We start from the raw sequence: 144,179 nt of genomic DNA on the forward strand, positions 1-144,179 counted from the left end.
AATGATCTGGACAAAGTGGAGAAATGGTCTGAAGTAAATAGGATGAAATTCAATAAGGACAAATGCAAAGTACTCCACTTAGGAAGGAACAATCAGATGCACACATACAAAATGGGAAATGACTGCCTAGGAAGGAGTACTGTGGACAGGGATCTGGGGGTCATAGTGGACCACAAGCTAAATATGAGTCAACAGTGTAACACTGTTGCAAAAAAAAGCGAACATCATTCTGGGATGTATTAGCAGGAGTATTTTAAGCAGGACACAAGAAGTAATTCTTCCGCTCTACTCTGCCCTGATTAGGTCTCAACTGGAGTATTGTGTCCAGTTCTGGGTGCCACATTTCAGAAAAGATGTGGACAAATTGGAGAAAGTCCAGAGAAAAGTGACAAATATGATTAAAGGTCTAGAAAACATGACCTATGAAGGAAGATGGAAAAAATTGGGTTTGGTTAGTGTGGAAAAGAGAAGGCTGAGAGGGGGCATGATAACAGTTTTCAAGTACATAAAAGGTTTTTACAAGGAGGATAGGACAAGAATTGCAGCAAGGCTTAAATTGCAGCAAGGGCAGTTTAAGTTGGACATTAGGAAAAACTTCCTACCCGTCAGAGTGGTTAAGCACTGGAATAAATTGCCTAGGGAGGTTGTGGAATCTCCATCATTAGGGATTTTTAAGAGCAGGTTAGACACACACCTGTCAGGGATGGTCTAGATAATTAGTCCTGCCTTGAGTGCAGGGGACTGGACTAGATGACCTCTCGAGGTCCCTTCCAGTCCTACACTTCTATGATTCTATGTATTCACATGTATTCAATCATATGATTCACATGTATTCAATCATATGATTCTCTGATTCTAAAACACAACAATACTATGCTCAGACTGAAGATAAAAGAAAGCCAGCTGTTGTTTTCGGCTGTGAGTGTTTTCACAAATCTGTATGGGCAGAAATCAGTAAAGGAAGAAACCATTTCAGAAATCATTAAGCAAAGCACCAACTAATGTAATTAAACTCCAAGAGTACCTAGATCCTGTCACTTTTACACTGATTAGTATCTTACTCCTTGAGTAGACCCATTAACTTCAGTAGGACTATTGGCAAAGTAAGATACTACTACTCACTATGAGCAGGAGGAGCAGAATCTGTCCTTAAATAAATTATTTCTTGGAATGAGGGGAATTAGAAGTAAGATACTATAGGTTTCTGCAGGGGGATAATAGCTGTGCTTTTTCACTTCATGTCACCTATGAAATGATCTCAGCTACAAGAGAAAACATGGATAGGGCCACCCACTTGGCCTGATTCTTTTTTAAGCAACAAGCTTGAAAAGGACTGATTTGTTTGCATCTGTGTGCCTCTGTTGGGCTACACAGATTGAAGAGATTGAGAAATACTGCTGGACTAAACACAAATGATTTCTATGCTTTGTATAGACGAATGTGATCTAGCTACTCAGAGTGGAATTCTTTTGCATGCAGCTTAGTGGAATGTGGTGTGGGTTATAACAAGGAATACAGTTCCAAGATCATTTTATCATTTCTCTCATTTTCATATATGAGTTTTATAAATATTATGCATCTGCATCTATGCATGTTTCTGTATGTATGCGTATGTCATGCCCTCAGTGTGGAAGAAATGAAGTTGCACAACATACTAAATACTGGTAATACTGCCTGCTCTTAGGACATTTAAATACCAGGAAAGTAAATTAAATGCATATAAGTAATAATATCATTAATGGCTACAGATATATTATATTTACTTTTTCCAAAAATTTTGGACATAAACTAGGAATGCATTGGCAATGAGGGGATGTCTATTTGTTGAAAAGTCTGCTCTAAGTCACGTCTCTATACGGAATGCTGGTTGACATTAGAAAGAGTTCAGATTATTTTTTCTTTTCCATTTGAATGTCAGCACATATTAATCAGTGAAGTATGGCTTGTTACATCTACATCATGCAGCTTATACTGATTACAGGCAGCAGTTACAATAAAGCTGGAATGGACCAGAAGAAGTTATCTGACTGCCATTAATTTAAACAATCAACAGTTTCATGATCAAGATTAATGTCACTAATCACTTGGGTAAAAATGTTGTTATTGTAACAACTACTGGTTAGGCCATAGAAGGATATCCGCTAGTCACAGCCAGACCTTTATTTAGGCCAGGGCTATACTAGGAAACTAGGTCTGTTTAACAACGTTGCTCCGGGGTGTGAAAAATCCACAGCCCAACACAACACAGTTAAAACAACCCAATTTCTGGCATACACAGCACTAGGTCAATGGGAGAATTTTCCCTTCAACGTAGCTTCATGGGGAGGTGGAATACCTGTGCTGATGGGAGAACCTGTCACCTGTCGGCTTAGGTAGTGTCTCCTCTGAAATGTGACAGTCGCACAGCTGCAGTGATGCACAGTATATGCAGAAAATAACTCCACCCTTTTAGTTTATTCTCAAGTTTCCTTTTAAATGAAGCCATTGTTTTTAGCTGGTTGCAGGGGGATTCACACCTGGGGAGAGGCAGGTATTTTTCCATGTATGCCCTCCCCTGAAGGTTCTACTAAGGGAGGCAGTTTTTAAGTTTCACCAGATGATCTTTGCCATTAAAGGGCCACTGATGGATGCTACCAAGGGAGATTGTCCCCTGAACACCAAATTATTGTCCCTCCTCCCCACAGCCTCCATTTTTTCTGGACGGCACTGATTGGCTCTGGAGATTGAAACAGCTTGTGTTGCTACTAACCACCCTACTGGGAGCCTCTCTCAGGTACTGTGCAGGCTTTCCTGTTTGAATCTAGCTCTGTATGCTTCTACTGAAACTATGTTATATTCTCTTTTCTTTAGTATTTGTTTTTTCTTCCTTTTCTGCCTCCTAAGGAGACAAATTTCTATAAATCCTCAACTACCATCATTCCCCCTCCTCTCTTTCCCAATCACCCTTCACTCTGACTCCATGATCACTTCATCTCTCCCCTGTCCTCCATGCTTGTTTTCTTTATGCTTTGTCTACTCTATACTCTAAGGTCACTGGATGAAATCCCAAACCTATACTGACTTCCTGCACTGGAAGTTTGTTCTTTCACTCTTTCTTCATCTGTGCTCTGTTCCTGGCTAGGCAGTTCCACTTCTAATCCCTTATCCATCCCCAGGCTTCAACTCCTTCTCCGTTTGGGTTTCCTTTATCTGTCCTTATTTGTCTATTTAGGCTTTTTTAAAAATAGTGCCTAACACAAAGGTATCTGTACTGTCATTTGCACCATGCCACTAGTAGTTCTGTGGCAGAATGGAAATTTTCTGTAATATTTTGTCTGAATGCTGTGTATGCCTTAGTTTCCGCTATATGCTGCTTTGTTAAGTAGGTGGTGGGAAAAGGTTGTTTACTCTCTACAAAGATCAGAGATACAGGTGTGACTGATGCCTAGCTGACTGCAGCCTAGGCCCTATGTCCATGGAGAGTCAGAGAAGGCACTGGCCACTCCAATTGCCTGGACCTTTGGTACCTAGCAACTGATGATACTGGATGGCCCACCTCTCTGCAGGAAGCCAGCCATGTTTTCCCATGAATAATAACAAAGGACTGTGGAGAGGCAAGGTGGGGGGTTGTTAAGTGTGGGCTGCTGGAAGGTTGAGTCTCTCCTGAACTGGGACAAAAGAGGAGTCAGAGGGCTGTGGGTTGACCAAGATAGACCATGCTGTAACTTACCTCTCTCTGTGCTAACCAAGGACTTTTTATGCTCTGTTCCAGACATCTAATAAACCTTACTGCTTTTACAACACTGGCTGAGAGTCACTATAGATGCTGAATGTGGGGTGCATTGCTCCCTGTGGGAGTACAAGTCTCTCTCAGGTGCCCAGTTCAGGAGGACTTGCTGAAGGGAGCTCATAGTGTGAAGCAGGGGTGCTGAAGGAACTTAAGTTCAGTTCAAGGAGGCTGTGAAGCGAAGTGGCTAACCCTAGTGAAAGAGTGATACCCTAAGGGGAGGTCTGGGACTCTAAAGGGGTCTTCCCAGGGACTGTCCCAGAGTACCAGACCAGTGGATCCATGACAGTTCCAAATGCTGTTTCCCAATAATTAAGTAGTTGAGACAATCGTAAAATATGAATTATACATGTACCATATTAATCAATTCTGAAATGATATTAGATCCATTTTTAGTCTAGTATTTGTGTAATACAGATCGTATGCTGACCTGTGTTTAGTAGGTATGAAAATCCTTCCAGTTAAGAGAAAAGGTAACACTCTTATTTGGGAAAGTAATATTGATTGGGAAAGCAGTTCCCTGTGTGGCACAGACATATGAGCTTTTGAGACATACATTCTTGAAGTATGGGGTGCCCTGTTGCAGCATTCTAAATTGTTTCAAAGAGGTTCTGATTATAAGGAAAGTCTTACTGGATCTTATTCCTGTGGATGAAGAGAAAAGTGGCCATACAATTTTTCACTTTTAAGTAAGTGCTGAAAAAGCTGTTTATCCAACAAACATTAATCTGCCAGTGAGTTGATCAAAACATTTGTCTTGAGACGTATATCATGAAGAAATGTGTGATGAGTTCCCAGGTCTTAGTTCAAAGAATCCATGCAGCCACTCCCTGGCAGGAGCACTGGGTGGACAGGTGGAGTGGGGTAAGCCCCGGTGCCCCAACCTCTCTCCCCAGCAGGAATGCTGGCAGGTGGATGGGACAGGCCCCTATGTCCCAACCCTGATCCCTGACTGGAGCACTTGGGAGAGAACCGGGAGGAGAGCTGCAGGCAGAAGGCATGGGCCACTTGCTCTGGTCCAGGGCCCACAAAACCTTCATCCACCCTTGAGTGTAATTTATCGTAGCTTTCTGGGGTCCAGTTCCTGGCCACTATTTTCTTCCATATGGTTCCCACCTTGCCACAGCTACAGCAGATAGGAACTCTTTTCCTGCTGGAAGACTCCCCAGCTTTTTATCAGCCTCTCCCTGACAAGCTTCCATAGCCATATGAAAAGGTCACCTGTCTTTCAGCCAGCTAGTCAAAAGATAGCTCCCTTCCTAAAGATGCTCCTAGTTTCTCTTTCCCAATTGTTTTCTGGGTACCTCTAGTAGTCAAGGGTTTGTCCTCCAAAGGTCTATGACTGTATCATTAAGTTATGGAGGTAAATTTATACTCTGAAGTCCTAGGGTCTGAAATTTCTATCCTGATGCATGAAGGCTTTGACCTTTTATCTATTTATATACACACACAAACTCACTGTTATTCAATGTAATCCATCCTTGAGGGCAAGAAACCTCTTGCATGACAAAATGAATTTTAAGGCTGAATTCCAGACTGCAGGTATTGGGATAGTTTGGAACATTACAATGCACATGATCCTAGTTACTTCTTGACCCTACTCAATGGTGGGGCATCTTTCTCTCACAAAGTCACTCCTTTCAACTCCCATCCCTTGAATGCAACTTTTTGAAGAACTTCAGAATGTTAAAAACTTCTCTCCCTCATAGGAGAATCCTAAGAGTGGATCCATCATAAAAGCAGATATAATAGATTTAAGTGCTGGTAAAGTTCCTTACTATTAAGCGTTTTTGAAAAATTTCTCATGATTGTGTTTTCACATGAATTTATAAGCATCCTTGGGGGAAATGATCAGGATTAACATATTGCAGTAACTGAATGGCAGTGCATTTCAGAGAAAAGATGAAAGAGGTCTCAGGCCATGTCTACATCTAAAATTTTGCAGCGCTGGTAGTTACAGCTGTATTAGTACAGCTGTATAGGGCCAGCGCTGCAGAGTGGCCACACTTACAGCAACCAGCGCTGCAAGTGGTGTTAGATGTGGCCACACTGCAGCGCTGTTGGGCGGCTTCAAGGGGGGGTTCGGGGAACGGGAGAGCAAACCGGGAAAGGAGACCAGCTTCGCCGCGGTTTGCTCTCGCGTTCCCCGAACCCCTCTGCAAACCGCAGGGAAGGAGACCTGCTTGCTCGGGGTTCCGGGAACGAGAGAGCAAACCGGGAAAGGAGACCAGCTTCGCCGCGGTTTGCTCTCGCGTTCCCAGAGCCACCCAGCAAACCGCAGGGAAGGAGACCTGCTTGCTCGGGGTTCCGGGAACGAGAGAGCAAACCGGGAAAGGAGACCAGCTTCGCCGCGGTTTGCTCTCGCGTTCCCGAACCCCCTGCAAACCGCAGGGAAGGAGACCTGCTTGCTCGGGGTTCCGGGAACGAGAGAGCAAACCGGGAAAGGAGACCCGCTTCGCCGCGGTTTGCTCTCGCGTTCCCGAACCCCCTGCAAACCGCAGGGAAGGAGACCTGCTTGCTCGGGGCTCCGGGAACTAGAGAGCAAACCGGGAAAGGAGACCCGCTTCGCCGCGGTTTGCTCTCGCGTTCCCGGAGCCCCTGCAAACCGCAGGGAAGGAGACCTGCTTGCTCGGGGCTCCGGGAACTAGAGAGCAAACCGGGAAAGGAGACCCGCTTCGCCGCGGTTTGCTCTCGCGTTCCCGGAGCCACCCTGCAAACCGCAGGGAAGGAGACCTGCTTGCTCGGGGCTCCGGGAACTAGAGAGCAAACCGGGAAAGAAGACCCGCTTCGCCGCGGTTTGCTCTCGCGTTCCTGGAGCCACCCTGCAAACCGCAGGGAAGGAGACCTGCTTGCTCGGGGAACGGGAGAGCAAACCGCGGCGAAGCTGGTCTCCTTTCCCGGTTTGCTCTCGCGTTCCCGAACCCCCCTGCAAACCGCAGGGAAGGAGACCTGCTTGCTCGGGGTTCCGGGAACGCGAGAGCAAGCTGGGGAAGGAGACCAGCTTGATTACCAGAGGCTTCCTCCTTCCACGGAGGTCAAGAAAAGCGCTGGTAAGTGTTTACATTGGATTACCAGCGCTGGATCACCAGCGCTGGATCCTCTACACCCGAGACAAAATGGGAGTACGGCCAGCGCTGCAAACAGGGAGTTGCAGCGCTGGTGATGCCCTGCAGATGTGTACACCTTCAAAGTTGCAGCGCTGTAACTCCCTCACCAGCGCTGCAACTTTCTGATGTAGACAAGCCCTCAGTCTACTGGTCAAAAGCAGCCATGAAGGTATCCCACTACTTCTTTGTCTGCTTATGCTGCCAAATTTTCACAATAGATCACAATAGAAAATAATGCTATATATTGTATACAAGTAATAGACTCATATAAAGGCAACAATTTGTGCAACATATTCACTTTATCACACTGATACATCCTAAGAAGGGAAAATTGAAGGTGGGCCTATCCAGTGAGATCTTTAGTTATTGCATATATTAACTATTTTGTAAGTCATACTGTTCAGATAGAAGTGATCACAGATCTATGCCCAATTATCTGAAAGAAGATTGTCACTTATAGCAGAAAATCAGTGGCAGCCTCCTGAACTGTTAAAATAATCTGTTTTCTTCAGTTTGTCTTTCAACTAAAGATCTTGCTGAATCTGTTGTCTGTGGCTAAAATGTCAGGACAGAAGATACTGAATTAATAGAGCTTTATCAGCAGCATAAAACAAAATATGATGAACAGACTTATTATTTGTAGTTCCACATATTTATATGGCCATTGGGTGAAACACTATGGCAGGGATCAGCAACCTTTGGCATACGGCTTGCCAGCTTAAGCACCCTGGCGGGCCGGGCCAGTTTGTTTACCTGCCTTGTCCACTCCAAGCCAAAGGGGGTGGTGGGAAGCTGCGGCCAGCACATCCCTCAGCCCGGGCCGCTTCCCACAGCCCCCATTGACCTGGAGCGGCGTACTGCAGCCAGTGGGAGCCGCAATCGGCCGAACCTGCAGACATGACAGGTAAACAAACTGGCCCAGCCTGCCAGGGTACTTATCCTAGCGAGCCATGTGCCAAAGGTTGCCAATATGTGCACTATGGGCTACAGTGTTGTCAATATACCTATGACTCCCAGATCTACATCATCTTCTCATTTAGCATGGATAATATTGTCTTCTTGATTTTCTAGTCTGTGGGAATTAGGGGACCGGATGAAAAATAGGAGGCTCACACTCAATTGTCAGAAAATAGCATTGACCTTGAATAGAGAGAGGAAGTATGACAATCTAACAGAAGCGGTGACCTCCTGTTCAGAGTACCTGTCCTCTGGTTTTCAAAGGAGGAGGAGCGTAACCTCAAGGGTTTTTTTGGACTCATTCTCAAAGATACCCAGTGACAGAAAAAAAAGAAAACAAACAACCTCCCTCCCCCCTTTCCCCCCTCTTTCTTCCTATTCTGTAATTTAACTGTTAGCAAAAACACTGTATCAAGCTGTAAGTGAGGTAGAACGAGACTGAATGATGCAATATAATAATTAATTACAGAACTGACTGAATCTCTTAACTGTTCATTTCCAGACATTCTAATATTTGGATTTTTTTGAAAAAGAAGTGTAGCAATTGCTTTGGTGTATTAGCTGGATGCTAGCACATTTTCAATCTTAAGTCTCTTTTAGTTATTCCACCCCACACCCCGCAATATATAAACACTTTGATTATGGAACAAAAGCTTTAATAAATAGATGGTTCTCACAGTGTGTTTTCAGTATTTCTTTATATATCATATAGAAATTTTTAAAAGGACAAAACATTTCTTTTCCTTTTTTTGGATCAACTTTAGAGGCCTGGACTGTGATTAGCTCATTATGGAGTTTATGGTTTACTTTACAATATAAATCACTATGCTTTGGAAATGTCACTACTAGTGAAATCATGTGGATTAATAAATGATAGACTGGACTCTTTATTCTATTTTGAATACATAGACTGCTGCAGAAACCTTCAGAAAATGATAAAAAAGGAGACACTAACTTCACTAATTGATTAGTACACATTAGTCTGGACATTGACTCTGAGATTAAAGATAATTTTGAATTAGCAAGTAACAAAATAGTCTGGCTATCTGCTTCAGTATATATTAAATCCTCTCTTAAATGTTAGTGTCTAATTTCTACTGTACAGCTAATTTTTGAAATAATACTTCTCAAATAAACATTGAGAGTCCACATTGAAACCAATACAGCTCATTTTCCAGTGGTGCAAAGAAGCAGGAAAATCATCTTCGCTGCAGTTGAGCAGTTGAAGATTCCTCTGCTGTAGAGAGATGTGGATTAGAAGGTAGCCTGTGACTGATTACATGGGAGTCAAAGGACACCATAGGTAATGAACAATTGTAGCGAGGCAGTGGGATACCCCACAGCCCCCCTGAGGGACAAACCTCCCTCAACCCCACTGTGGGTGGAGTTGCTGGGTCCTGCGCCCACCCCTTAGAGGTCACGGCGCCAACCTGGAAGTATAAAAGCTGACCTGCAGAGCTCATTAGGAGGCCAGCCACCGCCGGGACCAGACGTCTGCTGCAGCTGCCAGCTGGAGCTCACACCCGGCCAGCCAAGCCTGCCCCACGCCCGCTACCCCGAGGAGGACTGGCCGAGCCTGCCTTGCACCCGCTACCCTGAGGACTGGCCGAGCCTGCCTCGCACCCGCTACCCCGAGGAGGACTGGCCAAGCCTGCCTCGCACCTGCTACCCCGAGGAAGAGCCTAGCCTGCCTCTTGCCAGCTACCCCGAGGAGCTGAGCCCCCCCTCGAACACTTACCCAGAGGAGCCGATGGTGTTTGAGACCGCTGGTGAAGCTACGACAACTCAGGTACCCGACGAGGGGGAGAGTGGAAGTAGCCTGGGGGCGGCCGACCCCAGTCTGGCTGCAGCACAGCCAGAGCCAATGTCAGCGTGTTGCGGCCAGGATCCCCACTGACAGCAGCGAGTTTCTGCCGCTGCTAGGGCTCCAGGCTGGGATGCAGTGGAGTAGGAGGGCCTGTGTCCCCCCTGCCACCCCTCCAGGAGTGGCAGACTCCCCCTTTCCCTGGCCTGAGGAGGTCGAAACCTGCTATTGCTGCTCAGCCCTGCCTGAGGGCCTGAGCATTTGGACTCAGCGTTTGTTGCCCCGCCCTAACCTAGGGCCGGGCTTAAGACTATTGGTAGCGAGGCGGTGGGATACCCCACAGCTCCGCTGAGGGACCAACCGCGGCCGAGCCGCACTACAACAATCTAACCTCAAACTATACTAATTGAACAGAGGGTGTGGTATTATAAAGATACTTGTAAACACCTATCTGTGATAAAAATTTTGGTATTAATGTTAAGTTTTGGGGGGATACAAATTTTGACATGGATGTTAAACCTTATGATAATACTACTTTTCAGTTAATACCTGTAAACAGGTTTAAAGATTATCACAGCGGAGAAACCATAAAAAACCTGCTTTGCTGTGTGTGAATGTGGAAACTGAGGCACGCTGCTTCATGGCCTCAATGGCTGGATGCCAAGAGAATTATAACACAAACTGCCTTCGAGCTAGTCAGTGACTAACCCTCTTGTAGTAAACTAAGGGGGGAGGTGTGACGTTCTGTACCTTGTGGGAACACCCTACACATCCATTTTCATCCTTATAATATGATTGTGTGGTATCTATTGCAAAGTTTGTCATGTCAGGTGTCTTCAGAAGGCTCATGATGTACTGAGCATTGTTGTTACGGTAATGTTATAGTAATCATTGTTATAGTAATGTTATATGTTGTCATGTATATAGTATCAGAGGGTAGCCGTGTTAGTCTGGATCTGTAAAAGCAGCAAAGAATCCTGTGGCACCTTATAGACTAACAGACGTTTGAGTCACCCCCCTTCCTTTGGTCAGTTTTGGACTAAGATGAGGTAATGCTCACCTGACTCTGAAGGGGTGGGGGGAGGGAGACAAAGCCAAGAGAGAAGAAAGAATATGGTAAAAAGGGAGAGATGTTTGCCATGCACTTCTTCTCTCTTCCACCTCCATCTACAGACATCATCACCAAGCAACTGAAGCGCTGATCAAAGGGGAGAGCCTGGCTGAAAGGCAACCAGCTAGCCTGTCACGGGAAGCATCTAAGTTTGTAATGGCATTGAAAGTGTTAAGATCAGCTTAGAATGCATTTTGCTTTTATTTCATTTGACCAAATCTGACTTCTTATGCTTTGACTTATAATCACTTTAAATCTCTTTGTAGTTAATAAATCTGTTTGTTTATTCTACCTGAAGAGGTGTGTTTGCTTTGAAGCATGTCAAGGACTCCCCTTGGCACAACAAGCCTGGTACATGTCAATTTCTATGTTAAATTGACAAACTCATATAAGCTTGCAGCGTCCAATGAGCATAACTGGACACTGCAAGACGGAGGTTCCTCGGGTTGAGTCTGAGACCGGAGATATTGGCTAGTGTCATTCAGTTACATAATCCAAATAGTTTATATGCCAGAGGCTATGCGTGAACAGTCCAGGAGAAGGGGTTCTTATAGCAGAACAGGGTAAGGCTGGCTCCCAGAGTCAAGAACTGGAGTGACCTAGCAGATCACCAGTCCAGATAACACCAGATGGGAAGTCACAAAAGGGCAGCTGCATCATCTCCATTTTGTCTTCAATCCTGCTCCTCAACTCTGAAATAACTTCTCTGTAAACTCAAGCTCTGAACAAAGGACTGAATGACCCATCCATGCTTTGGATGTGTTCCAGAGGGACTGACAAGCCAGCAAACTCACCAACATTGCTAAGAACCTGATATATGGACTTTGAAGTCTTATGCATGTATCTGATTGCTTTACCATTGAACAACTCTCCCTTATTCTTTTCTTTTCTAATAAACCTTTATTTTTAAACACTAAAGGATTGGTTGTCTGCATAATATTTTGGACAAAATCCAAACTCATATTGATCTGGCAATGTGGCTGGCCCATTGGGACCAGAAGAATATTTTGTATAGTGAGCAGAATTTTAAAATAACTTCTCACTGTATTAGACCTATTGGCTGATTAGGAGCCAGAGAACTGGAATGCAATAGGAGTGTGTGATTCCTTTTTTAGCTTCTTAATAACTAGTGTGGGAAATCAGGAGCATAGTTTGTGATTGACTGGTGAGTCTAACTTCACTGTTAACCACCACTTCTGGGAGACTCTGCTCTCCCTTTTTCAGCCTGCCCTGACCTTGGGATTTTTAGTGAAGGCTATCCCAGGCGCACTGGATCACAGTACTCACCATGCATGCTGTAGAGTATCCCTATTGTACAAGGTACAAAAATACCCCACCCCAAAAAGCCTACTAGCTAAAAAGTATCTTCTCTTCTGGATTCCCAGTTAACATCTTCAAAAGTTCCAATCACATGTGCCTTTAAACAAAACAGTTGTTCAGACTTGACTCCATGGTGACTCTGATACCTAAGAATTGTTTTTCTCTGTTCCAAAGCAGGTTGTTTCCTCAATTCATCTTCAAGTCACTCTTTCTTGGCGCTCCTTTCAGATACATAACACGCTGAGTACACTTACCATATTCTAAAATACCAATGTTTGTAACTGTTTAGTTGGGTTTTAGGGCTGGTCCTTATGGATTACATCTTTATATCTATACAGTATGCAGTGTTGTAGCCATGTTTTCCCCGGGATATTAGAGAGACAAGGTAGGTGAGGTAATATCTTTTACTGGATCATCTTTTGTTGGTGAGAGAGACAAGCTTTCAAGCTTACTATCTAAAGCTTGCTTCTCTCATCAACAGAAGTTGGTCCAATCGGACATATTACCTCATCTGCTTTGTGTCTCTATGTCTACATTGTCATTTTCCCCATATTCTCACTTTGGATATTTACTCATTTGGCTTCATATGAAGTCCAGTGGAAAACAGATAAAGTTTGTCATTCATACATTACCTGCAGTTTGTGATACTTCAATTAACAAAATTTTACTATAACCATAATCATGAGCAGGTTAAAATTCATGAACCTATAGCTATAATTAGTTCAATTAGCTCAGGTTTGTTGTTACAGAAATGAAACACCAGCATATTAATTACTTTGTCATTTCCAATTTAGATAATTCTTTTTATATAATTAATCTTGCTGTGTGTTATACCCTTGCCTCTTAATGAGAGCAGAAAGGAAACTGCAGCCCACTAGTTGGATATCATAAATGTAAGCTTGTGTTAAGCTCTTTAAGACACATTTTGTTAAAGTTAGAAGCCTACTCAGCAAGAAAGACATTTTAGTGAAAGTAATTCAATTTTAAAGCACATGGAAAAAATAATTGCCTATACTGATGTATATTGTTTTACAGGTTTTTGATACAGCAGTGCCTGAATCATATGTTGCTCATTATTTGTTGATAGGCCTAATGATTTTACTGTTGTGATCAAAACGTCTGGTTTCCACACACAACTAAGGCAGTTGTCTTCCTCCCAGTGAGGATTCTTCAGCCCCTTTCTCAGGAGTCCTCAGGACAGATCTGTCTTCCTCCTCTTCTGAGCTGAGTTGCTCACTTTTAAGGTTCCTCTCCAACTGGCTCATGCTCTGCGCATCCGCAGGGACGGGGTTATCTGGGCTCAGTATTTCATTCCTTCTGGACTACTGAAAGGTTTATACATCCCATCGCACTCTCACAACCTCTTACCCCATACGTCTCCTCTCCATAAGTATACTACTTAGGGCCTGTGTTCACTGCTGGGGAGATCCACGCTGCTGCATTCGATGCAGCAGGAGTTGATTTAGCGGGCCTAGTGAAGACCCACTAAATTGACAGCAGAGTGCTCTCCGGTCGATCCCCATACTCCAGCTCTCTGTCTCCTGTCAACGCAGCAAAGTGAAGACACCGGGGTAAGTCGACCTAAGCTACATTGACTCCAGCGTTATTCATGTAGCTGGAATAGTGTAATTTAGGTCAATTTATTGCAATGGTGAAGACAAGCCCTTAGTTTTGAAGACAACAGACATTATTTTAAATATTGGCATATGGGAACAGCAATGAAGGGGGGGGGGAGAAGTAAGCTGCTTTTCTCCTGTGCCCATCAGAAGTGATTGTCTTAAAAATTGGTGATTATATAACTTAATCAACTTTTTTTTATTTTGCAATCTAACTAATAACTATTATAAGAGATTCTATAAGGGAAATAGTCATAGAGCAACCCAGTACAGTGTAGTAGGCACATCAGTAAACTTGTTTGTTCCTTCACTTAGAGAAATTTTTCTACCTTTAGATACACATTTTTCCTTTTTAATTTTTAAAAAAGAGGGGGACAGATGGTTCTTTCTACATCCCAGATGCCTCAATAAGCTTAGAGCTTCTGGGCCCGGCTCTCAGTTACATTAAGGGCCTTTTAGTCTCTGGGAGCATAAAAGGAACTAGAAGTGATTCTAACTGGTGCTTGAGAATTCTCCTTGCACAAAGGACCTCCCTGGCTAGTGCAGAAGTGGCATAAAGGTTCTGGCCTGGCCCTGCTCCCAGCCCATATCCCTGCTCCTTGAATTGAGTGAGTGTCAAGGAAGTGACCAGACCACACTGCACTGTAAAAACTCTCTGTTTCTCAGGTTCCATGGAGAATAGAACATAAGTCAGATCTGTCCCAAGATAGCCCCAGCATATAGGGAGCACAAAGGTGGCTTAAATTTACCACATCTCTCCCCTACTCCTTTCCTATGTGCTTAGTTCTCCCCACCATGGCTGAGATTAATTTCTGTAGGTTGCATGATGCTAGCTGGCAGAAACAGAGATTTGAATGTGGCTTGAATAAGTAGGACAAGGGTTACAGATGAGTCAGTTGCAGGTTTGTGCAACATGGAGAATGGTGGTGATACTGATGGTGACAGAGAAAGCACAGTAGACAGGGTTTATGAGGGATGATTAGGAGTTTGACTTTCGACATTTTAAGCTTAAATTGATGGTGAAACATCCAGGCAATGATAGAGACAGGCTGAAATGCCAGATTGGATGAAAGAAGCAGGAGTATACAGGTAGATTTGAGATTTGTCTACATACAGATGGCAGCTGATACCATATGAGTACATGAGAACATCCAAAAAGAAACAAAAATGAAGAATGATAAAAGTAGGGGTGCAGGGCAGAGCTCTGTGATATCGTTACAAACAGTGGGTGAGGAGGATTCACTGAGAGATGATGAAGGGACAGTCAGATGCAGAAGAACCAGGAGAAACCAGAAATGCAGAAGACTAGGGTGGAGGATGACAACGACTGGGTGATTGATGGTGTCAAAGGTAGGAAAGAGGTCAAGAAGGGCCTGGACAGAGTACAGACTTTGGAACCCATCTGAGAAGAGGTTGTTAGAGACTTTGGTGAAAGCAGTGTAAATGGAGTGGGTGTTGAAAATGGACAGGAAGAGATCAAGGGAAGAGCTGGAGGAAGAGTTTTCAAGGCAATGATTGTAACCAGGGCTTAGCATTGCAGAGAAGAATGAAGACGAAGTGGTAGTTTGAGAGGTAGGTGGGGTCAAGGAATTTGTGGATGGGGGAGATCACAGCTTGCTTGTTTTTAGAGGGGAAGGAGTTAGATAATAATGAAAGGTTAAGGATGGAGGAGGCTGTAAGGGGGATATGGGAATTTAGTAGGCTGAAAGGAATGGGGAGCTCATGATAGATGGAGGGTTTAAAGGACAACAACAGGTAAGAAACCTCAGTTTTGGTCACAGGGATGAAAGAGGAAAGGGTATAAGAGGTGGGGATGAGGAAAGAAAGAGATTATAGTGCATCATGTTGATCTTCATTGAAAAATCTCAGGAAGATCTTGGGCGGAGAGAGACATGGGTGAATGGGTCTGAGGAGGGAGTAGAAGGTGGTAAATAGAAAACAGCTATCATGGACATGGCAGTCAATTTGAGTAGAGAAACAGATCTGTTTGGCCAGGAATTTGACAAAACTACTAGAGAAGAGAACAAACTTATGCTCAGGAAACACTTTTTCTTCTGTTTTACTTCACTTAAAGTAAGTTTCGGCAAGCTTTATTTGCCAAATATATAATTTTCTAAATATAATTTTAAAACTTACTTTGGAATTTGCTGCCTCTTTTTCATTTTATTTTAGCAGTCAAATCAATATAGTGGATTCACTATATTTTGCCTTAGACATAGATGGAGAGGTAAAACAATTGAGCCACCAAAAAAGATTGATAATAGCCTGATGTGTTTTGTGCTATTTAGATGGCCATTTCCTCAATACAAGGACTAAATCTTCTCTGTTTTGTACAGGACTGAGCATACTGTCCATACTGAACAAATATTGTACCAACAATCAGCTACAGGGAAGCTGCAGGATTACTGAAGCATAACTGTACAGTTTTGCAGTTATGGAATTCCATGCATTGTTTGGTTCTGACTATCTGATGAGCATAATCATTGTATTGTTATCTTTCAGTAAGTACACAGCATATTAATACCTGTATTATAGCTAATTACATCTATCAGCAAATCCAAACAGAAGGATTTGCATAATCTTGTATTGTTTTTAATAACCATTGAGTGAATATGCAGATGTTGTTACTGGCTGTTTTTGCCCCTTACACCCTGGCTGTCTCCTGTAATCAGATTTAAGCCATTTAGCCAGCACCAAAGCCATTGCCTCAGCTTCTCACTCCTTGCAGCTGAAGTAGAGAATTCCAAAGTGAACAGTGCTGGGGAAACTCAAAGGCCAAGAAAATTTCCCTCCAAACTGCTGAAAGGAAAAATGTGTTTCTCTTCGACTCATTTCCCTCCTTGGGGTCCAGTCATGCTTCCATTGAAACTAATGAGAAACGTGCAGGTCATTTAAATGGAAGCAGGATTGGACTCTTCTTTTCTCTCACAACTGGTCAGTAGGGCTCTTGTTTCAGCAAATACTTGTATATATTTTCTTTTATTTTACATTGGGAGATTCCTGTCCCTGCCTCAGAGTTCTCACACAAACTGTATTGTTACCTGGGGAGAGAAGAACCTTGCTGATCTGTAGCAAATGAAAAGATGAAAAAGAGGAAGAGGGAAGAAAAAATGATCAAAGTTAGGGCTGTCAATTAATTGCAGTTAACTCGAGCAATTAACTGAAATTAACTTGATAAAAGTTATTGTAATTAATCAGTTTTAATCACACTGTTAAACAATCAGAATACCAATTGAAATTTATAAATATTTTGGATGCTTTTCTACATTTTCAAACATTAATTTCAATTAAAACACAGAATACAAAGTGTTTCATGCTTGCTACGTATTATTTTTGACTACAAATATTTGCCCAGTAAAGATAAACAAAACAGACAGTATTTTTCAATTCACTTTATACAAGTACTATAGTGCAATCTCTTTATCATGAAAGTGCAATTTACAAATGTGGATTTTTTGTTACATAACTACATTCAAAAAAAAGAAAAGAAAACTGTACAGCTTACAAGTCCACTCAGTCCTACCTCTTGTTCAGACAATCACTAAGATAAAGAAGTTTGTTCAAATTTACAGGAGATAATGCTGCCCACTTCTTATTTACAATGTCACCTGAAAGTGAGAACAGGCATTTGCACAGCACTTTTGTAGCCAGCGTTGCAAGGTATTTATATGCCAGATATGCTAAACATTTGTATATCTCTTCATGCATCAGCCACCATTCCAGAGGCTTCCATGCTGATGACACTTGTTTAAAAAAATGTGATAATTAAATTTGACTGAACTCCCTGGGGCAGAATTGTGTATCTCCACTTTGTGGTTTTACCCACATTCTACCATATATTTTGTGCTGCGTCAGTCTCGGATGACAACTTAGCATAGTTGTTCAATTCAGAATCATAAAATTTCAGGGTTGGAAGGGACCTCAGGAGGTCATCCAGTCCAACCCCCTGCTCAAAGCAGGACCAATCCCCAATTAAATCATCCCAGCTAGGGCTTTCTCAAGCCTGACCTTAAAAACCTCTAAGGAAGGGGAGTCCACCACCTCCCTAGGTAACCCATTCCAGTGCTTCACCACCTTCCTAGTGAAAAAGTTTTTCCTAATATCCAACCTAAACCTCTCCCACTGTAACTTGAGACCATTACTCCATGTTCTGTCATCTGGTACCACTGAGAACAGTTTAGATCTATCTGCTTTGGAACCCCCTTTCAGGTAGTTGAAAGCAAATCCCCCCCCTTTTTCTTCTCATCTAAATAATCCGAGTTCCCTTAGCCTCTCCTCATAAGTCATGTGCTCCAGCCTCCAATCACTTTTGTTACCTTCCGCTGGACTCTTTCCAATTTTTCCACATCCTTCCTGTAGTGTGGGGCCCAAAACTGGACGCAGTACTAGATGAAGCCTCACTGATGTCAAATAGAGGGGAATGATCACAGCCCTCGATCTGCTGGCAAAGCTCCTACTAATGCAGCCCAATATAGACTCATAGACTCTAGGACTGGAAGGGACCTCGAGAGGTCATCGAGTCCAGTCCCCTGCCCTCATGGCAGGACCAAATACTGTCTAGACCATCCCTAATATGCCATTAGCCTCCTTGGCAACAAGGACACACTGTTGACTCATATCCAGCTTCTCATCCACTGTAATCTCCAGTTCCTTTTCTGCAAAACAGCCGCTTAGTCAGTCGGTTCCCAGCCTGTAGCAGTGCATGGGATTCTTCCATCCTAAGTGCAGGACTCTGCAGTTGTCCTTATTGAACCTCATCAGATTTCTTTTGGCCCAGTCCTCTAATTTGTCTAGGTCTTTCTGTATCCTATCCATACCCTCCAGCATATCTACCACTCCTCCCAGTTTAGTGTTATCTGCAAACTTGCTGAGGGTGCAGTCCACGCCTTCCTCCAGATCACTAATGAAGATATTGAACAAAACCGGCCCTTGGGGCATTCCAGTTGATACTGGCTGCCAAGTAGACATGGAGCCATTGATCACTACCCATTGAGTTGGGGGGGAGGGACAGTTCAGTGGTTTGAGCATTAGCCTGCTAAAGCCAGGGTTGTGAGTTCAGTTCTTGAAGGGACCATTTAGGGAACTGGGGTAAAAATCTATCTGGGGATTGGTCCTGCCTTGAGCAAGGGGTTGGACTAGATGACATCCTGAGGTCCCTTCCAACCCTGATATTCTATGAGCCTATGACAATCTAGCCAGCTTTCCATCCACCTTATAGTCTATTCATCCAGCCCCTACTTCTTTAACTTGCCAGCAAGAATACCTTGAGAGACCATATCAAAAGCATTGCAAAAGTCAAGGAATAACACATCCACTGCTTTCCCCTCATCCAGAACCAATTATTTCATCATAGAAGGCATGACTTGCCTTTGGTGAATCCATGCTGACTATTCCTGATCACTTTCCTCTCTAAGTGCTACAGAATTGATTCCTTGAGGACCTGCTCCATGATTTTTCCAGGGACTGAGGTGAGGCTGACTAGCCTGTAGTTCCCCAGATCCTCCTTCTTTCCTTTTTCAAAGATAGGTACTACATTAGCCTTTTTCCAGTCATCTGGGACCTCCCCTGATCATCATGAGTTTTCAAAGATAACAGCCAATGGCTCTGCAATCACATCTGCCAAGTCCTTTAGCACCCTTGGATGCTCATCCGGCCCCATGGACTTGTGCTCATCCAGCTTTTCTAAATAGCCCTGAACCACTTCTTTCTCCACAGAGGGCAGGTCACCTCCTCCCCATGCATATTTGACAAAATGCAAAGAAGGTGAATGTGAGATTTCTAAAGATAGATACAGCACTTGACCCAAGGTTTAAGAATCTGAAGTGGCTTCCAAAATCTGAGAGGGATGAGGTGTGCAACATGCTGTCAGAAGTCCTAAAAGAGCAACGCTCCAATGCAGAAACTACAGAACCTGAACCACCAAAAAAAAAAAAAAGTTTCTGTTGGTGACATCTAATTCAGATGATGAAAATTAATGTGCATCAGTCTGCATTGCTTTGGCACATTATCAAACAGAACCTGTCACCAGCATGGAAGTGTGTCCTCTGGAATGGTGGTTGAAACATGAAAGGGCATACAAATGTTTAGCATGTTTGGCACGTAAGTACCTTCCATGCTGGCTACAAAAGTGCCATGGAAATGCCTGCTCATTTTCAGATGACACTGTAAATAAGAAGCGGGTAGCATTATCTCCCACAAATGTAAACAAACATTTGTCTTAGTGATTGGCTGAAGAAGTAGCACTGCGTGGCCTTTTAGGCTCTAAAGTCTTACATTTTTATTTTTGAGTGCAGTTATGTAAAAATAATAGCGCAACTTACAAATGTAGAATTATTTTCAGGATAAAGAGATTGCAATACAGTACTTGTATGAGGTGAATTAAAAAAGACTAATTCTTTTGTTTATCATTTTAAAGGGCAAATACTTGTAATAAAACTAGTATAAAGTGATTCCATGTTGCAACTGAAAGCAATATTTAAAAATGTAAAAAAATCCAAAATATGCAAATAAATGTTATTCCATTATTAACAGTGCAACCGAAATGGCAATTAATCATTTTTTAATCTCACAGTTAATCATGATTATTTTTTTAATTAACAGCCCTAGGCAAAATACATGGTAATTCTGCCTGAACAGCACTTAGCAGCACTTTAGCAGCCTATGTTGCTTGTAATTTTTTCCCCTTTAAAAAGTAGACTGATAATGGCTTCCCCCCTTAACCACACTCTGGACTCTTATCTTTCAGAATTTCATAGGTGCAATCACGGGCGGGGCTGCACGACTCCCCCCCGGCTCAGTGCAGGTCCAGGCCTCACCTGCACCCTACTCCTTCCCCCCTGCGGCGTCTCACACCCGCTACCCCAGCTGTGCGCAGCCCTTGAGTTAATGTAAGCACGGAGAAGCGATGGGGGTGCACAGCTGTCCCCTTGCACACAGGCAGGGCCGGTGCCGTCTGGCCGGGAAATGCCCCGATTGCGGTGCGTTTCCTTGTTGTTGTCATTGACGGCGGGAGCTATTTTGTTGGGCGTCGGTGAGCATCGATCACCTCCCCAGTCTCGGCGGGCCTGGCCCTGCTGCGTACCTGGGGATCCCCGCTGGGCTCGGCAGGCGCTGTCCTGGGGCTCTCGCAAGGCGTGACTTACCCAACATGGCGGAGCACGCCGCCCCCCTCACGTAGGCAGTCGCCGGAGCCTCCCCCGCGGGGCGGGGAGAGCAGGGGGAGGCCGCCCTCTGCGACCGCGGTGGAAGGTGACAGACGTTTGCCTGGCCCGCGGCGGCCGCACTGGGACAGAGGAATCTTAGCACCCGCCCGCAGCGGCAGCAGCCTCGGGGTGCGCTAGCCCGGCCCCCACCTTCCCGGGAAGGAGAAGCCGCCGCTGCTGGGAGCTGGAAAGCCCCGGCCGCCCCCGCTCCTATCTCCGGGGGCGCAGCGGGGGTGGTGGGTGTCGCCGGCGCTGATCACCTGGGCTCCCCGCCCTCCCTCGGCCGGGGGAGCAGCGCTTGGCGCGCCGCAGACGGGCAGGGCCAGGTAGCTTAGGGCTGCGGCGCCGAGCGGGCTCGCCGGGGACTCGCGGCGGCGGCGGGACTGGGAGCCGAGGCGGCAGCAGCAGGATGAACCCCAATGTCACCTACGCCAGTCGCAAGCGGCGGAAGCCCGTGCAGAAAATGTAAGAGACAAGCTGGGGCGCGCGGGGGAGCTGCCGGGCCGGCTTCGCTCCTGGTCACTGCGGGGCTGTCAGCGGCTCACCCAAACCGGCCCCTGGCCGTGCTCTGCGCCCCCCGCCTCCTCTCTCCCTAGCTCCAGCGTCCGCTCTGCAGCGGCTCCCTGCTTCCCCAGCGCCGGGTGGGTGGCTGCAGCCCCCGGCGCTGCTTTCCGCCGTAGCCCCCAGCGTCCCTACAGCCCCAGGGCTCTGCGCTTCGCTCCTCGTGGGCCTTGTTTGTCTGGGGCGCTATTTGGGTTTTGCCCGGGGACGCAGCCCCAGAGGCAGGGCGCCCCCCGGGGCTGTTTGCTGCAATGCTTGGGGCCCTTTTGCGGGGGCTTTTCTTCTCTGTCGGCGTCTTTGGGTTGGGACCCCTGGCTGCAGTGCTGGGCCTGCGCGTGACATATGGGGATTCAAGAAGTCCCTTTTCTGACTCTTTTCTCTTCGGCCCCCCCCCCCCAGCATCAGGGAAGTCTGTAGTTAGCGCTGTTCGGAGTCCTGTTGTGAACAGGCACCGATGACCCATTTGTATAAGGATGGTGGTTAAAAGGCAGAATGAGGCCTGAGGGAGGGGAGGGGGGAAGGAAGGAAGGAAGGAAGGAAGAATAAATGACTTTAGGTTTTAGTGTGGCTGGGTTACCTGATCTAGGCTAGGAGGCATTTAAGCTGGTAGTTGCCTAGCGATGGCTACAAAGCCCCCACCAGCTAAAATAGCTGTTAAAAGTAGTTACATGACAAATGTAGCTTTTTTAAATGTCTTGTTGGTCGCCGTGCGAAGATGGAGCAGTTTCTTAGCAGTGCAGTGCTTAGCTGTGCTGCTTAGGACTTGTGGCATGTGTATGTGCAGAAAAGCGCCCGGCTGCCCCGGTCGTCCCCATTTGGATGGGTTTGTAGCTTACCATTCACTCCCTGCAGTAGAGTATTTCACAGTCGGTACTGTGATTTTTAACTAATAAAGCACATTTTATTACTTCAACTCTGTATGAAGTCTTGCACATCAGATCCTGGAGCCCTCCCTCCCCCCATGTAATATTCCTGAATGTGGATGTCTCTGACAAGGGGCCTGGGACATTTCAACAAAGGGCATGACAGTAGGTGTTACCCAGTTTGGGAATATTTTTAAAAAACTAATTTCCTTAATATTTTTATTCTACCAAAAGATTGATTATATTTTATGTTACCTACTCATTTAGCTCCAAACAAACATAAATCAGAAATTACTGCCATCTCTTAAAAAGAAAAGAACTACCTCTTGATGGGCCTAATTCTGAAAACCCTTAGTTATATGAGTAAAGCTAATTATATCCCCTAAGTATAGATAGGATTGGGCCCAAGGTTGTACCTGCTTCACTAAAAGATTACTTTAATCTGAAATGACTTTCAGCCTAGAGGAAATCGTTAACTTTTACATTTATCTGTTATAAAAGTAGTTAATATATGCATCATTATGTAAGTAGTCTGATTAATTGCTTTTTTTCCCCCCGGCAGCTTATTTCTTATTGACTCATGGCCAAAGAAATTTTACTATTTTTTAAATTGCACTTGTTTTCAATTAGCATTACTGAAAAAAACTGTATAAAAAGTAAAATCATACACTAAATTTAAGAGTTGTTCCTTGTAACATACTAGTAAAAGAGAAAAACATTTTGGGACACTGTGGGTAAGCAAGTTCCTTTATATCATTCAGCTCCCTGTTTTGGATCAGTTGAGTGCATATTCAGTCACAGCTGTTGCTATTAAATATTTGTACAAATGGATATTTTGCTTTAATGAATTTTACTATGTTTGTGGATTGACTAAATCAGTGAAAAGCAATATATATGATGATTTCTACCAACACTCTGCAGAAGATGCAGTAAATGTGAATATAACTTAATGTAAATGTGGCTAGCCTCTTTTATGCTAAAACATAGAAGTGTTAAAACAGTTCAACAATATAAATCTATGTTTTAGAAAGAATAGTTGTCCTGTTTCAAGATATACAAGTATATAGGAAATGCTTATTTTCTACAGTTATGCGCAAGCGCAAATAACTTCCCCGCTCTGTTTACATACTTTCTTAGACTAATCCTTTAAAGTACACAAAAATGTTAATTTAAGGAACTGTTGTATAGCTATTCACTTTTTCTGATTAGAGTAGTCTTAATGTTGTGTTTCCTAATAAATTCTGGTCAGATCTGAAAACTTTCTATTTTTGTACCACTATATAAAAATGTCTGACTCTCCAGCTGCTTAGTCTTTAATATTCTTTATTTTAATTTGCCACATTTACCTTATTTGAATCTGAGTATGTTCTTTTTTTATGTGTATCAACATACGGGTGGAAACTAAATTTAATATTGGTCTTGAGGTGTCCTTGTCATAAAAGAACTTCTCTCTTTAGGACTGAAAGTGAAAAATAAACCTTTCTTAATTTAAGGTAAATATTTTTGTTTTTAATCTAGCCGTAATTTGGGCTTTACCTATAACAGGTTTTAAAAAAAACTCCTACTAATCATATTATTTGCTATCCTGCGGGATTGACAAATAATTTGCACAAGATTAATTTCTGTTTGTTCAGTGTACCATACTTATTTCCCTCTTTATACTTAATTTTACATTCATTTTGCATTTATTCTCTGATAGCAGTCTTAGGAGACACATTATCTGCAGGCCAGAGGGTTCTATTTTGCCCAGTTAAAAACTGATTATAGTTCATACTCTTGGCCAAAAAGAGAGAGAATCCTAGAGTAGCAGCAGATTATCAGATCTCACTTTTAAAGAGGTTATGAAGCTTGTTCATAATTGTAAAAAGATCTAGCTTGCCTCTGATTCTCCTCAAATTAATATATAGGAAACTTGTGTGATAACTGCCTTGAAGTTAGCTTTCTTCCAGGCAATTTAAAAACCTCTTGAAAAAATAGTTTAAAATAGAAGAGCTGACATACTATTATATGTAGTGAGGTAATGTAGCTTGTTTTTACATTCCTTTCATATAAGGAAGAGATTAAATTTTTGTTGAATTGTGTATTTGGCTTCACTTGCCATATCCAAAATTCTGAGTGGAGCATGAGTGATGTATTGTCTGTAATACAGACAACTTATTTGTGTGAACAACTTTTTTCTCATCTATATAATGTAATGAGCACAAGAAAGTCTAAATGGGGGGGAAGAAAACTCAGATTTTTGTATGGAAAATAACTAATTGAAAATCATGGTAGTAATTTGAAGCCAGTTCAGAAAAAAACACTCCTATTATCTGCAGTGTATAGGACAGAACCCCAAAGGAAATCTTGGGCTATTACCCTGACAGTACGAAGTATTGGAATATAATCCTTTCTGTAGAGAGCTACTATCACTGTAGTATGTATAAAAGGAAAATATACTGATTGCATTTTTGGAAGAAATACAATAGCTAGTTTAAATGTAGGAATATCCGTGTCTTTTGTTAAAGACGAAAAATGCATGGTAAACAAAGTGAGATTTCACCACCTACACCCAATCAAATCTTGCTATGTATTACAGAACATGCACTTTCTTGGAGCCTTTTCTACTTTTATTTTTGTTTTCTTCCATGTAATTTTTCTATTTTTATTGATTGAATGATGTGGACTCCCCCCTGTGGTCATTTTCCTATGGGTGATAACAAAGGTTTATCGAGGCTTGTATCTTTTAAAAAAATTTTCATATGTTAAATTCAAATTCTCAAGTTTCCTGGGTTTTTATTAATCACTGGAATATCCATTAATATATAACAAGCCATGAAGTTCATTTAATGTCAAACAGGATGGAATGCAAGATCCACATAAATCAGATTTGTGGTAAATAGATTATGTACTTTTAATCCCCTTCCCCTGGTGTTATGAATTTTTATTTATTTAATCCTTACGATGTCTTTAGATAAAAATATTTTATATTTAATATACTTTAACTTTTTTTGTTGCAGTAAAATACACAAACACTAAGTGGGAAAATGGTGGCCGGGGGGGGGCAGGCGCATTAAGAAGTTTAATTGCCATATGTACACAAACTAGAATGTCAGTTAAAGCTCATTGCATGTTTCTTAGATAATGAAAAACGAACAAGAAATATAAGTGATTGGCTTTGTCCAATGCTTACTTACATGGATTCTCCATATACAACGTACCTGAAAAATGTTTGCTTTATTTGGTTGTCTGGATGACCCGTCAGGCTAGGATTAATATATACAGTGATTCAAGAGGCAGCAAAGAGATGATTTCCCTGTCATTGCTTTTTCTTCACCTGTAGATAGGTGTTCACTTTCCGGGCTCATTCTGTTACCCTTCATTATCTCTAATTGCACTTAATTGCACAAACAGTTAGTATACAGCAGGTATGGCCAAGCTTACTGGCCCTCTATGTATGACAGTCTTCAGAAGTTTGAGAGCCAGATCATGCCTGCTGGGAGCCTGGAGTTTCAGTCCCACTCCTGCTGAAGCCCCGAGCCCCAGCAGGTGTGCCCTTACGGGGCTGAAGCCCTGAAACCCTCCTCCCTGCTGGACAGAAGTCTCCATTCCCACCACCCCGCTGCAAGGCAGAGGTCCCGGGCTCTTCTCCCCACCCCCCAGTCTAGCAGGTGGAGAATGGGGGGTGGAGGGGGCTTGCAAGCAGCACTTTAATGATAAAAGAGCCACATGTGGCTCGCGAACCACAGTTTGGCCACCCCGGGTATATGGTCTTTCTTTTTAGAAACAGTGCATATTCATTTATAGTTTCGGTACTGTAGATGGATGGTTTGTAGCAGATAGCATTTTAAGATGCTTCATATTTTTAATTTCAGATTTATTATGTACTCTGCTTCTTTCAGAGAGACATTAAAAAGAACATATAAATAGCATATTAAGAAAATCTTTCGCTATATTTAGAAAACAATCTTGGGAAGCGAAGAAGATTCTTTTCTTTGTGCACAACCATGGTATATGATCTTAAAAGCTATATATTGCAATCTGTTGGATTTGGCACAAAATTTCCATTGTCAGTACTTTAGTAGTCTCTCCTCTTGCGCTTTCTGTTGCAGGCAGTCTTTAAATCAAAATGAACTGTTAAGATGAAGCCAACAGAGTGGGTGGGTGTTGATACATACTCACTAGTGGAGGACAAAAGGTTACAGCAGTGGTTCTCAAACTATTGTATTGGTAACCTTTTTTGCACAGCAAGCCTTTGAGTGCGACCCTTCCCCCTTATATATTAAAAAAACTTCAAAATATATTTAACACTATTATAAATGTTGGAGGTGAAGTGGGGTTTGGGGGTGGAGGCTGACAGTTCACGATCCCCTACATAATAACCTTGTGACCCGCGGAGGGGTCATGACAATCAATTTGAGAACCCCTGGGTTACATAGTCCCATCACACCATTGACAGAAGAGTTAGAACAGCCTGGTCCTTTAAAGCTGCTTGGAAGCTCATTGGTTCTGTCACCCCTGACGGGAAACCACAAAACAAGTTTGCTGCACCACTGAGAAAGATGTGCCCCAACTTCAAATCAAGGCTGTCAACAGTCTACAGAGATAATACCCATCCCATCATCCTTTACTCTTACCTCACACATCAGAACCAGAGTGTAATGTTAATGTTGAATATGGTGGTAAGAGTTTTTAGTTCCTCTGGGTGGAGTGGTATTGTTTGAGAATGGTGAACATGCATCACTTTTGGTAATAGACAGATTTGGTGTGAATAACAATTTTAGGGGGGAAAAACATGTCTTTGCATATGTGGTTGAGATTATAGGGAGACATCATCCTATTTTAATTTAGAAGGGCTTTTTTGTTTTATTTAAATGGATTTTTTCGATGACCATGGATTTTACGTCCGTTTCAATGCCGTTTCCTTAAAATATATGTTGCTTTTTTCATTTCTAAAATAAAATGGTATGTATGTACATAATACATTTCTCTCACATCCTGAATTATCTGAACTAAATAATAATTCACAAAAATAATACCTCCATTTTTGTAACATTAAGGATGGGTTGAAAAACATCTGCAGCACATACTACCCCAAGGATTAAGACTGTCAGCTATGTGACAGATGCCTGTGCTGCCAATCTCATCAAAGGCCCTCTGTTTTTTAGAGGAGTAAAACAGTTGTGTATTATATTCAGGGATCCCATTTTCCATAATAACAAAACAAAATTCTCCGATTAAAAATCCATGGTTTTTTGCTATTTAAAATGAAACACTGAACTTTAGGCTCCATAGCCACAACATACAAAGTATCTGAACAGAATGTTTTATTGATATACAGTAGAAGCCTAGTTATTCGAGCCTCCATTATTCAGCTCTCCAGCCCCGGGCTAACAGCAGCAGGGACTCCAGTGGTCAGCCCTGGGCAGTTGGGGCTCCGAGTCCTCCCCGCCCCTCATAAAATAAAGGATAGAAAGCTCTTTGCCAATTTTGATTATTCGATCTGGCCTCGGTCCCAGTTAGAACGAATAAACTGGGTTCCACTGTAGATTTAAAAAGTGCATTCAGAAATAGAGCACAAGAGAGGGAAGTTGTGATCATTAAATAAGTGACACTGGTACTTTTAGTAAAATGTAGTTAATGGTTATGTTTTTCATTTTTCACAAAATGAAGCAGTAAAAATTCTCTGTAAAAATGAAATTTCTGTGGTTTTTTTTCTGTCAAAGGGATTTTTAGGATCCCTGCTAGTATTCACTTATCTTTAGGTGCTCAGCAACTGGTTTTATTCAAAACTGTATTTTAATTTACTTTTATTTTTAAGTCAGGAATGTGTATATTAGAACCTGCTTTGGCCTCATGGTATAAATTAAGGCTACAGCCATTTGGGTTTAGCGTGTGTGTGTGTGTGTGTGTGTACACACACACGCACAATCAAAACTCACACATAGTAAGGTATGTGATTAAAGACTATGCGGCATAGAAGAACGGGGAAAATAGTTAAAATAATACTTTGACAACTGTTTTTATTTTGATGTTCTATGACCGCACTTGTCTGTCTCTCAGGTATTGAAATATTGAAAGGTTTCAGTTCAGCTGTAATAGATATTAACTAAACAAGGAACTCTGGCCATTCGGGTTTGTTCAAATCTCTCACAGCTGTACCTAAACGGTAGAGCAGCAGGACTGGAAGGGAATTCTACTGTTAAAGCAGTTTTAACAATCTTAAAATCTGCCCCCACTTTCTGGACTGTTTTTGTAAAAAGAACATATACAAGGATTAATCTTGATATAGGATTCAGTTTCCTTCAGGGATAACTTGCTGTAATGCATAGAGGGTGCAGAACTCTATCCGAACAAGGGGTTCACAAACTTCATTGCACTATGACCCCCTTCTGACAATGCAAATACTACATGACTTCAGGAGGGGGGACTGAAGCCTGACCCCACCTGAGCCATGCTCTGGTGCTGCCCCAGGCAGGGGGGCTAAAGCGGACAAAGCCCTGTTTACACCAATGTGTTTTTTTTTCCACACCCCTGAACAACAGAAGTTTTACCAACAAAAGTCCAGTGTAGACAAAGCCTGACTACCAAGAATCGGAGACTACAAACTATTCCACAGGAATAGCAGACCTGGGTGACTGACTTAAGTGTCTGAGTGGGGTAGCTCAATCATTGCCGGTACAGCAGGACTATACTTCAAGCAATAGGTTTTTTAATCTGGCTCTGTATTAACTGACAGTAATGCATGTTAACGGCTCTCACTCAGTAACTTAGTGTTACTAATAGGGATTGTTAAGGAAATGTTGGGTGACTTTTAGCCTGTTGTTTGGCCAGTATTGGCCTGTTTGGCCAATATTGGCCAAGCTTTTTGTTGTGTAGTCTGTTTTTTTTTTTTTTTTGTTTAAAAGAATTATGCAAGTTGACATGATTTGAGTACACGAATGCTTCCCTAGAATAAGTAAACATTATTTGGTTCCTTTTGTCTGAACAAAAGCTTTACAGAATTCCTTTTAAACTAATATTATCTGGGGATGTGGTGAGCTGCAGGTAGCCTGACATCATATGGCATTAGAGAGATCTCAGGCTCAGAGTGGCCCTCAGAAAGTCAGGGCTCATGATTGAGGTAGTTCTAATACTGCCCTTAGCCAGATACTTATTTCACTGTGTATTTTAATTGATGACACACTCATACGTGATGTGCTGTTTTTGCTTTGGATAAGTCTCTGTTTAATAGACATAATTTTCATAACCACCTTTTATTTTTCCATCACTTCCTCCTTGCCCATTTCTGTACCATTAACCTCCATCAGAGCAGTGGGGAAGCAGACCCTTTATTTCTGCAACAAACTTAGCTTTAATGGTAATGAAGTGTGATAGTGGTTGTTATTCCTGGGGCTTTCGAGTGTGTTGTGATTGGGGCTACAGTACCGAATGTTGACATTACAAACTCTGAGTAAGAAAGGGGGGGGGGGTGTATACACTCCTTCAGCATATAACAGCAACACATCATTTTTATGGTAAGAGTGAACAGTTGAGACAAATTTTAAGTTTTCTCCAATCAAGAGGTAGTGGACAAGTGACACTGGTATAAGAAGACATGGTCCTTAAAAATTGATTTGGAAGGTTTAGATTTAGATTAATAAATATTGACAATTTTATGACTCCTCCACCCCCCATCAAAAACCCCACCCCCCTCCAGTGGCTAACTTAGTAATTGGAACTGGAAGAAAGATAAGTCTAAAAACACATGATGTATTTCACTATTTGATGTCAATTCTGTCTCATGCATTTAACTGGAAGTTATGAAATTTTTACAATATAAATCATGTTTTCACAGTGGTATCTAAATTTCATTACAGGAGGTTTTTTAAATTTCTAGTCAGTGCAGAATAGTAATTTGATTGAATGCAGTACTTGGAAATAAATACTGGCAAGACTACTTAGACTGCATGAAGCACGTAGGCATGAACAGAGTTTGCAAACAGCATGTCACACACAACCAACATTTGTGTAAAGGTAATCTAAGCAGTAGCAAACTGACTCTACAAACTTATTACACAAAAAGGAATCAATGATTGAGCCCGCTGTAATTAGAAAACTTTATTTTAAGCATACATGGCATGTGAGCAAAGCTAATCTGTTGAAAGACTCAGAATTTATTTCTTTCTAACAATCAGATATAATTTCATATAATATAAATGTTCCCTATTCACAACCTTGTGTGTAGGAAATTTTGGACTGAGCACTGGGAATTTAAGGTGGGTGTTAATGGAAACTAGAAGCAAGATTACATAAACACCATAATATAATTCATAAAAGAGCATTATTGCTTTGTTTTGGATGGTTTATTTCACCAATTTGTCATGCCATACTTACTGTAAATGTTGTGATTAGTTAAGAGTTGAAGAGTATTTTAGTGCTCAGTATGTTGTCAGCTGTAAGTGGATTTAATGAGTTGATTTACATATTCCCACCCCCAAAATTTCATTACAAGCATTCATAGTGACTCCTTTTTCAGGAACTCCCCAACATATTTTCACCTGTCTCTCTCCCAGATTTGAAGATATCGGGGCCAGAGGGCATTTTGATTTTTGTGTCTTGTATGCTTTGCTGGTATCCAACAAGTTGTTAGAACTCTTGCAGTTTTAAGCAGAAAATAAAACACTGTATAAAAATTAAGCATACATTGAGATGTTGCACTAAAAGTGAACAAGTGTAGATGTGAGAGTACAATTTTACACCAAGTATTAATAAATGTACATTAACACTAGTATTTTAGTAGAATATAAAGTATTTGGCACATTCTGAGTGACATTTGAGTTTTTTTCTGAACAATAGAACTGATTATTATTAAGTATCTCTCAACTTTCAAACACTTTTAACTGATGTGCGAACAGGACTCTTAGATGCCCACCTGATGTTTGTTTTTCTGAACTTCAATCTAAGTTAATTTTTGCTGGGGAATGTGCAACTCATTTTGGGGAAGCATAATACATGTTAATATGTAAAAGATTTATGGTGGTGGGCATCAGCTTAATGGCAGAGCTTTACTACCTTTCTGTTTAAAAAAAAAAATAATAAAAAATTGGGGCAATGTGATCAGTTTGAGGAAAAAATATGCATTTATACTGTGTTTTGTCTTTGCCACAGAGTAAAGCCACCCCCATCTGAAGGAGCCAAGTCCAATCCATCCAAGAGACACAGAGACAGATTGAATGCAGAGTTAGATCGCTTGGCTAACCTCTTGCCTTTCCCACAAGACGTTATCGCCAAACTGGATAAACTGTCTGTGCTTAGGCTTAGCGTGAGTTACCTGAGAACCAAAAGCTTCTTTGATGGTAAGAGATTAGGATTAAGTTTTTCTTGGTTTGCTTTTAAAATACTGTTTGGTGCTGTATGTTACTTTCACTTGTTTTAGTATTTAAAATTGTTGACTGTATCTATACTTTAATGACATGTCAAGTTGTGTAGTGAGGTAACTGTACAAAATCAGGTGTTTTCTTAAAAACCAAATGTATCTTTACATTTCACTTAACTAGTCATCTTGCATTTGGAAGCAATATCGCCTTTTAATAAGTTTTCCAGACCTTTTCCTTAAACTTGCAAAGGTTTTGAGGAGACGATATAAAATTGTTGAACTTAGCACTTTTTCAGATGGATTTCCCATCAGTTGGATGTTTTCCTTGGTGCTGCAAAGATAACTTTGTTATGAATAAAATGAACGAACGCCTGCAACCCCATCACATAATTGGTTTATTATCTAATGTGCTTGAGGAAGCCAATTTCTGAAACTGAGCGAGGCAGATTCTCTCCTGTGCTCAAGCTGTGCTTGGCAAAGGAAAATGGGGGGGGGGACATAAGGAACCAGTTACGGTTCCCTAGTTCTGTGGGCTGGTCTGCATTGACTCTGGTTCTGGTTTGAGTTATAGCATTCTTGGAGCTATTCTGTGTTGTGCCAACAACATACGATTCCCCACACCAGCTGAGAATTGGTGGAACGAAGCTCTGTGCCGCCCCTTCATTCCCTAGCCTGCCCCCTTGGCTGAAATGGAGTGGCTGGCTTAATGCCAGATGAGAGCTTCTCCTACTGTGGAAATTATCTGACCAGTTGTGGCCAGAATCTGGCTCTCTTGTGGCAGTGCAAAAGAACCATGCACACAAAAAAAATGGTTGATTGTTATATCTCTTGCTGTGATAGTGTTGAAGTTCTAATTGCATGGATAATCAAATTTATCATCCATATTCGTATAGGAATTGAGCTTAAAATGACGCTAATCTTTTAGTTGAAAGCCTTTTCAGCAAAATTGTGTGACATCTTTTTAACGTCCTGTCTTTAACACCACACTGCAAGTGTAATGTGGTCTGATATGATTGTTTACTACCTTTGATAATCATGCTATTGAGGTCTGTCTTTCAGATAGTTTTGCCTGTTTCTTTTCTCCAAAGTACTTTCTCTAGATCAATGGTTCCCAAACACAGACTTTGAATAACCACATTTTCAGTTGTATTATTTTCTGAACCCCAGACAGCACTGAGGTCACCATTTTCAAATGGCATCCTCCTTGCAGCGAGACCTTGCATGCGCTGTACACCTAAGATCGCACTGCATAAAGGCTGCCATTTTGCTTTACAAAATGGTGTCTTCCTCACAGCATTACCTTGCACACACACTGTGTGCGAGATCACACTGCATGTATTTTGTAAAATGCTGTTCTCCACACACTCAGGATTGCTGCCATCTTATCTGCTAATGGAGCAACCTCACTTGGGGTCTTGACACGCAGTTTGGGAACCACTGCTCTAGGTTGTCTTGACAGGTCATTAGGAGGCCCACATATAGTGTGTGTGTATATTATTATTAACTCATCTTGGTAAATTTTCCAAAGTCTGTTTTCAAAAAAGTGAGTTTTTTTGTCTTTCTCTGAGTAAACAGTCGATGCAGTGCTTTTTGTGGTAAACCAGGATAGTACAGCATATGACATTTTGTTCAACACTACAGCTTGTCAAAAATTTGGTGGAACAATTTCTCCTCATATCACAGGGTGACTGGCCCCTTTAAGAGGAAATAGTGCCTCAACCCACCTGTGTTAAGATTAGTTCAGCTTTCCAGGTAGATATGAATGCGGTCATGTAGTTAACTCAGGTGAGGGCTTGGGAACATACAAACTCCAGAAGGAGTCTTTGGGGAAGGGAGCTCAAGTGGAAGCTGATAGCACTCCAGCTAGGAGGCCCAAGCACAACAGAAGCCTGAAAAGCTATAGCTGGCTCGAGGAGGCAGCTACAGGTGTTTGCTACAGGGATTGAGACTGACTCTAGCGCAGAGTAAAGGAAGTTGGATTGGGTCCTGGAAGACCCAACTCCTGACTCAGAAGAAGACACACTGAACTGAGAGACAGACAGACTGAATTGAACCCAACATGATGAAGAAGGGCTGGGGACTCCTGATTCAGGGAGAAGGACACTGAACTGGGGTGGGGGCCTAGAGGGCCACTGTTTTAGGACTAAATAAATTAGACCCCAGAAGGAATGTGTATGTTTACCTTTGGACTGTGATCGTGAGTTATTGAGGAGCCCTGTGAGAAAAGGGAAACTGAGACATAATAACAACGAGGAGTCCGGTGACATCTTAAAGACTAACAAATGTATTTGGTCATAAGATTTTGCAGGTAAAAACCCCACTTCTTCAGACCATGCTTCTGAAGAACTGGGATTTTTACCCATGAAAGCTTATGCCCAAATACATTTGTTAGTCTTTCAGGTACCACCAGACTCCTCGTTAGTCTGTGTCCACAAAAACAACATGGCTCCCTCTCTGATACTTAAGGCATTATTTCATCCTTGGCCATGAGAGAGTGATTGGGGGTAGCCGGCCTGTGACCTATCAGAAAACGCTGTTTAGATGAAATCAAGATCTCATAGGAGATACCAATTTTCATTGAAATTTTACACCAGTTTTTTTTAAATACTTCATTTTGATAAGATAGAAATGCTTTGTTTTGACTTTCGTTATAATTTATAATATATAAAAGTTGAAACAAAATACTTCAGCCTCATCAAAACAAAATGTTTCCGAATATTTTGTTTCTCCCAAAATTCCAGGATTTTGACTGTCCTGACTTAAAACAAAACCAGATTTCAGAATTTCCCATTACAGTTTTTGCAGTTTTCAGCCTGCTCAAGAACATTATATGGTCTTTCAAGGTCCAGAAAGTACCCAGGGTTTTTATGAATTCTGCATAGGCTTATGGGTCTTAATCCAAGTTCACACTGTATAGGAGTATGCCAAAAGCCTCATATTCAGCCCCCTACTTTTGTCTCATATATTTTGTGTCTGACTAGCTTGGATGAAGAGTTAGTTTTCATCCATTGAAAGCAGGGATCCCCAACACGGTGCCACAGGGGGATCTAAATGCGCCCGCGTCCTGGCTGACACGAGCCATTGACAAGCGACGTCATTGAGAGGCGTCACAGCTGAAATGCCGCAGAAATTCGGCGGCATTTCGGCAGATGCTCCACCGCTGCCACTGTCCTTCGTCTGGCGCCTGCCAGACGAAAAGGTCGGGGACCACTGATTTAAAGTGATTAACTAGAAATAGTTTTCTTGACACCAAAAGAGCTTGGATGCATTTAAAGTGATTAATTGAAATAGTTTTCTTGGCACCAAAAAAAGCCTGTATGCACTTTTGGATGTAACATATCTATAAGTAGATCCAGATTTGTAGCAGGGTTGGATAGCACTGAACAGAAAATCCCATCTTTTGGGTTGAAAGCCATTTTGCACAACAATATATAGTGAGTACATTGTACTACATTTAGAGATGAACAGTTGCAGGTATATGCTTTGTATTTAATCTTGTTGCATAGTAGTGAGTTCTTTAGCAGAGTTTTGATTAATTTGTGGTGAATATGAATTGTTTGTTTTCAAGCTACAAGAAATATGTGCATGTACTGCAAGTTACATCACTTACTTTGAATTAGTGTGTTTATATTTGGAACTAGAATTATCTGAGACTTGAAAAATTTGTATGTTGTACAACATTAAGGTGTCTTGAAAGAAGCTTGAAAAAATTGGTAATGGAAGGTAAGTTTGAAAAGAGGAGAATCATTTTTTGGATATAAATTGGATTTATTAAGAACAATTTAAGGATATCTGACTATGCTATAAGGAAGGCAACATTGAAAAATGGTATCTTTTATGAAATCTAGGTAACTCCTATTATTTCTTATGCTGGTGATTTACTGTTGCAAAAATTTATTTTTATGGAATCTTACCCCCTCTTTCTGCTCACCTTAGCTTAACATATGGTTTATCACTGAATATCTTGCGACTTCCCAATAATGGAATATGTTCACACTATAAGGATTTTAAAGCTTTAAAAGGCTAGTGTGGCTGCTATTTGGTGCATTTGATATGTTTTTTTAAAAAGTTTTCAAACTCCTTTCATGTATTGTTAGACTTTAGGTAAACTCCTCTGGCTCAACTAGTTGGGTATTTAACTTGTACTAATTGAGGAGAATGGAGCTGTGTATGTGTGTTTTGGGGGGCGGGAGATGGGCGTCACCTGAACAGTGTCTGATCTAATTTCTGCTGAAGTGTGTAAATCTCTGCTCATTTGGAATGTTCATGACTATCTCTGGTGACGAAAATAAGTTGAAATTTTTTTTCTCGATTAGAGAAGACTGTATAGATATGTACATGGATAATAAAATGTTGTCTTTAATCAATCTGAATAATAAACACTTATTTTTTTAAGAGTCCTACAACAGGGCAATTAGTGTTACTTTTATAACTGAAGGGCTTTGTGATATGTGAAATGGAGTGTAGAGTGTATTGTACGTTTTGTCAGAAGATTAATTATGCATACATTTAAAACTGTGTGTGTGTATATATATGTATATGTGTGTGTGTATATATATATATATATAAAATATAAAGTTCCTTAAATTACAAGATAAAAAAAAATCCCATCATTTAGATTTTCATCCTGTTGTGCTTGTCAGTCTGTAATTCCAGCAACTAAGTGAAGAAAATGAAATTGACATTCTAGTCTTCAACACAGTTGTTTGTAAATAGGTAGCACCCATTTATGCTATAGTTTAAAAACAGTTAGATGTGAAAAGAGAAGCATGACCTGTTAAAAATATTGCTCATCTTTTGTGGTGGCTCGTCTTAAATTGTGACAATTTTCTTCATTTATTGCTTCGGATGGAATTGTGAGCATAGGGGCTTTTTTTTTTAGACTCACTACCCGACTGGCTGAATGTATCTTTAAGACATTCTAAGAGCATTGTATGGCTGGTAACTCAGAATTTCTGTTGAAGTATTTAAAGGTTTACATCTATAGTGTTAATAATAAAAGTGCAGAGTACAAATAAATCTAAATGTCTAAGATTCAGACAGATGCAATATTAGGAGTAGAGAATAATCCTAATCTTTTCACTGTTTAAAAGACTTTGTATATTAATTATAGAAGTTGCAACAGAGATTGATCCACCAAAGGAAAAGATCTGGATTTCTGTACCACATGAGTTTTTCTGATGTAAAGTGCAGTTTAAAACAATGATGCCCTTTACAGTGTCTCATATAGAATATGAAGAAGAACCATACTTTGTACAGTGAGCTGAAATACTCCGTGTATAAAAGAAACCTGTTAAATGCAAGAGTTAGCATTGTGATGTAGTTAACACATCATGCTGAAGTGAAGGGAAATGTTAAATGAATAACAGGATGCAAATGGGGGTGTATGTGAATTCCTGCGGAAAGTAAAATATAAACGTGTAATCATATGATCTTGCTCGAAAGGAAACCCAAGTTTTTGCTGTTACAATAGATATATTTTCAAAGAAAACACTTGCATTTTTCCAAGTTTAAATAATCCAGAGTGGATGGTGTTTTCTGAAGGCGGAAGTCTGTGAAAGACAGAACTATTTTTATATTTTTCGAAAAAGTCATCTTAAGTTGAAATAAAGTATATTTTAATAGATCATCTTATTTAACTTTTAGACTCTTCAGCCCGGGCTTTGAGAAATATTGAGTGCAAGAAGCTTTTAATGTACTTGTTTGCTTCTCAGATATTAAAGTGATGCAGTAGCACTTCCATAATGGAAGTTGTAGGAGTCATTTCAATAGTCCTGAAATTAAGAAACCATTGAACTCAGCAGATTTACATAAAAAGGTACTCTGTAACAGAACCTAATTGAGAAGATGCACTTAATTTCTACAGTCTTATGATAAGAGAGTAGTCTCCTGTGCCTTCCTCAGTGATGATGATTATATTTCATCTAAACAAGTAGCACTGCAGGTTTGTAAATAATGTAATTACGTCTGATATTCAGCAGTTGGTCATATTCACGTAATGAGCTGCCATCAGTCTGAATGGAGTACAAGTAACCCACTAGTCATAACCAAAAATATCCAAAGGCAATTGTTGACTGCATTATCTGTAATTAAATTCATTATAAGGTAAGACAGTTGCATAACTTGGAACAAGCTGCCTATGTTGCCAGCATAATACAAAAGAACTGTGCTATTGGTTGAATTGTAATTTTAGTTATGTATGTCAAAAGATCTTAAACTTTTAGCATGTTGCTTATATGACTGGTGTCTATTATTCCATATTCCTATATATTCCTGTGGTTTTTAATAGGCTATTGCTATTGGACTATTTCTATTTTTGCTATTTGGACAGTATTCTGCTGTCATTGAAGAAAGTTTCTATTCAAAATTAGTGTCTTATGTCATATACAAGTGACTTTGGCAAGCCCAGCACAATGTAAAATAATTACTTTAAGGGTTTTTTCATTGAAGTTGCACTTCCGAATTTTACTCTGAAATGTAACACACATTCTTTGTTGTAGTATGACTTCATTGTGCCTCTTGTCAGCACATAAATAATTTTTTGTTTACTGTGGTAGGCACCATACAAATATAAAAACAGTACTTGCTCTGAAGGGCTTGCAATCTAAGATAAGAGACAATAGATGTGTACGACAGATGGGAAGCACAAGGTAACAATGAAACTATTAAGAGCATCATGATGAGCAGCGATCTCACCACATTAGCTGCTTAACTGGTAGATGTAACTCTTTTGTCAGGTGTTAGACTGCATAAAGGGCTGATTTCAATATGATGTCCAGGATTACTGCTAGGGTCCTTTTGAAAATATATAAAACAATTGGTTCAGGTCTTCTTTCCCACACATTCACAGGGTTTAAGGCCAGAAAGATCCATTAGATCTTGTCTGACCTCTTGTATATCACAGACCATTAAATTTTACAGTTATCCCTGTATTGAGCTTAATAACTTGTGCTTGATTAAAGCATAACTTGAACTTGGCTAAAGCATATCTTCCAGAAGGACATCCAGTCCTGATTTGGGCACATGAAAAGATAGAGAATCCACCACTTCCCTTGGTAGTTTTATAGTGGCTGATCGCTTCTATTGTTCTTAAAATGTGCCTGATTTCTAATTTATATGTATTTGGTTTCAGCTTCTAACCATTCTATTCTCAATTAAAGGGCCCTTTAGTACCCAGTATTATCTCATGTGAAGGTATTTGCAGATGGTAACCGAGACACCACTCAGTCGTCTTTTTGATAAAAAGATTGAGCTTGTTAAATCTGTCTCTGAACCACTTTCTCTAGCCCTCAAATAATTTTTGTGGATCTTTTCTGTACCCTTTCCAATTTTTCAACATCTTTTTAACAATGTGGACACTAGAACTGGGTGCAGTGTTCCAGGATTAGTTTCACCAATGCCATATACAGAGGTAAAGTCATCTTGCTGACTACTCCAGTGTTTATACATCAAGGATTTCAGTCGTCCTTTTTGCCACAGCATAGCATTAGGAGTTCCTGTTAAGTTGCTTGTTTACTGTAACCTCTAGGTCCTCTTCAGAGTCTCTGCATTCCAGGATACAATCCTTAAGTCTGGAGGCTTGGCTTGCATTCCTTGTTCCTAGCTGGATAATGTTGCATTTATCTGTACTAAAACACATTTTGTATGAATGGGCCCAGGTTATGAAATGATGACCCTGCCCTCATCATTATTTACCTCTCCACCAATCTTTGTGTCTCTTCCAAAGACCTCCATGACTTCAGCCCATGGCAGTGCAGAGCTCCGAGGTGCTTCCAACCGGGGCCCGCAGCCACCCAGCCCCTGGGGCTGTGGAGCGACCTCAGAGCCCCAGCAGGAGCCATGGGTGCTGGAGCCTTCTCACTCCTCATTTTGTCAGGGATATTTTTAGGTAAAAGTCACGGACAGGTCCCGGACTTCCGTGAATTTTTCTTTATTGCCCATGACCTGTCTGTGACTTTTTTACTAAAAATATCCCTGACAAAATCCTAGCCTTTATGTATTAGCTATTTGTTAAGGCACTTATTAAAAGCGCAGACCTCACAAACCTAAACCACGTTCTCAAATATAGTTTAACTTGATGATAGTCAAAGGGGTGCAATATGGACAGTCTCCCTCTGGTCCACCTCTACCAAGTACAGCCTAGCCGACTGATCAGATTTTCTCTAGCCTGCAGCAGTCAGCTGCCATCCTCTACTGCCAGCTCCAGTCTGCAGCTGCCATTTTACCAGGCTGGCTCCAATCCAGACAGCTTAATACAGTGCTGGAGTGGGATAGAACCCCTCTCACCAGAGCAAAAGCCTCCAGAAGAAGTCTCTCCCCTAACCGTATTGTGCCTGACTTCCAGGTCAGGGTAGTAATTTTCCTCATTGAATAATGCGCATGAATTTCTACATTCACTGTATCATGTCACATATATGCAGTTACATAACACTTTTTTAATACTATTTGGAATTTGTTTCATTCTTATAAATAGAAAAATTAAAGTGCTTCATAAACTCCTTAAGTAAATTAGACCTGGAAGTAGGTACGTAGCCCCTTTATTTCCTCTTTTTTACCTAGAGGGGAGCCAGAGAGCCTAATGAGCAAACTAAGCTGGTAGCGGGTAGGAGGTACATGCAGTTTTTTCTTTCTCACCATAGAGGAAGCCCCAAGAGCTGTTCCTAGTAAGCACCCAGTCCTGGGGCTTACATTAGCATCTGTTCATCTTCCTTTCTTAGCCACGGCTTTGGACTTTATTTGTAATTCTGGAAATGTTTTAAAAATACATTTTTTATTTGTTTACAGACACTGTTCAGGTTTTTAGGCCTAATTTCCCATGACCGTGTTTCCCTTTTTGAAAGTTAATTTCTTGGGTCCATTGATTCAATTTAAAGTTACATCCCAAATTCTAGTTGATTTGTTTCTTATGAGTTTGACATTTTACTGCCTCTGACATCAGCACTAGCGTATGCCCTCTTAAATCCAACATTGTAAAAACTAGACCTTTCAATTCTTTTCACAACACTCTTTTCATTATTGGTGACAAACTGAGTATTCTCCATTTCACCCAAGCTTACAACCTATTTTCTTTCCTCCCTCAAACATCCAACCTCTCTCCAGCTCCGTTGCGTCTTCCAAAGTATCACCTCTTCAGGCACAAATAGCCTTGTCTATTTCTAAGTCATCTTCTGCATCAGCTACTGCAGTCCCCTATCTTGCACCTCACTTCTCATCTCACCTCAATCCAATATTACAGAAATACTGTTATTAAAATCTTCTACTTCCATGGCGATTATGATGAGATAGCATCTAAAAAACACAACCAGGTTAGCGCCCTTCCCCCCCCACCCCCCGGTGCTTGTTGGCCAAACCATAATTGACAGGCCCTGCTCCAAAGAGATGTATAATCTAAAATGTCAAGGTACATAAAGATCTTTGTTGAAATCCTGGTCCTATTGAAGTCCATGCCAAAACTCCTCATTGACTTTGGGCCAGGATATCACCCCTTGAACTTTTCTTTGAATACTGTTTTAAAAAGAATTCCTTGTAATTCTAAAGATCACGCTTTGCAGGGGGTGGGGAGAGAAGGCAGGAAAAACACTTAAGTGTTAAAAATGCTAGTATCTTATGTAATTTTAAAGATATAATCAGTTAAGGCTGAAACACCTTTTCATGCTTTGTGTTTCTGTTATGACTCAGCATTTTCCTGTTACATATACTTGTTAACAGAAATATCTGAGTTTTCCTGTTTGATTTTTATCTGGTCTCAGATAATGAAATAAGATTTGCTTGTATGGTTAAACTTTGTAGATGTTTATAATTCTGACCATTTATAACATAATCTGTTTCATAGGGAAATAGAACTTCAACCATTAAAACAGTTGCTAGTGAGTAAATATTTTAATGAAGCTGTTACTTGTTAAAACGTGGTTGCTTTGTGAATAATTTTAAAAGTTTAGAGCAATTCCAGACAAGTACTTCATTAAAATTGAGTCACTTAAGATGATCAAAGACATTAATAAATACTTCCAAAATCTATAATAAAAATTGATTTAAAAGTATTAGTTTAGCTAATGGATTAGTTCATAACATGTATCTTATCTGCAAACCTCAAGGGAAAAGATTTCAGCTATCCAGGACATCTAAAATAGTAGGAAAAAAATATATAAAACAGTGGTCTTCCTGTATTTGTAGACTAAATTTTGTGTTGATTAGCCTGGATTCATTTGTTTCCTACTGCAGAGATTATAAAAGGAAGTTTTCCATTCTTGTGAGATGATGGATTGGATGTCGGACAACTTTTTTCACAAGAGATTCTGTTCAAAACAAAATTTACCATTAAGACTGAAGTGATATGAAGTACAGTAACTCCTCACTTAAACGTTGTTTTGTTATGTTGCTGATCAATTACGGAACGTGCTCATTTAAAGTTGTGCAATGCTCCCTTGTAATGTTGTTTGGCAGCTACCTGCTTTGTCCACTGCTTGCAGGAAGAGCAGCCCATTGTAGCTAGCTGGAGGGGGCTTGGAACCAGGGTGGACCTGCAGCCTCCCATCAGCTCCCCACTCATCTAAGTTCCCTGTGCAGCAGCCACCCAGCAGGCTACCAATTGCTGGCAGTTCAGCTGTCCCTCCCCCCACTGCCATGTGCTTCTCCTGCCCTCTGTCCTGGCGCTGCTCCCGGGAGCTGCCTGCTTGCTGTACAGGGGAGGGGGAAAGTAGAGGGCTAATGTCAGGGTGTCCCCCTGTTTACCTCTTCTCCATATAGAGCAGGCTAGGGACAGGCTAGGGCTCAGGATGGAGAAGGTCTTTTTAAAGGCAATGTACATTGACACCACTCTGTACTTTAAGGGGCAATGCACATCTCTCTGTCTGCCATGCTGTCTCCCCTCCCTCCATTCATGCTGCCTTGTAGAGTGTGAGGCTACATTAAGAATAATGTGTTAACCATTGAGGGCTTACCTAAGTGCTAGTTCAGGGGTAGGCAACCTATGGCACGCGTGCCAAAGGTGGCTCTCAAGCTGATTTTCAGTGGCTCTCTCACTACCCAGGTCCTGGCCACTGATCCGGGGGGCTCTGCGTTTTAATTTAATTTTAAATGAAACTTCTTAAACAATTTAAAAACCTTGTTTACTTTACATACAACAATAATTTAGTTATATATTGTAGACTTATAGAAAGAGACCTTCTAAAAACATTAAAATGTATTACTAGCACGCAAAACCTTAAATTAGAGCAAATAAAAGACTCGGCACACTACTTCTGAAAGATTGCTGACCCCTGTGCTAGTTCATCATTTAGCAGTAAGGCATTCCCTGGGAAATATCCCACCCTCTGACTTCACCACCTCAGTCAAGCTTCACAATCATCATTGCTGTGTACAGTATTAAATTGTTTGTTTAAAACTCTGTGTGTGTGTGTGTGTGTGTGTGTGTGTGTGTGTGTGTGTGTGTGTGTGTAGAGTTATATTAAAAAAATAGTTTTTTGTCCAGTGGAAAAAAATTCTCTGGAACCTTAACCCCCCCGCCCCCGTTAACAGTAATTCAAATGGAGAAATGATTCGCTTAACATCGTTTTGCTTCAAGTTTCATTTTTCAGGAACGTAACTACAATGTTAAGGGAGGAGTTACTGTAATATTTTAAAATTGGGCAAAAAGAAGGGTTATCTGAAACTGCTCTAGGAAATTGCAGCTTACTTTCTTTGTAAATTAACAATTTAATCATTTTCAGTAATATCTGCTGGATACAACCTCTGATTGGGCTAAGAGGTATAGTCCCTGGAAAATTATGTCTTAATATTCAACCTTATTTTGCGGTGGGAGAAGAGGAGGAGAATATCACTTTACTGTTTGGTACCATGCTGTAAAGTTGATATTGTACATAGTGAAAGACTATTAATAAACTTACTACATAACATCCACCAAAAAAACATCCTTACCCCATGGTTCAGCATGAAGTGGTTATTTTGTTAGCTACATGAGGAGTCAGGTCTTTGGGCCCTCTAGTCCAGTATTCTGTCTCTGACAGTGGCCAGCAGCAGATATTTGGGGAGAAGGTACAACAAACGCCACAGTAGATAGGTTGGGGGTAATCTGTCCCCATGAAGGACTCATTCTGATGTGTAGTAGTTAAAGCTTGATTTACACCCTGAAGCATAAGACTGAATATTCCTTCCAAAAATTGTTAGTACTATTATAATTATGGCTATACTTTTTATTTCTATAAATGCTCAATCTCTTTGAACTGTGCTGAATTCTTGTATTCAATGATGACATGTGGCAGAGCGTTCCACAGTACGTACTTAGTGAAAATGTATGTCCTTGTCAGTTTGAATTTGCTACCTTTTAATTTAATGTAATTTCAGTCAAATGAACATTTTTCGATATTTCTAATCATGCTCGTAATCATTTTCATCCTTCTCCTCTGAACCATCTAATTCTGCAGTATTGATTTTTGATGTGGGGCTGCCAGTACTGCACACAAATGAGGTTGAACCATTGTTTTGACCACTCACAAGAAGATGTTAACATGCATAAGAAATTCTGACTCAGTTGAAACTGGGTTAGCTGGTGGTATTTTATGCAGTCTGAAAAAGAAAAACAGTTTCATGCTGAAGTCCCCTTCTTAGCCATAGTGAGGCCATAGCTGAGGAACATAATATTTTTAACTTAATTCTTGCACTTAGGGATGCTAACTCCTGCTATACCTGATGGTAATCCTAATGTATAAACATTGGGCTGGATTTATCTGCTGATATGGAAGGAAGGGAGAATGCATCCAGCAAAGGGAGTTGGGAGCATTTCTGTTTCACTGGGGATTCACAACCAGTGACTGTTTAGGTTCTGATTTATGGTAGAGACTCTTGGAGTCTTGCAAATGGAGGTTGCTACAGGTATCCACTGAATAGTGTTATATCTCAGGAGTGCCCTGCTCAACACCCTCTCCTTAGCTAGTCCCTCCCAACCTCTAAGCAGCACCAGCCAACTACAGGCCCTCTTCTAAAACACTTGTAGCTGCATACTTTCCAGCAATGGGAACATGCAGCCCGGGGCTGCTCTCTTTCTCCAGTTCAGGAAGGACTAATGCCAAGCCCAAAGTCTGTTCAGGCCTTTCTGTCACGGCAAAGTTTTTTCCCAAACACAATAGAAGAGTTCAATAGCAGTTCCATGTATAAACTTGTATTTTTTTCTCTTGACCTATGGTCTTCTGCAGGGTCCCAGAGGCCTTTCCTGACCCTCTCTCCCCCATGGTCCAGAACTGATCAGCAGAGTCATCTCCCTCCTGCAGCTGTCCTCCTTATCATTAGATCTGTCTCAGCTGGGGAATAGTGATCAGTCACAGGTGAGGGTGGGCCCAGTTCCCCTTGAAGGGCCAGCCATCCTGTTACTGCCTTCTTTGAAATGTATGTCTGTAATTTCAGCATTTGAATTGGCTAATAACTTGAAGACAAAGGAAAGGAGTATGGTTAAGATATAAACTGCAGTGCTGCCTCCTCATACTATGGGCTAAGTTGCTAGTTCATCTGAAGCTGTATGTGAAATTACAACTTTTAACCTCCTTTGGTTGGGCAGGGGTGTGTTTGCTCAGGATAGGCAGGATATGTATGTGATAGAGATTGTTTAGCAATAATTGAATTAGTCCTGCTATAATTCAGAGGGATGAATTTACATGACCTTGTAAAAATTCACTCCAGTCCAAAGGATTCTGTTTATCATGGTTATAGGTAAAAGACAACATCTAATTTCAGTAGAAGAATTAAACTGTCCTGCTTCATTGTCAAACTCTAGAAGCAATTGACATTTTCCTTTCTACAAATGGAAGCATGTAGAAATTCACCTGCCAAAACTGTTTCTCAGTTATTACTCAATGGAAAGAGAAGCCAAATTTAAGCCATTGTTTCTATAGTTGTTAGGCATATTTTTTTTTCTATCAAGACGTATGCCAGACCTTTATATTTAAGGGCCGTGTATTGAAACTATCTGAAGTTTTTACAGAGATGCTGAAAATAATAATTACCAAGTGATTTGGGAGAAAACTTTTCTGCTGATGAAAACTAGAGACCTAGGGTAGAGGATGCTGTTAGTGACATGCTAAAGTAGACTTCATGTCTGGCAAAGTATTTAGAATCATTGCAGGATTTGGTTTAACCCCCCCCCCCATTCTTTTTAGTGTCTGAAACACTTATTAAATTATGTAATATAGTCTTAACATATGTAACATAGTCTGATGTTAACAGTTAAAAAATTGTAGACATATTAACTCAGGCTGATACTGTCTTCTCACAAGCTAATCAAGGTCAAGACAGATCAGTACTTGAAAGGGAAACACCTCAGGAAAATCTGTGGTACTTCAGAAAACAGCTTGGGTGAATTAGCTGGTGGCCTTTCTTTTTGAAATATTAGTGAGACAGACCTCAGTGCCTCCAGTTTTAAAATAGTATGCAACGCTTCTAAAGTCAAAGCCCAAGAAAGAATCCACAAAATTAAATTTGGTGTGCAACTGCATGTAAGCACCTTTCTGTTTTTTAAAAGAAGATAAAAAACTGAAATGCAAACCTGTATTATTTCAGTGTTACATGCATAAAACTCAAAAATTTCTTAATCTGTGATTCAACCATCAAATTGCTCAGCCTCGTATATAAAAATAGACTAAAGTTAAAATTACTTAAATTAATTGGTTTATACCAATTTTATCTGTGGTCATGCTTCTAAATATTTTTTGTTCATATATAGTAGAACCTCAGAGTTACGGGCACCTTGGGAATGGAGGTTGTCTGTAACTCTGAAATGTCTCTAACTCCGAAGAAGACATTACGGACTTCAGCCACTGGAGGGGGGGTGGGGTTTGGGGCTGCAGTCACCAGGAGGAGGGGAGTGTCAGGGCTTCTGACCCTCAGGAGCACTAGCGACTCAGGGTTTCAAATCTGGGGGGAGAGCTGGGGCTTAGGGCTTCTGTACCATGGTTCTGTTCCTGGCTTCTGCCCAGCAGAGGGCACCATGGCTCAGGGCTTCAGCTTGGGTTCCCCAAAGCTCTGCTTCTAGTTTCAGTGGTGGGGGGAGGAGGGTGCAGGACTTTAGTTATGAGGGGAGCTCTGTGACTAAAACCAGAGCTCCCCTCATAGCTAAAGCCCCAAGTCTCAGCATCCCCTGTGGGCCTGAAGCTGGGAACAGAGACGCATGGGCTGAAGCCCCGAGCCCCAGCACCACCCATGAGGCTGAAACCAGGAACAGAGCCGTGGGACTGAAGCCCTGAGCCATTGTGCTCCTGAGTGTCAGAAGCCCTGACTTTCCACACCCTGCAGCTGCAGCCCTAGCCCTAGCCCTCCACCCCCTTGGCTAAAGCCCCAAGGTAGTAAAGTATTTGCTGCTTTTATGTGTGTATCTTTACTGCTGCCTGATTACTTCTGGTTCCAGAAGATTTCTGGTTGACCAGTAAGTCTGGAACACTGGTGTTCATATCTTTGAGGTTCTACTGTAGTACATGTTTCTAAAACACAAATTACAAAAACACTGCAGTATTTTAAATACCATGTTGTGATAAATGTTCTCCTTTTAATGGAGACTGTTCTTTAAATAAGCATTAATTGTGGAGTTCAATAGTTTATTAATACTACCTTCATAAAAGCTTCCACAGATAAACAAGTGTCCATAGTGTTCATTTTAAATGAGGGCTGGTCTACGCTAGGGGGGGAAATCGATCTAAGATACGCAACTTCAGCTACGTGAATAGTGTAGCTGAAGTCTAAGTATCTTAGATCGAGTTACCTACCGTCCTCACGGCACGGGATCGACGTCTGCAGCTCCCCCTGTCAACTCCACTACCGCCGTTCGCGTTGATGGAGTTCCGGAGTCGACAGGAGCTCTTTCGGGGATCGATATATCGTGTCTAGATGAGACATGATATATCGATCCCCAAGAAATCGATTGCTACCTGCAGATACGGCCGGTAGTGAAGACGTACCGAGTCTCCTCTGTGTGGAAGAGTTATGCATCAGTCAAGTTCAATGTAAGCCATATTGCAAGGACTTCAGTTGTATATGGTCCTTGTCGTCATCAGCACATAGGTGAATTTCACCTGTTATACATGTAAAAAAAATATTTAAAATACTTATCTGCTATGACAATTTTTTTTACTTAAGATTTGCATCTTTCGAGGAGTGAGTCAAAAGAGAGAGTATTCTTGCAGACAGTGAACATACTTACAACACCTGCTGTAGCTTCAGGTTTGTATCAAGCCCTTGGAATCTTCAGAATATTTGCATACGTAAAGCTTGCAAAATCCCAAAATACCCTCCATGGGCGGGGAGTCAAAAGTTAACTCTTCAGTCATGTCTTGTCACTGGTTTTACATGACTGAGGAATTTCATAGCTGCTGCATTTTTTTTCTCTCTCTAAAAATAAGGTTCTAGTTACTAGTGGTGATATAAGAAAAATGATTCACTTTCTCTACCATTTATTATAATATTGGTGCAGCATGTTATTAAAACTCTTGTATGCATTACTCTCTAAACCATCAATGACCATTGCAGTTATTTGTGGTATAAATTATAAATCAGGAGGGGAACTATGAGATTCTAATTGAATAGAATTGCCCTTTGCCTTACAGACCTGACTAAGTGATTTTTAGAATAGAGGAAAATAAATAGTATCTCATATAGTGCACTATAATTATAATTATTGAAACACTTATCACCATAAATTTGTGTTATACGAATATGTAGTAGGAAGCATTTCCTCTTGAGAGTGAAACTATGGCACAATGGCAAACTAGTTGATGAATATTCGACTATAACCTGGTGGTGCAAAATTCAATTATAAGTGTGACATGAGTCAAATCTCAGAACTGGAGATACAGTCATAACAATTATTTTAAGTTCTGGTAACAGAAAAAAATTCTCAGGTCTGTAACCATGTGGAACCCAAGTCTGGTATTTTTGGCAATTCTCCATTTTAGCAGATCCAGACTGTCTAGGAATCTTCCATCAAACTCGCAATAAATCCAGTGCCTGATTGATTGAAATATCTATTTCTTAGGCTAAAAATCTGATTTTGTTGTAGGTAGTTGTGTATTTGTTTTTGTGTAGCTTTTTACTGAAATATATCTTACAAATGTATTTAAGCTAACATGTATTTTTGTGGTTTAACTAAAAGCAAAACTTTGAAGTGCCTTTAACTCACTCTCCAATCCAGGAAAGATTGGATGTCTGCTTTGCAGGTACCTAACATCATCTTCTTGTAATAAGATTTAAGTGGAGTTTCAGTTCATATTAAGCTATTATGTTGCATTACTGTTGAAGTTTCTGTATCAGTGATATAGAAAGAACAACTCATTTAGGAAAAGATTGTGACTGATTGGACTTCTGAGCACTGTGCTAGACAAGTGGTTACCGTCTCAGACACTCACTTTTTGCTTTGTTAAATGAAAGTGTTGATACAGAAAAATCTCGTAGGAGGGTTTTTTTGTGTTTTGTGTGTTTTTTAGACATTGAATTGGCTTGAAGAGCAAAACAAGGACTTCAGGTCTAATGCTTTGTCTAAAATTTGCAGCCTTTAGTGACATGGCTGTGCTGTTACAGCAGTACTACTGAAAGGTGAGCAGTGTCACCGCTGTTTGTCGGCTCTTCTGCTGACAAAAGCCTTCCACCCCCAACAAGTGACAGTAGCTTTGTTCACACTGGCGCTTTTTGTCTACAAAACTTTTCTTTTGTGGTGTGTGTTCTTTTTAACACCTCTGAATGACAAAACTTTTGTTGTTCAGTTGCTAGTGTAGACAAAGTGTAAGTGTGGTTGATAAGATGATATAAAGAAAGAAGGGGGGTTAAGTTTATTAGACGGAAAGATTGGGGAAGAAGGAGCCTACTCAGCCTCCATCAAAAGGGAATCTGACTAGCACAAAAAAACAAGTATGTTTTAGGGGAGTGTTTAAACTAAGAGCTGGGGAGACATTCACAGAAGCTGAGAAGTACACAAGTTAGTTTTATTACTGACAACAGACTTAGCTCACTGGGAGTTTTTCATTGAAATGGTTTGTCAGAAAATGCTAATTCATCAAAACAAACTCTCTGGGAATGTACCAATTTTGACCAAAAAACAAAAAAAATCTTCTGTTGGGAAGGGTCTTTCAAGTAAGTGGAACTTTATAGGTAATAAATTTGCAGGTTTTTTCAAGAATTGTAGGTTACTTAGTTGACCCATATTTATTCACAAACAACTTAACCTTTCCTCCTTCAAATCTGTCAGAAAAAATCCTCTGCAAAGCTTTTCAGCAATATCTGTAAGATTCCTGCTCTGTCTCCAATTTTATTAAAATCCGATCTGTTCCTCTAAGCCATCGGTGGGCAACCTGCAGCCCATGGGAGTAATCTGCTGGCAAGCCGCCAAACAGTGTTTACATTGACTATCTGCAGACACGGCCACCCGCAGCTCCCAGTGACCACAGTTCGCTGTTTCCGGGCAGTGGGAGCTGTGGGAAGTGGCGCCCAATGTAAACACTGTCTCATGGCCCGCCAGCCAATTACCCTGATGGGCCATGTGCCGCCTGCAGGTGGCAGGTTGCCCACCACTGGTCTAAGCTAATTAAGCTCCTTGAACAGGATCAATGTCTGGTTTTATGTGTGTGGTACTAGGACATGTGTTAATGAAATGGCCCTACTCTGTAGCAATGTGGATGAAATGACTGTCAGTATTCCTTTTAGAATTCATATAGATCGTGGGAATTCACAGCATTTATAAACTAACTTTCACACTTTTCACACTCTGACTTTCAATTAGTTTAAAGATTCCCTGGTTTCTAGCTAATTACCAAAACCAACCAACCAACCAAAAATCTACAACCAGGTATTGTATAGAACCATATAAAACTAAAATTCAGATTCTTGGAGAAATTCCAAATCTTCATTCCCCTGCTTCTCTAAAGGTTTGTCTGCTGTCTCATTTTTGGTTTACAGTTTCCTTTGGGCTGCTGACTATAGCCAAATTCATTTAGAGGGTGAGGCTCTGAAATATATTTCTGATGAATAACTCAGAATACTGTCAGACTGTTAATAATTTCAGAAGAGGAATTTGACGAATTATTCCAGTGGGAATAAGAGTGAAGCGTTTCTGCTCTCTCAGGACAGTTGTAATTTATTGGCAGTTTTAATGTCTGAGCTACTTCTGAAATTTTCCTAAATAAAAAATATAAAAATATAGTTTTAAAATGATGGTCTGATCCACCAAAAGGATTCTTTATTAATGTAGCAATAAAGATTAAAAACAGCACAAAACAACCCAGGCTCACTGCTCTTTAGGGTCTTGTCTCAATCCTTGTCTCCAGAGCTTCATCATTCTTACAGTCCTTTTTCTAGGGCTTCCCAGCCTTTCCCAGTTTTGACTTCCTCCTAGTCAGTTCCTCCTCCTTGAAAGTATCTCTCAAGGTCAACTGCTCTGACAGGTGTGGAGGGCTCCCCTTCCAGGTCCTTGCCTTTCTGCTTCCCTACTTGTGAGGCAGAAAGTCTTATATACAATATCCTGTAGTACACATGACTAAGAACATGTGGCTTCCAACTACAGTTCCTGGTTTTAAAGGGTCAAAGGGCTGTATCAGGCATACTGGGACATGCATAAGTGCCTATGGCCAAGCACCCCATCATACTAGTAATAGGTGCTATGAACAATTCATAACAGAAACAAAGCTAACTATGATTTGCATTATATGGATCAAACGAGAAGTCTCTATATTGGGAAGAATGCAAATTATAACACTAATAGTAGTATCCTTCTTGAGGCACTCTTTGCCAACAACTGTGCCCTCATGGCTCACACTGAAAATGATCTTCAGCACATTGTCAACAAGTTTGCTGAGGCCTCACAACTCTTCAGACTAATTATCAGCCTCGGAAAGACAGAAGTTCTTCATCAACCTGCACCTGGATCAAATGCTTCTGTCCCGAGTGTCTCCATCGACGGCACTCATCTTAAAGTAGTGGAGAACTTTAAATACCTGGATAGTGTCATCCAGTGATGGATCACTGGATAATGAGATCAACGCACGAATATCCAAAGCAAGCCAGGCACTTGGCTGTCTGCGTGTCAAAGTTTTAAACCACCACTACATCTGGATGTCAACAAAACTGCTTGTGTACAGAGCTGTTGTTCTCTCATCTCTTTTGTACGAGTGCGAAACAAGGACACTATAGGTGTCACATCAAGCAGCTTGAAGTATTCCGCATGCGCTGCCTCCGCAACATCATGAAGATCAGCTGGCAAGACAAAGTGCCCAATCTCAAGGTCCTCAAGAGAGCCCAGATGACAAGCATCGAAATGATGATCATGAAGTCACAGCTACATTGGACTGGTCATGTCAGCCGCATGGATGCCAACAGAATCCCCCGCCAGCTACTGTATGGTGAGCTCTCCCAGGGCATCTGGCATATAGGTCATCCACGGAAACGTTACAAGGACACCATCAAAGCCAATCTGCAGTACAGCAGTATCAAACCGAGGGACCTTGAGGACGCCGCCAGCGACAGAACACAGTGGCATGTAACAGTTAGAAATACCTGCATCGCCTTTGAGGAAGACCGCTGCCGGCGTCTACAAGAGGCACGCAAACGACATCACAGAGCATCAGCAGCGCACAATCCACTGACCGCAAACTTTCCATGCACCATCTGCAGCAAAATGTGCACCTCTAGAATTGGCTTGTACAGTCATCAGAGGGCACACCATGAGACCAACAATAGATGATCTGCACAGATGTCATCATCGGCTCAATGGACTGCCAAGAAGATAGTAGTATCTCAAGTTGTGGCAATGCTTCCTTTGCCTTCAAAAGTACACTTTGTAGCGATAGATGATATGTAGATATTCCTCTGGGAAGATAAACAGCAAAGATTATCACTTACAGTGCTAAAAGTACTTTGTAATACAGGAGGATTATTCCTCCTTTACTTAGCAAGTTAATGCTTGGCAAATCGTGTGGCTCATTTGACAGCCTTAATATGTAAGAACGTACCAGTTAGCTGGGGAGCAAAGGCGACAGGGTGGGCCCTGTTTGTACCATCATTTGTAATGAAATTGCAGTCATAAGCCTATTATGGTACAGCCATATTAAAACTTAGATAAGTGCCACTCTTTTACCAATAACCATTGACATAAATTAAATTCCTCCCCTTGTGGAAATCCATATCTAAATAATAAACTTGCATAATTTCCAGCAATTCAAGAAAAATAATCAACTTTTATCAAGAAAAACATAGTTTCATCTATCTAATCTACAACTATCACCTCTTTCAGTGCACTTTTTGTAAAAGTAACCATTGCCACTTTACCTAAAGTCAATATATGACTAAAAATAATCAATTCAGTGGCTGGTAAGTCTAAAAGATGAAATAGAGATTCAACTCAGTGAAGTTACCCAAATGTATTAAGTTGTATCTATCAATGTTGAATGAAACAGGCAAGATGAACCATGTAACTAATTAGATTTACAAATGAAAACCAGCCAATAAATCTGCCTTTGTATTTTGATGGATGACAAATTGTTCTTCTAGAAAATTCATAAAGTAATTGAATGTGATTCTGAAAGGTAGATTTTGTTTGGCTGACTTGTTTTTCCTTGTTATTACTGAAGTGGTTTAAAAAATTGTTACATGTTGTCCACAGGGTTAATTTTGTTTGAAAGCCTGTTAAGAAAATAGGTTGAATGTCAACACACTGTATATGGTATTTGTATTTGGTCAGTTGCACTGGTTCCAGAAAGGTACCGCCTGTGGTTTTTATACCTTTTTTTTATATAAAGTTTTGTAGTGAAATAAATGGTGCTCTGGCACCAGGTTCTGAGGGAGGAAATACAATCGGGTCGTAAATGTAAGAGAGCAAATTTTTACCGACTTTTCCAGACTAAACATCCAAGTATATTTTGTGTGATTTTAATGGAAAGCATTGTTGAGCTCTGTCTAGTTTGTGTATTTAATCATTAAATAACCTTAACCATGTATGTATTAGAAAAAAAATTGGCAACTGTTTTTTCTGCAACCTCCCCTGCCCCCAGTAGATTACCTGTTCCTACCTATAGGAGGAGGAAAACAAATCTGATACTATAAATACAGCCAAAGCTGGAGATATCAGTAGCAAAATAATAATTTAAAAAGCTTCTATAGCAGGCCAAGTTTTCCTTAATGGGAATGTTTAAGTGGCTAACCTGAGCAGCAGTCTGAACATGATCCATTTCATGGTCTGGGGTCTGGACATGCTTTGTAAGAAATGTGCTCACTGCAAAGGTGTGTGGTGTGCCTTTGTCCAGCTGGCAGAAGAGAAGGAGGTTGTTACTCCATATGGGAGTTGCCTCTCTAATTGATGGTGGAAGTGTGGAGGAAAGGGAAAGTTTTTACTTGGATGGAGCAGGGAGGAATAGGAAGTGGCTGGACCAGGTAGTAGGGGAAGGGGATATTTTTATACAAGGTAGCTCCACAGAAGACCCCTTTCACTGCATTTAGGCTGGCATCAACAGCTCAGTAGCTCACAGCGGTGATGGTGGCAGTGTGTCCACTTCTAGGCAGCAACAGTTTCAGATACCTGCATGTGCTCATCTCCTTTTTCCAGTCTCCTTAATCCTGATACAAGGAGAGGGCAGTGGAGTCCCAGCAATGAGAAGGGGCGGGGCTAATGGCAGTCTTCCCCAGTAGGGGGAGAACAGTCTTCCCAGGTGGGGGGAAACTGTTAAGGAAATGATTACTTACACCATACGATTTATTGCTGGGTATTTTCCAGATATTTTAAGTGAATAAAGTTGTGGCCTAATTAAATCACATCCATTGCCTCCTGTCTGTCTTCTGACATGGCCAGGGCAATACAGCAATATACAGTACAACCAATACCATTAGCGTCTCTTGGTGCCTCAATATAAGCAGTTACAAAAATGGTATTTTTCTTCAGCCACAAAATAGAGAAAGTGATCGTATGATGGCTCATGTTTTCAACAGGATGAGTTGACAACTCTTTCAGCTGACTAGGCAAGGGTTATATTTGTGGAAAAACTAGAGGCCATGCAGGCGTCTTCCCCTGTTAAGCCTGAGTTACCCAAGGTGGCAACATATTGAAGTACTTTTTCTGGGGGAGAGCGCCCACAGCCTAGTTTTCTGTTAACGATATCTGGGACTTCTGTCTGTTTTAGCCGTAGAAAAACAGAGCTTTTTGCCTTTGTCTATAACATTACATTGACAACGTTACAGGATTTCTTTATTTAGCTCCCCCTCTCTTAGATGATGATAGACTTGCTGTTATGTTCAAAATAGTTTTATTAGAATGTTGTGTTTATGAGAGATGAATTACAACATATGAGGTTAATTTGGGGACTTTGTAAGATTAGCTACATCAACGTTGCACACTCCTTTTGGTGGTGGTTAGAGTGCATACACTGCATGCCCTAGCACAGACGTAAATAACAGCGTTGATTGAGGCAAGTAGAGACACGCCTGAATCCTGTGGGTATGTACCCTACACAGCTCTTTAATTCCTCAAGCAGTGCCTCCCCCATCTAAACTGCTGTTTTTAGTTGTGAAGTGTCCTTTTGTGAGCCTTTCACTGCTACAGAGACCTGCCAGAGTTTTCGCCCTATTGTGAGGAAAGGCTCTGGCATTTCCTCAGTGCCTCCCCCTCTGCCAGAGCCTTTTGCTGACGCATGTAACTACACACGACAATGTGGATATAATCTGCTTTTCATTGCGGCATGTAGCTTGGGGTCCGTCCACACTACCTGCTGGATTGGCGGGTAGCGATTGCTCTATCGGGGATTGATTTTATCGCGTCTTGTCTAGATGCAATAAATCGATCCCCGAATGCTCTGCCATCGACTCTGGAACTCCACCAGAGCGAGAGGCAGAAGTGGAGTCGACAGAGGAGCCATGGCCGTTGATCCCGTGCTGTGAGGACGGGAGGTAAGTCGATCTAAGATACGTCGACTTCAGCTATGCTATTCTCATAGCTGAAGTTGCGTATCTTGGATCGATTTCTCCCTCTTCCCCCGCCCCCCGGTGTAGACCAGGCCTGCGTGAATTCTGTGCACTGCCACAAGGGATGTGCAGTGTAGACATAGCCTTTGGGAAGGAGTAAAGGGGTATTAGCCTAAGACTGAAGCTACTAAATATAGTTCTAAAAGACTTAATAGTCTCTTAAGTGATTGCACATACTTCTTTTTTTCCTATTATGTGGTTCTGGTAGCCATATTTTGTCACAAGAATTAGTGGGAGATAATTGATTCCTGCATTAAAAATCCATTTATACAGCTCAGTTGCGGTAGTCTTTCAGAATTTTAGTAGGCTTTCCATACAACGTCTAGTCATGCTTCCATTCTTAGCAAGAAATAGAGTAAAATAAAACTAACATAAGGAATATAAAATTTTCAAAGGAATGGGATATTTTAAACAATGCAAGTTTTTCCTGGTTTTTTTCGGTTGATTTCAAATAAGAGGGTCAAATGAATTGACTAAAGTGTATGGAAAGGGCTAATATAAAAAGTCATCCTTGGGATCTTTCCTGTAGTTCAGTTTCACCATTTATAAAATAGAGAGAGGCAAATTAGAAGAATTTTCTGCTGCTAGTGTAGTACTGAGTAATTACTTTATCAAATGCAGTATGTCTCCTACAGGTCAAGAGGGCATATCAGTATAACTTACTAAAATTACGAGTCTCTTTTTTTCTTATTTGCAAGCTAATGAAATCCTTCCCCCCTTTCCATGGAAATAGCTGATGAGTTTTCTTTTCCATTAAATCTGTTCTAGTCAAGTTGTGATACCAGGCAGGGAGAGAGGGGGACCAATCTAGTTGCTGGCACCCCCTGTAGCTGGTTTCAGTGTGGTTGAGAGAATAAAATGAGCAGTTCCCAGAGGTAAAAGACTTGGAGTTTTCTCAATGAGCCTTTAACTCGTGATAGGATAAGACCTTCTTTCTTTTGTGGGCCGAGGTGGAACAGGTACCGAGACAGCTGAAGCATATAAATATGAGAAGTCTGCAGATAGGTTGTGAGCCACTGACCTAAGCTGTCCAGACTACTGTACCCCTTTCAGGAATCTGATTTGTCTTGCATGCCCCCCAAGTTTTACTTCACTTTAAAACTACTTGCTTAGAAAATCAAACATAAAAATACAAAAGTGTCACAGCATACTGTTACTGAAAAATTGCTTATTTCTCATTTTTACCATATAATTATAAAAAATCAATTGGAATATAAATATCATACTTACATTCTAGTTTACAGTGTATATAAAATAGTATAAACATTTCATTGTAAGAAATTTTAGTTTGTACTAACTTAACTAGTACTTTTTATATAGCCTGTTGTAAAACTAAGCAAATATCATCTAGATAAACTGATGTATCCCAGAAGACCTCTGCATACCCACAGTGGTACACATACCCCTGGTTGAAAATCACTGGCTTAGGTTGTTGGAAAGGAGGAGCTTATGCACTAGCAGATGTATGTATTGTGGTCATTACAAGAAAACATTAACACATTGCCCACCTGTCGCTTCTCTACTAGTCTAATGCTAAATGTGGTGTTTTGGCTGAAATCGCAGCTTTTTAATGAAGATACGGTGTATATTTGAATGCTTTTGGTTTATCTATGTAAATGTCTTTTAATATGAGAAAAGAAATGTTTTATAATCTTGGTCAGAGGCAATTGTGTGAAAATTTTCCAACATTGTGCCTGTTTTTAAGGTGGCATATATTACAGTATCTTATTGATATGGAAACACATCTTTGAATAAGCTTTCAATACTAAGATGAAATATAGAATGAGAATTTGAAAACAGAGTATAGAAAGGAAGACTGGGAAATTAAAAGTACCAGTGACCATTGTAAGATAAGGTTGCTTATTAGCTCTCTCAGAGTATAGAGAGTTCATCAAAACCTTTTAAAAATGCTGTTCTTCTATTAAGGTTTCCTCATTTATTTTATTAAGCCATATCAAGTAGAATACTTAATAAAAGAGTATACTGTACATAGAATGAAACACAAGAGTTGAGTTCTATTTAATAAATGCATGTTGTTACTGGGATTCTTGTGATCTTGAAATGTAATTTCTGGGAAATTGTGGGCTGCCTGTCAGTCTTGGCCTGTGAAATTCAGCGGGGCGGGGAGGAGGGGGAAGGAGGTTCCTTCTGCCAAGTTCTTGTCTTGTCTTCTGATTTATAAATATACATATTCTTCCCATAGACTTGGAAACCAAGTACCAGTGGCTTGAGCTCACAAATGTAAATTTTGAAAGGGCAAGCAACAGACTTCCTTATGACAAAAATAGTTTGTTTTGTGCTAAATTAATTAAGTCTAAGGTTTTTTTTTCTTTAGCTGCAATCAAACATTAATTTTACACTTCTTTTGACCCAAGGTTATCTTAATATTAAACCATTAGTGGTATATGAACCTAAAGCACCACACAAAAACTAACCATTAGCAGTCAGCTTTCATTAAAATGTAACAGTTTTAAAATATATTTTTATGCCTGTTCTGTTTTCTTTTCATTATGGACAGTGTGCATATAATGAATTAAATCAAGGAGTAATTTTTGCTGACTTGGAAGTAATTTAAAGACTGCCTACTCCTTTTCCTTATTAATTTAAAATATATGTACAAAGACATGTTTTTAAAGTTTAAGCACTAGGGACCTTGGGGATTTTCTTTAGCTGTGCGCTGAGTAGTTTTCAAGACAATACTGACAAAATATTTACTATTTGTTTTGTAAGTCTGTTTCTGTCTGTATTCTCTAAAACATTCAACAATTACTAATGAAACCTTAATATTGGCAGTCTTTTATCCTGACTAAACTGAAAATATGCAAGTACTTTTTATTTTAGCAACCACATACTGCTTTATTTTAGTGTTTGTTTTAGTGACAACCCCTATAGTCAAGATTGCAAAATAGTTTTCATTGAAACCCTCTGTGCTCATATACTTCTAAAATATCTGAGTCATTCACTTTTAGAGCTGAAATTTTCTTTATTTCTTCGGAGTATGTGTTTTTGCAAAGTTTGAACAAATTCTCTTTAGCAATTTTTACTGTGGAAGGGTGACAAAATACATTTTTCTCATTTGCAAAGAGAAAAGTTTGTTTTTCTCAGAGTATATGCTCATAACTGGCTATACTTTATTATAATAAAAATAATAAGGCATGGACACTGAGGAGTATATGCTTTACTCGGTTTTAGAATAGCCTTTTGAAAAAATGTTAGGGGTGAAAGAAAATGCAGGACTGCACATGTATAGCAGAGATTTCAGTTTAAATCCTAATTGCAGCAGCTGAGAAGCTATGCTGCTGATTGAGAGGGGAATTAGTTGGAACTGTATACCTATGTACACAAGAATTTTTCCTGAATTCTGTAAGTGCATGCCCAGTGATACACCTTTATTCCCCCAAAGTGCATTTCTAGAGCTTCCTCCATTTGGATCAGTAAAAAGCCAGATAACTTTTGGAAAGTGTCTAGCACATTGTGGGTGATTCCAGAAATAAATAATAATGTCTTGCTTTGCCCAGCTGTGACGCCCGGTAACTGACTCGGATGGTCATTGTCTTTCTTTGAAACCAGACTAGGCAAGTCCAGGAGCCTCAATGCCCATATCACAAGACTCTTGCAGGACACTGTGTTTGTTTTTCCAGCCCACTAACACTGTTGGGCTCCGATTCTATTTCCCTTCCATCAGATCACAGCCTATGTAGCATTGACTGACCACCTACTGGCCAATGACACAATTTTAAGAGGAAGACTTCTACTATCCACCTCCCACCAATCCTTGTTTTTAAAACAATGCCTTATATAATCCATTCCCAGACCAGTCAGGAGCATGTAAAGAATCAAAAAGTTATGCCCTAGGTGGCTCACTGATTGCTTTCATTACTGATTCCTTTACCTTTAATTGGAAACGATTGTGACAATATTAAAACATGGCTGCAGCTACTGAGAAGTTTTCATTGCAATATTCAATGAGTGTAAGTTTTAAACAAACAAATGGAAAATAGTGTGGTGTACTCCACTTTAAGGTTGAGTCAAATAATCAGGGTGGATTTGATGTATATCATTATCTAAATCACTAGTCAGGAAGACTCTATTTTAATCATGGATTTCTACATAAAAGTGCATTCTTGTTGGTTGTTATAACGTTAATACATATTCTTCACAACTCAGATGTAGATTTCATTTTTAGAAGGTACACACTATACATTTTTAAAGTGATTTATTTTGAAAACTTTTCTGATTAGTTTTACAGCTATATCAGAAAATCAGTAAGTGTTTGGTTATTTCATTTGCCAATGATAATTGAAGCAGATATTTATGAAGTCATTGGGAGGTGAGCTATCTCCAATTCAACAGGTTGATCATTAATATTTGGAGGATTTTCTTGCCATGCTGTATTTGGAGAATGTCACCAGACAGACATTTAAATTGTTTTATTTAACTGCAACAACAATGTTATGTATTCTGGATTTTTTTTCTTCGACAGCAAACATATAATATTTTAACAAAACAGGCATATGAATTATTGAATTTAAACATTCAAGTTTTTTAAAACTTTTTTTTTAGCTTTTAAAGTATTTAAAAAAACCAACAGATTAAATCGACTGTGTGAGCCAGGTCAACCTGAGAAACTTAAAATATTGGCTTCTGCAACTAACCCAGTTGTCTTCACCTTCATTTTCCTGTTTGTTCATAATCTGGAAAAGAAAGACAAGCTTTCCTGCTTTTTCAGGTCCCAAATGATTTCTCAGTTTGGAATGAATTAGTCCAAAAGAAGAAGAAATTCTATGCTGGCAGAAGTTACTGCTGTTAAAAGTGAGATGATCACTTCAACAGTCTGTGAATCCAAGTGCTTAAGTGACTTCCACCACTTCACTGGTGTGACTTGCTTTAAAACATCATCAGTAAACATGTATTTCTCAAATGGTTCTTGTTCCCAAACTGGGTCTCTTTTACTGGGTCTGCTGCTATTATAGGTTTTCCCTTCTAGTGAGATAATGGTATGGTAGATCTCAAATCAATGAAGGCTACACTCCGAAAGACATCAAGTCTTCTGGAGTATGCTGCTCAAACAGTTTCAGTTTTGTTTCTACTGCCTGTCCCTCCCATCTCACATTTATCTCCGGACTTCTTCTCCTTGTCCAGATCTATTCTGCCCCCAACAATCTTTTGTTCATTGAACTTTTTGAAACTTTGCACTTTTAGAGAGAAGTAAGAGATTGACTCTGTATACAAATTTACAGAGACAATAGAGTTGAGATCTGTAATTTCTCACCACTACATGTTTGTTTGTTTGTTTGTTTACATTTTTGCTGTTAACAAGCATATTATCTCGGGAGACACAAATCCACAGTTTGAGAACTGCAAAACTAAGCATCTCTGATGGTATCATCTAAGCTGAGCGCTGACTCTCATAGGGTAGATAGAAAAATTAACCTAAATAATCTATACAGAAGCCCATGAAACCCCATAAGATTGGGTTCCTAATCCATGAACTATTGGAATTCATTTACAAAACTTTTCTTAAAAATTACGTGACTATATTGTCTCAGACTACAGAAGTAAAATTTATATTCCATGATGAGAGATCTTTGAGCTATAATGTATCTTAATTAAAACTATCTTTAGATAAAATGCTTTTTGAGGGAAAAAACTTATAAAAAAAACTATTTAAATAAACAACTGATTTTTATCCACCCTGCAAATAATATAGCTGCTCTGGGTTCAGGTTGTCAATGGGTTTGGCCATTTTGTTTGCATGAAGAGGGGGTACAGTTAACTCCCTCCCTCATTTCTTTCCTTGGTCATCTTTAGAAAGTATTGATCCATTTATTCATGCCGTTTCCAAAGTTCTAAAAAAATTGTATTCCCTCAGCTCCCTTCATCATATCAGAGTAATTATTTCAGTTATTTTTTTGATTTCCATTTAAAAGAATCTATCCATTACTTTAGGTGTTTTCACAATAATAAATACAATATATAATTAAACTGTAAAAATATAATGGACTGTTCACAATTTACTATATTTTTCTGTGCTTCAGTATAAAGCATAATATCCCCACATCTTATTAGCCCAGCTTCCTTAACTTACCTCCTCAAATGCCTAACAAAATAGTTTGTAAAAAATAATACAAAATTACAAATAAATAAAAGAAAACAAAATGGGTGGTGTGCATTAGAAGGTGTGGGCATTCTTGGTGGTAACGGACTGGAAGAAGTGGAGGCATAGAAATCAGGGTAATCACCTGTTAGGTTTCACATTCTGATTTTTCCAATCTATACTCAAATTAGGATTGTCACTCAACGAAGGGCACTGGTATTGCTGAAACAATGAACAGAGTGCATATTGACAGTGGTCATACTGACAAAATGGATGATATAGCTGCAGAAATTAGAAGAAATTATAAATCTAACCTCTCATCGTTTCTGTGACCAAAATGTCATTTGTTGCAATGGAAGGCCAGTGAACGTAAGGTGGGGGAAATCTTTTTATCTTAGGTTTTTGCAGTTCTTCAAGGTAGACAGAAGTACAACTTTTGGTAACATTTCTGCTAGTAACCCAGAGGTCAGATGCTTGGATGAAAGATTCACACACAAGTTCAAATGATACTCGTGGGAAAACTTTTTCTTTCATACTTCTCCCAAACCTAACAAATAATGCATGTAGTTGAGATTTGTAAACGACAATTGACTGCTATCTAAACATACCACATTGCATGTATAGCTTTGCTTACTTTCTTTGACAACAACTAGAGCAGGAACACACACACGCGGCTGATGGAGAAGGATGGCAATCATATTTGTTGCCTTTTAGTTGCCAGCTTATTAATTAATATTTTGTTTGTTTTTTCTGTTAGTTTTAAAAAAATAAAAGCTCATGCATGCTAGGATGTTGCATGTAAAAGCCTACTTAGTTATACTTTAACTTTGTAAGCTTAATGTTATACTAATCATTCAAAAGGTAAAAAATGCAAAAAGGAAAAAATTGCATGTAGAGCAGGAACGGCCAAACTTTTTGGCCTGAGGGGCCACATCAGGGTATGGAAATTGTATGGCGGGCCATGAATGCTCATGAAATTGTGGGTAGGAGGTGAGGGGTGAGGGCTGCGGCTGGTTGTGTGGGCTCTGGGGTGGGGCCAGAGAAGAGGAATTTTCAGGGTGCGGGAGCGGGCTCCAGGTTGAGGTCCGGGGGGGGGATACATGCAGGCTCTGGGATGGGGCTGGGGATGAGGGGCTTGGCATACAACGGGGGCTCTGGGCTGGGATCGAGGGAATCAGGGCTGTGGCAAGGGATTGGGGCACCGGGGGGCTCAGGGGTGCAGGCTCTGAGCAGTGCTTACTGCATGCAGTTCCTGGAAGCATGTCCCCTTTCCGGCTCCGAGGCGTGGCTGAGTGGCATTGCGCACTGCCCCATCCGCAGGTGCCAGCCCCGCAACTCCCATTGTCCAGGACTCCGTGGACAATGGGAGCTGCGGAGCAGCACCTGCGGGCGTGGTAGCATGCAGAGCTGCCTGGCCATGCCTCCACATGCTATGTAGGAGCCAGAGTGGGCAAGCCCCCGCCCCTCTCTCCGTCGGGAGTTAAGGGTCAGATTAAATGGTCTGACTGGCTGGATGTGGGCTGTAGTTTGCCCACCCCTGATATTGTATTCTGGCTCCATGGGGAAGTTACAGTTGTTTCCTGCAGAAACTAAAATCACATTTTTGTGTGGAGGGGGGAGTAATTAATGCAAATCCCTAGGCAAGTAACAAGTCTGGAGAAGCTCACTCCTGAGGGAAAGGAAGAGTGCACATACTAGTTTGACATGGTTAAAGAGATCAAGAAAACAAAGAACTGAACACTGAATAAAGTAACCATAGGCATGCAGGTCACTCTCACCTGATTCAGGGACTGACATGAAACATCAACCTATGGGAACAGGCCCTGCCAGAGGACCTGATGTACTTTGAAACTTTCTAGGGTCTCCATGCAGAAGGTGGGTGACACCTGGCAAGCTAGACATTGCATATAAGCCGTTTGTTTTCAACATATGTTTTCTCTGTAATGCTGTTGATCAGAATAGGTTATACCTTGCTTTATGAAAGGTGTCTGGATGCTGGCTAATGCTGTCATTGCCCCTGAGAGAACAGAACAGCAGATGCTGAACTAAATCAGACTTGCTGAGTCAGTTACAGTGAATTACAGGAAGAATTACAGGCTAACCTGCTGTTCTGGATGGAAAGTGTCTCGGATTCTGCCCCAAGGAAGGTGACCATTAGAATCCTGAGATATAAGTGGAATGCCCTCAAAGGAGTCGAAGGTGCAGTTATCTCAGGAACCATGACACATATACCATCGTGTAATGTAACCTAACACTGTAAAAACTTTCATAAAAATGTTTATTCCTATTTGTCTTAAGCATCATATTTACTTGTGTTCCTAAATATATATTTGACACGACAGCTGGATTCCTTTTCTCTGGACCAATGTGACAATGAACTGTTTAGCAATCCATTAGTAGTTTGTTGTGTTAATGGAGCACAAATAGAAATTTTGTTGTTGCAGATTTTTTGTTTATACCTTTACATATATTGATATATACTTCCTTTCCTTATTAACCTGCTTTATTATACAGTATTTCAATTTAAATATTTGTTTTAGTTGCATTTTGCGTTCTACTCCTCACTTTGACAATTTTCATAAACTCCCTTTGTCTTACATGGTTGCAACAGTACAGAGTAATTCAAACTGCTTCATACATTTCTAAGTTAAGGGGCCATAGTTTAGCTTGCACGTGCAACCTTAATTGTTGCATTTCCTGCATTGTTGCATGTTTCTACCTAATACACTGTAGTTTTACATTTAATTTTATTAATAAGGGTGACTGAAAATTATTTTCAATATAATTGGATATTTTATATATGTATTTTAAATGGGTTTATTTTTTAAGTTAAATCTGAAAATATGACAAACTGTTTAGATCTAAATTTACTATAATGCAGAGTCACAGTGTGGCTTTTGTGATGGCTGTGGATGCACATGACTTTTGAAGCCTGACAAATACAAGAGAAGGCTCGTGAACAGAACCAAGGACCTGTATGTGCTGTTTGACCTGACTAAGGCTTTGATGTGGTGAATCACAGGGGCCTATGGAAACTCCTTCATAAAGTAGAACCTCAAATTATGAACACCTCTAGAATGGAGGTTGTTAGTAACTCTGAAATGTTCAGATCTCTGAACAAAACGTTATGGTTCTTTCAAAAGTTTACAACTGAACAGTGACTTAATACAGCTTTGAAACTTTACTATGCAGAAGAAAAATGCTGCTTTTAACCATCTTAATTTAAATGAAACAAGCACAGAAATATTCCTTACCTTGTGAATATTTTTTTTTGGTAGTTTATCTTTAACACAGTACTGTAAAGTAATTGCCTTTTTTGTCTCTGCTGCCTGATTGCATATTTCCGATTCCAAATGAGTTGTGTGGTTGACTGGTCAGTTCATAACTAGTGTTCATAACTTTAAGGTTGTATTGTAATCAAACAGCTATCAAGAGAGCTCATGTACCAGCCAGAACCAGATTGCAAGCATCATGATGCCATTGTCACTCAGCTCTGTCAGGAAATTTTACTACCTAGTTAGCATGCTTTGCAGCAGCACCATGTTATATGATGATTTTTCAGTGACTGTAAAGGGCAGTTTGGCATTTGGCAGGCTCTGGTGGGACCATAAAGTCTGCCTCAGAACCAAAATAGAAGTCTACCATGCTGATGTACTCATCTCACTCCTTTATGGTTGCGAGACATGAACGCTGTACCAAAGCCACATCAAACAACTGGAAGTCTTCCACCTTCACTGCCTAAGATCCATCTGGAGCATCAAGTGCCAGGACTGATCCCCAACACTGAAGTTCTTGAGAGGTGCCAAATCCTTAGCATCAAGAGCATGTTCATCAGAGCTCAACTTTGGAGGCTTCCCATATATCAAAAGCGATTGTTCTACAGCCAACTGAGCATAGGAACCCGCAATAAGAGTTGACCCATCCGCTGATACAAAGACACCTTGAAAGCCAACCTCAAAGTGTGCAAGGTAGACATTAAAATTTGGGAGATAAGTTGCACAGAATAGACCCAGAAGAAGTGTGTGCTGTAAGGTTGTGTCCAATTTTCAGTGGCATGTGAGATCTTTGCTTGAGAAGAGAGTGCATCATTACATTGATGCCTCAGACCTTCCCACCGCCAACAACTATATGTGCAGCCGCGTTTGCAAATCCAGGATTGGACTTGCTTTCCGTGTGAGAAGCCATAAAAACAAATAGACACAAAACTTAATATACTAGCTGAACGCTCATCTGTCAACGCTATGGGAAAATCCATCACTATAATCTGTTAAAATAATGTAAATGAAATAAATAAATTTACAGTACATGTTTGCTGCTGAAGTTTAGGTGCAGAGAGCATATTTTCTTAATTTCAGTTGATTGAACTAGTTCAATGCAATGACTAGTGCAGTCAAATTTAAGAATTTGAGTAAGTTGAAAAAGCAGGACATTGTTTACTTTCTTCTGTCTGAATAGGAATTAGTTGTGAAAGGATGAGACATGCTAGTTCGAAAATCTTGAAAGACTCTGTGATCAGAAACAATTATTCAGTTCATTAGCTGTAGAGAATACTTCCTTTTTATTTAATAAATCAGTTCACTTTAAATACAAAATGTTTGGATAGACTTTTTCTCTCATCTGCATATTTAATATTAATAACAGTAAATACCTACCTCTTCTGTGTAGCATTAACTAATGAAAACAATTTCTAAATGCTCATTGTGGATTTTTAATTGGATTGTAATTTCCGTACGGATAGCTTGTCACAAATTACAAAGGAAAGTTTAAGAAAAGCATCATTCACCATTTTCTAGATTAATACAAAAAGTAAAAAATTAAGTATCTGAATATATATTTTTGCTTAAGTAACTATGTATTATTACATAGCATTGATATGATATGATAGCATATGATACGCTATGTATTATCTTTCTGGTTAGCAAAATGTACCACATTTAGTGAATATGTAGTTGCAAATCAGTGCATTTTTAATGGGTACTAACCAATGATCATCAACCTTTCTTTAGGAAAATAACTCAAGTACAAATGTAAAACAAGAATCAAATCATGGATTTAAATCGATGTTTCCTGCTTGCTGATTTAATGATTTAAGTTACCATTAAATGCCAGGCTGACTTGATTTAAATCAATGTTAAATTGATTTTTAGGATATTCTTTACTGGAAAACCTTGAAAAGATCAGTTTAAATTAAAAAAAATCTTCAGTTAGTATGAGGTATTTAAAGTATGTTAATGATTTAGGCAGTTGTTTAATATTAACTTTGTGTTCCAAATTAGTGTCTTCCTTTAGGTCTTTTGAAATAAGTCTGGTTTTGATTGATTAACTTTATTTTGGGTGTTTGGTGGTAGTTACTCAAGCAACTATGAACCTCTCCCTCTTCAGAGCATTTTAAAAAGTAATCATTAGTTGAACTGATGACACTATTTAAAGGGTTATGAAACAGACTAAACTGGCTCTAACTATAACTTTGACCTTTTTGACCAAATTGTGGGAGTTGTGCCAAAATTTGATGATGATCAGTTCTGGGAAGTTCTTTAGTATTGAATTCCAGGGCCAGGTGAGTGATGCACTAAAGATCTATTTGTGATTGATGTAATACTTGCCTAATACATTTTTAGGCGTAATAGGTCATTTACCTAATAGTAAAATTGCATAGATCTTGACTTAAGTAGAAACTTCTCAATAACTTTTTAAAATGCTCAGTTAGGCGTTAGCAACTTAAGCCTCTTCTTCCACCTCAATGCAAGTAGTAAGCCTGCCTCTACAAATACTCCCTTTAGCTGCATCTTCATCTGTAATAAGAAGGAAAAAACTCAGCTCATAGAAGGGGTTTCTTGTGGTTGTCACTGAGCTTTTCAGGAAAAGGTTGCAGGATCAATTTGCATTCACAAAGCTTTTCTGGCTTTGGAAGAGTTTTAGATCAGAAGTCTGTTTAATCCTGGCTGATTTCAGTAGACTGAAGGCCTCTGTTTTCTTCAGCCACTCAACACATACAGTTCTCTTATTCCTAGAGGTTATTACTGGTGTCTTGCAAGAACATATCTATCTTCAAATTGAGTATTTAGCCTCAAATTTAGGACTAGCTTGAAACAAAAAATGACTTGTCTGAGCTACTGCAGAGGTGATAAGATCTGTCCAAAAGGTATTTATTCTCACTTTTTTTCAAAAGGGGAAATTTAAACAGACCCAGAAACATACCCAGGTGCATGAGAGTCAGAGGCTGCTGAGCTGGGCTTATAACTTAAGATTCATTTTCATCCAGTCGATCAAACCATGCTGCTTCTCTGGTTTCATGGATCTTCTCCCCCGTAAGTATGGGCAAAATAAGCAATACCCTATCTTACTAGCAAAAAAGCCTGTGGCTATTCTTCCAAGGAGGAGTATGTCTTCATCCTGTTACTTCCGATTAAAAGTACAGGGCAGGCAATGTTTACGGTGGTACGTCCATCATTGAATTTTGCCACAGTACAACATGTTACAGCATATAATTCAGTGAACATTACAATGTGACAGTACTGTATGTATCCATAGTATTTTCCATCCAAGGCCTTCAAAATGCTTTGCTAATATTAATAAATTTTCTCACGCCTTCTGTGATGTAAGTTAAAATTCTAGGTGCGTTGTAAAGCCTTCATTCTGGTGATTGTGGAACAAGCATTGTTTAAAGAAAAAGTGTGTGTGGGTGTGTGAGAGAGAGAGAGAGAGAGAGAGCATGAGCGCCTTTGAGGAAGTTATCTGAAGGACTGAAGGAACCTAGCAGCTTCAAATGCTGCCTTGAATGTGCTTTTAACATGTTCCTCAATTGTCTGTTTTGCCATTGCTTTGACTTTGACTAATCTAGCTGCAGCATTTTCAAAGCAAAAGGTGAAAGCAAAATCAGAGGTCTGATCAGAAGGAGACATTGCTAGATTCTCATCCAAATTGGTGTGAGGGACCTGACTCCACATTCAGTATAGGGGGAGATCCTTTCGCCATCACATAAGCTTGGGCTGCCTTTAAATCTTGTCAGTTTTTCAAACCTTCTGTGACAAATGTAGAGTTGCTTTGTAATCACTTAGGAATAGGTCTCTGCTTGTCTGGCAGTGGTAAGGGGTTTGTGGTAGGACTACAAGGCGTTTATTCAAGCAGGGACTGGCTGCATGTCAGCATGAACAAGGGCATTATCTTCAGAGTGCCTTCCATTTATTTATGCACTTGAAGTAGGGCCGGCTCTGGTTTTTTTTTGCCTCCCCAAGCAAAAAAAATTTTAAAAAGGAGCGGGGCCACTGGAGCAGCAAAGCAGGGTGAGGGGAAAAAAAACACAGCACGGCCAGAGCAGCAAAGCAGGGGAGGGGGAAGGGAACAACAACACAGAAATGGCGCGACTGGACCAGCAAAGCAGGGGGAGGCAGAACAACACAAAAATGGCGCGGCTGGAGCAGCAAAGCAGGTGGGAGAAACAATGGCGGGGTGGGTAAAGCAGGGGAAAAACAAAACAAAAAAAACCTACAGGGTGGCAGGAGCCAGGGGACTCCCTATGCTGCAGAGTGTGCGCCCGGTCTAGTGGCGGGGAGGAGAGAGCGGGAAGGAGAGAGAAGTGGAGTGGCCAACGCTTCAGCAGGGCTCTCAGCACGCGGCCCTGACTGCCGTGCCGCCTGCCGGGAGGGCTCCATGCCACTCCGGTTGGCGGGGAGGGAAGGACGTGGGCTGCCTTGCTGAGTTTACTGCAGAGCGCTCCCTGCCGCTGCCGCCCCCTACAGGGCGGCCAGAGCAGCAAACAAACGGGAAAAAAAAAACGGCTGTGCTGCCCTAGGTTTGGGCAGAATGCCGCCCTGTAGAATTTGCCACCCAAAGCACAAGCTTGCTCAGCTGGTGCCTGGAGCCGGCCCTGACTTGAGGAACAAAATTATACACATTTCCTTTGATATCTGACTTCTAACCTCCTGTTGAGCTCACCTGGCCAATTGAAGGGGGAGAATCACAGTTTGTAATCATAGGAGTATCAAAAGCCCAAGAAGCAAGATAAAGGGCTTCTGGTGGGGACACAAGACATTGTCAAGGGAGGAGGAGAATGGTGGTTGGGAGTTGCTCTAGGAGCCAGGGAGCTGAATGAAAGAGGGATGCCCTAGGGTTTACAAGGGATGACAGTCCACTGGGAAGATAGGTATATGATAGGGCTCTTAGTGTTTTTTAATGCTTTCTCTCTTATGCTTTGCTATGTTCCTACTGTTAAGATTAAATAATAACTTGCTGTATGAAAGCTTTCAGGTCACTGTATTGACCATTGGCCACACCTCTGAAAGGGAAGACTTGCGGGTATTGAATCCATTTGGGCCTGGTGAGTTATCAGAATTGAAACACAGCGCTCTGTAGTCTGGGGACCCAGTTAATAAGTGAGAGACTCATGGGGTTCCATGCTGAGATAAGTCAGCTCACAGGGCCTAAAACTTGAGGACAGGTACTGAGAAATCAGAGAAAAGAACAGGAGTACTTGTGGCTCCTTAGAGACTAACAAATTTATCTGAGCATAAGCTTTCGTGGGCTACAGCCCACTTCATTGGATGCATGCAGAGGAAAATACAGTAGGAGGATTATATATATAATATACACACATACGCTCACGTTCTGTGTGTGTGTAACAATAGGTGTTACCATACATACTATAAGGACAGTGATCAGTTACGGTGAGTTATCAGCAGGAGAGGAAAAGAATTGTTTGTAGTGGTAATGAAAATGGCCCATTTCCAGCAATTGACAAGAAGATGTAAGGAACTGTGTGGAGAGGGAAGGGGATAAGCATGGGGAAATAGTTTTACTTTGTGTAATGGCCCATCCACTCCCAGTCTTTATTCAGTCAATTAAATTAATTAATTCCAAATTAATTTGCAAATTGGACACCTTTAAATTAAGCTTGCATAAGGACTGGGAGTGGAGCCGGCTCTGACTGTAGCCCACAAAAGCTTATGCTGAAATAAATTTGTTGGTCTCTAAGGGTATGTCTACACTACGGGATTATTCCGATATTACATAAACCAGTTTTGTAAAACAGATTGTATAAAGTCGAGTGCACGCGGCCACACTAAACACATTAATTTGGCGGTGTGCGTCCATGTACCGAGGCTAGCGTCGATTTCCGGAGCAATGCACTGTGGATAGCTATCCCGTAGCTATCCCATAGTTCCCACAGTCTCCCCCGCCCATTGGAATTCTGGGTTGAGATCCAAATGCAAAAACAGTGTCGCAGGTGATTCTGGGTAAATGTCATCACTCAATCCTTCCTCCGTGAAAGCAACGGCAGACAATCATTTCGCACCCTTTTTCACTGGATTGCCCTGGTAGACACCATAGCATGGCAGCCATGGAGCCTGTTTTGCCTTTTGTCAGTGTCACCTTATGTGTACTGGATGCTGCTGACAGACACAGTACTGCAGTGCTACACAGCAGCATTCATTCGCCTTTGCAAGGTAGCAGAGACGGTTATCATGCTGCTGTCATGGGTGTTGCTGGCTGGCCTCGCTGAGATTGGCCGGGGGCACATGGACAAAAATGGGAATGACTCCCTGGGTCATTCCCTTCTTTATGTTTTGTCTAAAAATAGTCAGTCCTGCCTAGAATATGGGGCAAGTGTACTAGAGAACCAGAGAGCACAGCCGCTCGGTGTCAGAGCCCCAGAGAGCCCGCAGAAATGATGAGCTGCATGCCATTCTATGGGGTGCCCCTGCAACAACCCCACCCATTGCTTCCCTCCTCCCCCAACCCTCGTGGGCTACCGTGGCAGTGTCCCCCCATTTGTGTGATAAAGTAATAAAGAATAAGAAACACTGACTTTTCAGTGAGATAAAATGAGGGGGAGGAAGCCTCCAGCTGCTATGATAGTCCAGGCAGTACAGAATCTTTTCTTTAGACATGAAAGCAGGGGGGCGGGGGCTGATGGAGCTCAGCCTCCAGTTGCTATGATGAAGATGGTTACCAGCCGTTCTGTACCATCTGCCGGGAATGACCAGGAGTCATTCCCATTTTTACCCAGGCACCCCCAGCCGACCTCACCGAGGCCAGCCAGGAGCACTCACGGGCTGATGATGACGATGGATAGCAGTCATATTGTACCGACGGCCACCGGGAAGGGGTTGCTGGTGTTCAGTGCTGAAGCCCTGCGTCTACTAGCAGCATGCAGTAGACATAGGGTGACATAAAAAAAGTCAAGAAACGGGTTTTTTTTCCCTTTTCTTTCGGGGGGGGGGGGGAGGATGTAAATTGACGACATATATCCTGAAACACCCAGGAAAATGTTTTTGACCCTTCAGGCATTGGGAGCTCAGCCAAGAATGCAAATGCTTTTTGGAGACTGCAGGGACTGTGGGATAGCTGGAGTCCTCAGTCCCCCCTCCCTCCATGAGCATCCATTTGATTCTTTGGCTTTCCATTACGCTTGTGTCACAGCACTGTGCTGTGGCCTCTGTCATAGCCTGGAGATTTTTTCAAATGCTTTGTCATTTTGTCACCTGTAACGGAGCACTGATAGAACAGATTTGTCTCCCCATACAGCGATCAGACCTAGTATCTCCCGTACAGTCCATGCTGAAGCTCTTTTTGGATTTGGGACTGCATCACCACCCGTGCTGATCAGAGCTCCACGCTGGGCAAACAGGAAATGAAATTCAAAAGTTCGCGGGGCTTTTCCTGTCTACCTGGCCAGTGCATCCGAGTTCAGGTCGCTTTCCAGAACAGTCACAATGGTGCACTGTGGGATACCGCCCAGAGGCCAATGCCGTCGATTTGCAGCCACACTAACCCTAATCTGACATGGCAATACCGATTTCAGCGCTACTCCTCTTGTCGGGGAGGAGTACAGAAATCGGTTTTAAGAGCCCTTTATATCGATATAAAGGGCCTCGTTGTGTGGACGGGTGTAGGGTTAAATCGGTTTAAAGCTGCTGAATTCGGTTTAAACGCATTGTGTAGACCAGGCCTTAAGCAGTACAAGAATATACCAGGAAGCAAGGCTTCTCGAAGTGGAAATTCCATTGTGAAAATAAAGAGCCTACCTAGTTTCCATGTATATTTAAATACCTGCCAGTTCATTTTTCCATCAGTACTTCTAGCTATGCCAACATCTGATTTTTAAAACTAATTTGCCATTTACCATTTAAGTCAGCATCTACCTACAACACAGTTTTATCTAACTTAAGTTCAATTTCCCCATATACTTAGAATTAAAGAGATGAGGTTCTAGTTGCTAAACGTTGGCATTTTAATTGCTCCTCCTATAAAGTGTCTGTATTCAACTTGCTGTCTTCTGCAGACATAGTAGAAAACTGAATCAAGTTTCTTTTTACGTTTGCTGGTATGAGTATAGAGTATAATTGTGAACAGATCACATTTCACACTCTTAAGACAAATGCACACAAAACCATAAAGCTGCTGTGTTTTAGAAAAGCCATAAAAGGTCACTACCTCATTCTGCTACATCTAGGGGTTAGTGTTTACCTGCAATGGAAAATTCCTGGCAATGGTAGAGTGATTATTACTGGATGATAAATCCAGGATTAAGTGCCAACCAGTGAAGTTTGAGATTATAAATAGGACATATTTTCTTATAGAAAAAGAATCCTGCATGCAAATGTTATAAATTGTATTTACCCATTTGCATAGCTTATATTTACAATTTAGCTTCATATGAAAGTAGAAAAATCCTTAGCCTAAAGCCCAATTGTTAAAAAGAAAACTTGCATTATTTATTTTTGTGCTATTAGTAAAGTTGTTGAAGGTTTTCATTAAAAGTAAATTGCAGAGAAGCACATTAATTGTCCCCTTGTTATGTTCCTTTTTTAATATGTAAACATTAGTGCATAATTTTTTTTTGTTTTTTTTCTTTTAAATCCACGTAAGAATTATCAGGTTTGATTTCTTTTTGCTGGAAGATTGGAGTTGGATGGTCAAATCACAATAAGATGAAACACAAACTACAGTCTGTCATTTAATGATTTGGAATTATAGGGCCAGAAGGGATGATTGCGGTCACCTACTCTGATCTCCTGTGTAATACAGGCCATAGGCCTTCCCTGAATTAATTCCTGTTTAAACTAGACTGTCTTTTATAGCAAAACATCCAGTCTTGATTTAAAATTTTCCAGTGATGGAGAATCTACCATTACCCTTCATAGATTGTTCCAGTAGTTGGTTTTACTACCAGTTACAAATTTGCACCTTATTTCAAGTCTGAATTTGTCTACCTATAACTTCCAGCTAGTAAATACAGTTGGTCAGATTTGATGTTCACAGTGATCCCTTTGGCCTTGGAATCAATTACTCTAGATCTTGTTATATCTCAGCATGCTATTCTCCTCATTTCTATTCCCCATGCAGGTATTTATAGACTGATCAAGTCACCCCTTGATATTCTTTTCATAAGATTAGTATGGTGAGCTCCTTGAGTCTAACTATATAAAATATTTTTCCAGTCCTTGAATCAGTTCTCTGAACCCTCTTCCTGCAGACTTGGGAAGTCAACAGTGCATTTGGAAGGTTAGCCTCACGAATGTGAAAGCTAGAAATTTATAAATTGCAGATGTATAAACTCAATAGTAGCAGCAGATATAATTTCCACATGATCATCTGTCTGTTATTCCCAGCCTACCAATCTCTTTTGTTTTACCCGGATAGAGACTCAGGCAGCTGACTCTCATTTATGCCATGATGTCCCCCCAGGACTGGGGTCCTAGTTCAGCAAAACACTTGTGCTTACCTACAAACACATGCTTAAATGCTTTGAGTATAGATGGACTACTGAATTGGGGCCTAGGTAAGCTTGGTAACTCCTGCTGGATCAGTCAGGACAAGAAATGAAGCAAAATGTTATCACCATAGTGAAAATGTAATCCGTGCATCCTCAATAATTGATTTTTTTTCCCTCCCACACTAACGACCCCAATATGCATGTTGGACAAGAGGGGTGACATGATCGAAATTTGCCACAGCCAACAGGAGATTGCCTTCAGGGTATGATACTGAAGTGGATGAGAATAGTGAGCACTAATACTTCTGCATCAGTAGTTCCACTGAAATCAGTTGGACTTGTGACATGAGTGATAACTGCAGGATTCATCCATTAACTTGCGGTCAAGTGTTTGCCAAATGATTAAAAATGTATTTTGTGGAGCAAGGGCCAATCATTTTACGGAAGTGTTTGTTACTTTACATTGATGAAACCATGTAATAATGTTTTTTGCATTTAATATAAATGTAGTAGTATTGCTGAAATCTCCTGGAATCAGCTTAGGAAAGCGTTTGTTGATTTTACAGCAAAAATAGTTCCTAACTAGCTAAAATCAATTTTCTTAAATTCATTTATATTTTGAAAGAATAACGATGGAAACTTTAAGCCAGATAGGTGACTTTGGGTGGGAATTAAAGTCGATGATTATACCAGTTTAAAATGAAAGTGCCTTCTTACTTTACGCATAGCAAAATGTTTGATTTCTCCTATAATAGTATGTTAAATGAAAACAGCCACATATTGCAAAAATACATATTGTAAAGGAAGTGAAAAATAAATCTCTTAAATGTAATAATAAATAACAAGACAATAGGAAACTGCCATTGTGACAACTAGATTTTGATTGACGTGCAGCACAGTGTTTCTGTTCCACAAATACCATTTACAAAACACCCAAAATCTACGTAGTTTTTCATATTATTACACTTTGTGCCTTTTTGAGAGAATAGAAACGAACACGAAGTATTAATGTAAGAACCTTTCATTGTGTGGGAGGTTTTTTTTTTCTTTTAACTACAGTTTAGCACTTTCATGGCTTACTAGTAAGACCTTCAAAGAAAAACTGTTGTTTTTTTTTTGTTTCCACAGTTGCATTAAAATCTTCCAACTGTACCAGACCTGAGATAAATGGCATTCAGGACAGCTGCAGAACAACTAAGCCTGGAGAAGGCATACGTCTACTAGAAGGAGAACTTTTATTACAGGTATGTTTTACAGTGGATATAATTGCTGAAGAAGGATCTTTTGTTACCTTTTAATAAGCCAGCAGTTAACTGATGGGGTTTAGGAAGAAACTTCTTATAGTCAGATTACTATGTAATTGTCCATTATGGGGTTTCTTGAACCTTCCTCTGAGTTATCTGGTAATTTAAGAGACAGGCTACTGGATTGGATGAACCACAGATCTGATCCAGCATAGCAATTGCTATTTTCCTGCTATCAGGCAATAGTCTTCCAATTCTTTCTTACCCCTTAATCTCTAACAGACTATTTAAAACAAAAAAAAAAAAAAACCCCAACAAATACGCAAAACCGTGCTTTGTATTGACAAGGGTTAAAATGCTAGCCATCTATAGCCCAGCTTGGAGACTATTAACTTGGGAATTTATTTAAACATTACTTTTTAAAAAGCATATTGTAGAGCACTTTTTTCTATTTTTGATACCGTCATACTCAAGATGTTCAAATTTATTTTGGGTTCAAACTATTTTGCATGCCATGTTTTATGAACAAGAAAAGCTATTGTGCCATTTTATTTCATTTTGATTTATATTTCTATTGTAAATTCAATTGTTACTGAAATTATTTGGCTTGTAGTAGAATGAATAGGGAGAAAATATAGTAGGTGTCTTTGAAAAACCATCTGAACTGCAGAAAGTCAAGAATGGAAACTTTCTATAAGGTATCCAAAACTCTGCTCACATTTTTATTGGGTAACTAATGCAACTAAACTGATCAGTGTGAAAAACAAAACAAAGTTCTAACTGATCAAGGACCTAGTTAAAGGTTGATGTGGACGTATTTAAAGATGCATGGTTGAGAATGTGAATAGCAGCATAAGATACCACTGCTAGTTATTGAATACAATATACAGCAGGGCTTTAATTGTACCTTTAAGGAACTAGCCCACATAGGGAATAATCATAGAATCATAGGACTGAAAGGGACCTTGAGAAGTCATCTAGTTTAGTCCCTTGCAGTCATGGCAGGACTAAGTATTATCTAGACCATTCCTGACAGGTGTTTGTCTAACCTGCTTTTAAAAATCTTCAGTGCTGGAGATTCCACAATCTCCGTAGGAGATTGTCCTCCAAATTTAGAGGAATGAGGAACTGTAAGTAATTTGGTGCAATGAGACTAAGTTCTAGAAGTGAAAAAGAGTTAATGGAGAATCCAGAAAAGACACCATGGGTGAGATTCCATGCTGTGCCTCTGAGGGTATGTCTGCAGTGCAGTAAAACCCCTTGGCTGGCCCGGATCAGTTAACTTAGGCTCATGGGGTCCCAGAGCTCAGGCTTCAGCCTGTGCCCCAGTCTGCTGACGGCTAAAAGCTACCTTTAGGCCTCCCAAATTCTGGGCTGATCTAGGGGCTGAAGTGGCAGTCAGTGTAACTTATAACCCTGGTGGGTTTGTCTAAACTATGGTAACCTGTCCCTCGCTGTCTATGGGCAACTGTGCTGCCAAGGATCTATGCAACATTATACACTGTGGCTCCACCTCCCCCAGCCCCAGCACATTCCACCAAGTTCAAGTTTCACCTGCAGAATGCCTCCTACACTACAATTTGCAAAGTAGCCCTCAGAAGACTGCCTTCAGCTCTCTTCCTCAGTTCCAGTGCAAGGGGATCTTGTTTCCAGGCTAAAAATGTGAGTGAAAAAGTAAGGAACAAACATAAGAAATGAGGGGAGAGGGCAAATAATACATTAAAGATGCTATAATGCAAAATCTTCCCTTATTTGTTAATTCTAAAGGCAGAAATTGGCCAGTTGAGAAATGTTAGTTTTCCAAGGATTTTACTAATATAGAAATATGCAGGCCCGTATGACACGCACAATTGGATATTACAAAATTAGATGATAAAGGTAGTGAGCCATTGATGCTTACTGAAAATTCACATATGGTGTTACCAGAGGATTGCATCATGAAACTGGTAAATGAAAATGTCTGTTCCCAGTAAAATAATGGGACATACATTGTCCCTATATATAGAAGATTATGGAACCAAATGCAAAATTATTTCTTGAAGGGAAGGCAATACATTTAATTCGAGAGAATAGTGCTGAATAAAGGTTAGAAAAAGAACAGCTTCAATTCTCTGTTAAAAAAGAACCAAAAGATCAAACATAGCTAATAGAAAAAACTGTTTTTCCCTGGGACTTCTTCCCAAATTCTTTGAACTGGATTAATACTAGAAGGAATGGGGAAAGAGCTGGGAGAATGTCTTTCTTTAAAAATACATATGAAACTTTTAGCGCTACAATTTCATCAGTTTTGGAACAACTGTATTCCAAGAGTATAGGAACAGTGTTTTGCTTTTTTTAACAGTACAGTTTAGAATAATTTTTATCAATAAATATTTGGCTGGGGCTCCAAGCCCCTGTAGATGGGGTTGTGGGGAGCTCGGATCTGGGGCAGCTACCAGAGATGGTGTGGGGACCGCAAGATATAAATCCACCCCTGGTGATACATGCTACTTGGTCTTACTCTTGCAATGACTGAAAAGCTTCTTAGCATAGAAAGCAATATCTTGTCTCAGTTGGTTCAGCCTATTACTATATAGCACCAGTCTTCTGGACCTTGTACTGTCTTCCTTTGTGGTTCCAGGTGTAGTTCAAAGTATTGGTTAAAACCTATAACAATTTGTGATCTTGGACCTAGCTATCTAAAACTTACCCTCTCAGGTCGTGTAATGAAAGATACCATCTGCTGAGCTGCTCTAGGCAGTACTTCATGTGACTAAAATGTTTATAGGTGATGTGCTCACTGGAAGATTCTGTCTTCTCTGTTTGAAAAAGCCTACATTTGGCAATACAAGTTCAGGTCACATAGTAGAAGTGAATCAAAAGTTTAGGTTTTACAATCAGGGAGTAGGTGGAGGGAGGGGGAAGTGTTGTGTACAAGTCATGGTTTTTATATACTATTTTGTATTTGTGGTTTTTTTATTTTATTTATAAGAACATATGATGTCCATACTGGGTCAGACCAGTGGTCCATATAGCCCAGTATTCTGTCTTCCAGCAGTGGCCAATGCAAGATGCATCAGCGAGAATGAACCAAACAGGGCAATTATCTAGTGATTCATCCCCCAATCATCCAGTCAAAGGTTTAGGGACACACGCAACATGGGTTTGTGTCCGTGACTTTCTTGGTTTAGAGCCATCAATGACCCTGCAATCTCCATGAATTTATCTATTCTTTTTTGAACCCATACTTTGGTTTTCACAACATACACTGGCAGGGAGTGCCACAGGCTGACTGTGCATTGTTTGAAGAAGTACTTCCTTATGTTTCTTTTAAACCTTCCACCAATTAATTTTGAGTGATTATGTTAAGGGGTAAAGAGTACTTCCTTACTCACTTTCTCCACACCATTCATCATTTTGTAGACCTCTATCATATCCACCCTTAGTTGTGTCTTTCTAAGCTGGTCAGTCTTTTTAATCTGTCTTCATATGGAAGCTGTTCCGTACATCTAACCATTTTTGTTGCCCTTTTTGGTACCTTTTCCAGTTCTAATGTATCTTTTTTGAGATTGAGTGAACAAAACTGTATGCAGCATTCAAGATGTGGGCGTACCATGGATTTATATAGTGACCATATGTTTTTCTAATGGTTTCCAACACGCTGTTAGATTTTTTTGTCTGCTGCTGCTGTTGCATGTTGAGCAGATATTTTCAGAGAACTATCCAAAATTTCTCCAAGATCTTTCTTGAATAGTAACAGCTAATTTAGACCCCCATCATTTTGTATGTATAATTGGAGCTATGTTTTCTAATGTGCGTTACTTTGCACTTACCACCATTGAATTTCATCTGCCATTTTTTGGCCCAGTCACCCAGTTTTCTGGGATCCCTTTGTACGTCTTTCCATTGTGGAAAACTGATCATTTATTCCTACCCTTTTCCTATCTTTTAAGTAGTTACTGATTCATAAGAAGGCCCTCCCTCTTATCCCATGGCTGCCTACTTTTTTAAGAGCCTTTGGTGATGGACCTTTTCAATGGTTTCTGAAAGTACAAGTACACTATATCCACTGGTCACCCTTGTTTAGATGTTTGTTGACACTCAACAAATTTTAATAGATTGGTGAGGCATGATTTCCCTTTACAAAAGCTGTGTTGACTCTTCTGCCAACATGTCATGTTAATCTATAATTCTGTTCTTTGCTATAGTTTCAACCAATTTGCCTGGTACAAAAGCTAGGCTTACTGGGCAATAATTGAAAGGACTGACTCTGGAGCCTTTTTTAAAAAACGGGTGTTACATGAGATCCTCCAGTCATCTGGTACAGCGGCTGACTTCAGCGATAAATACCACAATTAGTAGTTCTGCAGTTTTTATATTTGTGTTCCTGCAGAACTCTTGGGTGACTACCATCTCATCCTGTTGGTTTATTACTGTTTAATTTATCAGTTTATTCCAAAATATATTCTATTGACCCCTCAATCTGGGACAGTGTCTCAAATTTGTCATCTAAAAAGAATGGTTCAAGTGTGGGAATCTCCCTCATGTTCCGTGCAGTGAAGACTGAGGCAAAGAATTCACTTAGCTTCTCTGCAACAGCATTGTCTACTTTCAGTGCTCCTTTAACACCTTGATTTCAAAGACTAAGAATCATAATGATATAATAAAAAGTCAAAAGCGAAGTCATTTTTAAAACTATCCCAACGTTCTAATTAAATATCTGGCACAAAGGAGAGAGGTTTTAATACATGATACAAATAAATTATGAACACTCCCTTTTGCACTTTCAAACTTCTACAGTGTCCTAATAACCTAGTCACTATTTAGTTTGTAGTTGTCCTTCAAAAGCAATAATAATTCAGGTACTTAGGTAAAAGAGAATAAATCTACTCCAATCACTATTCAGGTAGCAATAAATTGTCACTGATGTGTGACGATAAGTTCCTAAAATAAATATTTGAATGCAAAAGTAAAATATTTATTTTAAGTATGAAATTCATTTATTCATATCGTCCATTGCCCTCAGTCAAAACCAAAGTCAAATCCAACTGCATTGTCTCCACCTTTCAAGGGGTGCACTTACTGCTGGTGGCATCTCCTCCTGGGCACTCTGGAGGTTAGCTCTGGCCAGGTTTTGTGCCCTCCCCAGGTGGTGTATCTCCCATAATCCTCTCGCCCTTTGGACCACACACTCCAGGAACCATAACCTCTTATTTGTGACTCGGCCTTCTAGCCAGCCTTCCAGGGTATGTAATAAAGTCTTTCCAGAATAAATCAGGCAGTCCACTGTCGTCTGCCTGGTTGGCACCAAATCTCCAGTAGCTGGTAGAGGATCCCGGGCCCACCATCTGCTCTGGGTTCCAGCTCAGAGGCTCTCCAGTGAGTAGCCAAGGCTAGCACGGTCCTACTTAGCTGCTTTCCTCCTGATCCTTTCCTGGCTTCCTCCCTCCCTTGGTTTGCCACCATCCCAATCCCTCCTCTCAGGGAGTGACTGCAGCCTACCTTTCTGCAGCATCCTCTAGTTACAAAAACCTCACTTTCTGAGAGAGGTGCTAGAAAGAATTTTGAAAGAATTAGAGAGCTCATCTAATGATTGGTGCACAATAAGGCTCACTTCATTTGCTGGTGTAATTTTTTTTTTTCCTACTGAATAGATCATGTCTTATACAGCATCACTGTAGTGACATCTGACTACCAGGTACAGTAAATATAACCAGATAATGTGATAGTTGAAAATAAACTACAGTCATAAGCCAGTTCATTTATAAGCCAACACCCCTGCTCAAGATGGATAAGTAAAAAATGGAAAATTTTTATAACCCATTCATAAGCCGACCCTATAATTCAGGGGTCAGCAAACTTTGGCTCCCAAGCCGTCAGGATAAGCCGCTGGTAGTCAGAGATGGTTTGTTTACCTCGAGCGTCCGTAGGCACGGAGGTAAACCTAAATAAACAAAGTGTCCCGGCATGCCAGCTGCTTACCCTGACGGGCTGGGACAGCAACTGGTGGGGAAATTTTTTCGGGGGGAGAAGCTACGAGTCAGGGGAATAAACCCTGTGACCACACCCCACATGATCCCACCCCTAGCCTGGGACCCCCATGCTCTACCCATCCCACCTTATCTGGGGAGGGCCGGGGAGGAACTGCTCCGGCGGGCCAGACCGGGCTGCGCAACCGTAGCATGTTCCAGCGGGCTGGCCGGGCAGTGTGGCCACAGCCTGCTCTGGGGGGTGGGGCCGAGCGACATGGCTGCTTTGGAGGCTGTGGGGGAGAGCAGTGTGACCAGAAGCGGAGAGACTCTGGGCCCACCTTTTCTTTTTTTCTGTCTCTGCTGGCTGTGCTGCCTCTCCTTGCTCCCTCTGTTGGGGGAAGGGGCTGTCCCCCACCTCTCTATACCCATTCATAAGCTGACCCCCGTCTCTGGTGCTTCCCTTTTATTAAAAAAAAAAAAAAAAAAATTCAGCTTATGAACGAGTATATATGGTACATAGCAAGGGTACTGTTTTTTGTATAGCACCTAGCACAGTGAGGTCCTTATACATGACCAAGGGTCCTGGTGGTGGTGGTTATAAGGAAAAAATAAGGAATTATCTTCACCAGCTTTTTCAAAGGGAACATCAAGAATGATGACCCTAACATTTTCCTTTCTTTACCGCTGTCTGTCTATACTTTCGTTGATATTGTCGTCTTGAAAATAATCCCTAAAAAAAATGAAAGGGAAAAAATCCTAAAACAATGACTGTAAATTAATATTGATGAAAACTAATTTCCTCAGTGACTAGAAAAGCTAATCAGAATTAAAGGTACTTCAGTATATTATTATTTTAACTCTAAGCAGATACAGTGAACAAATACCATGGAAGTATTAAGGTGACCAGTTGACCTTTTAAATGGAGCATAACACATACATATATAAAGGACTTACTATACTAGAGACATCCGTTGATTAGGTTTAAAATGAAATGAATTTTATTTTTTATCTAGCTTTTAAAAACAGATAAATGACAACATGATTAATCTGTTGAAACCAAACAAGCAATTGAAGAGTTCAAACTTATGTAGGGCACTTGGATGGTTACAGAACATTAAGTATTATTTTTCTAATAAAAGCTTTGGGAAAGTGATTTATTTTATAGAAACTGAAGTTGCCACTTACCTAACATAACCCATTTTTGGCATGGACAGCCATTTCTCTCTGAACTAAGCATCAGAACCCCTATAAAATACGTTGCTCCAGACTGGAGAGATGGCCTCTTCATATTACAATAAGCAGAGAATCTTTGACTTTTGGATGAAAAGGTATAGAAACTAATTTCAGCTGCTGGGCCAGAATTTAATCACTATACAGTTTACAGCATTTTTTTAACTTTAGGTGTACTGTATAAGTCGAATCAAAAGAGCACCCAGACAAAGGCCATGACATTTTTGCACTGTGTTCACTTTTAATTTATATTATCTTTTAACAAAACCCGGCACTTTACGTAACTACTTCATGTCATTTAGTCAGCTATGAGATCTGCAGACCTCTTGTATTGGCTATACTATTAATTTAACTCTGTATTCTCTTTAACTCGTACTGTCACTTATTCTTCCAGGATTAGAACTATAATATCCTGTTTATAGGTGGAGGGCACTTCATTTTTTAAAAAGTTTTTACACAGCTCCATAAATGTGATATTTCTGAATTTTTTTTTAAATGTAAGGTGCTCAAAGAGTCTTCAAAAAGGTAATTTAATGGACTATTTAACCTGATCTTATTAAACCTCGGTAATGGGAAGAACAAATTGAAGTAGTAACTGTATCCTAAGAGGGAGAATTTATGAAATAACAGTTGTGCCAAGGACCACAAATGTGTGGGCGTGGTGAGTAATTCTTTGTAATGAGATTCATTTTCTTATTTTAGTTTGTAAACATGACAGTATCTTATCATTCATTTACTTTGTGATCTAGAAGTTGTAAATATTAATTTTTCACACTAAACAAGATTTTGAAATGTGTTTATTTGAACACACTGTCAAAATCTAACTCTAAATCCAACTATGGTAATTAAATGGCAAAACACACTTGGTACAGTCCCTTGAGACAGCCTTTTGTTAAAATCTTGACTGGAATCCATGAAAGTAAATCAGCACCTTTTAGATGAGCTGCCAAGTCACAAATGTTCTGTTTGCTGTCACAACAATCGCTGTGAACCATATTGATTGTGAGCTCTGATAAATACCCTTTGCATGACTTTAAATAAGGAGCCACTTTGTCTAGTTCTTCATAAAGGGAAAATTCTCTTTAAAAACATTGTTTGCTTGCAGCGACTGCTAGTAGAGAGATTTTCAGCTGCATATTTTAAATGATCTGCAAAATGCTTTTTTAATCATATAGAGCTTGATGACTTACTTGCCTCTCCATTTAAGGCTTGTATGCACTATAAGTAAAATAGATTTGGTTCCATTTTGTACTGCACATGGTATTTTATCCATTAATTGTGCAAACGGTTTGGGTTATCTAAGCCTTGCTAGAGTTCCATTTGCACCACATATTGGTTGGGAGAATGGTGTTGTGACTAGATCTATATTGGTTTTGGAGTACTGCTCATTACCATTATAACTCAACATCTTCAACAAAAAATCGGTAGCAATAGAGAAGTTACTAGTAAACTTCATGAAATCTCTTTGTGCTTTCCCTTTTGGGGTTAAAGTCTGTGATAATGTGTGGGTTTTTTTAATGTATTTAAGTCCCCATTCATTATGATAATTATAGTGTGGGGTGGACAAGCCTATAAATAAGTAAAAGGTAATTTTTAAAGATGTTTATCTGTTATGTACTTAAAATTGAGAATCTATTATGCAATCTGAGCTAACCCTACGTTATTCCCTTATTTCTTCTATTATTAGGACTTTTTTTCTGTAATAAACATCAAGACAAAATTCATCCTTGGTGTAAATGACTTAATAGGACTTACTGTAGTGTTTTTCCTCAGTAGTGTTTCATCAGAAATTAATTAAACTCAGTATGTAGAATATAAGTATAGTATCTCAACTAACCTTTTACAAATTAATTTACACTTACCATATACCTATTTGGGGTGAATGACTCATTATCAGTTCATGATCTGTAGAGGTATGACTGTCTTGTGATTTGTGATGTAAGGTAGGAGGGATCTATGGACAGAGTTAGAGGTGACTTGATTATCTTAATCCTGCATTTATGGACTTTTGAATATCTGAGGCTTTAAGATGTAACTTACAGTAAGTTAATTTCCTGGCTTTCAGGCATTTATTTTCTTTTGAAATTAGAGTGGCCTATTAGTTTTCCACTCTGAAGTTATTTGATAAATATTTTCATCCTTAACTATAGTTCATTGTTATAGTACCAAGTCCTCTCAGTTTATAAAAGCACATCTGTGCATTATTATTTTGCACAATAATAAACAGTGGTAGATAGGAACTAGGTGGTAGTGTTATGTGGTTGGAGAGGGATGGTTTAAAAGTCAGTATGCAGAAATGTGTACTTAGGATTTTATTTAAAATCTTTTCTTTCAGATTCAGATTGTATTATACAGCATTGCATACCTTTGTAAAGTACAGGACTTAATTGTCTAACAGTGTAAATGGGGTAATTTTTTATTTCTTTTAAAGTGATGCATTGCAATTCAGACTAAAGCTGGAGGTGCTGAACCAGCCAGTAGGCTTATAGAAACACTGGGATCTATAGAAATGCTATTTAATCTGGAATTCTGTCTTTCAAGCTAACCGATTTTGGTGTTTTTTCTTTCCAGGCTTTAAATGGCTTTGTGCTGGTTGTTACAGCAGATGCTCTAGTCTTTTATGCCTCTTCAACCATCCAGGACTATCTGGGGTTCCAGCAAGTATGTCTTTTTTTCTTTTTTCCCCCCCACACCCTTACTTCTTCCCCCGCCCTGACAAGTTTTTATTGATTTCTAGAAGATTTTAATTAATGATTTCCTAAGGTTTCAATGCTTATATTTAGTCTTCGATAATTTACATAGAAAATAATCTCAGTTAAATATTTTGAGTTGGATTACTTTGGTACTATACTTCTTTAGTATTAGCTGATATAGTAGAGAAAGGGTCTTGCACCAAGCAAAATAGGAATATTTTCCCAACGTTGTGTTAAGGAAGTCAGGGAACTTTCACAGTTAAATTGTCTGTGCTGGAACAAATGTTTGAAATCATATGGAAATGCTGCACCATTTACGGTGCAGAATGGTACATCATTCACTAGAAAGGTAATTTTAATAGAAACTTTTCTTAAAAAATGAACTACATATGCTTTAAGGTTAGTTTAATTACTGTATGTATTGGGTTAGCTTACTAATTTTTTTTAGTTCCTTTTGCATTTGTTTTTCTTCAAGTATAGTACCTTTTTTGTAAATAACTCACTGTGTAAATGAAGGAACTGAGTTTTTGTTTAATGATAATATCAGTTAATATATAAGCCAAACAAATTATGTTGTGCTGCAGAATATTAAAAAAAAAATAAATTCCTGTTTAGTGGAAAATGATCATACTGATATCTGGAAGGTACAGTTGTACTTAACCTCTTCACCACCTGGGATTAATACAGATTTGTCTTTCTGGGTGCTAGATATATATGCTAGATAGTGATATATGTAGTTGCTGTTAGACCTAATAGAATCTCCTCTTAACTTTTATCTTCTTAGCCAACAGATAAGGGCATTGGGAATTTTAGTTTAAAAGAAAATGCTCCAAACAAAATATATATTTTTTTCAAGTTACACATCTTTGTTGAAAAATAAGAAAAGTTGGAAAAACAACGTAGGTATGAAATGCACATTGTAACTGCAAAATGTCAAGTTTGCCTTTCTTATAGAATGAAAAGTAAAGCTTAAAACTTGCATTAAGATTTAAAATTAGTATTTCTGGCAGTTTTTCTGGTAATTGACTTTTTTTAATAAACCATTGATAAAGCAAAGAACTAACGAGGTTAAGCTAAACCGTTGCTTCTGCCAAAACCATCTTATTATATTCCTTATGTCCTTGTTATTTAGATATTGTGAGTTAATATAATGACTGATACTACAGAAAGCAAATTTTTTCTAAGAGAACCTTCAGCACAGAAATTTATCTTAATTTACTGATCCTGCTTTTGAAATTCTTTTCTTAGCTTTGAAAAGTTTTCCTTCAATTCGTTCAACCACTGATGCAGGAAGTTCTTAATTTTTGGCTCACGTCCCGTTCCTAAGCACCATTACTGCAGATGATAAGGCAGTTTAATAATTAAAGATATAAATGGACCTTAGATAGGGAAAGATTTCAGGCAAACAGAACCAACGTTCAGAGTTTATACTTTGTCTTTTATTTGTGAGTTTCTTTGGAACCTTGTCTGCTAGAACAACTATGTTCAAGTTCTGATTGGCACTGTACTTACTTTGCTCCTATATAAACTGGAGTGTGCTTTAAAAAAAAAATCCATTTTATCTTTATCTCCTTTTTTTTTTTTAAGAGAGACATTGTCATTCTCATTTCTGTATATGGCAAAGCTGTTTTCTTATTTTTACATTTCTGTTAGGCTGTCATGGACAATGAAGAGTGAAAAATAAAACCTTGATAAATTAAGAGACGCTGAGCTTTTGTCAGAAGAAAACCAAATTATAACAGGAAGGAATTCAGTTCTAATGGGCACGACTGGATTCTTTTATGAGCATTTACAAATGATTTCATGAAACTTGTTCTTCTTAAATACAAACTTATATTATTGTATCTCTAGTGAGATGGATTGTAATATCCAGTTCAGCAACCAGTCATGTAATTGAAGTCAGTAATATGACTTTGGTACTGTCATCAGAGATGTCTACCTCTCTCAACTTTTTTCCTTTTTGTATGTAGTCTGATATTATACACCAGAGTGTATTTGAATTGATTCATACGGAAGACAGACCTGAGTTTCAGCGTCAGCTTCATTGGGCATTAAACCCTGCACAACTGACAGATTCTGCACAGAGAACACAAGGTGAGAATGCAATCAGCTAGCTTACAGTTGCCTTTTATGTATTTGTATTCTAAATCATAAATTCTCATTTTAGATAACCATTTATAGCATTTCACACATGACTCTTGAATAAATAAGATTTTAGTTTCACTTTAAATGAAAAATTACAGGTGGAAAATACTATTTTGAGCACAAATCCCAAGCCTTGCTACTCATTAATTAGGGTGAAATTAATGTGATGCCTAGGATGGATATTATGTTTCTAAAAGTGCCCAGATGTGAGTTTTATTTCCTGAACTGAAGATACAAACACATGCAACAACCAATCAATTTATCTAAACATCTCTGTCAGGAGGGAGGAAAGGTCTTGATCATGTCTCTTTGAATGAAGTGGTGTCCCTTCCATGAAATTATGCATTTATTACACATCCTCTCCTGATTTCAAGCTTGACATCAAATTTGTTAGCTCAGTCAGGACGTCATTTAAATTGTGTGACATATCTTTTCAGCACTTTTGGCCCTCTTCTGTGATGGCTGAAGGGGTGCATTTGTCACATCTTTGCACTGGAAAAGTGCATTGGTGGCTGTGGAAGAGTGGCTTTTTATTCCCCGTTCATATATGAAGTCTCTCTCATGTATACCTCCTCCTGGGTAGGAGCAGGCAAAAGAACAAAAGGTAGCTGAATACGCAAGAGGGATGGCCCTTAAAACCAGAGACTATCCTAATTGACTTTATGAGGTAGGTGCCAATTTGATCTTTTGGATTGAGAAGCAATTGTAATATATATCTTATCTATAGGGACTGGGAGAGATGCCTTTATGGCTGGCTTCCTGTAATAACAAATTAACTGAAGCCACCAAACTAGTCAGTATCCAGGTAACCATGTAGTTTCATAGAATCATAGAAGGTTAGGGTTGGAAGAGACTTCAGGTTGTCATCTAGTCCAACCCCCTGCTAAGCCATGTTTGGAAATACTTTTTTGGTGCTAACATTTTTACAATTTACATTATTTGGAAAACCATCCAAAAGTTGTATTTGAATTATCATATATACTAACTTCATTGGTACTCTTAGATTGAGCTTTAATAAGGCTTTCAAAGAATCCTGTGGCACCTTATAGACTAACAGACGTTTTGGAGCATGAGCTTTCGGGGGTGAATACCAACTTCGTCGGATGCATCCGACGAAGTTGGTATTCACCCACGAAAGCTCATGCTCCAAAACGTCTGTTAGTCTATAAGGTGCCACAGGATTCTTTGCTGCTTTTACAGATCCAGACTAACACGGTTACCCCTCTGATAATAAGGCTTTCATACTGCGCTTCTTATAGCAATGAAAATGGTATTTGGGCCTTCACGATTGAAACTGCATGACAAAGAGGGCAAGGCATTTTATATCCATAGAGGACAGAAGACCTTTATTAGGTTGAAAACATTTTGGATAAGTGCATTATGGCACTGTAATTTTATACATATGTGGGCCAGGCCCCATCTTCCTTTTTATCATTGAATTATTTCTACTTTGAATACACCAAACAAGGAATAATCCATATTATGGTCAATCTACCTACATAAGGAAATTTGATTTAAAATTTTACAGTTTCTCTTGAACTGTCTTAAATTGCAGACAGATGGCATACTTCAATATTTAATAAGGTAAATGTCCACTAAACTAGGTAGGAAAAGACCAAATATCCTTAACCTGGTGTCTTGGCTCATTTAAAGCTCAGTATCCTTCGCAGTTGTTGGTCTTCCTAGTACAAAACAGTTTGTGACTCAACTATGTTTTTATAGTGTTTATACCAGATATGTAAATTGACCCAGATCTAGCTGAAAACATACTACAATGAACATGTCTTTTGATTTAGTATTGGGACTTACTTTAGCAAACAGCTGTTGTCAGAAGACATATTTGTATAGAGTGGTTTACTCTAGAGTGAAAAAGCATTCCAAGATTAAAAATGTCTTTTAACAGCGCAGAGCAATTTATAAATAATGTGTGAAAATAATGTTGTGTGAAAAGGTAAGACAGTAACTTAACTCGGCATCAGTTTTCACCTGAATGGTGGAAGTAATGCAAGAACAGAGCAGGAATATTAGTGCTATGCAGTATGTTTCTAGTTTACTTAAAACTGTTAAACTTTGTTTTCACACTAAATTACTTGTAAATTGGGAAAATACAGCTTTTGGCTCCCAGGTTTTTTTTATTATTACTTAATTCAGATACATAACAAAGGTCACATTTATGATCACAAGGACCCTGAAATGTTAGTGAAAGCATTTGTAGAACTGATAAATGAAATTGTTTTTAATTGTTCACTTTATTAATGTAACTTCTGTTCACCATTCACTACACTTGCCTACACGGTAACTTCTGTTCCATATTGTAATTCAAACCCCATTTTAAAACACTCACTCCATTTTGTAAAAGCTTCCTCCAACCTTCATTTTTGCAAACCGTGCTGTAATCTTATTAGTTTAGTTTAGATGTGTGAATAAGGTACGTATGAATGATGGAATCAACTTCCAGCCCCAGCCTGTCCTGATGAGATAAAGTTCAAATACCAACGGCTGAAGACCTAGACAACAGCCCTAAACAAAGTAAGAAGCATCCACCCTAAAAAGAAAAGGACAACAGAACAACAGAAGGAAGATCAAAGCCAGGTCCAAGGCTGAAAGTCACGCCTGCAATTGATGGGTGATCAATCTAAACCCAGAGGCAGCGTGACACAGCAAGACCTATAGACTTTGAATCCAAACTAAAAGCCTATAAAAAAGAAGGGTGAGATGAGAGACTCTGGGTAACATTCTGCTGCCAACATGGAAGAACATCGGTGCCTGCCCAACAGAGATCCAGCTCAGCCTTGTGCCCAGCTTTCCTGGCCAGTTAGCTGCCACAAGCTACGAACCCAAGCTGCAAAATCAAGCCATGAACTTAAGCTATCTTCAGGACTGGTAACTATGCAGCAGCTGCAGAACACCTGATGAGTGTGTGTGTGTGTGTGTGTGTGTAGGTAATAGGTATAATGTGTGTGTATAAGAATTAAGATTTTAGTTATTAGTCATAAATTGTTATCATAATAAATGTGGCATCTTTGTCTTGTCCCCTTTAATAAGATCCTGCTGGTTTTTACTGGTCTAATATAATTGGTACAACACATTATCTATTTTAATTCACTTATGATTTTTAATACCATCATTTCATATACATATATTTGTCTTGATTTGTACTTTTAGTGACCAATGGGATAAAAGTGCTATGGACACCAAACAAACATTTTACCCATTGTGAGGCATGATTGGAGTTAAGGGCAGAATGGAAAGAAAGTTAATTCAACTAGCCATCCATTTATTGGACCTGTAAATCAGAAAATTTAGTTTCTGATGTTAGAAACCGTTAGTTTTCAGTGTAGTACAAACAGTTCACATTTAAATAGTAAATTGTGTGTAGAGTGTGGTAATCTGGATTATTAACATATTTTCATGGCTGATAACATTTCCTTCTTATATGGAAAAATTGAAAACATTCCATGTATGCCATTTTGCTGTTTTTACTTTCTTTTTTTGTGTTGTTTTCATAGGGGGAAATAGTAGGTCTGACAGTAAGGAAAACAGTATAAAAATGAGTTTTCCATAATGAAACATGGTTAAAAATTTCAGATGTAGCTCTGCTGTGGTGGGAGCCTGCTGTGTTAGTACTAAGATTAAGTTTAAGTCCAAGAAAGAACAAGACAGCAATTGAGTACCCCAGACCATACTATTCAGGTTATGCTATGTGGATTTCTGTTACAGAATGTTTCTGTGAATTACCTGAGTTGTTAATGTTCATATTGCCATTTTTGGCATTCATAGTTAATTATAGGGGTTTTTTAACACCTTGAAATTTAGAGTCCAGGTTTCATGACCTTTTAGATCCCTGGATCCAAAAAAGCGGTGCTAGTGTGTACGTTTGGGTCTTTTCTATTTCTAAGGAAGTTAGAAGAAACTTTCAGACATTCTTGAGTGCAGCTGTACCATGGATAGTTAAATGTGTATTGCTGAAGAGTGTTTCAAGACTGTATAAAATTATTCCTAAAATAGTGTGTAATAGAATGGTACTGTAACTAATGTGCAACTCATTTACTTTATTATGTTTGATATATGAGAAACAACCAACTAGATCTTCCTTGAGATCTGGAATTTAATGGTTGGGGTTTTTTATACCATCAAAATCAGTTTCCTCAATTGACTTCGTGTAGTTTTTCATTGATACTGCTAGTTATTGAATTTCTGTTAGAGTAAATGCCAGGGCAAATTTTGTGTAAGTTTCACGCACCTGATTATTTTAATCAAGCTCTTTGCACAACTCCAAAGCCATGCTGTATATACTGCATAAGAGATCTTATAGTTCGAACTGAAAATAATAATAATATATGGAGATATACCTATCTCATAGACCTGGAAGAGACCTTGAAAGGTCATTGAGTCCAGTCCCCTGCCTTCACTAGCAGGACTAGTACTGATTTTTGCCCCAGATTCCTAAATGGCCTCCTCAAGGATTGAACTCTCAGCCCTGGGTTTAGCAGGCCAGTGCTCAAATCACTGAGCTATCCCTCGCCCAGGGAAAACTGTGTGGCAATTTTCTCAATTGCGCATGTTCGTATGAATTATTTTGGTAGGTCAGTTTGGTGTGTGTATATTTTGTCTGCGAAGAGTACTTCATTAACTGACATTGTACAGACATAGTACAGTAATTGTAATGTGTAAAATCATGCAGATCATATGGTCAGTTTGCATGTTACTGAGGCAACATTTTTGCATTATGTTTCTTGGACCTTAACAGTTGAAGTATAAATTAATGCCTGAATTTCACTTCACCAGCAAATAGTTATCCTAAATTGCCAACACAGTATCGTTTTACCACCTCAGTTTCACATCCTAAAGTTGCACATGCGTCTGATGGATAGAACTACACACTGATTTCATGATCAGCACTGTACACAAGATATCTTGCTGCTTTTGTCGTTTCTGTATTCTGCACTTGCTATTGAGACATCACAATATATGAATAGGAGAATGTTTCTATAAAAATAAACAATTAACAAGTGGCAGTATGCATAACTGAACAGAGCAGCTGATCTGTGGCACTTTTCCTGTTGGATTTTGTTAGATGCTTGGAGAGTTGTGATTTCCTAATGCAATACTAGGCATCAACAGGAAATGCTGTAGGATTTTCAGAAGGACTCAGTGGAGTTAGATGCCCAAGAAAAATAAATAGGAGTTGACTGCCAAACTCCCTTTGAAAATCCTACCCGTAAGGCAGTGTGGATACTGTCCATGGAGAAATCTAATTTTTCAAGACTGCTTCAAAACCTGAATCATAAACTTAAAAAAAGGAATGCTAGACACAATTCTACAGTATGGTAAACAGTTAAACACAATCCTATCAGGAGAACTGGTATTTAAACCATTTCTAGTGGTGCAGTCAATGTAGGTCTTGAGGATGTTTCCAGTTTACATTGTTCATGTTCAGGTCATGACCTGAGATTTTGTTTATGGGGCGGAAGATCATTTGTTATAGATAGCCTTCACTAGGTGTTTCTCTAAAAATAACCCTTATAAATAATCTTTTCCTGCAGGAGATAATGACTTTTCACAGCCAGCAGCCTATTATAAGCCAGAACAGCTTCCTCCAGAGAATTCTTCCTTTATGGAAAGAAATTTCATCTGCAGATTGCGGTGCCTCCTGGATAATTCATCTGGGTTCTTGGTGAGTATACAATTTATATAAAGGTTTCCACTATTGCCTAAAGTATATAAAACTAGAGAATGGTGGTAATGGTGCCTAGGAATAAAAAAAGATTGTGTGAATCCATCTCCGCTTACATAGAGTTCAAAACAATGCAGCTTTTGTTTACTAGTGATGTTCTGTTTTGCACCAGGTTTTCTGTGTTTGCTTTTTGAGATGGGTTTATGGGGTAATAGATTTCTAAATGACAGGAATCTAAGTGTAGCAGCATAACTCTCTCTATTTTTTAATTTTTTTTTAATATTAATTAAGGTCTGAAGCATGAATGTGATGGAACTTAAATAAGTGCCACTTTTCAGAGAAGTGTGTTAAATAAATAAATTGATGCATAAATGTTTCTCTAATCTGTGATCACTATATATTTTCCTCATCTGAAGGCCATGAATTTTCAAGGGCGATTAAAGTTTCTTCATGGACAGAACAAGAAAGGAAAGGATGGCTCTCCTGTCTCTCCTCAGCTGGCTTTGTTTGCAGTGGCTACCCCACTGCAGCCTCCATCCATCCTTGAGATACGAACCAAAAACTTCATTTTCAGAACTAAACACAAACTGGATTTCACACCTATAGCCTGTGATGCGAAGTAGGTACACGGTCGTCTACATAGCTTGTTACATTTCCCTGAACGCTAGCAGCTGAAATAGATCTCTGCACATTTAAAGTGTTTAAATGGATACTTTTAGGTGAGCATTGGAGGTTATTGTCTATTGGGGTGGTAAGTAATATTTTGTCATTAGGTTTTTCTCCTCCACTGCTGGAAGATGTAAAGCACTTGTAGATAGAAACGGTACTGTCTACAGATATCCTCTTCAGAAACTTTGATAATACCTGTCTCCTGAGCATTATCAAAACAAAATATAGCTCTTCAGAAGTATCTCTATGAATTAGGGATCAAAGTAGCCCCTGGAAGGGATGATTTAGAATACTCTCCACTGATGAGAATCAAGTTTACCCAAATCAAAGCATCTCATCACTTCCTCTTCCTTCTCCTCCTCCACTACAGACAGCTACCTTTTCAATTCAGATAGATGTAAACTACTGTGGAAATGTGATTTGTTGCAAATTAGCTATAAGTGAAACAAAATTATACAGACATTAACCACATGAAATAACTGTTTTGCACAGTGCTTTGGACCAGTTTCCAAACCATTATTTTGTGTTCATTTAAAAAAATAAACTCTACTAGATTTCTAGATCAACGTAGCACAACCATGCCCCAAGCATGGAAAAAAGCCCACTAAGTTGATTTCTCCTACAAGATAAAATCCTCTGGCCTCTCCCGATTTTTTTCCCTTCTCCTTCCCTTTCTGAGGTCAGATTTTCAGTGTTCTCAGTGCTTTAAATCTTCACTCCCATTTATGATTGGGTAATCCTGGTCAGATTCCCCTGGACCCATGGTGTACAATGTACAGCCAGATAATCCTCCACCCTTTCTGTCAGTATATGAGTATGCTTTTCTTATGTTCCCCCAACTACTACTAGTCCCAATAAAGAAAAGTAGATATAAATATATACAAGAGAAGTAAAATTTACTAGCCATGAGGTTGCTATCTTCATCTCTTTCTCTTTCCATTTTTGTTTTTGTATTTATTAGTGTTTTACCTTCCATCTCCCATTTTTCTTGTCTTTTTTATTCACAAACCATTTCTTTATTTTGTCTGTTTCCTTTCCTTTCCTTCTTTATTTTCTCTCATCCTTTTGTTACCCACATCTCTTCCCTTTTTCTTTCTACTGTATCTTCCTTTCTTTGGATTCCCCATTTTATTTGCATCTTCCATTTGCGCCCCAGATGTCTTCCTTCGCAATCTTTCCTTCTACTGAGCATTCCACTGTCTAACTCTCTGGGAGATACCCCCAGCTCCTTCAAAATTATTGCCTCTTCCATTCTTCCTCCCCATTCCTGATAATATCCTGTTGATTCTGCTGTGGCCACCAAGGGCTCTTACAGACTCCTGTTGACTTCTATGGAGCATGGTGCTACTGCCAGCACAACTCTTGTGTTCCGTTTAGTACAGTGGCGTTCGTGTGCACTCACACTGAGCAGCTCAAGTGAGTGGCAGCTGGCATGAAATGCAGAAGATGGAAGAGGTCTTTAATACTTGGAGGAAGGAGATGCTTAAATTATTTTTTTTAAGGGAAAGGGGGTTCAGAGACATTATGGGCATCTGTGCTGCAGAACTAGAGCACCCAGTGCCAGCCTCCTTTTGCTGACTCTGATTCAATGGGAAGCTTGTCTTCACAGACCACCTAATTACACTATGAACATCTGCAGACACTTCAGTAACATAAGTGGCATATTCTTGAATACACCCTTGGCTAGAACAGATGGAGAAAATTGCCCAGAAAACTTATCTAACTAGTAAGGAAATGTTAGGGGGGAAGTTTAATGCCATATTTAGCACCTACTAGTAAGACATGCCGTGATTTGCACGCACACAAAAAGAAGTGCCAAGCAGACCAAGGGGTCCCGTTAGAGTAAATGGGAGCTACTGCTTGCACAGTAATTCTGAAAATTACCCCACTTATTTGCTGATAAATAACAAAATACAGAATTAGGAGCTTAACTTTAAATATCTATTTTTGGAAATCCAGTTTCATTTTGTGGAAGCTTTTCTGTATTCTGAAGTCAGCTTAGGTAAATAATAAAGGCTGTATGGCTCATGATGTATTTGCTAAATTTTATAAGAAGGATCACATAAAATCTTGCATAAAATCTTTATTGTAAATGCTGATGACATACTCTGCTGTAGCAGAAATGTTTAGCCCTAACTGATTAATTCCTGTGTTCATACTGTACATTGATACACCAGTAGTGCTACAATTTGTTTTCCTTGTCTTACAGAGGAAGAATTGTGCTGGGATACACTGAAGCAGAGCTGTGTATGAGAGGAACAGGATATCAGTTTATTCATGCAGCTGATATGCTTCATTGTGCTGAGAATCATACCCGAAGTAAGTGTAATTTGCCATCTGTGAGGCAGGCTGCTAAAACAAAGCAAAGGTTACATTTATACTAAAGAATGTTATGAAACATAACCAAAATTAATCTAGTCCAGGGGTTGTCAAACTGGGGATCGGTACTCCTCAGGGGGTTGTGAGGTTATTACATGGCTGTGGGGGGGTTGCAGACTGTCAGCCTGCACCCCAAACCTCGCTTTGCCTTCAGCATTTATAATGGTGTTAAATATATTAAAAAGTGTTTTTAATTTATTAGGAGGTCACACTCAAAGGCTTGCTACGTGAAAGGGATCACCAGTATTCAAAAGTTTGAGAACCACTGATCTAGTCATTTACAAAATAAACACTTTTTTCTTTGTACATGTCCTTCTGCTGCATACAAGTTTATACTAGAAAAAGAAATATTTAATATTCCTATCTGGACCCATTTTAGTTAAATATCCCAGTTCCTGTCATATCCTGCTGTTCACAGTTCCTGTTCCCCACAGCCCAACTACTGCTATTTCAGCAACTTATCTTAGGGAGATGGATTTTAAGATAATTTTCCTGTAAGAGGCTAAATTGAGAACTTTGTGACCCACAGGTACTTCTCTTTTAATCTTCATTGGAGGTAATGTTTAATAATTTCCTGCTATCCCCTTAGACATCTGTAGTAAATCACTTAGACCCTGCTCTTCATTGATCATTTCTACAGCAAACTGGTTAGCCATCCCCCATCCTTTCACCCAAAGGGGTGACAAGTAGAGACACAGTCCTCCCTGACCTGTGCAATCTCACATGTGTAAGTGGACCCTTGTGTCTGTTCAGAGCCTCATTAATTATCTGCCTACTCAGATCAGCTTGCAGGCTTGGAAGCCTTTAAGAACAATTTGATGGCACACTCCATCAAATCTAATCATGCAATGTATGTAAATATTACAAAGGTAGCTTCATTACTTCCAATTTCTGGCTGAGAGCAGGATTGGAAATGGTGGTACTGAAGGGAAAATTATTTCAAACATTTCAGAACCTCAAAAGATTTGGTTTTTAAAATGGGAGAAGGTTCAGGGAAGACGTGGAATAATTTTTTCCTGTTGGTTTTTCCCACTCTAGTGCTAAGTATATTAAATGCCTCCTTATAAAATAGATTTTTTCTATTAGAGACTCTTGCAAAATAAAAAAGTAAAAGTTTGTAGTTCCACTTGTGTCTAGGAATGCAATTATTTCACCACTGTCTATACTATAAAAGTGACAGTTGGATCGCAAGATGAAGCAGTGGCAGATAGACTTTTTGCAATAGCATCTGAAAACTGTATTTGAAATACTCACTGTTATGCTATTTTCATCATATTAGAGATATAAAACAACTAACCATGACCCAGCCTAGACTCAAAGCAAATCCTCTGTGTGGTTGTCATAAACAGATAGCTAAGGGTTCTTCTTCGAGTGATTGCTCACATCCATTCCAGTTAGGTGTGCGCGCCGTGCGTGCACGCTCGTCGGAAACTTTTTACCCTAGCAACTCCAGTGGGCTGGCAGGTCGCCCCCTAGAGTGGCGCCGCCATGGCGCTCAATATATACCCCTGCCGGCCCACCCACTTCTCAGTTCCTTCTTACCGCCGTGTCGGTCGTTGGAACTTTGGAGCGCGGCTTTGCTGTCCTCCACATCCCTAGCTCTCCTTGTTACTACCGTTGTTACTACCATTGTTAGTTAGTGGTTAAGTATAGTTAGTTAATTAGTTTGTAATGTAGATAATATTGTACATAGTTGTTAGCCAGTCTGGGCTGTAGCCCTTCCCGGCACCCGGCACCGGGCTCATGCCTGGTTCGCCGGGCTTTAAGCAATGTGCGGCCTGTAAAAAGCCTATGCCAACCAGCGACCCTCACGACGCGTGTCTAAAGTGCCTGGGGGAATCGCACAGGTCGGACAAGTGCCGCATTTGCAAGGCTTTTAAGCCCAGAACAAAGGAGGAGAGAGACCAGAGACTCAGGACTCTCCTAATGGAAGCGGCACTTGACCCGGCAGCTTCGCAGGCCGTGATCTCTACGCCGGCACCGGATCGCACCGGCACCGGAAAGACTCCCCGGCACCGACCTTCCCCGGCACCGGGTGCAGAAACAAGACCATCAAAGTCTGCAACTCCAGCCAGGCAGACTCGAATGGAACGCCCGGCATCGACATCTGCCGTGGCGCTACCGGCACCGTCGACTCCGGGCCCGGTGGGTCGGTCGAGTCCGGTACCGCTGAGCTCCCCCATAAGATCTGGGGTTGAGCTGTTGGTCCCGGCGCCGTCTCGGGACTCACGCTCGCGATCGAGGTCCCGACGCCACGGTCGCTCGAGATCCCGACGCCGCTCGCAGTCCCGGCACCGCTCCCCTCAGCGGTACCGGTCGTACTCGCGGCACCGATCGACCTCCAGACGGTCACGGTCTGGTTCCAGCCGCCGATACCGGCACCGTGACTCTAGGAGCCAGTCTCGCCGTCGTTCAGCGCACCGGTCGACCTCCCGGCACCGAGCTGGTGGCAGGTCCCGGTCCCGGTCGACCTCCCGGCACCGCGTCGGTGGCAGGTCCCGATCCCGGCACCGAAGCAGCGGCCGGTACCAGTCCAGATCCCGGCACCGAGACAGAACTCGGTCCCGATCCCGGCGCCAGTATGACTCCCGGTACCAATCCCCGGCACCGAGAACATCTTCGGTGCTGGACCGCGGAGACTCTTACCAGCCGCGGTCGGCCCCACCATGGCCTTCTAGACAGCCGTCGGTGTCATCACAAGCGGACAGCGTATATGCGCTGGGCACCGACAGACAAGCGGCTCTATTCCAGGACTCTCCGCAACAGGATCAGGGTCCGCAGCAGTGAGGGTTTTGGACACCCTGGGCGTACCATCAAGCCCAGGGCCCCCAACAGCTTCTTCCTAGGCCTGCAACGGCGGAGCACAGGGTGCCGGAGGCGTCGTTGTCTCGCCCCCCTCCCTCCCCGGATGGAGAGGAAGGATCGAAGCAGCAAGACCCTGGTCTTGCTCCTGAGCCAGAGGCGAGGGCTGAGGCGGACCCCCCTGCTGGACACTTTCTTGCCAGGAGTCTCCTCATCCTCCTCTCCTGACGAAGCGGTGGCTGGCACTTCCTCCAATAGCCCTCCTCCGCTAGATCTCAGGGCACACCAGGACCTCCTTAGGCGAGTAGCACAGAATCTGAGCCTGCAAGCCGAGGAGGTCTCTGAGATCGAGGACCCCGTCGTCAGCATCCTCTCCTCCAATGCTCCCACCAGGGTCGCCCTACCCTTCATTAGGACGATCCAGGCCAACGCCAATACAATCTGGCAGTCACTGGCCTCCATCCCCCCTACGGCGAGGGGCGTCGAAAGGAAGTACATGGCCCCCTCCAAGGGCTATGAGTACCTCCATGTTCACCCGACACCATGTTCCCTGGTGGTGCAGTCGGTGAACGAGAGGGAGCGCCACGGACAGGAAGCCCCAGCCCCCAAATCCAAGGAGGCCAGGCGTATGGACCTCCTCGGCCGCAAGGTCTATTCGGCTGGGGCCCTCCAGCTCAGGGTTTCAAATCAGCAAGCCCTTCTTAGCCGCTACGCTTTTAACTCATGGGTGGCAGCGGACAAGTTTAAAGAGCTGCTGCCACAGGAGGCTCGTCAAGAATTCGCGGCGATTCTTGACGAGGGCAAGAAGGTTGCACGAACCTCGTTACAGGCCTCTTTGGACGCTGCAGACTCGGCTGCCCGTACCCTCGCCTCGGGGGTAACGATGCACCGCATCTCCTGGCTTCAGGTTTCTGGCCTTCCACTGGAGCTCCGATACACCATCCAGGACCTCCCGTTCGAAGGCCAGGGCCTGTTCTCAGAAAAGACGGACCCCAGACTGAAAAGTCTTAAAGACAATTGGGTCATTATGCGCTCCCTCGGGATGCACATGCCGGAGACGCAGCGCAGACCCTTCCGGCCGCAACAGCAGCAGCGGCGTAGGCCATACCCCCAGTTCCGCCAGCGGCAGGACCTTAATAGGCGCCGCGGCAGGAATGGAAGGCGTAGACAGTCGGGGAACCAAGGGGGGCAAAATCAAACCTCCTCCAAGCCCCCGCCTGGGCCCAAACCTTCGTTTTGAAGGTGCGCCCGAGGGCGCAGTACCAGTTTCCCCCACGGATCCTTTCCCCCCATTTTCCAACCGCCTTTCGTTTTTCCTCCAGGCGTGGACCCAAATAACATCCGATCGCTGGGTCTTACGCACGGTGCAGACGGGATACCGCCTGCAGTTTGTATCATTTCCTCCCTCCCGCCCCCCTTCCTTGTCCCTCTTCAGGGACTCCTCTCACGAGCAGTTCCTTCGGCAGGAGGTACAGACGCTCCTCGACAAAGGAGCTATAGAGGCGGTTCCGGAAAACGAGAAAGGCAAGGGGTTTTATTCCCGCTACTTTCTGATCCCCAAGGCCAAGGGAGGCCTCAGGCCCATCCTCGACCTGCGAGAGCTCAACAAGTACCTAGCGAAGTTGAAGTTCCGCATGGTGTCCCTGGGGACCATTATTCCATCCCTGGATCTGGGAGACTGGTATGCCGCCCTCGACATGCAGGACGCCTATTTTCATATTGCCATATGGCCACACCACAGACGATTCCTTCGATTCGTGGTAGGCCGCCTTCACTACCAATTTGCAGTCCTCCCATTTGGCCTTTCTACAGCTCCGAGGGTATTCACAAAATGCATGGCCGTCGTTGTGGCACATCTTCGGCGCAGTCGTATCCACGTGTTCCCTTACCTAGACGATTGGTTAATTCGGGGCACATCGGAGCTACAGGTTTGCAGCCACGTCCGCAGGATCACCGGCCTGTTTGCTACCTTGGGCCTCATGATCAACGTGGGCAAGTCCACCCTGCTCCCCTCGCAGAGAGTGGAGTTCATTGGGGCCACCCTGGACTCCACCGTGGCCAGGGCCCTTCTGCCGTTGCCAAGGTTCCAGGCGTTGTCGGCGATCGTTCAGCGCTTGCGGGCAGCCCCCTTGACATCGATACGGACATGTCTAACCCTGTTAGGCCACATGGCAGCATGCACATTTGTGACCGGTTACGCTCGGCTCCGCATGAGGCCCCTCCAGTCGTGGCTCATCGCACACTACCGGCCGGCAAGGGAACCACTAGACATGCTGATCACTATCCCCCAGGGGGTGTTGGATTCTCTCAGCTGGTGGCTAGACCAGTCCGTAGTGTGTGCGGGGCTCCCATTCCACCCGCCCCAGCCCTCGGTGTCCCTTATGATGGATGCCTCAGATGTCGGCTGGGGGGCCCACCTGGGAACCCTGAGAACACAGGGCCTGTGGTCCCCACAGGAGGTGAAGCTGCACATCAACATGCGGGAGTTGAGAGCGGTCTGCCTTGCTTGTCAAACGTTCTGTCACCAGCTTCAGGGTCGTTGTGTCACGGTATTTACCGACAACACGACGACCATGTACTATATCAACAAGCAGGGCGGCACCAGATCCTCTCCCCTATGTCATGAGGCGATGCGACTCTGGGACTTTTGTATAGCCCACTCCATTCACCTCACGGCTTCCTTCCTCCCCGGAGTGCGGAACACGCTGGCGGACCGCCTGAGCAGATCCTTCCTCTCCCACGAGTGGTTCCTTCGCCCGGACGTCGCCCTCTCGATCTTCCAGAGGTGGGGTTGTCCCCGTGTGGACCTCTTTGCGTCCGGGGGGGAACAGGAAATGCCAGGCGTTCTGCTCTTTTCAGGGCCGGGAACCCGGGTCTATAGCGGACACCTTCCTTATTCCGTGGACAACCCACTTGTTCTACGCGTTCCCCCCTTTCCCGCTGGTCCACAGGGTCCTTCTGAAGGTGCGCAGGGACAGGGCCTGCGTGATCATGGTAGCCCCGGCGTGGCCCAGACAGCATTGGTACCCCATGTTGCTGGACCTGGCCATAGCCGACCCAGTTCCCCTGCCCCTTCACCCGGACCTGATCACCCAGGAACACGGAACTCTCTGTCACCCAGACCTCCAGTCGCTGCACCTAGCAGCGTGGCTCCTGCGTGGCTGACCAGTTCTGAGTTACGCTGCTCCACCCCGGTACGGGAGGTACTCTTGGGCAGCAGGAAGCCTTCCACTAGAGCGACATACTCGGCCAAGTGGAAGCGTTTCTCCTGTTGGTGCGTGGAGAAAGGTCTCCACCCGATGGAAGTTTCGGTGGCCAATATTTTGGACTATATTTGGTCCCTCAAACAACAGGGCCTGGCGATATCGTCCCTGCGGGTCCACCTGGCGGCTATCTCCACCTTTCACCCGGGTGGGGATGGCCGCTCCGTTTTCTCTCACCCAACGGTGTCTAGATTCCTTAAGGGGTTGGAACGTCTATACCCTAACGTCCGACTCCCTGCCCCGACCTGGGATCTTAACTTGGTGTTGTCTCGGCTCATGGGGCCCCCTTTCGAGCCGTTAGCTACTTGCTCCCTACTCTATCTTTCTTGGAAGACTGCCTTTCTAGTAGCTATCACCTCAGCTAGACGGGTGTCGGAACTCCGGGCTCTCACGGTAGACCCCCCGTATACAGTCTTCCATAAAGATAAGGTGTAGCTGAGGCCACACCCTGCCTTTCTCCCTAAGGTGGTCTCAGCCTTCCACGTCAACCAAGAGATATTCCTCCCGGTTTTTTTCCCAAAACCTCACTCTTCAGGCAGGGAGCAACAGCTCCACTCGCTTGACGTCCGTAGGGCTCTCGCGTTCTATGTGGAGAGGTCCAAACCGTTCCGCAAATCCCCCAGCTATTCGTGGCAGTAGCGGACCGCATGAAGGGGCTTCCCATTTCTGCGCAGAGGTTATCCTCATGGGTAACTTCCTGTATCAGGACCTGCTATGAGCTGGCCCATGTTCCTACGGGCCGTGTGACTGCGCATTCTACCAGGGCGCAGGCGTCGTCGCTGGCTTTCCTCGCCTGTGTGCCCATCCAGGAAATCTGTCGGGCAGCGACCTGGTCATCGGTCCACACCTTTGCTTCCCACTACGCCCTGGTCCAGCAGTCAAGAGAGGATGCGGCCTTCGGATCTGCAGTGCTCCATGCCGCGACTTCTCACTCCGACCCCACCGCCTAGGTATGGCTTGGGATTCACCTAACTGGAATGGATGTGAGCAATCACTCGAAGAAGAAAAGACGGTTACTCACCTTTGTAACTGTTGTTCTTCGAGATGTGTTGCTCACATCCATTCCACACCCGCCCTCCTTCCCCACTGTCGGAGTAGCCGGCAAGAAGGAACTGAGGAGCGGGTGGGCCGGCAGGGGTATATATTGAGCACCATGGCGGCGCCACTCTAGGGGGCGACCTGCCGGCCCACTGGAGTTGCTAGAGTAAAAAGTTTCCGACGAGCGTGCACGCGCGGCGCGCACACCTAACTGGAATGGATGTGAGCAACACATCTCGAAGAACAACAGTTACAAAGGTGAGTAACCGTCTTTTAATGTCTCTTTCACCTGAAGCACCTGTCCAGAGGACCAATCAGGAAACAGGATTTTTTTTCAACTCTGTGTGGAGGGAAGTTTGTGTCTGAGTCTTTGTCTGTCTGCCTGCTTTTCTCTCAGCTTTGAGAAGTGATTTCTGTTTTCTAATCTTCTGTTTCCAAGTTGTAAGGACAAAGAGATCAAATAGTGAGTTATATGATTTCTTTTCTTTGGTATTTACATGTCTATAGTTGCTGGAGTGCTGTGAATTGTATTCTTTTTGAATAAGGCTGTTTATTCATATTTCTTTTAAGCAATTGACCCTGTATTTGTCACCTTAATACAGAGAGACCATTTGTATGTATTTTCTTTCTTTTTATATAAAGCTTTCTTTTAAGACCTGTTGGAGTTTTTCGTTAGTGGGGAACTTCAGGGAATTGGGTCTGCAGCTCACCAGGGAATTGGTGGGAGGAAGAAGTCAGGGGGAAGTCTGATTTTGCATTCCTTCTAGGTGAAGAGGAAAGTACTTTTGTTTCCAGGATTGGAATTACAGAGGGTGGACTCCTTCTGCTTAGATTCACAGAGGTTGCTTCTGTGTATCTCTCCAGGAGCACTTGGAGGAGGGAAGGGAAAAAGGATTATTTCCCTTTGTTGTGAGACTCAAGGGATTTGGGTCTTGGGGTCCCCAGGGAAGGTTTTTCAGGGGGACCAGAGTGCCCCAAAACACTCTAATTTTTTGGGTGGTGGCAGCAAGTACCAGGTCCAAGCTGGTAACTAAGCTTGGAGGTTTTCATGCTAACCCCCATATTTTGGACGCTAAGGTCCAAATCTGGGACTAAAGTTATTTGACAGTGGTGGGCTTGTTTTTCATTTTATTTTATGTTTTTGTAATTGCAGTTTCCTTTCTGCTAGAACACAGTTTCAGATTTTGTCATTTATGTGCTGTTGTATTTAGTAGTCTCTTCTATGGGGCAAAATAATGGACCATGGTGCCACTAAATACTGGGGAGGGTTGTACTGAATTTTCTCAGTGCCTGGAGTGACTTTCAGCAGAACGTTCCCTTGGCATTCCAGCCCCTACTTACCACCTAGGGAAACTGGACTTTATGGTGTAAGGTTATTAAAACCAAAACTAACACACACTAGGTTTTGGTCACTCACCCCAGGTTACTGGATACTTCAGGATCTAACCAAAAAACAATGCTGGTAGCCAATCTGTAGTAAACTACAGATTTATTAATAAAATAAATGTTATTAAAAAGGTTAAAATCAGATAAAATATATTACAGTTGTATCAGAATATATAAATCCAGTTGATAGCAGAGATGTAATGTCTGCTAATGTCCATAAGTCTCTCAAGGCTTTCCCAAAATTAGCTTTTTGGGGATCTCAGTCCAGTGCCTCAAAACTCCCCTCCTGTTTAGAGTTCCACCGATCAGAGAAGGCAGGATCGTTCCCAGTGCAGCTGCTTGGTGAGTGTCACTGAGGCAGCATGAGTTTTCACCTGCTGAGGAATGTGAATCTCCATTGTTAAACAAAGGACACTTGCTTTGAAATTAACCTTTTACTTCCCATCCATATGCAAATAATCCAGTTACATTGGTTTACATAAAGTAATGGCTGGCTATTCATTTTAACAGAGAGAGATAATTGAAGACAGTGCAGGTAATATCATTAGTTTCATACAGTATATACATATGTTTGATCTTACGGTTGGTTGACTGCATACAGAATACAGACAGACAAAAACAATTCCATCAACATTTTCCTTGTTCTCTTATCAACATAATTGAATGGGCTGGTGTCTGCTAGCCCATTTAACATCACTTTGATACTAGCACACAATTGAATTGACCTGATCACATCGCAGTGCCTCTTGACATGCCTTTAAAGGTTTCAGGCAGGTGGACTGGCTAGTTCATTTTAAACTGTGCTGGTTTGTCAGTGTCACATGAATATTGTAGAATTCATTGTGATTTTTGTTCTTGTATTTACCCATAGCCAAAGTAAAGCTTCTTGGCAGGCAGATCATATATTCATTTTGTTTTTATTTTACTTTCTGGGTCCAAATGGGTTGGGTTATTGCATGTCAATGGGTTTATTGAGAACATAATTCTGTAATATGGAAGCATACTATTAAGTACTTACCTTTTTACTAATAGTTAATTGGAGACTTAAATTGCTTTTCAAGTGGAATTATTTATATAACATGCTAAGTTTTCTTGTTTATTTCTTAACTTGAAAAAATATTAAGCAGTATATTTGACCTTTTTTAATTCTAGTGATAAAAACTGGAGAGAGTGGCATGACTGTGTTTAGACTCCTTACCAAAGAAAAGCGATGGGCCTGGGTTCAAGCAAATGCACGCCTAATCTACAAAAATGGAAGACCTGATTATGTGATTGCAACACAGAGACCTCTTACGTAAGTAACTGTTACAGTATAGCAGTTTAGCTTGAAAACTCCCAACCTACCATCTGGCATAGATCTTATTAAGATGCAGGGATTAGGGGGTAATGTTTCTGGTTTTGAATGTTCTCTACATGCTGCAAAGAGCTTTGTTATATTTTTTTAAGAGTTAAAAATTGCCAGTGTTGCAATAATTCCATCTGTAAATCCCTCCCTTGGTATCTCAAATTGTATGCAACACTGATTATGGCAGATGCCGTTGTTTCTCTCAGGAAGTAAATTTAATGAAACAAAGGCACAAGATGGTTCCATCCACCCTACTTCTATTTTTCTCTCCTTTTTGTCTTGGAAGAAATCCAACTGCAGCTGCGGAGATGACATATACTACTCATAGGAACTAACTTCAGGAGAGTATATACTGAATTCCATTCCACTTATTATTTAGCATTATCCATACAAACCGAACACTTACTTGACACTGAGAAATGAAAAATACCTAGAGAATTCAGTGCTGAAAGATCCATGCTCCCAGCAAGTCAAGAATAGTAGAATATGAAGTATGTCATTTAGGTTTATCAGATTGCAAACATAATATTGATAAACATGTGGAAGTATTACAGTAAATAAATCCCTTATATCATGATCTGTTGCTCATTTTACCCACTAGAGTTAAGTTTTAATAGCCAGATTCCTCAGTGACTGGCACTTTAAGTGCCTGAAAATAGAATAGTTCACTTTGCTAATGCTTCAATTCTAGGAAACAAATAGAACGATGCTGTTTTATTGTAATTTACTATAATACTGTAATAAAGTACTGTATTTTTTTTGTCAATTTCAGAGAAGAAGAAGGGTCAGAGCATTTACGGAAGCGAAACATGAACGTTCCTTTTATGTTTGCAACTGGTGAGGCTGTGTTGTATGAGGTAACCTTCCCTTTGCCTAGCCTAATGGATCCGTTGCAGACAAAGGTTAAAAGCACGCCTGGGAAAGGACCTGCTGCCAAAGCTGCACTACATAAAGAATATGTTAATCCAGACTCACTTCTGGGTGCCATGTTAAGGCAAGATGAGTCTATATATCATTGTCCTCCCGCTTCAGATAAACTTTCTTTTGAGAGAAACTTCTTTACGGACACCAGTGATGAATTGGGCAATGTTCTTAGCAATGACTGGCAGGATAGTCTCTTACCAACTGAAAATAACATCCTGAAACAGGAGCAAACCAACTACCCCCAGGAAAGTAATTTAATGCTTACCGAAGACAGCACAGGGCTCTTTCAAGATAATAAAAATAGTGAATTGTACAACATCATGAGAAGTCTGGGTATTGACTTTGAAGATATAAAATGTATTCAGCAGGATGAGGAGTTTTTTAAAACAGAATTTTCTTGTGTGGATGATATTGGAGACATAGACATAACTGATGAAATCCTGACCTATGTTCAGGATTCCCTAAATAATAAGCCTGACTTCTTGTATTCAGGTTGCCATCAGCAACAGACAACGGTTCAGAACTCTGACTGTTTGATAGAGCAACATTTGGATAAGCTGCAATTTAATCAGCACCAAAAACAGATGGCTGAGCAGCATCAGCAGCAGTTATGTCAGAAGATGAAGCATATGCAAGTCAATGGGATGTTCACAAATTGGAACTCTGGTGGTGGTGTGCCTTTTAGCTATTCACAGCAACAGCCAGTGCAATATGTTTTTTCTGACATGCATGGCACTACTCAAGAGTTCGCTTACAAATCAGAAGTCAACCTTGCACCTCATGCATGTAGGGAGGAGTTTATGCCTTATAAACAGCTCACAACCCACCTGGTGCCACAGCTCTCTAATTTTACCCAAATAGATTTCCCAATAGGATGCTTTGACAGATCAACCTGTCCTGATTCTTCAAGCTTGGAGGATTTTCTCAGTTGTTCACAAGAAGTCCCCGAGAATCAAGAGTGTGGAATAAACTCTCAGTCATTTATGGTAACTCCTCAAACATGCTATGCAGGTGCTGTGTCTATGTACCAGTGTGTTCCAGAAACTCAACCCAACTCTATGGATCAAATGCAGTATAAGTCTATGATGGAGGGTCAACAACTATTGTTAAATAAGGTATGATAAAGGTCATTGTTAAATTGTATTGCATGTTATAATAGTCTTTAGCAGGAAATATAGATGGTTTATGGGATACAGAACCTGTTATCAACTAAGTCATTGGATTTGAAACTAATGCAGTTGTAGTAATCAATGAGAGGTACTGTAACTTCTGTTCATTAACCTGAAATGAGCCATGCTCAGCCCAGGTCCCAGGGGATGTGTCCATATCACAGGAACCTCTGCAAGTTTAACTGACAGAGATACCAATTGTAAGCATCCTCCCTTTTAAACCTAGAATTAGTTCTTCCAGGCCAAGCCTGAGCAGAATGGCAGAAGTTTGGAGTATGCTTGTATCTATTTTGTAGGTAAATAGATTGCTGACAGTACAATTGTCCGGCACATTTCATTGTCAAGTCATTTTAATCATACATAGATCTATCTTACTTTAAGAATAAGAGATGTAAACTTTCATCGTTTGGATTCTTACAGTACAAAGCTTCTGTTAAATAAACATCTCGCTGCTTAATTTAATATATTTTAAAGATCACATTAATGTACAAATTCTAGTTTTACATAACTTGCATGGAATCATATGAATCCCTGTCCTACATATGTGCAGGTATTGTGAGAGAGGTTTCAAACTGTGTGGCAACATGTGGTGCACTGTTAAGATGAGAAACTGGCCTATACATATTTTACTCCTGAAATACCACAACGTTTTTAAGAATTAAGACTTACAAATTTTGTTTAAATTTATACAAAAGTACATGTTTAAGTATTGCTTTTGCTCTAAAAGCTGCAATGTTAAGAATATAACAAAAATTAATACAAGTTACATAAATAGGATGTGCACACAGAAATAAAAATTAAATATTGGTTAGGCCTTGATTGGTGGGACTAATTGCCCTAGCGCAGGAAGTTCAAAGCAGAGCATGGACATAAATTATTTTAAGATACACCTATCTATAAAAACACAACTTTTATTTTCTTTAGGAGTATACAATTTTTAGTTTAAGAAACTTCCAAAAGAGAGAACTGTTAAAAGGGTGAAAAGATTATTCAGAAGCATATCTTAATTCCACAGAAAAGTTTGATCTTTTAGGACACATGCAAGAAAAACCAGGAATGAATTCTGATTTAAACTAGGAGTTATGTGCTAATTGTTTTGAATATGCAAAGTCACTAGCTATATTGCACCTCAGTCAAAGGAGACTAATATGGCAGCAGAAAAAAATCAGAACAATTATTTCCTGTTCCTCAAGTTACTGATTTTTAAAAAATCAGGTCTTATCTACCTTTTTGTTTAAATGGTAGGCATATCCATATTTTGTCCAGGAGAGTGCAAAACAAAATAATGTAACACATTAAAATAGCGTAGCCATTCTTCAGACAATGTTGTCAGCAAAATTCTTCCTGGGTAGAATTGAGCACATTAGCAGCTTTGGAAGAAAAACTTCCAATTTCAAGACAATTCTTTGAATGTAATGGCAGCTATCTGCATTGCAGTGCATTTAAATTGTATTATTTATTTCTATTGTAATAATGTCCAGACGCAGTAATCAAGACTGGGGCCCTGTTGTGCTAGACATGTAATACAAAGACACATGATTCTTTTTCCAAAGAGTGTATATTTTAAGGCAGGGGTCGGCAACCTTTCAGAAGTGGTGTGCCAAGTCTTCTTTTATTCGCTCTAATTTAAGGTTTTGCATTCCAGTAATACATGTTAACATTTTTAGAAGGTCTATTTCTATAAGTCTATAATATATAACTAAACTATTGTTATATGTGAAGTAAATAAGGTTTTTTAAATGTTTAAGAAGCTTCATTTAAAATTAAATTAAAATGCAGAGCCCCCCAGACTGGTGGCCAGGACCCAGGCAGTATGAGTGCCACTGAAAATCAGCTCCCATGCCGCCTTCGGCATGCATGGCATAGGTTGCCTGCCCTTGTTCTAAGGCCATAATCCTACAAACGCTTGTGCACATGAATAGGTATTTTCCGAATTAAAGCATTAACTGGCATTTAACATACACAGAGCAAGGAAGAAGAATACAGTCAGAAAATGTACAGTCTATTACATAATATCAGAAGTAAAATGAAGACTTATTACCTTTCTTAATCTTTCATTAATTAAATAAAATATAATTATAGAATTATAAAACCTCCTTTAAAATCGAGCACAGTTCTGCACAATTAGTAGCTTCTGCTTGAGAGACCCAAGACTGGAATAATATGAAGATGCTTTGGCAAAGTTCAGCAAGGAAGCTTACACAACACTTGGCTGCACTATGTCTCACTCTAGTCAATGCTATTAATTCTTCATAGTCCTAGATAATAGTGTTGGAAAGCATCTCCTGCGTCATCCAACTTCATCCCCTTCTAATAGTACAGGATTGTCATTTACACAAATATGCTTGAGCATTGTTATGTTGATGCCTATTTTTAATAGCCAATTTAATTTTTCTTTTTTAACATGTAAGTTGTTAATTTCTTACTATAATACTCATAGCCACTCTAATTACTCCCCATTTTGTTACTTCATTTTGAGAATTTTTCTCTTCCCATTCTTCAGCAAAAATATCATGCCAGAGTACTTTAGTGGATTGTCACAGTACTAACAAAATGTACTGTCATTATATATAGTTAAAATTAAATCTAGTTGTTAGGCCATGAAAATGGCTAAACCACTAGAATACTGTGTTCTGATTTTTCACCTTTTTGTAGTAATGTTAATGCATCAAAGGGAGACAAGCAACCAGGACAATGCTATGTTAAAATATATTTATATCATGGCTGTATTTATTGTTGTCAGAAGAGTGAGTTATTCCAAACAAATGGGTGTATACTTGTAGTAGTAATCACATGAAATAAGTTCCAAACCAAAGCCATGACTGTAAATAATATAAATGAATTGGAGACGTGTTTACCGTAGATAGGGAGAAGTTATTAATGGTTATAGTTAAAAAACAGATGCAGTTACCCTTTTTATGATTCTTCCATCCCTAGTTAGTTTCTCTATGACTAGATTTACAGTTAATGTCCAGAAGGGATGGCTTTGGGTATGTCTACACTGCAATAAAAGATGTGCAGATGCGTGGCATAGCTGTGTTTAGCCCAGGTCAGCTGACTCAAGCTTTCAGGGCTATAATATTGCAGTGGGGAATGTCTCAGAGCTGGAGTCCCAGCCTGAGCCCAAATGTTTACATTGCAATTTTGTAGCCCCTGTCCCCTAAGCCTTGTGAGCATGAGTCAGCTAACCTGGGGTCTGAGACTCAGTGCCATGGGTTTTTTATCGCAGTGTAGACATAACCTCAGCATCTCTAGTCTGACCTCCTGCATAACACAGGCCATAGGACTTCTTCAAATTTGATTTTAAAGTTTCCAATGGATTAAGAATCTACCACAACTTTTGGAAAGTTCTTCCAGTGGTTGTAAGACCAGTGTCCTTTTAATAAATGGGGTCTATTCCCCCCTGCTAATTACTACTATATGCTCAGCAAAGTCTACCAGACAATGCACATATTAATAAGTGATCTCACCACAAAATGGATTTAATGAAGAACATTGAAATAATCCTGTCCTGGTGGGGGATAGCTAGTGACTTAGTAGATATTTCCATAGAATATCAGGGTTGGAAGGGACCTCAGGAGATCATCTAGTCCAATCCCCTGCTCAAAGCAGGACAAATCCCCAGGCAGTTTGTTTGTTTTTTGTTTTTGTTTTTTAAACCCAGATCCCTTAGTGGCAACCTCAAGGATTGAACTCACAACCCTGGGTTTAGTAGGCCAATGCTCAAACCACTGAGCTATCCCTGCCCCCGTCTCTGATTACGATTCTGTGAGTATTTCTAAAGAGAATTGAGAATTTGCTTTATTTTCCACAAATATATGGAATATTTGTGCATATAATTTTTGTAAAATGATAGAAGTATTACATCATAAGAATGGTCAGACCAAAGGTCCATCTAGCCCAGTATCTGTCTACCGACAATGGCCAATGCCAGGTGCCTAGGAGGGAGTGAAGCTAACTGGCAATGATCAAGTGATCTCTCTCCTGCTATCCATCTCCATCCTCTGATGAACAGAGGCTAGGGACACCATTCTTTACCCTTCCTGGCTACTAGCCATTTATGGACTTAGCCACCATGAATTTATCCAGTTCCCTTTTAAACATTGTTATAGTCCCAGCCTTCACAACCTCCTCAGGTAAGGAGTTTCACAAGCTGACTGTGCACTGTGTGAAGAAGAACGTCCTTTTATTTGTTTTAAACCTGCTACCTATTAATTTCATTTGGAGACCCCTAGTTCTTGTATTATGGGAATAAGTAAATAACTTTTTCCTTATCCACTTTCTCCACATCACTCACGATTTTATATACCTCTATCATATCCCCCCTTAGTCTCCTCTTTTCCAAGCTGAAGAGACCTAGCCTCTTTAATCTTTCCTCATATGGGATCATCTCCAAACCCCTAATCATTTTAGTTGCCCTTTTCTGAACCTTTTCTAGTGCTAGAATATCTTTTTTGAGGTGAGGAGACCACATCTGTACACAGTATTCAAGATGTGGGCGTACCATGGATTTATATAAGGGCAATAATATATTCTCAGTCTTATTCTCTATCCCCTTTTTAATGATTCCTAACATGTTGTTTGCTTTTTTGACCGCCTCTGCACATTGCATGGACATCTTCAGAGAACTATCCACGATGACTTCAAGATCTTTTTCCTGACTCGTTGTAGCTAAGTTAGCCCCCATTATATTGTATGTATAGTTGGGATTATTTTTTCCAATGTGCATTACTTTACATTTATCCACATTGAATTTCATTTGCCATTTTGTTGCCCAATCACTTAGTTTTGTGAGATCTTTTTTAAGTTCTTCACAATCTGCTTTGGTCTTAACTATCTTGAGTAGTTTAGTATCATCTGCAAACTTTGCCACCTCACTGTTTACCCCTTTCTCCAGATCATTTGTGAATAAATTGAATAGGATTGGTCCTAGGACTGACCCTTGGGGAACACCACTAGTTACCCCTCTCCATTCTGAGAATTTGCCATTAATTCCTACCCTTTGTTCCCTGTCTTTTAGCCAGTTCTCAATCCATGAAAGGACCTTCGCTTTTATCCCATGACAGCTTAATTTACATAAGAGCCTTTGGTGAGGGACCTTGTCAAAGGCTTTCTGGAAATCTAAGTACACTATGTCTACTGGATCCCCCTTTTCCACGTTTGTTGACTCCTTCAAAGAACTCTAATAGATTAGTAAGACACGATTTCCCTTTACAGAAACCATGTTAACTATTGCTCAACAGTTTGTTTTTCTATGTGTCTGACAATTTTATCCTTAACTATTGTTTCGACTAATTTGCCTGGTACCGATATTAGACTTACCGGTCTGTAATTGCCGGGATCACCTCTAGAGCCCTTTTTAAATATTGGCATTACATTAGCTAACTTCCAGTCATTGGGTACCGAAGCCGATTTTAAAGGACAGGTTACAAACCTTAGTTAATAGTTCCGCAACTTCATATTTGAGTTCTTTCAAAACTCTTGGGTGAGTGCCATCGGGTCCCGGTGACTTGTTAATGTTGAGTTTATCAATTAATTCCAAAACCTCCTCTAGTGGCACTTCAGTCTGTGACAGTTCCTCAGATTTGTCACCTACAAAAGCCAGTTCAAGTTTGGGAATCTCCCTAACATCCTCAGCTGTGAAGACTGAAGCAAAGAATCCATTTAGTTTCTCCGCAATGACATTATCGTCTTTAAGCACTCCTTTTGTATTTCGATCATCAAGGGGCCCCACTGGTTGTTTAGCAGGCTTCTTGCTTCTGATGTACTTAAAAAACATTTTGTTATTACCTTTGGAGTTTTTGGCTAGCCGTTCTTCAAACTCCTCTTTGGCTTTTCTTATTACACTCTTGCACTTAAGCTGACAGTGTTTGTGCTCCTTTCTATTTGTCTCACTAGGATTTGACTTCCACTTTTTAATCAGTTGATTAAAATAATCCTGGGAGATATTGGGGGGGGGAGGTTTTGAAGAGAATTGCCGAAATGCAGAATATCAAGACTAATAAAAACTTTTCAGCACTCACTTGATTTTGTTAGATGTGGTAATGATGATCATTCATTCAAAAAATCCAACTGCATTAAGTGGGGTACATTCCAATTTATAATACGCACTCATGGAAGAACCATAAAAGCTGATCACCCCACACTCAAAAATATGACCTTAAGTGGATTTTGAAATTGTAACATTCTTGATGAGGAAATTGGTAGTGTTGAAGTAGGTTATGCTTTCCACAAGCGGGGTGGGGAGGGGATGGGGGTGGGGGTGAAATCACACTAAAAATCTGACTTTGAGAAACTTTCAAGACCTACCGGTAGGTGTCTACACCTTCTGTCATTGGAGTCAGTGACAAAACTCCCATTAACTTCAACAAAAGTAGGATTGTGCCCATGATCTTAACTTTACATTTCTCATTATTCCAGTGTGTTCTATTTGCAAGTGACCATAGAAATCAGGATTTATCCATGCAGTATTAGTAAACAGAGTAAAAACCGTTTTATTACTAAAAAGTTAGAACTGAACAAGTTTCAAGGCATACTGCAGATTTGTAGTGCAGAACCAAAACATATTTATATATAGCAACTCTTATTAATATTTTGCTAAAAAAAGTACCCCAAACAGTCTTGAGTAAATAGAGAAAAATAAACTTTTAACATCTTAAATATCTGTTGTATATTAAATGAAATACTTGAGTCTTGTGCCATTAAGAATGCTTTACATTCAACAACCACTAAGCTTATTTTACTACTTCAGAAGTTTGATAATTCTTCAGAACCAGTTTCAGAATTCCTGGAATGGCCAACTTCTTTTTAATTTTAGATGCCAGAAAAGTTTTCATAACCCTAAAATATTGCCTGTTATCTTTGTGTAATCTTAATTTTGGGGGAAGAAGAGAGGTGGGGGAAAACCATAAGTCCACAAACTCTGTCCTAAGCAAAAGTAGTTCTTGTCCCGAACTAGGGTCATCTTTGAGATGTATGGAAATATGAAAAATGTATTATTGGGGGGGTGAGTTCTTTTCTTTCCCATAGATAGCTCTCATGGATTTACATGCCCAATTCATAAGGTGACACATAGTTGCTATCAGACACAGTATAGGATTTTTCTATATACAGTATTAAGCTTTTAATCCTTTGAGTATCACATAAAAACTTCTATTGAAAGGTATGATTTGAAATTATTTTAGTGAGTTCAACAATAAAGAAATAGCTAGACCATTCCCTTTAGATATCAGACATACCCATTGTGGTGATGGTTTGATTTACTATTTGTATTGCAGTTGTGCCTAGAGGCCTCAATCAAGGGTCAAGATCCATCTGTGCTTGATGTTGTGCATACCTGTAGTAAAGACAATCCCTGCCTGTAGCTTATAGACTTAAGGCTTGTTGACAAGTCCATGAGTTTGCCTTCTGTACTGTGACTTATGCTTATCATGTTAAACATGACTGTTTTACTGTGCCTTTGTACTTCTCTCTTCACCCTCTAATATGTTGTGTATCTCTATTGGCCCCAGCCATAATGCAAAGGGCTGGTCTCCAGGAGTATTTAGTTTGTGGCAAGGTAGGGTATGAATCTACCCTACACTAGCCTATTGTGCTCTAGCTGTTGTGGGTACCATGCTGATGAACATTGGCATTTCATTAATGTGCCAGTTTGGACAAGTCCTATCTCAAAGAACTAAGATCTAGTCCTGTCTTAGGCATCCAGGCATCTACAGAAACTTAGGCACCTTGGGGACTTTTACAGCAAAAATATAGTCATCCAGTAAGTTTAGACAGCCACTTAGCGTGGGTTTTGTGGATTGCAGTGGTGCCTAAATATTGGGTTGAGGCACCTGAGTCACTTTGTGGACCTGGGGCACTAGATTAGCTGATCATAACTAGTTTCTGCTCCCTATAGAAGAAGCATTACTTTCACAATCGGAATGGGGTTGGGGTGTGGGGGTAAATACCACCAGAAGCTTAGCCAGAGAATGCAGAAAGAGTCCCTGTCTATTTTAGAATTAGAGATCGCTAATCTTACCTGTGCATTTCACTAAATGCTTTTGAAGTTTTTAAAGGAAGCAGTCAGTAACCCCTGTCATATTTTTTTTTCAGCTCCAAAATGGTTTCGGTGGAATAAATGTAGATGAAGCATATCCCTCTCAGTTAGATGTCATCAGTAACACACAGACTGCCACACACCTTCAGCCTCCTCTTCATCATCCGACAGAATCCAGACCTTTCTCAGATTTGGCATCCAGTGGATTTATGTAATTGAGCCAATATCCCATCTCTGGTTTTTGATGGATGTCACTTTCGCCTGTGAAGGAGCACTTGATAAGGCTATGAACACTGGGCTTTAAAGCCCTAAATACATTTTGATAAGTTGAGGCTAGTTGCACTATATACCAATAGGATATGTAATCCAAAACCTTACTTCTTGGGGTGGAAATAGGAACTATACTTTGACTAAAAGTGTGCATGCGCTGTTGTCAGTCAGATTGAAAATGTGGTGTTGCTGCAATATGGATTATGTACTACATATATCACGTTGTAGAACATAAGATAAGGCAAATGGTTTTATTATTTAGAAAATAAATGGGCACTTTGACAACATTACTTGTAATGGCACAAAGGAAGATGTTTTCACTCTTGGATTATTGCCAGATTTCATTTTTTTTTAATTAAAATTTAAAAAGAATGATCTAAAAGAGCATCAAAAGCACTTATTTTTTACTGTATACTAAGCTCTTTCCTTCAATTAATTAATTACCTGTTTTAGCTCTCTTTATTTTAATTTCCAATTCTAGCACTTTAATCGATGGATTAAAACAAGGATTTGATATGCAATTTTAGGTTTTATAGAAGCAAATCCATTGCATTCCTCCTTTACTGTCAATCTTAAGTGCCTCACAATTTAGCTACCTTATTTTTGAAAGGAAGCTTGTTTTAGAAAACATTCACCATTAGTCATTGACATTGTGTGAACTTTTTTAACTAACTTATACAGTGCTACTGGCTTTCTTTTTTCTATGAAGTTTTTAGCAGTGGCCATTTCAAATTGGACTCATTTCTGAGTCTGCAGAGTTGTAACACTTATCTGGAGATGTAAATGTTTTACACTTAGTTCAAGTAAAGGGTTTTGTTCTGTACTTCATGTCTGCTTTCTTCAGGTAAAACAGGGTAAAAACAACAGAGATTTTGCACGGGAGGATTCCTCAAGATTGGTTTCAGATTTCAGTGATGAAAAACATGTGCCTTCTCTTGTGTTAAAACACTTGTAATGTTCTTCAGAAATAAAAGTAGAAGGCTGCTCTATGCAAATACTTTAACTGAAATTGATATTGAAAGGGTTAACTTTTAAATTATGGGGGAAGAGCTTTCTCAATAGTAAATGGTATTGAGGTTTACTTTTTTTGTGAAAAATTGTCTTCACTGATAGTCAGAGTTTGGCTGCAGTTTTTAACATTGCAGGGGGAAGAGAGGATTTGCTATTATTAAATATTATCCCTGATAAATTGCACTCTAAAGGAAAAGAAGTGATTTTTTTTGAAAAGAGATCTATGTGCAAAATATAAAAATGAAAAAAAAATTAGTTCAAGTTCAGAGAGATTTTTTCTTGTAATGAAAAGGATTTTTGTATTTTTTGTTTTCAGAAAAGCTAAAAATATTGCTTTGGGGTGTTTTTTTATTTGAGAGAACTGTTAGATTTGTAGACACCCATGTTTGGTGCAAAATAGTAGCATAATAGAAAAATACAGAAACATGTATATGTTCAAATTATTGCATACTCTTGTGTGCTGTATAGTTTATATAATAAAACGTCTTTGTAAAATATTTTAAACCAGTTAATTTTAAAGTGTTACATCATATATATAAAGATGAAATGTTTACGTTCATTATGTATAATATAAATTTACAGTGTAGACAGTTTGTTAAAAAGGAAACAAAAATAAACCAACATCCTCCTGGTTGGTGTTCATATTGTTTAATACAAGGACAACTGGAGTTTTTTAACTTGAGGAGAGAGAATATTTTGCAAAATTGTTGAAAATGCGATGAGGGAGGTTTCATTCCACCATTTGTGCAATCTGCACTGAAATAACTAGAAAGCTAAATACTGTGTATTAGATTTTCATCTCATTTCTTTGATTTCCTCTTGGAGAGTGTGTTTCAATGAGTAGAACTAATTTCCTTCTATAGTGTAATATGATCTGCAAGACAGAATATCAGATTCAGTTGCAGAATTTCAGATGCATGACTTTACCAGTTCCTTTAAATAAAGTTACCAAGGGAGAAATGAATGTCCAGGGAAATAACTTGTATTAATACTCTACATTATTCAGGAAAGCCCTAAAAAGAAATTATCTTGGGACATGAAATTAAATTTTTAAATGTTTCAAACTTAGTGATATCTCACACTGAAAACAAAGTTGTGATTTAATATCTGGATTCACATTTTAACATTTAAATTTTTAATTTAAGGTAAGTTTTAACCAATTTCTAGAAAGGCTTGCATTTCTCGTTAGTGCATCACTTTTAAGAGTATGAATTTGACAATCTTATAAATTCTGTAAAACTGAAAGATTCAAAGGGATAATGTACATTTTTACATCAGTATAAATAAAAATGTATCTGATCAGTCTAGCGAAACCAAAAACCTGTTGTTCTACCACTAAGTGCCAAGGAAGCAGCGGTACTAGTGTACTGCCTTATTATAAACAATTGTTTTGTTATATACATATCAGTTTATTTTCTGTAGCTATGGGTACAACAAACCCATGATTATGACTGTGTATTAGTGAACTATTAATCTACACCAAACTGCTTCAAAAGTGCATAGGAATTTTTGATTTTTTTCATTAGCCCTCCAGTTCTGTTATGAGTAAGATATAACCCATTGTTAATCAGTATTACTATCCATTTTTTGTACCAGTTTTCTTGGCTTGTTTTGCTTTAAGTTCTTATTTCTGATTTGCTATGCCTGCACATATCATGCAATACATTTCTTGGGTTAGGGTATGTTTTTGTAGTGTTCTTACTGACCTTCAATAATGTTTGTAAAACATAATATATGGTAATAAAATAATCATTTGAATGTAGCTGATATGTATGTTCTTTCACTACAATCAATTATTTGTCTATCGCAGAAGCTTTGTGATTACACCACTGTGGACTTTGGAATTTCCCAAGTATTAGACACAAGCACATGTAGACAGTTTTAGTGCTGTATATAAAAACATTTGAACTGTAGTTCTGTATCAATGACACAGAATGGTAACTGGCAGCTTATCAACATTTTAAATATCAGCAGCAATTAACTCAACAGTTGAGTTGGATTAGACACTACTTGCTAACCAAATGATATGATACCAGGAAACCTGAGTTTGATAGGCCCAACATCTGACTTGACACCTTTGTCTTAACTTCATTTTATAGGGCTCCATATTATGAATGAAAATGTACTAACATTTCCTCTGAGAGGGGAAAAAAATCAGGTTTTTTTGAGTATATACAAACTGCCCAGCAGTCATTTTAAAGTAAGAAATATGCACATATGAGGAAAGAGTTTGAGGAAAACAGTTGCTTTCAAAGAGATTATTATAAATCAGTGAGAACCTTATAGTAAATATAAAACAAAAAACCTTGATCTTGTGCTCTTTTAATAAAAAACACTGAGCAAAGTCTGCTATAAAAGGAAAAATGCATTTATTCTCCTTGAATATATATGCCTTTCTGTAGGTGAATTAGAGATGGCATTACCAACTCATGAATTTTCCATTTGAGTCATGTAGTCATCCCTAACTCCATTTAGAAAAAGGCACTTCCCTCCACACACCCAGGAGGGCTAGAGCAATACCTAAGCTTTGTACTTTCCCTCTTCTGCTCCTCAGTACATAAAGGAATATGGCCCTTAGCATTAAAGGGAGTTATCAAAAGGAGAATATTCTGTCCATGCTCAGTAGCATTACAACTAGTTGAAAGGTGAAAGTGATTTGAAATATTCCTGGAGTAAGGCTGTCTGACTATCTGGATAGCTGCTGGGCATTTTAAAATGTTAATGAATCTCAAATGTCTCAGTAAATTTAGCACACATGATTATTCATCCAAACATGTTCCAAACATTGCTCTCCTTTCAATTAGGTGGGTAAATAGAACCAGTACCCTGTTACTTAGCAGATCAAAACTACACAGATTAAAGATGTCTAGTTGGAGTGAACAATTTGCACATAACCCACAGTCTGAGTATTTTAACACAATTTTTGGCAAATAAATTTAAATGAAGAATACACTCAAAGGCTATCCATCAGGTTACTAGATTTTAAGACCAAAAGAGAGCATTATGGCCATCCAGTTTGACCTTCTGCCTAACACAGGCCAGAGAATTTCAATGAGTGGTTCCTGCATCAAGCCCATAACTTCAGGGTGAGCTAAATCATTTATTTTAAAAAGGCATCCAACCTTGATTTAAAAAATGTCTTATTGCTAGCCTGAATTTGTCTATCTTCAGTGTCCGGTATCAGAAATCTTCACACAATGTAACTACTTTATAGACTGACACTGTCAGTTTTGTACCTTTTTTATTAAACCAAATAGATTGCGCTTTTTTTATTCTCTTCCTGTAAGGTAAGTTTACAAAGCTCCAGTCATTCTTATATCTCTTTTCTGAAACTCTCCAATTTGTTAACATCCTTATTAAAGTGTGGACACAACTGGATACAGTATTGTAGTAATGGCATCAGTGATAACACCCTCCTACTTCTGCTTGATATTTCTTTATTTATACATGCAAGGATTGCATTTGCTTTCTTAGCCATCACATCACACTGCATTAATGTTCAGCTGTTTATCAACTATGTCCTCCCTAAGTCCTTCTGTGAGTTCCTGACATCCAAAATAGAGCCTCCCTTCCTATAAGTATGACCTTACATTTAATTGTATTACGATCACATGTTCAAGTAGGCACCAGCTTACCATGTGATCCAGATCACTCTGCAGAACTGCCCTGACCTTATGATTATTTTCCACTTCCCCAACTTTATCAGCAATGCTATGATATTTTCTTCCAGATCACTGATAGAGATATTGAATACCATTGGACCAAGAACAGATCTCTGTGGAGACCCCACTAAAAGCACCCTCATGAGATTGTGGAAGTAGAGAAAGAACTGACAGGGCTTTGTAGGGAATTTTAATGCATGACGGTTTGTTAGCAAGAGTCAGGCTAGCTATAACCCTAATAACGCGAGATTTGTAGAAGCGAGGATTGTGTAAGGCGAGTGGAAAAGAACTGTGTGAAGTTGTTGGGACCTTGTGACGATAAGGTAGAGTGTAGACTAGAGTCTAAATAGGTCAGAAAAAAATAAGATATGAAGATGACCTATATATAAACAAAATGCAGCTGTTGCTTATTATTGTATGTAACAAAAGGTATAAATGCTGGCTGTAATTGTTTACCTGTAGAGAGACCTGCCTAGGAGGGGGAATCCCTGTGTCCTAGCACACTCCCTCCCTCTCTGCAATTGCTTGAGAAATAAAGTATCTGACTTTGCTGCACCCAACCAAAAAGTGAGAACTGAGTTTTTCTCTGACAAGATGAAGATTCCCTTTTGATGATTTGCAAGCTGTCAGCTAGACCACTTATTACATATTGACTTTGTATAGTGCTAAGTCAAATGTCTTACAGAAGTCTATTATGTTAATACACTTTGTCAATCAAACTTGTAATCTCGTAAACAAAAAAAAAAACCCATGAGTTTCAGAAAACCTATTTTCCATTAAATGATGAATGGTATGGTGTGTGCTACCATCCTTTAATTCTTCACTAATTGTGTCCGTGTTAGCCTTGCCATGGTTTTATCTGATATCAATGTCAAGCTAATCAGTCTGTTGTTACCTGAGTCATCCCATTTACCCTTTGTTCCAGACACTGCAGGAAGACACACAAGGTGCTAGGCTGTACTTTATTATGTAACTACTGGGAACTGTTTGGCAATAACTTGTCCAGTACTGATCACTTTCCCTCTTGTCTAGTCCCCTGAGTGATTGGTCTCTCTTAATCTAGATGGAGCTCAGCTGTTTTCAGTGGTGGCAGATGACAGAACAAGGAGCAATGGTCTCAAGTTGCAGTGGGGGAAGTCTAGGTTGGATATTAGGAAAAACTATTTCACTAGGGGGGATGGTGAAGCACTTAAATGGGTTACCTGGAGATTCCACCACGTCCCTATCCTTGGAGGTTTTTAAGGCCTGCCCTGGCTGGGATGATTTAGTTGGTCCTGTTTTGAGCAGGGGATTGGACTCTCCTCCAACCCTACTCTATCATCTCTCCTGCTTTGTATAAAATATTTGTGTTCACTCAAGTGCAGCTGGAAGCTGTCTCCCCCAAGAGAGTGTACTAGCCACTCAGTTATGGAGTTGCTCTCTCACCAGCCAATTAATATTTAAGTATATTATACAAAGTAGAACAGCTTCAGCAGGAGAGATTTGCAAAAGATCCAGCCCCACCCATCTGAGGTAGTCCAGTAGTTAGGGCACTGTGTGGAGAATATGAGTTCAAGTCCCTGCTCCAAAATAAGGCTGGGCAGGAATTTCAACTTGACTCCCCCTGTCCAAGGTGGGTATCCTAGTGCACAGAAATTCCCAACATGCTCTTTACCGGGTGTTTTCTATGGGGAACCTGAGCCTGTCTGCAAGCTTGGAGTACACCTATAGGATTGGTACTCACAGGCAGTGGAATGCCTTGTTTCCCAAGCAAAGCATACTGTTTTAGGCAAAATATAAAACAGGTTTATTAACTACAAAAATGTTATTTTAAGTGGTAGGCATAAAAGGATCAAGATGGTCACCGAAGAAAATAAAAATAAGTACTTAATCTATATTCTATAAATAAGATTTGAATCAAGCAATAGTCTCACCCACTAGACGATATAGTCCTTAATGCACAGACTTCCCTCCTGAAGTCTGGACCAGTCTTCTCATCTTCTTGGTGCCCTGATTGTTTCCAGCATAGGTGGTAGAGGAGAAAGTTTCCCCCTTATGCTGCACTGTTTCTTATTTTATACCCTTGGCCCATGTGCCTGGCAGCCACTAGCCCAGGCATGTCCTGGTGGGCTTTGCTGAGTTACAGTGAACAAGCAGCCCCTGAGTCTCAGTGATGGATCAGTTCCCATTATGTGGGGCTTGCCTAGTTGTCTCACAATTGATTAATGGCTGATCAACACCCATCTGGGCAGTGATCCTTGGCATGCCACTAGCAAACTTACAGCATGTTTTAGTAACAACCATAAAGCATAATCTCATAGCTCTATACACACTAATGATGAACATATTTGGACAGAAAAATGGGTTCAGCAGATGACCTTTCATGCGATCACTTGCATGGCAGGCTTTGTATGAAATATTAAACCATATATGAATAATGAATATGGGGGTTACAGGGTGCCATTCTGAGGTATAGTATCTCACACCTTCCCAGTGGCATTACTAGGGATCTTGGCACCCAGATATGAGACATCTCAAATCCTGATGACATTTAGGCAGGAGGAGGAATTTCAACTGACCTAGGAATGCTGTTGAACAGGAACTACTTGATCAGCTGGACCCACTTCCCACTGCAGGGTTATCATTGTCATCATCCTCCCCAGAGGAAGTACCATCATCTGACTACTATAGACAAATCCAGAACCTCCTGAGGAGATGTAGGTATATGCTCTAGAGCCCTCTCAAGGAAGCACAGCCCACTCTGAATATTTTGCAGTGTGTGTGTCTTTAGTACAGTGGCACTTGCAAATCAGTGAGCCCATCTTAGAATAGGCCATCATGGTCTGACACTTCAGCCACCTGTGCGCTCACTCTGAAAAGAACAGAGAAAAAATACTTTATACCAGCTTAAAGGGGTGGAATACACATTCTCCCACCCTGCTCCAAACTCTTAGATGCACATTCTCACTGAAAGAAATGAGCAGCACTAACCTAGCTCTACACCTACATACAAAGGGGAAAGAGCTTAACTTTAGCAAGTTTACAGTTCAGCTCAGCAAACTACCAGGCTTTGATGGTTATGGATGATGGTATTAAATAAAATATGTTTTTTGGAATTCACCAACAAAGGGCTGTGAGAACACAGACATCAATCAAGGATGATAATTTGAGAGCCAGATCTGCCTTCCAGGCGTCCATCAGTAGATACAACAAATACAGCTTCCTGCTTGATGGAAGCATCTATGGTTATGAAGCAGCCCTCATGGCTCCAATTCTCTGGATTTCCCAAAGTCCAATCTACCATGGAGGATTTGACTTCTGAAGGAAATAACCTTAATGAGCAAACAGATCAATCATTACACACCCTCAAGGACACAAAAATGGCTCTTTGCTCTCTGGGTATCTTTATCTCAGCACTATGGAGAAAATACACCAAGTCTCAGCCTTACAGACAATGAGTAGTCATTTAACTACCAAAGGGCTTACAAACCTCCTAGGACACTCCAAAGAATGGAGTTCGGTAAGCAAAATGTTCTCCCTTCATTCTCTTGCCATCCCCAATCTCCCCAGATGTCCTTTTGATGGGGCCTTTGAGAGCGTGCCATTAAAAATCCTGCCCAGCCCGGCCAATTCTTCTCAGCCCTCCACTCCCACCCCCCGGGGGCATGGGGCAGAAGCTTGGTCCTGCCGCCTCCCCTGCCTCTTCCCGCTGTGTGCTGGGTTCCTGCCCCTCCTCCGCCTTTCCGTCCCTGCGGGCCAATCAGCTGATGGCCCTTGCGAGGGAGGGGGTCAGGAAGGAGCAGAGTCAGCATGCTCACTGCTCCCGGTGGAGGAAGAGAAGCAGCGAGGGGCAGGGCCTCGGGGGGGATGGAATAGGGGCATATCCCCTCCAGCCCTCTGTCCTGACCTGACCTCCCACACACACACCCCAGCCCTCTGCCATGAGCTCTGCCCCCCCCAGACCCACTCAGCCCTCTGCCCTGCAGCCCCCCCAGGCCCCTCCCCTGAGCCCTGTACCCCTCATACACAACCAGTCCTCTACTTAACTCCTTCACACACACCTCCATGACCCCAGCCCTGACTCTGGCACCCCCCACACATACTCGGCACCCCCCTACCCTGACACCTCCAGCCCCCTCACATGCCCCTGGCTCTTGCAACCCCCACATCCCCATCCCCACCCCCCACCCTGAGCACCAAATGGGAGCTCCTGCGCCACCACCCCCGCATTCCCACCTGCATCCTCATACCAAATAGGAGCTTCCCAGGTAAATACTCCACACCCAAACCTCCTGCCCCAACCCTGAGCCCCCTCCCTCATTCTAGCTCCTGGCCAGATCCTTCACCCCCAGCCCTGTGCTCAGTGCACTCCCACCCTCAGCTCTGTGCAGAGACAGAGAGGGGAAGAGAATGGGCCAGAACCAGGGAGAAGGTAGGTACCCACTGTATGTGGGCAGGGCCAGGACCCCAGACTGGCAGCGGGCTGAGCAGGTTCTGCAGCCAGGTTCAGCCCACTGCCACTCTGGGGTTGCAGCCGCTGTCCCCACACAGCCCGCTGCCAGTCTGGGGTTCTGGCTGCCGAACCCTTGCCAGCCAGGGTCCCAGCCACAGGCCCCGTTCAGCCCACTGCTGGCCTAGGTGAATAGAACCGCAGACCAGCAGTGGGCTGAGCGGGCCGGCAGCGTAAGATCAACATTTTAATTTAATTTTAAATGAAGCTTCTTAAACATTTTGAAAACCTTGTTTATTTTACAATACAACAATAGTTTAGTTATATAATATATAGACTTATAGCGAGAGACCTTCTAAAAAACATTAAAAGGTATTACCGGCACATGAAACCTTAAATTAAAATGAATAAATGAAGACTCAGCACACCACTTCTGAAAGGTTGCCAACCCTGTTATAGACTAACAGACATATTGGAGCATAAGCTTTCGTGGGTGAATACCCACTTCGTCAGACGCATGTGGTGGAAATTTCCAGAGGCAAGTATAAATATGCAAGCAAGAATCAGTCTAGAGATAACAAAGTTAGTTCAATCAGGGAGGATGAGGGCCTCTTCTAGCAGCTGAGGTGTGAACACCAAGGGAGGAGAAACTGCTTTTGTAGTTGGCAAGCCATTCACAGTCTTTGTTTAATCCTGAGCTGATGGTGTCAAATTTGCAGTAGTCCTTGTGCACACACATCCCCATCCATTTCTTCCCAGACCCAGGAAAGGGCCAAGATCTAGCATCTCTCCAGCTAACAGCTTGGTGTTTGGATGGATGATGAAACTGAGAGGTCTTGCACGGAAGCTATGCAATCCATCATTAGCAACAAGAGAAAAGACTTCACAAGAAAATGTGGCACAGCAAAATGGAAAAGATTTTCTATTTGGTGTCAGAATCATTGAATGGTTCTGAAATCCCTACTATTCTGGACTACCTCCTAGCTCTAAAAATGTCAGGGCTATCCTTTAGCTTCTTGCAAGTATACTTGGCAGCTATTAGTGCCTTTCACCCTCTGGGCTTCACTGGTCCTACTGCTGAGAGATTTCAGAAGGGATCTGGCAGAACCTTACCTCCGGTGCTGAAATCTATGCCATCATGGGATTTCAATCTGGTTCTTTCTGTATTTAAAATCCTCCATTCAGGCTGTTAGCCTCATGGTCCTTTGCTCCTCTATCTGTGAAAGTTGCCTTTCTGGTTGTAATCACCTTAGCCAGAAGAGTATGTCTCATGATGGACCCTTCCTGTGCAGTATCCGACAAGGATAAAGTTCCCTTGAGGTTACATGCTAAATTTATTCTGAAGGTAATCTCAGAATGGCATCTGAACCAGGTCATCCACCTATCTGTCTTCTATCCAAAAACTCATGTCACCAGGACTGACAGGAACCTCCACTCTTTGGAGGGGCATTGAACTTCAGCATTCTACCTGCAAAGGACAAAACCCTTCAGGCACTCTCCCACATTATTTGTCTCTTCTGAATGAATAAGAGGAATCACAATCTTTTCACAGATACTCTCTAAATGGAACTCAGGCTGCATGCTGCTGCAACCTCTCCCCCCACAAGGTGTGAGATCCTACTTGATCAGAGCCCAGGCTATGTTGATAGCTTCACTCTGTGATGTTCCCCTTCTGGAGAGCTGTAGAGTAGCAAAATGGGGCTCTGTGGGTACCTTAGCAAGACATGACAGCCTGGTACCAGCTTCTACAGTATATGCACTGTTCAGGTCAACAGTTCTCCAATCTGTGGCACAGGAGGGTTCCTTACACCCTCCTGCTCAACAAACACTGCTTGAAAGTCACCTCAACTGAATACACATCACTCAAAGAAGAAAGAGTTTACTTTCCAGGTACAATAACTGGTATTTGAGATGTGTAGTTCCAGTGTGTAGTCCATTACCCGCTCTCCTTCCCTTTTGCTTCAGATCCACACTCTGAAAGTTATTCATGGTAGAGAAGAAACTGGAGAAGCACACTGCTCTTTATACCCATAATTTAGACACCAGGATGAAGAAGTCTTAGGTGTAGACTAATGAACACTGCTGGTGAAAAATCTTCCAGGTCCAGGTGCATGTGCACCTTAAGTAGAATACACATGGGACTCCACATCTCAAAGAACTCCAGTTACTGTATAAGGTAAGTGACCTCTCTTTTTAATAGTCTTTAATTGTCTTCCAGTAGCTTCTTGAAGTAACTTGTTTACGAATGTCTTGCAGATACTGAATTTCTCAAGGCAAGCTGGCACCTATATGATCCCTGGACTTACTCTTGAGGGACAATATTGCTATAAATTGCTTGGCTTATCTATGATAAGAAAACAGAATCCACCTATTGATTTGGGATATAAACAACTTCCGCTAACCAGAGAAGAATCCATGGAAAATGGGTTTCATACATATAAAAGGTATTCATTTCAGTTGTATGAAGTTGTAAGAGGACAGATTTTTCACATTAATACTTCCATTACTTTCTATCTATTTTCTTTTATAAAGAGAACTTTATAACTTTGAATTTTTCCTTCTCTGAGTCATGATATTCCCTAATATATATAAATTGTGTGACAAAGAATAAAATAACGCCCTGGAATTGAAATCATGAGTCAATTCATAATTTGATCTAACAAAACCTTTGCTTCTCCATACTGTATTTTAATAGTATATTTTAGGATAAAATTACTTGGCACTCAACATACTAATTCATGCATACAATGCTTTTTTATGCCCATGTTAGCAAGCAAATTCCTGGCTAGCTGATATTAGAAACCAGATATGCTCCTTCATTTACAAATAAAATGACTGTGGTTCTGGTGTAGAATACTATAGCATAGTTGAAAGGTCCCACAACTGCTCTTTATACAACCCAGCATAAATTAATCTTGTTGGTGTTCAAGTGCACATTTTGCCTAGTAGCAGAAGGGGAAATTAGTTTGAAGACTGAGAATGTTGCTAGCCTGTGCATTTTGGAACAGATCATTTACTTTAGACTTTTGGAACATGCTCATCTGTAACCATATATCAGTTAGTGGCTTTTACGATTTTTTTAATCTGCCTAAATAGAATCATTCATACCAGACGTATATTTCCATTAAGGTTACATTAAAAATAACATTTTTTACCTTGTGGGATAGATTACATCTTGTTCTGATTTTTGTGATTCTCTTAATGGCTCAGAGCATTGTGTTTTAGGCATACTGTAAGCTAAAAATATGCAAGTACTGTGATATTGAAAATACGTTGTGCTTAGTAGGCATAGCACTGCTTAAATTCTTTTTGTCATATTATTTCAGGTGAGGATCTGCAGGTGAGCTACATTTGCAGAGCAAATTCCAACAGTCCAACAGTGTTTCAAGACTTTAATCAACAAAATCTGTTAAATCTCTCCTTAACAATCATGACAATCTGCATTTTTGGTTTCACAGTGAAGTATTGAGTAGAACTGCTTTATCGGATTAATTTTAGTTAGCTGTATCTGTGACTGTCATACCATTTTATATGCTCTTGGTGGTTGTACTTCAGCTTCAGCCAAATATCAAGACATTGCTTAATTTGTATTTTAGGGCTGACATCAATCAAAGTTCCCATTTGCCAGCTGCCTCACTTTGATAATTAAAGGAGTATCTACATGACAGTGTAACCCAGTTAAAACAACATGGTTGTGCTCCAACTGTGCTATAACATGGATTCTTTTTCATTGGGTGCAGACCAGTCCAAATCATATTAAGGCAGCCATGTTACCTACATCAGGGATGTAAGCCAAAACCAATGTTGCGGGTATACCCCTGTTTTAATAAGGTTGCCCAACATCATGATTACATGGCAGAAAGGACTATGATTTCCCTGGATTTCTTAACCACGTCTACAGATTTTTACCTCCCTATAGACAGATCAAAGAAAGATCAGAGATGTTACTGATGAATTATAAAATCTAGATATGGTAAAAACCTGTTAAGTCATCTTGCTGCCAGTGCAGAATTGCTTGTTGTTGTACTGAAGCTTTGTTCAGTATAAGTTTAACGGTGCCAAGCAATGGGGATTCCGCTACTTCACTTGAGAGAGCATTCCACTCCCAATAGTTCTCCCTGGCAGGAAGAGTTCCCTGTGTTCAGGCTAGGTTTTTCCTTCCCATTACCTTTCCTTATCCACTGTTCATTATATCAGATGTTTCCTCTTTCTCCTGGATGTTTATTACACAATATTTAACTGATCTCATGCCCTTCCCACTTTGCTGTTGCTTAGCCAAGCTGGGCATATTTTATTCTAAGGGCTTGACTACTAGCTTGCTGTTCTCTAACTGCCCCGTGTAGCTGCTGCTTGTGCAAAATGAAAGGTACTAGGTCCTCTTTCAAACAGGACTAGTGACCTTTCAGTTCATGCTAGGAACCGCCACATGGAGCAGTTGGAGCAGAACAATTTAGGGTGCTCTGCAGTTCACACCCCCGTAGTCTGCACTGCAGTGCAGCATAGAGGTAGCTTTTAATTTTTCTCATCACGTCTCAACAAAATAATCTGTGTGTGAAGAGCTAAATTAAAAGTTAATATCCCAAATACCCATTAGGTCAGAAGTGACCATCAAAATGTATTTAATCCTTCCTCATAAATAAATCCCTTCACTCCTCGCCCCACTCATGTTTATTGTTTTTCTCTAAATTCCTCCACTTTGGCAAGGTTTTTCTGAAACTGAAAATGATATTTCAGGTGCTGTCACTCCAGACAGAGGGACTACGGGGCAGGTCTACACTACCACTTAAGTCGATGTAACTTATGGCGCTCGAAGTGTGAAAAAAACCACACCTCTGAGCTACTTAGGTTACATCAACTTCAAGCAGTGTCTACACCGTGCTATGTCAGTAGGAGAGAGTCTCCCACCAACATAGCTTCCACCTCTCATTGAGGTGGAGTAATTATGTCGATGGAGGAGTGCTCTTCTATCGACATAGCGTGTCTTCACCAGGCACAGCTGCACTGATGCGGCACAATAGTAAAGACAAGCCCTAAGTACTCATCAGATTATAATAGTTTCTGGATGACGAGAACCACTCCTTCTTCTTCGAGTGATTGCTCATATCCATTCCAGTTAGGTGTACGCGCCGCGCGTGCACATTCGTCGGAAAACTTTTACCCTAGCAACTCAGTGGGCCGGCAGGTCGCCCCCTAGAGTGGCGCCACCATGGCGCTCCATATATACTCCTGCCGGCCCACCCGCTCCTCAGTTCCTTCTTACCGTCCGTGTCGGTCGTTGGAACAGTGGAGCGCGGCTTAGCTGACCTCCACTTCCCTAGCTACTCGTTTTCTCGTATATAATTATGCAGTTATAACCCTTTCATATATATATTTGTATGGTTATACGTGTTTTCTTTGCTAACATGGTTAGTTTAGTTAGCGGGGTTCAGGAAGTAGCCCCTTCCATGAGCCCAGTGCCGGAGCCATGCATGGCTCACCGGGTTTTAAAAGGGGCCCGGCCTGCCAGAAGCCGCGGCCGAAGAGAGATCTACATGACTCCTGTTTGAAGTGCCTCAGGGAATCACACTTGACAGATAAGTGCCCCATTTGCAAGGCTTTTAAGCCGAGAACAAAAAGGTGCGGGACTTTCACTTACCCCTCCACCTTGGCACCGAGCGATGTTCAAGCGGCGGGCAGAAGCGCCTCCTCGGCACCGGACCCCGCCGTTACTACCAAGGCCTTTCAGCACCGACCGTCGCCGGCACCGATGTCGACTCGGCACCGCTCCCTTCTTCCGAGGTCGAGAGAGCCTACGATTCCTGCTGGTGCCTGGCGGCTCCCCGGCACGCGCCGTGGTTGAGCCCCCTGCTCCCGCTGCTTCCGTGCCACCTGCATCGCAGCCAGAGAGCTCGCCTAAGTTGCGTTACCCGGCACCGACACCTGCAGAGGCACCGATGACTTCGGCTCCGTCGATTCCAGTCCCCCAGGACCACGGAATCCGGTGCCTGGCAGCTCCCCGGCTCGCGCCGTGGTAGAGCTTACTGCTCCTGCTGCTTCTATGCCAACTGCACCACAGCTAGAGAGCTCGTCTAAGATGGCTCGCCCGGCACCGACGACGTCGGCACCGTCGATCCCGGTCCCACGAGGGCCGTAGAATCCGGTGCCTGACGGCTCCCCGGCGCGCGCCGTGGTTGAGCGTATTGCTCCTGCTGCTTCCGTGCCAGCAGCACCGCAGCCAGAGGGCTCGTCTAAGTCGGATCGCCCGGCACCGGCACCTGCTGCGGCACCGATGACGTCGGCACCGTCGATCCCGGTCCCACAAGGGCCGTAGAATCCGGTGCCTGACGGCTCCCCGGCACGCTCCGTGGTTGAGCGTATTGCTCCTGCTGCTTCCGTGCCAGCGGCACCGCAGCCAGAGGGCTCGTCTAAGTCGGATTGCCCGGCACCGGCACCTGCTGCGGCACCGATGACGTCGGCACCGTCGATCCCGGTCCCGCAAGGGCCGTAGAATCCGGTGCCTGACGGCTCCCCGGCACGCGCCGTGGTTGAGCTACTGCTCCTGCTGCTTCCGTGCCAACGGCACCGCAGCCAGAGAGCTCGTCTACGTCGGATCGCCCGGCACCGACACCTGCTGCGGCACCGATGACGTCGGCACCGTCGATCCCGGTCCCGCAAGGGCCGTAGAATCCGGTGCCTGACGGCTCCCCGGCACGCGCCGTGGTCGAGCTAATGCTCCGGCTGCTTCCGTGCCAACGGCACCGCAGCCAGAGGGCTAGTCAGTCGGATCGCCCGGCACCGACACCTGCTGCGGCACCGATGACGTCGGCACCGTCGATCCCGGTCCCGCAAGGGCCGTAGAATCCGGTGCCTGACAGCTCCCCGGCACGCGCCGTGGTTGAGCTCCTGCTCCGGCTGCTTCCATGCCAACGGCACCGCAGCCAGAGGGTTAGTCTAAGTCGGATTGCCCGGCACCGACGCCTCTGAGGCACCGACAACATCGGCACCGTCGATTCCAGTCCCACAAGGGCTATCGAATCCGGTGCCCGACGGCTCCCCGGCACGCGCCGTGGTTGAGCGTATTACTCCCGCTGCTTCAGTGCTGACGGCACCGCAGCCAGACAGCTTATCTAACTCGGATCGCCCGGCACCGACACCTACCGAAGCTCTGATGACCTCGGTACCGTGGATCCCGGTCCCACGAGGGCCGTCGAATCCGGTGCCTGACAGCTCCCCAGTGCGCACTGTGGTTGAGCCTGCTGTTCCCTTCACGCCGGAGATGTTACCAACGGCGAGGGCTCTCAGTGCCATGACAGAGTCAGTGCTGCCTGACCCGGGCACCGCCGGTACGGGTAATACAGTCTCTTCAGGGGACTGTCCCCTGTCAGCACAGCAGAGCGGCACCGTTCATGATCACGGTCCCGCAGACACTCCAAGTCCTGTCGGCACGCCGGACACCACTGGCAGTCCCGGTGCTGTTTTCCTCGGTACTGGTCACACTCGCTGCACCGGTCGGTATCCCGTTCGCCGACCCGCTATCGGCACCGTTCTGACCTCTGGCACCGGGGCAGGTACCTTGACTCCTGTAGCCCTTCTCCGAGCCTCGAGATCTCGGTCGACCTCCCGACACCGTTCTGGTTGCGGGTCTGGATCTCGTTCCAGGTACCGATACGCCTCCCGATGCCGGTCCCCGGTGCCGAGTTGGGCAAGGTCCGAGTGAGTCAGAGACTCTGCCTGTGCCTTTTTTTAGTACCTCCATGGCCGTCCGGACACGCATCCGTGTCATCCCATATGCGCAGATTTTATGCTCAGGACCACGATCCTGATATGATGGCCAGCGGGCGCCAGCCCCGAAGCAGAAAGAGGCTTGGCGAATGAACAGGCTTGGCCCCCAGGTGTACTCTGCAGGGGCCCTGCAGCTCGGGGTAGCAAAGCAACAAGCCTTGCTTAGCTGCGATAATTATAGCACCTGAGTGAAGGAGTTTCTCCCTCAAAACTTCCACCTGGAGTTCGCTGCCGTCTTGGAGGACGGGGGAAAGAAGGTTCCCAGAGCGTCCCTCCAGGCCTCGTTGGACGCAGCAGACTCTGCGGCCGGCACTCTGGCCTTGAGTGTCGCCGTGAGGTGCATTTCATGGCTTCAGGTTTTAAACTTCCGGCCGGAGCTGCGGTATGCCATTCAGGATTTACCCTTTGTTGGTAAAGGCATCTTCGCGGCAGAGACAGCCCCAGACTGCGAAGTCTGGTGGGCAATAGGGTTCTAATGCGTCTCAGCAGGTATACGCCAGCGACAAAACGCAGGCCTTTCTGGCCCCAGCCGCCATACTCTGTGCCTAGCCAGAGGCAGAACTCTGGCAAACGGCAGGGCCAAGGTGGTCGCAGACGAACGTCAGGACCCCTAAAGAGCCAAAGTCAAGGTCCCTCGCAATTACCACTGGGACCAAAGACGGACCTTCCAAGGTTCACCTGAGGGCGGTGTACCAGTCGCAGGACGGGATCTCGATCCCGCTTTCTCCTGGCATGGCCCCAGTTACTTTCAGATCGCTGGGTCCTGCGCACGATGGAGCATAGGTACCACCTTTAATTTGCTCCAGCCCTGTCCCACTTCAGCGGACGAAAGGGGTAAGGGGTTTTACCCCCGTTATGCCCTAGTCCCCCACTCGAACACAGGTCTCAGACCTTCTTGGTCCTGCACGGACTCAACCGGGTTAGGATAAGGTTGGAGTTCTGCATGGTATCCCTGGGAATCATTATTCCATCCTTGCCTCCTGGGGGCTACTGTGCCGCCCTGGATATGAAGCACGCGTACTTTCGCAATGCCATCTTCCCTCCGCACGGGAGATGCCTCCGCTCTATAGCCGACTGTCAATACTCCCCGTTTACGGCCATAGTCGCCGCCTACCGTCGCTGATGTCGGATATGCGTTTTTCCGTATCTGGACGATTCGCTTATCCACGGAGACTCTGAGACACAAACCACTCAGCGCGTGGGCATCGCCACGGTCTTATTCACAGGTCAAGGCCTGCTGTTTATTATAGAGCAATCCACTCTGGTCCCCACGCAGAGGTTGGGCTCCCTAGGGGCTATCCTGGTCTCCTACCTAGCCGGAGCCTGCTTATCGCAACTGAGATTTTAGGCGATGGCAACAATCATCTGAGGTCTGAAGGCTTTCCCAACGACCTCAGCTCGTTCTTGTCTCAGTCTCCTGGGTCCATGGTTGCCCGCAAGTTTGTAACCAAACACGCCAAGCTCCGCCTCCATCCTCTCCAAGTCCGGCTCACTGCCCCTGACGGCGGACGCCTCATCTCTCTGCTCGAGTGTTCATAGTCACCTCTGAGCTTAAGGCCTTTGGTCTTCTAGGGAGCTGGCATTCCTCCTCAATGCCCCAAAAATTGAGAGTAGTCCGCCTGGCATGCCAGGGGTTCCAGCGGCAGCTGCGAGACCGTTGTATCTCGGTGTTTACAGCCAACACAACGACCAGGTGCTTCATAAGTATTCAGGGGGGACATAGTCCTCCCCCCCCTTTTTTTTTTGTCAGGAGGCCATCCATTTCCGGGTCTTTGGCATGGCCCACTCGATGGAGCTGGCGACGTCCTTTCTCCCAGGCGTTTGGAACGTCCTAACTCTTTGCCTCAGCAGGTCTTTCCTGCCTTACAAGTGATCACTCTGCCCCATGTGAGGCGTCCCGCTTTCCGGAAGTGGAGATGTTTCCTCACACAGACCTGTTCGCTCACCGCGAGAGCAGGAAATGCCAGGTGTTCTGCTCCTTCCAAGATCTCTCCTCGGAATCGATCTTGGACGCATTCCTGATGCCGTGGAAAGGCCAACTGCATTATGCCTTCCCACTGTTCCCACTGGTTCATTAGGTCCTGCTCAAACTCCGCAGGGGCAGAGCGTGCATCATCATGATCACTCCAGAATGGTCCAGGCAGCGCTGACATACCACGTTACTCGGCCTGTCAGCCCAGACCTCATCACTTAGGGCAACGACAGGCTTCGTCACTCGGACCTGCAGCCTCTTCGCCTCACGGTGGCTGCTGCATACCTGAGTCGGGGTGACAGGCAGCCTTCCACCTGGTCAACGTACCGGGCCAGGTGGAAGCGTTTCTTTTACAGCTGCAATACGCTCGATCTTGCTCCTGCTGAGGTCTCGATCCCCTCTGTTTGGCCTGCCTCTGGCCTTCAGCGGCAGGACCTGGCGGTATCAGCGCTGAGGATACACTCGGCAGCCATCTCTACCTTCCAGCAGGCTGAAATGGACGTTCAGTGTTCTCACGCTCTATGGGTTCGAGGTCCCTCAAGGGCTTGGAGCGCTTGCACCCTCGGGTGCGCCGCCCAGCCCCGACCTGGGACCTCAACCTAGTCTTGGCCAGACGGGTCTCTGAGATCAGAGCTCTTACGGGGGTTCCGCCGTACACTAGGTTTCACAATGACAAGGTGCAGTTATGACCGCACCCGGCTTTCCTCCCTAAGGTGGTTTTGGCTTTTCATGTTACCCACAGTTCAACGCAATGGGCACAACCGTTGCACTCCTTGGACATCTGTGGAGTGCTCGCATTATATTGTGCTGACAGAACCATTTCCTAAGGTGCCCCAGCTCTATCCCGGTAGCGGGCCAAAGGGAGGGCTTGCTTGTTCTCCTCTCAGAGGATCTCATCTGGGGTGATGGCGGACATCCCCACTTGTTATGATTTGGCTCATATTTCCACAAGCCACATCAACGTGCATTCTACCAGGGCTCAGGCTTCATCTGCTGCCTTGCTGGCTCGTGTTTCTACCCACGAGATCTGTCGCGAAGCTCCATTGGTCCTCGGTCCATACCTTTGCTTCGCAGTATGCCCTGGTTCAGCAGTCAAGAGAGGCTGTAGCCTCTGGCTCAGCAGTTTTATTCTGCCACATTTCACTCTGACCCCACCGCCTTTGTAAGGCTTGGGATTCACCTAACTGGAATGGATATGAGCAATCACTCGAAGAAGAAAAGACGGTTACTCACCTTTGTAACTGTTGTTCTTCGAGATGTGTTGCTCATATCCATTCCGCACCCGCCCTCCTTCCCCACTGTCGGAGTAGCCGGCAAGAAGGAACTGAGGAGCGGGTGGGCCGGCAGGAGTATATATGGAGCGCCATGGTGGCGCCACTCTAGAGGGCGACCTGCCGGCCCACTGAGTTGCTAGGGTAAAAGTTTTCCGACGAATGTGCACGCGCGGCGCGTACACCTAACTGGAATGGATATGAGCAACACATCTCGAAGAACAACAGTTACAAAGGTGAGTAACCGTCTTTTATCTCCCTGGTTCCAGGAAACAATTCCTCATGCATGCTGGCTTTGTATTGGTCTGGATTTGCAGCATATTGCATTGCAAGCTCACATCTGATTTGCTCTCCAAAGCCTCTCTTTGTCCATTGCTGTCTTACGGGTCTTCCTTATTCCAATTCCCCTCTGTGTAGGAACAGACATAGTAACTGCTAGCTAAAGAGACATCTGGCTGTGAGTCATTGAAGGCTTTAAATACCAAATAAGGGAGGAATTAGCCTGATACCAGATAATCTGACTGGAAATATTTAGATGAAATTAAGAAAGAGGAGTAGACTAAGTATTAGGAAAAGCTTCCTGACAGTAAAATCTGTGAGGTTTTGAAAGAGTCTGCAAAGGACGTGTCATACACAGATAGTTAAGGTTAATGTCTCTTTTACCTGAAAAGGGTTAAGAAACTCAGTAAACCTGGCAGACACGTGACCAGAGGACCAATGAGGGGACAAGATACTTTCAAATCTTGGTGGAGGGAAGTCTTTTGTTTGTGCTCTTTGTTTTGGGGGGTTGTTCGCTCTTGGGAATCCAAGACGTCAATCCAGGCTCTCCAAATCTTTCTGAATCAGTCTCCCATGTTTCAAACTTGTAAGTAATAGCCAGGCAAGGTGGGCTAGTCTTATTTTTGTTTTCTCAACTTGTAAATGTTCCTTTTTACTGAGAGGATTTTACCTCTGTTTGCTGTAACTTTGAACCTAAGGCTAGAGGGCGTTCCTCTGTGCTATATGATTCTGATTACCCAGTAAAGTATTTTCCATCCTGATTTTACAGAGATGATTTTTTTACTTTAATTAAAAGCTTTCTTTTTAAGAACTGGTTTGATTTTTCCTTGTTTTAAGATCCAAAAGGATTGGATCTGGACTCACCAGGGATTGGTGGGGGGAAAGGAGGTGGGATGGTTAATTTATCCTTGTTTTAAGATCCAAGGGGCTTGGATCTGTGTTCACCAGGGAATTGATGAAGCCTCTCAAGGCTGCCCAGGGAGGGGAAGGTTTTTGGGGTGAGGGGACAAGAAGTGATCCAGACACTGAAATTTCTGGATGGTGGCAGATTTACCAGATCTAAGCTAGTAATTAAGTTCAGAAGTGTCCATGCAGGTCCCCACATTTGTACCCTAAAGTTCAGAGTGGGCAAGGAACCTTGTCAGGAGGCTCTGTTGATTAGAACATTTAAAAAAAGATTGAACAATCTTGTACTCTGAGATGAACTAGATGACCTAATGGGTTTCTCCCATCTTTAATTTATGACCCTATGATACATGTGCTTAAAATCCATGAATGGATCTTTCAGTCTATTAGGAAACACATGTTCATACGGCTCCTGAGATGTAGTGAGTGGGGGCTGTATGTGTGTGAGAGAGAAAGAGAGACTGAAGAATTTGGCTCTGCCTGCCACATTTCATTTTCTGTACATTTTTCAAAAGTCAAACAAAAAAATTTAAAAGTTCACCAGCCAAATACTCTTTCCAAATCTCCCCAGAAATGTTGGAAGAAAGGGAGAGTGTTTATTCCCTAGCTGAGATCTAGTGTATGTACTTTCAGGCTGCAGAGCATGTTTGCTGCTATCATGAAGAGGGTCTCGTGGCAGACAATCAGAGACCTTCATTTGCTTCAAATTATATTTCACCTTATAGAATTTAACAATTACAGCATAAATTGTTTAATGCTTCCAAACATTTCTGGCATTACTTTGTGGAATCTTTTTAGTGTGTTAAAAATAATTGTATATTTATAAATAATAGGGTATATTTATTTACCTTCTGGCTTGCTGTCCTCTTCTCCACCCTTACTTGTATTCTTATCCTCGCTGTTGTTCCTTACCCTAGAGGCCAAGTCACAATGGATTTAGTTCAGTCTGCAAAGGAAGAAAATTGGCTTGTCAAAGATAGCAGGTGGGTTTAAAACGGGCCTACCTTACCTTGAGATGGTACAAGCCTAAGGAAAGAGATCACTTCTCCTCGTCCATGTAGAAAAAGTGCAACCAGAGTTTAAAAAAATAACTACCAAAGCTCTTCACTGGCACCTAAATAAACTAGTCAGTCAATGGCCCTCTGTTTCGCCTCTAAGCCTCCCTAACTCACTACCATTCCAGGGGCAGTGGCTGGAACTTTTCAGACTGAAGGCATTTGCCATTTATCTAAAAAAAAAATAAAGCCATTACGTGAGAAAAGTTCTCAGCTGTTTAGGTTCATTTTAAAGCTAAATGTTATCTAAGCCCTGAAAACACTGACTGATCATTTTATTACACTATTTTTCTGCTTTAGGCTGGGGCCCTCTTTGGGCTTGGTTACACTGGAGAGTTGCAGCGCTGGTGATGGCTTTTCAGCGCTGCAACTTAGTAACTGTCCACACCTGCAAGGCACATCCAGCGCTGCCACTCCCTGGCTGCAGTGCTGGCTGTACACCTGGTCTGCTTGGGGTGTAATGATTGCAGCGCTGGTGATGCAGCGCTGCTCATCAAGTGTGGCCACCAAAAGCGCTGTTACTGGCCTCCAGGGTATTAGGAGGTATCCCAGAATTCCTGTCCACAACAAACCGGAAGAATGGCTGAACTCCAAGCTTCCCGGAGCTACTTATCTAAAAAACAAACACAGCTGCTCTTTGCTCCAGCGAGCGAGTGGAGGCAGGGGAATTGCTTTGGAATGTTCACAGCTGTTGGCTTGAGGAAAGAGGGGAGTCCGTGTTGAGCAGCTGCTTATGTGGTCTGAAGGCTATTTAGGAGTGCATAATTTGCATTTAGTGAGTAAGAGAGGGGTGGGGGAAGAGCTCGAAACTTTTAAAATGATTGAAGGTTGGTGCTGTGTATCTTCCAGTCCTTAGAACTTGCAAGGCAGGGATCTGAGAACAGTGTCAGCTCCAAAAATCCTCTCTCTCTGTCTCCCCCACGCTCCCTGTCACACTCCATCCCACCCCCCTGTTTTGAAAAGCACGTTGCAGCCACTTGAATGCTGGGATAGCTGCCCATAATGCACCACTCCCAACAGCGCTGCAAATGCTGCAAATGTGGCCACACTGCAGCGCTGGTAGCTGTCAGTGTGGCCACACTGCAGCACTTTCCCTACACAGCTGTACGAAGACAGCTGTAACTCCCAGCACTGTTCAACTGTAAGTGTAGCCATACCCTTTGAGACCAAAGTAGCTGAGATGGCAAGGTGGGGTGGGGGACATAACAGATCACTTATATATCTCCCTGCCTTATTCCACCCTTACCAGGACATAGTCTCACCTCCCCCTCAATAGAAGACTGTTATGGTATAAATCCCCAATCTGAACCTTAGAGTCCAAAAGATGGGGTACCAGCATGAATCCCCCTAAACTTAATTACCAGCTTAGATCTAAAAGGATGCCACCAACCAGGACTTACAGTGCCTGGTACACTCTAGTCCCCCCAAAATCTTCCCTGGAGACCCCAAGACCCAGATCCCCTAGATCTTGACACAAGGAAAGTAAACCCTTTCCCTCACCGTTGCCTCTTCCAGGCTTCCCCTCCCTGGGTTACCCTGGAAGATCACTGTGATTCAAACTCCTTGAATTTTAAAACACAGAGGAATTCCACCTCCACCCCTCCTCTCTCCCACCAATTCCCTGATGAGTACTGACACAATTTCCTTTGAGCCTTAACAAGGGGAAAATCAATCAGGTCTTTTAAAAAGAAAACTTTTATTAAAAGAAAGAAAGAGTAAAGATCATCTCTGTAAATTCAAGATGGTATATTACAGAGTCTTTCAGCTTATAGACACTAGAGAGAAGCCTCCCCCTAGCAAAAATACAATTTAAAATACTTCCAGCAAAATACACATTTGCAAACACAGAAAACAATCAAAAGAGTAAACTCGCCTTTTTCCTGGTACTTACTAAAATTAGAACAGAAGAGATTTTTTCAGAAAGATTGGAGGAATCTGCTTACATGTCTGGTCTCTCTCAGAACCAAGAGAGAACATGGACAAAGAAAAGAACACACAAACAAAGACTTCCCTCCACCGAGATTTGAAAGTATCTTGTCTCCCGATTGGTCCTCTGGTCAGGTGTTCCAGGTTCACTGTTTGTTAACCCTTTACAGGTGAAAGAGACATTAACCCTTAACTATCTGTTTATGACAAGGACAGACATATTTTCACAAGTTATGCCATGTTGCTTGATTTGTCTAGGAAAGTGGGGAGTATTTTTGCATTCTGTGTTCTGACAACATTTGGAAGATTCTTTCTTGTAGAAGATGGCAGAGGTCTGATCAATTTGTTTTTCAAGTTAAGCAGCCACCTGCAATTGCTTTCTCTCCATTAAAATGGCAGCATAAATGAACTACCAGTGTTGGTACTCAGTGACTACAACAGAGATTTCAAACCTCCGCTGCGGCAGAGTGACCCACTTATGAAGCCTGATTGGTATGTGTTTTATTTACTCCTTTTGCAGAGAGATAAGGTCACAATCCAACCATTTCAGAGGCTGGATAGAGACCATTCGAAAGACTATTAGAGAGAGAGAGAAGATCTGTTACCAGATGCAACACTAGATGTAACCCTCTTCTGTATCTTACAAATGAGCAAGATTATAGATTGTGACAGATGTATTAGATAAAAGACTACATTTCACTAACTATGGTAAAAGTGTCAAATAGTTACATAAATAAACTTTTTATTCTGGACTTGTAGATGTAACTTTACCACCCATATGAATGACATAGCAGCTTCCTTAATATGTAATGTACTTCAAAGAGAAAAAGCAGATGGAGACGGAAAAAAGGACAAAACCCCACCATAAAGCTTATAATCTAGCGAGCGTGGTCATCCTATTTGTATAAATGTACCACTCTTGTATCTGGGACTAGAAATATGAAATATAACTCTGAGGGCCTATTGCAATTATGCAAAGTATGGGCCATTAATGGTGGTTTGGAATCTTAATGGCTCCCATTAACCAGGGCAATTGACTGGGGCTCTGTTTGCAAGCAAGCCTTCCTGTGAGTCAGGCTGGGAGGAATGAAGGTTTGGGGTCTTACAGTGACATGTGATCAGGGACGCCCAGAGGATTCAGGGGGCCTGGGGCAAAGCAATTTCAGGGGCCCCTTCCATAAAAAAAAGTTGCAATACTATAGAATACTATATTCTCATGGGGGGCCCTGTGGAGTCCGGGGCAAATTGCCCCACTTGCCCCTCCTCCCCCCCAGGTGGCCCTGCATGTGATCATGTCACATGAACTGGAATCCATCTTTAACCTGGTGCTTTTCCAGTGTGGGGGGTGGAAACCCAGAGAGAGACAAAGGATTCGCGCCTTATGCAAAAGATATATAAAGGGGTGGAAGAGAACTAAGGAGAGAGCAATCATGAAGAATCTCCTAGCTATCACCTGAGCTGGAACAAGAGCTGTACCAAGGGAAAGAATTGTGCCCAGGCCTGCAAGGTGTCCAGTCTGGGAAAAAACTTACTGAAGCATCTCTGAGGGTGAGATTATCTGTATTCAGTTTGATTAGACATAGATTTGCATATTTTATTTTCTTTTGCATGGTGAATTACTTTGTTCTGTCTGTTACTACTTGGAACCACTTAAATCCTACTTTCTGTATTTAATAAAACCACTTTTTACTTATTAATTCACTCAGAGTATGTATTAATACCTGGGGGAGCAAACAACTGTGCATATCTCTCTATCAGTGTTATAGAGGGCGAAGAATTTATGAGTTTACCCTGCATAAGCTTTATACAGGGTAAAATGGATTTATTTGGGTTTAGACCTCATTGGGAGTTGAGCATCTGAGTGCTAAAGACAAGCACACTTCTGTGAGCTGTTTTCAGGTAAACCTGCAGCTTTGGGGCAAGTAATTCAGACCCTGGATCTTTGTTGGAGCAGATGGGAGTTTCTGAATCAGCCAGACAGGGTGCTGGAGTTCTGAGCTGGCAGGGAAAACAGGGGGCAGAAGTAGTCTTGGTACATCAGTTGGCAGCTCCCGGGGGGGGTTCTGTGATCCAACCCGTCACACACTCCTTCTGTGGTCATCTCCTGCACACCTCTGAGTAATTAATAGTGTTTCACCAGGAAAAAATGTTTGCTTGAGAGGGAATATCAAAGTCAATTGTATGAATATTCACAGAAACCAGATTTTTATGATTATATGTGTAAGTATTCACACCAGAATGGCTAGTGAGCTTGCCCAGTCAGAGAACAGAAATACCATGTGACACATCTGGCTAATCATAACTAAGCAAGACAGCCTGAATCCTGAATTTTGGTGCTCAGTCCACAGAGTATAAAATCATTAAGATACTCATCTAATAAATTCAAGTAATTTGGATTTTGCTCATGAATATTCTGTTAGCAAAAGCCATGCATTGTGACTTATTCATTCATCTCTACTTGTGACAAATCTTTATTTTAGGCCAACCCCAAATATATATCACCCACTCACTAGCACGGTTAACAATATTAAGGCAATTATAGATTTTCAAAATGAAAGAAACAGTGAGTCAAGCAATTGTGATGAGTAACTACCATAAATGTGCTGTTATGCATATAATTAAAATGCCTTCTAGGGAAAATTCACAACTACAAATATGGTGATTCTGTCTTTATGTATTGGATTCTGTTTAACTGAGTCTGCTGAGAGGAAAAGTGGATGCACTCTCACTGGGAATGAATGAGAATCCCACCCGGGAAGGGTGGTGGCCCAGAGCAAATGGTCAACAAGCGAGAAATAGTTGTTCATCTACCTCAAAATGAGGGCATCTGACAGTAACTCAACAATCCAGGTATAACTCAAGCCAGCCTAACTAACTCAACCCAATCCTGGTATAGTTAGACAATGCAACCTTGGTCACACTTGCTGCTAGATAGAAAAACTCCTAATAAATGTGTCAACTACTCACCCAGCAGGAGACCAAAATGACACCACAGTGTCGGAGCACTGATGTCCAAGACAACAGGATTGTGATCTGAGGAAGTTCAAGGTACAACCCCCACAAGCAGATCTGATCATCACAGAGACTTATTTCAGAAGGTTGCTGGAGCGTGTTTCTGTGGCCAAAGACACTATCCCTAGAATGGAATGTTGAGTTCCATACATGTTTTCACCATGGCCCCTGGGCATAGACTTTGGGGTGGCCCTCTATTCAGAGGTGCATTTCACTCTAGATAAATACAAATACATATAGAAAAGT

At 41.5% G+C, this 144,179-nt stretch overlaps 1 protein-coding gene and 1 long non-coding RNA gene across 3 annotated transcripts; one reads left to right on the top strand and one right to left on the bottom strand.

Annotated features, from left to right (window-relative positions):
• Positions 1 to 12,713: 12,713 nt before the first annotated feature.
• Positions 12,714 to 20,837, bottom strand: LOC115645707. Its single transcript, XR_003998805.1, has 3 exons — positions 20,763 to 20,837; positions 16,723 to 16,747; positions 12,714 to 13,606 (listed from the first exon to the last, which is right to left on the bottom strand). It is a non-coding gene; the product is annotated as an uncharacterized LOC115645707 (long non-coding RNA).
• Positions 20,838 to 20,913: 76 nt separating this feature from the next.
• Positions 20,914 to 119,422, top strand: AHR (aryl hydrocarbon receptor). Of its 2 annotated transcripts, XM_030550712.1 has the most exons (11): positions 20,914 to 21,348; positions 31,437 to 31,624; positions 75,555 to 75,670; positions 85,423 to 85,512; positions 87,515 to 87,638; positions 93,236 to 93,366; positions 93,783 to 93,985; positions 96,245 to 96,354; positions 106,056 to 106,197; positions 107,021 to 108,287; positions 116,436 to 119,422. In XM_030550712.1, the coding sequence occupies exons 1-11, from the start codon at positions 21,293 to 21,295 to the stop codon at positions 116,592 to 116,594; spliced, it is 2,586 nt and encodes an 861-aa protein (XP_030406572.1). In that variant the 5' UTR covers positions 20,914 to 21,292; the 3' UTR covers positions 116,595 to 119,422. The 2 variants fall into 2 exon arrangements, with proteins under 2 accessions (XP_030406572.1, XP_030406573.1); XM_030550713.1 differs by lacking the exons at positions 20,914 to 21,348; positions 31,437 to 31,624 and adding an exon at positions 67,935 to 68,019.
• Positions 119,423 to 144,179: the final 24,757 nt, after the last annotated feature.

The sequence above is a fragment of the Gopherus evgoodei genome, chromosome 2, assembly GCF_007399415.2.
Source record: "Gopherus evgoodei ecotype Sinaloan lineage chromosome 2, rGopEvg1_v1.p, whole genome shotgun sequence".
Lineage (NCBI taxonomy): Eukaryota > Metazoa > Chordata > Testudines > Testudinidae > Gopherus > Gopherus evgoodei.

Coding starts and splice junctions, on each gene's coding strand:
- AHR (XM_030550712.1), top strand. CDS start 21,293: ATGAACCCCAATGTCACCTACGCCAGTCGCAAGCGGCGGAAGCCCGTG. Junction 21,349..31,436: donor CGGAAGCCCGTGCAGAAAAT/GTAAGAGACAAG, acceptor TCTTTGCCACAG/AGTAAAGCCACCCCCATCTG. Junction 108,288..116,435: donor AACAACTATTGTTAAATAAG/GTATGATAAAGG, acceptor TTTTTTTTTCAG/CTCCAAAATGGTTTCGGTGG.